The sequence below is a fragment of the Oryctolagus cuniculus genome, chromosome 3 (genome assembly GCF_964237555.1).
Source record: "Oryctolagus cuniculus chromosome 3, mOryCun1.1, whole genome shotgun sequence".
Taxonomy (NCBI): Eukaryota; Metazoa; Chordata; class Mammalia; order Lagomorpha; family Leporidae; genus Oryctolagus; species Oryctolagus cuniculus.
In genome coordinates this window covers 127,330,768-127,474,946 of record NC_091434.1, presented here as the reverse complement: position 1 = coordinate 127,474,946, position 144,179 = coordinate 127,330,768, and the positions used below count along the sequence as shown (strand labels likewise).

Here is a 144,179-nt window from a genome sequence, read left to right as displayed (position 1 = left end):
TGGTTCACCCTCCAATGCGGCCGGCGCAACATGCTGATCTGAAGGCAGGAGCCAGGTGCTTATCCTGGTCTCCCATGGGGTGCAGGGCCCAAGCACTTGGGCCATCCTCCACTGCACTCCCGGGCCACAGCAGAGAGCTGGCCAGGAAGAGGGGCAACCAGGACAGAATCCGGTACCCTGACCGGGACTAGAACCCTGGGTGCCAGCGCTGCAGGCAGAGGATTAGCCTAGTGAGCTGTGGCGCCCGCCTCTACTTTTTTTTTAAAAAGATTTATTCATTTGAGAGTCAGAGTTTCAGACAGAGAGAAGGTGGGGAGAGAGAGAGAGAGAGAGAGAGAGAGAGAGGTCTTCATCAACTGGTTTGCTCCCCAAATGGCCACAATGGCTGGAGCTGGGCCAATCTGAAGCCAGGAACCAGGAGCTTCTTCCAGGTCTCCAAAGTGGCTTCAGGGACCCAAGCACTTGGGCCATCTTCCATTGATTTCCCAATCCATTAGCAGGGAGTTGGATTGGAAGTGGAGCAGTTGGAACTTGAACCAGCACCCATATGGGATGCCAGTGCTGCAGATGGAAGTCTAAACTTCTGCACCAGAGCATTGACCCCAAGTTGTTCCACTTTTGATCCAACGCCCTGTTAATGCACCTGGGAAGGCAACAGAAAATGGCCCAAGTGCTTGGGTTCCTGCTACCTATGTGGGAGACCTAGATGGAGTTCCTGAGTCCTGGCTACTGCCAGACCCAGACCTGGCTTTTGTGCCATCTGGGAAGTAAACCACTGAATGGAAGATCTGTCTCTGTCTCTGCTGCTCTGCCTTTCAAATAAGTAAATAAATAAATGAATGTTTAAAAGAAGACCTATGCTGGGCCAACACTATGGCACAGTAGGCTAAGCCTCTGCTAAAGAGCTAGCATCCCATATGGCACCAGTTCTAGTCCTGGCTGCTCCTCTTCTGATTCAGATCTCTGCTATGACCTGGGAAAACAGTAGAGGATGGCCCAAGTGCTGGGCACAGGTACCCACATGGGAGACATGGAAAAGCTCCTGTTTCTGGCTTTGGGTTGGCCCAGTTCTGGCCATCATGGCCATCTGGGGAGTGAATCAGTGGATGGAAGACTTTTCTCTCTGTGTCTCCCTTTCTCTGTCTGTAATTTTACCTCTCCAATAAATAAATAAAATATTTTTAAAAGGCCTGTGCTATATTTTAGCTTTTAAGAAGGTACCTGCGGCCGGCACCGTGGCTCACTAGGCTAATCCTCCGCCTTGCAGCGCCAGCACACGGGGTTCTAGTCCCGGTTGGGGCACCGGATTCTGTCCTGGTTGCCCCTGTTCCAGGTCAGCTCTCTGCTGTGGCCCGGGAGTGCAGTGGAGGATGGCCCAAGTGCTTGGGCCCTGCACCTGCATGGGAGACCAGGATAAGCACCTGGCTCCTGCCTTCGGATCAGCGCGGTACGCCGGCTGCAGCGGCCATTGGAGGGTGAACCAATGGTAAAGGAAAACCTTTCTCTCTGTCTCTCTCCCTGTCCACTCTGCCTGTCAAAAATTAAAAAAAAATTATATATATATATAAAAAAGAAGGTACCTGCAACATAAAGGAATCCCTGGAAGTCAGACTCATGCTACACACATTGCCTTATATATACAAATAAATATGTATACATATATGTTTATTTTTAAATTTTTTAAGATTTATTTATTTATTTGAAAGTCAGAGTTACACAGAGAGAGAAGGAGGGGCAGAGAAAGAGAGTGGTCATCCAAGCACTGGTTCACTCCCCAATTGGCTACAATGGCCAGAACTGTGCCAATCCAAAGCAAGGAGCCAGGAGCTTCTTCTGGATCTCCCACACAGGTGCAGGGCCCCAAGGACTTGGGCCATGCTCCACTGCTTTCCCAGGCCATAACAGAGAGCTGGATCAGAAGTGGAGCAGCCAGGACTTGAACTGGTGCCCACAGGGGATGCTGGAACTGTAGGCAGCGGCTTTACCTGCTAAGCCACAGCACCAGCCCCACATATGTATGTTTAATTGTTACATTAGCACATAGTAATTATACATATTTTTGGAGTACATTATGACTTTTTAACATTTATTTATTTTATTAAAAGCAGAGTTACACACACAGAAAGAAAGAGATCTTCTATCAAAATGGCTGCAATGGCCAGGGCTGGGCCAGGCTAAAGCCAGGGACCAGGTGCTTCATCTGTGTCTCCCACATGGGAGCAAGTGGTCCAAGTACTTGGACATTTTTCCTCTGCTTTCCCAGTTGTATTAACAGGGAGCTGGGTTGGAAGTAGAGCAGCCGGGACTTGAATTGGAGCTCACCGGGAAGCTGGCATTGCAGGTGGTGGCTCAACCAGCTGATGCTACAGCTTTGGCCCTGACATATTGCTTTTCAAAGACTTATTTTTTAATTTATTTGAAAGGCAGAGTGACACAGAGAGGGAGAGGAAGAGAAGGAAAAAGAGGGAGAGAGACCCAATGGTTCACTTCCCAAATGGACCAGGCCAAAGACAAAGCCAGGAACTGTATCCAGGTCTCCCATGTGAGTGGCAGGGGCCCAAACAAGCACTCAGGTAATTTTTCACTGCTTTCCCAGGCACATTATCAGGGAACTGTATCAGAAGCAGAGCTACTGGAATCCAAACAGATACTCCAATATGAGATGCAGGTGTCACAGGCAATGGTTAAGCCCGCTGCTCTACAATGCCGGCCCCACATGGTGGAATTTTAACACAAATATAGAGTTTGCAGTGGCCAGATCAGGGAGTTTGACAGATCCTCCACCGGAATGCTCATCCTTCCTTGTTTTGGGAACATGCACCATCCTCTCCACTAAGCTACTTGGAAAGAAACAATGGACATGTGCCTCAGTCATCCCTCTGTGCCCCAGCATGTTAGAACTTGTCTCTCCTTTCCAGCTGCACCCCACACCTCTTAATCGTCCTCTCCCTGTACCTTCTTCTTGACACCCTTCCCAGGTTCTGATAACCACTATTCTATTCTCGACTTTTATGACATAAGTGTTTGTGTTTCTACAGATTCATGATTTTTCCTGTGCCTGATTCATAGCACAAGGTCCTTCAACCCCATCCATGTTGTTGCAAATAACAGAAGTTCATTCTTTCTATGGTTGAATAATATTCAACTGTATGTCTATATCATATTTTCTTTATCCATTCATCCATCCATGGACAAATTAGGTTGACTCCCTGTCTTAACTGTTGCCAATAGAGTTGCAATAAACACGGGAGTGCAAAAGTATCTTTGGCATAAAACTCCTCTGGATGTACACCCAGTAGACTGATGGATCACATGGCAGTTCTATTTCTAGTTTTATGAGGAATTTCCACACTGTTTTCCACAATGGTTGTACAAATTTACATTCCTACAAAAGGTATGAGGATTCTTTCTCCACATCCTCTTCAGCATTTCTTAAGTTTTGTCTCTTTCATAATCACCAATCTAATTTTGATTATATTGATTTATATTTTGATGTATATTTCCCACATGATTAGCAATGTTGAACAATTGTTTCATATACTTGGTGGCCTTTTGTGTATCTTCTTTTGAGAAATGACTATTCAGGTTACTGGTCGTTTTTTATATTTCTTTATTTTTTGATGCTGAGTTTCTTGTATATTTTGGATATTAGTCCATCACTGAGTGAACCATTGGTAAGTATCTTCTCCCATCTTGCAGGCTGCCTCCTCATTCTGTTGATTGGTTTCTTCTACAGGGTAGTAGCTTTTTAGTTTGATGTTATCCTATGTGTCGATTTTTGCTGTTGCTGTCTGTGCTTTGGGGCTCCTCTTTGCAGAGAACAATGTTCTGAAGTGTTTCTCCTATGCTTTATTCTACTAGTTTTAAAGTTTTGTGCCTTACATTGAAGTCTTTGATCTTTTTAAATTGATTTTTGTATATGTTTGTGAGAGATAGGTGTCAAGTTTCACTGTTCTGTACCCTGACAACCAGCTTTGCCAGCATCACTCCTTGAGATTTTCCATTCTCCCAAGTATATTTTTGCAGCTTTATAAAAAAATCAGTTTCCTGTGGATATGCAGGTTTATTCCTGGGTTCAGTTATGTTGGGCTATATGGCTCTTTTTATGCCACTACCGTGCTACTGTCTTGGTTACTATAGTTTTGTAGGCTGCTTCGAAGTCAAGTATTGTACTGCCTCCAGCTTCATGCTTTTTGTTTAGTGTTGCTTTAGCTATTTGGGATCTTTTGTGGTTCTGTACAAATTTTAGGAATGTTCTTGTATTTTTGTGGCATTTTGATGGCATTTACACTGAACCTATGGATTGCTGTAGGCAGTGTGGATGGAAGGGAAAGAAAGGAAGAGAGAGAGAGAAAGAGAGAGAGAATCTTCCACCTGCTGGTACACTCCTCAAATGCCCATGACAGAAAAGGCTGGGCCAGACTGAAGCCAGAAGACAGAAACTTCATCCGGGCCTTCCATGTGAGTAGCAGCAACCCAACTACTTAGGCCATCATCGGATGCCTCCAAGGCACACCAGCAGAAAGATGGATCAAAAGTGGAGGCAGGACTTGATCACAGGCACTCTGATATGGGATGTAGATGTTCCAAGTGGTGCCTTAACCCATTGTGTTCCAATGTCTACCCCTTTCAGTCTCTATTCTGACTTGGTCTAAACTTATAACTGCATCCTGGCATTAAGGAGGCCAGTGTCCTGCTGATTGATACTGCAAAGTTCTGTTGTATATTGCAGGAGAACAAAATATCATTCATGTAGCCAAAGGAAGACTTCTGTTTCATTGTGAACAAATGATTCAAGTTGGTTGCCAGGGAAAGAGAAAGTTGACTTTGTGAGAGTTAGGGTCGAGCTATCCATCTGGTTTAATCCCCCCAATTAGCAACATTGAGAACTATCTAATAACATACCAGGCTCAGTGTTTGGCATTAGAAGTATTCAAAAGTTGGGCCCAGTTCTGTGGCGCAGTGGGCTAAGCCTCCACCAGAGGGCTCCAGCACCCCAGATGGGCTCCAGTTCAAGTCCTGGCTGCTCCACTTCCAATCCAGCTCTTTGCTATGGCCTGGGAAAGCAGTAGGAGATGGCCCAAGTGCTTGGGCTGCTGCATCCATGTGGGAGACCTGGAAGAAGCTCCTGGCTCCTGGCTTTGGATTGGCTCAGCTCTGGCCATTGTGGCCCTTAGGAGAGTGAGCCAGCTGATGGAAGTCTTTCTGCCTCTGTCTGTCTGTATGTCTGTCTTTCAAATAAATAAATAAATCTTTAAAAAATTAAAAAATAAAGAATTACTCAAAGGTAAATCAAAGTCATGGAGTTGACTAGGAATGGCAGTAGGGAGATGTGAAGAATCAGTTGCGGAGTAGTATGCACACTAATACAAGTCAGTATACTAAGTATAACACCATGCATATGTGAATATGTCATTAATTTTAGGTCAATATAAAGAACCAAGCTTTAAGATAGAGTGAGAATTTACTGAAAGATATGGAGATAGTGATGGGGAGATTTTTGGGTCAATGAAAGAGTCTTTGTAGAGCTTCAGATATATGTCTGAGTAGGTGTCCATGGTAGATTGATCCGACTGAAATTTAGTGAGAGCCTGTTCATGTTAGGAACTGGAAAGGGAAATGTTTTAGGTAATCAAAGTCAGCTTCTTCATCTGACCACATATTGGATCAGGTGGAGAAGAAAATAAGCCTACTAACAAAAAAAAGTGTAGCATTCACTTCACCCTCAAGGAGGTGGTGTGTATCTCCCCATGCCTTCATTCAGGGTGGCACTTAACGACAGGGGTGTGGGCGGCAACTTCACAGGGAGACACCTGACATATGCTGCTTCAGCTGGGCGGTCAAGGTCAGCATCGATAGTCGTAAATCACGCGGACAGTGTGTGCTTTTGAGATGACATGATGAAAATGGCACTGCACCTCTGTGGCCTTTCTCCCCACAATACATAAGCCCAACTACTCATGAGAAAATCACCAGACGGCTTCCAAATTCCTAAGGAGAGACATTTTATAAAATGCAGGACCAGCACTCCTGGAAACTTTAAAAGTCATCAAGAACAAGAAATGTGTGAGAAATGATCTTGGTGAAGAGGAGCTGAAGGACTGTGACTAATACATGTGATGCAGTGTCCTGGATGGGATCCTGGGAGAGCAAAAGCTCATTGGGGAAAACAGGAAATCTGAATAAATTGTGATCTTTCGTTAATGATGCACTACTGTTATTTCATGGATTGTGACAAATGTATCACATTAATGGAAGTTGTGAAGAACATGAAAAACTGAGTGTGGAAAATGTGGTGACTCTATCATCTCCATAATTTTCTATAAATCTAAAACTTTTGAAATATACATATATATATATTTACAGATATATGTATACATATACATATACCCACATACAAATACATATGCACTTATGATATATAAATGGATATAAAATATATAAAATTCAGGTGGCTCTTTGCTTCCAGATTCCACATGTGCAGATTCAAAGACCAAAGAAGGAAAATATTCAGAAAAAAATGCATCCGTATTGAACATGAACAGACTTTTTTATTGTCAATATTGCTTAAACAATACAGTGCAGCAACTACATTTATATTGAATTGGGTATTCTAAACAATTTATAGAGACATATAGAGGAGGATGTACAGAGATAAGAAAATCCGGTATCACTTTATATAAGGAAATTGAGCATATGTTAATTTTGGAGATCATGGAGGAAGTCCAGAACCAATTCCCTGTGGGTATTGCGGGATTAGTGGACAAGGTCATTCGGTGGTAAGTGCTATGAAACAGTAAATCAAGGAAAAGGCTAGAATGGGACTGAGGAGGGAGGAGATTTTTAAAAATATTTATTTCATTTATTTGAAAGAGAGTTATAGAGAGAGGTAAAGACATAGAGAGAGATAGATAGAGAGAGAGAGAGAGAGAGAGAGAGAGAGTCTTCCATCTGCTGGTTCACTCCCCAAGTAGCCACAATGGCCAGAGCTGAGCAGATCTGAAGCCAGGAGCCAGGAGCTTCATCTGGGTCTCCCACAAAGGTGCAGAGGCCCAAGGACTTGGGCTATCTTCTACTCCTTTCTCATTTGCATTACCAGAGATCTGGATTGGAAGTGGAGCAGCAGGGACTTGAACCAGCATCCTTATGAGATGCAAGTGCTGCAGGATGGGGATTTAACCCACTGTGCCACAGCACCAGCCCTTGGAGGAGTTTTTGGAAGTGGTTTAAGAGGAGTTTCTAGGAGCCGGTGATATTAGAAGAGTCTGGAGTGAAGAAGGCACATTCATGCCAGCACATGGGACAGCAGATCCAAAGGCCAAGAGGCTGAAACATGCGTTAAGAACAGCAAGCAGGCATAGTGAATGAATGAGACTGTCATTAGATGAGGTTAGAGAGGAAGCTGGGGCCAGGTTATATAAAACTTCAGGGGTCATATTGGGGAGATTTGAATTTTACTTGGAGAGAAATTGAATAACATTACACGATTTGCCATACACATTCTTAAGATTTACCTAGATGTGCCATGGGCTATAGATAGTAGAGGGCAGAATGGAAACAGAGGAGACTTCAGCAATTTATTTCAGTGGAAAAATGAATGGTGATTGGTACCTGAGCCAGGATGCCAAAGGTGGCATTAGGGAGAAGCTGTCAGGATTTGGATGTATACTGAGTGTCGCTCCCCCTCTTCATGGAGGAACGACACAGGACCCTGCGCTGTTCTTTCGTCTGTTCGGCCCTCCCCAGGTTTGCTGCTGGTTCTTCCTGGGTTGGCTGCTGTCCCTTCTACCTCCGTGGAAGGGCGGTTCCCCCTGGCCACTTTCCCCACTTCCGCAGGGGAGCGGCACACCGCCGGCCGGCTCTCTCGGGGGCTGCACAGGTGTTCCTTCAGATAGATGTTCCTCTTAGATGTTCCTGGTGCATGTTGTCTCTCTCCTTTATAGTCCTCTTCCACCAATCCCAACTCTGCTACCCACAGGCCGAGTACGCTGCTCTCCTCCAATCAGGAGCAGGTCCTGCTGTTTATTGGTTGAACTGGAGGCAGCTGTGTGGAAGCTGTTTCTCCTCTCCCAGCGCCATATTGTGGGAGAGCAGATGCATAGAATAAGTCTTAATTCCAGTAACTTAGTGTAGTCCGAGTTGCTCCCAGTTGCTCCCCACAACTGAGGACACATGGTGGACTGGTGAAACAGATAAGGAAAAAAATAAAAGTAAAGATGCTATAAAATTCTTTAGGCAACTGGGTTTGCAGATTCCATTTACTAAGTTGCATGGAAAACTTTGGAGAGGAGAAATAAAAGCCAAAGTATACCCTTGCTTAGTCAAGCTATATGGATGTACTATCAAGTGTGAATGGTGAATTCACATGGGAAGTGACTGTAAATTCCATTTAAGGTGGTTTAGTAATGGTCACTACCTCTACAAATCGAAGGGTCAGAAAAGAGAGAATTTAACAAATAAACACTGCTTTAAAATAGAAAGAAGAGCAAGAGTCATTGTATTCCAGCAGCCCAACACAGAAGCTGTTTCTGAATGGAAGGATCAGCTGTGTCAAATGCTGTGAAAAGTTAATCAAGTCAAATGAGGTGCAGCAATTGACCACTGAATTAACTTCCTTGACAAAAGTGGTTTGGGGTAATGATGGGAAGAAACACATGATTGGATTGGGCTCAAGAGAGACTGAATGGTGAGAGAGTAGTCAGTTTAGGCAATATTTGCTGTGAATTTTTTGCAATAATAGTTGGCAAAGGAAATACAGAATCAAGGGGATTTTTTTCTGCTGGGTATTTATTACACAGAATTTCAAGTTGATAAGAATGACACAATACAGATCGAAGAGTTGATGGCATGGAAGGAAATGTAGAAAATTGTCAAGCAGAGCACCTTAGAAAGAAGAATAAATGGGAACCAGGTCACAAGCACAGGAATACACTTCAGTAGAAGTCTGAACCCACTCACTGTACAAGAAGAGTTCAGATGGGCTAATAGATTTGGTGGCAGGAGGTTGAAGATTCTGATTGCATCTATTTTCTCAGAAAAATGAGAAGCAGAACACCAGCTGAAAATAAGGAGGAGAAAGTAGTGATTTGGTATTTTAAGGAGTGGGGAAAAGGTGAGACATATTGTTTTGGAAAGTGGGAGAGTGAATTGGCTGAGCAAATATAATAGGATTCCTGGACAGAGATTAGATAAGAAACTGAAATTAAGTCCAGTCAGCATATACTGTGATTTTCCCCAGCCTCAATCAGCTGCACAGGTGCAAGAAATAACAGCAAAGTTGAATGTAAAGCAGGGTGGGATTTTGCAGATGATTATGATTGAGAGAATAAAATGCAAGGAAGAGAATGACATAGGCAAGGAGTGATGCTAGTCCCGTGGACTCTGAACTGTGTAAGAGAAGTAATGTCAAACTGAGGGAAGCCAGGTGGAAGTGAAAATAGAATCAAGTTCTTAGCTGAAGAGCTGTTGCAGTAGGGGATGCAGAGGAAGTAGGATGGAAGAGAAACCATGGCTGTACAGTCGACTGGATGCTTGAGCAGAGCTTTTAGCGCTATTTATCCTGGTAAAGACAAAGTCTTTGAGATGACATAGGAGCTGGAAACAGTTATAGGAAGGGAGCTGGGGTGCTGGATAAGACAATTAAGAGAGGACAGCAGGTGGTTGAGTAATGGACTCTGAGCAGCCAAGAGTGGTGGGTCATTACTAGTAGGGAAGCCAAGGTCCCAACATTACAAAAATGAGAGGGACAGCTCAGAAAGATAGGAGACTGCAACAAAAAATAATCCGTGACATAGTCTGAGGCTTATGCATCAAAGGAGGGGGGAGGTTTAGAGAATAGGAAGAAGCAATTTTCTGGAACTGGTGGCCAGAGATCAAGGAGAATACTTATCCTGGGTTCCATGAAATAAGAAAGCTGTCACTTCTTAAAAAGGCTGCAGGGAAGCATGATCTAGAGGTGGAGTGTGGAGGGAGACAAGCCATGCAGGATCTTAAATAGAAGGCAAAAGGAAAGTTCCATGACGTAGTTGGATATACAATGTGGGAATTTTACTCTTCCTTGGATATAGGTTCTACAGGAGGTATTTTAAGGAGTGTGGCAAGCTTTAGACCTTGAATCTGATAAAGGGATTTGTAGAACAGGAAAAAAGAGCAAATGTTGACTTATCTATCTAGAGAGACAAAAAGGCATTGTGACAATTTTCTCTCAGGCAGAGGGAAACCTTCAGTCTAAATGTTAACCCCTTGATTGGGCAGGGTCAATCGGGCAATTTGTGTTTATAACACAGTGGGATTCTAAAGGCTTTCAAGTAAATTTAGCTGTGGACACTGCTGACATCTGGAAATAAGCCTGGAATATCAAGCTGAAGTCCTGGGGAGGGGCTGGACTTTGTCTTCTGGCCTTAAGGTGCTGTAGTTGAGTGAATAATGACACCCTACCCTAATACCTAGATCTATAGATGTGACCTTTTTTGAGGAAAAAAAGTATTTTATACTGCAATTAATTACAGGATCTTGACTTGAGATCATTCTGGTTAGTAAGAACCCCCAAATCCAATGACAAACACTTAGAGAAGGGGAACACACAGACATATAGAGAAGAAGCCCATGTTAAGATGGAGTCAAATATTGTAGACATGTAACTGCAAACCAAGGGGCTTTAAGGATTGCTAGTGGTCACAAGAAGCTTGGAGATTGGTGTGGAAAGAGTCCACTTTTAGAGTCTCCCAAAGGAACCATCTAAACACCTTGATTTTACCCACCAGCCAATACCTCTAAACTTCTGTGGTTTTTAGCTGCATTTGGTGTATGGCAACCCATGAAACTCAGACAAAGTGCCTTGTATGAGTTGGTCACATATGGGTGTACTTCAGAACATTTGTGGAAAAATAGAATTAAAAGATAAATTTATCTTGGCACCAAAAGTATAGAAGCAAGTAATAGTTGCAATACTGAGTGCTGGTCTCATATTGTGTTGGAAATTACTGTGTGTGAATAAGAGTGAGAAAAGAGATTGGCATGAGTGACTTGCATGAGAAAAAGAAAATGTGTGAAAGACAACAGAACAAAGAGTAGATGGGCTGGCCTCAAGGCATTCTCTGGAACTGGATGATTGCTTCATGAGTTCAACAAGGATTGATGAAGCCTTGAGGTATCTAAAGAAAAGGCATTCTGCTCTGACCCAACCTGACCCCAACAATACAACATGGATGGCAAAATAATCCTCTGCAGAAACTCTCTCAGCCATTTTCTTTCTGTTCTCTTGTCTTCGTGTAGACTTTGGTAATTTTAGTATCTTCCCCCAGAACATTGAGAAAGTATCTAAGCTTTTGCTCTTGGTACCAAATTGACATTGAGTTCTGGCTCTTCTGTTTATGTTACCTGGTTAAGCTATCATTTCCCAATGACTGTCTTGTCTTGGCCCATTCGGCAAGTATTTCCTCTTATTCTCCTGTAACAAGTTAGGGACTATAGGATTATTCATTTGTTCATTGTTTGATCTGATATTTGGCATTTTATTGTCTGTCAAGCACTGATTTTTCACCTGAAATTGCACTTTGACTTAAAATTATTTTATTTGAATTGCAGAGAGACAGACAGACAGAAAGTTCTCATTCATTGGTACACACTCCAGATGGCTGCAGCAAACAGGGCTGGGAAATGCCAAAGCCAGGAGATGGAAACTCAGTCTAAGTCTCCTATATGGGCAGCAGTGATCCAATTATTTGAACAATCACCTGCTGTCTCACAGGGTGTACATTAACAGGAAGCTGGAATCAAGAGAGGAGGTAGAATCCAAACCCAGGCACTCAATATGGGATTTTGGCATCTCAAGCAGTATTTTAGCTGCTATGCCAGAAGTTTGTCCTCAATCATTGTTTTAAATATGAAGGATGGGGCATTTATTTGCTAGCAGTTAAAATGCTGCTTGAGATGCCCACATCCTATATCAGAATAGCTGGATTTGGGTCCTGGCTCCACTTCCAATTTAGTTTCCTGCTAATTTGCACCCTGGAAAGTAGCAGTGATGGCTCTAGCAGTTGGTTCCCTTCTACCTATGTGGGAGACTTGGATCGAGTTCCTAGATTCTGGTTGTTTTTTTTTTTTTTTTTGGCCCACCCAGGTCTTTGCAGGCATCTGAGGAGTGAACCAGCAGCAGATACTCTCTCTTTCTGTTGGTCTATCTCTCTTTCTAACTCTCAAATAAATAAAAAAAAAAAATCAGAAATGAGTGATAAGGAAAATACTCATGAAGCATAGAGTCCAGTGGATAAGAAAGAAAATTATCATATAAGTGCATATATGTTATTTCATAAAGTAGGGGAGGAGACAAAGGGGAGGTTTTATTTTTTTTATTTTTGGATAGGGTGATTACAGACAATGCTATGGGAGTGACATCAGAGTACAGGCATACATTATCTCTCATGTAGGTAAGAGTATTTCAAGTAGAGAGAAGAGCTTGTGAAAGCCCTTGGATGGGATGAACTGATATCTCTGGGTACCAGTAGGAAGATGAGAGCAATGCTGTTGACTGAGTAAGGTGCAGAGATGGGTTTTACTCTAAGTGTATTGTTTTAAGAGGGGATGGAACAATAAGAAGGGTCACATACACTGATTTGCATTACAAAAGCATCACATTGGCTTCAGGGTGGAGGAGTAACAACAGAAGCTGAAAGTGGACCCTGAGGAACACTTCAGGAAGCTTCCTCCATAGTTGAGATGACATGATCATGATTAAGACCAGGTGACAATAGAGAAAGTTCTGGAGAGTGGATTGAGTCAAGGTCCTCTTGAGGTCAGAGTCAGTGGAATACATTGATAGGCTTACCAATGGGTCATGAAAGACAGGGAAAAGTCAAGGATGACTCTTAAATATTTCCCTGAGTATTTGGGAGATTATTGAAGACATCTTTGTGATAAGAAATGTTGGGAAAGAATCACGTTGAGACAAAGTTCTGTTTTCAGAGGATTAAGTGTACAATGTATTGCAGATGCTTAGATGAGACATTGGTGAACAGATAATTGTGAATCTGATGTCCAGGGGAGGAATTGAAGCGGAATTTACAACGTTGAAATCCAAGACTAAGGACGAGCTCACCAAAGAGTGAGTGGAGGATGAAATCTTCAGCCTTGCATAGAGAGAAAACAATGAGATCTGAAAGTTTTTCGAATCTGCAAAACAACCCAAAGTATCTTCTTGTGTAACAGGATTGCACACAGTATCTATGGAAGGGTGTCAATGTCTTCACATATAATTCATTAGTAGCAAGTTAAAATTATTTTTTGTTTTCCTTTCAATCACACTGGGACACTGGGTAAACTTACTATTCACAGACTTAGGATGTGTGCATGTGTGTAGTGTAGTGTATATGTGAGTGTGTAAACTCTTTGGATATGAGTGACAGGTTGTGATTACGAAATATATTAAAAATAGGTAGCCCATGTTCATTTGGTTTTCATGGTACAGCCTTTATCCTGACATTTTACTTAAGGAAACATTGACAATCACAGTTTTTTAAAAAGATTTATTTATTTGAAAGGCAGAATTTATACATATACATGTATATATAAATATACATGTGCATATATATATGTGTGTATATATATATTATATATATGGTGGTAGGGAGAGAAAGAGAAAGATCTTCCATCTACTGGCTCACTCTCTAGATGACCACAACAGCTGGGGCTAGGTCAGGCTGAAGCTAGAAACCTAAAACTCCATCCAGATCTCCCATGTGGGTGGCAGGTGTACAGCACTTGGGCCAGTTCTGCTGCTTTCCCAGGCTCTTTAGTGGAGAGCTGGATCAGAAGTGGAGGAGCCAGAACTTGAACCAGTGTACATACATGATGCTGACATTGCAGGTGGCAGTTAAACCTGCTGTACCAAAATGTTGTTCCCAATCACAGATTTTTTTTTAATAAAAAAGTTGAAATAATCACATCCTGGCATTAGCAGCTTGATTTTGGTATGACAAAGACTGGGAGAAATGAAAAGAGAATTTGACAGGTAGAGTCAAAAATGTGATCAAAGCTATAGATATGAATGTGGGTGTCCTTCCTATGCAAGTAGTTTTTGAATATTGCCAGTGCACATGTTTTCCAAGACAGAAGCAAGCACAGAGAAGAGAGGGCAGGGTTCAAATGTTGTTATTTAGGTGTTAAAGTGATAGAATACAGAGAAATGCTGGTCCAAGAGAGCTTAATGCTTGGCATGGTGTTAGGCTTAATATATAATTTTTTCAGGACTGGTGTTTGTTTTTTTTAAAGTTTTATTTTATTTATTTGGAAGACAGAAGACAGAGTTAGAGAGAGAGAGCGAGGGAGAGAGAGATCTGAGTAGAAAGTGGTGCTTTCATATTACCCAGAAAAGTGTGACTTTCTAACCTTTTAACAATTCCATATTTCTTGGCAAACCTTTAAATAACCTCTTTATTAACAAATTCTACAAACCCACCATCTAGTGTGTTGGCGTTCTGCCCTGGCACATCTGGATCCCACATGGTTGTCATTAGTCATTTCAAAGCCTTCGCTTATTTTATTTATGGTCTGCTCCAATAAACACCATATCCCTATGTGGAATTTAATGTGGAAATTTTGTCAGTGATTACTATTCAACATGTGGCCTTTAATCTCCTCTGAACCTCTTAGTACTTAATGAGTACTCATTCAACCAGAATTTATCGAGTACTCACTAGGTGTCCAAATTGTGCCAGGTGACTTGCAGCAGTATTTCACAAACTTTTATATCCATATTTCTTTTACTTGCATTAGATATCATCATCTCTTTTGACATCAATTGAAATTTCAAAATTATCTTAAATCAAAGACAATGGATATTCATAGAAGCTATTAATTTTGATCGAGTGAGTCTCAAGGGCTCATATTGTAACAATAGAAAGACAAGGGTGAAACTGCTTTCTTGTTAAAAAGTTCTCTATCCTCAATTATGTATTCATTTAACCAATATTTATTGAACATTAACTGTACTCTGAGCATGGATGGCATTTGAGATCTATCAGTAAATGCAACAGATAAAAATCCTGAACTAGAACTTATGTTCTAGGCAATCAAGACAGTAATATAAGCAAGTGGTTTTCAAAAAGTTCATGAAAAAGAATATTGTGAAAAAACATGCAGAAAACCCAAAGTTTTTTGGACCAAAAATAACGATATCTTTTGATTCTATTTTCTGTGAACTCTCTGAGGTATGCTCATTAAAGTTAATACATAACTATATAAACCATTCCAAATACAATGAGAATGTTGGAAGAGATCAAAGGGGAAGGAAGAGCCTGGATGGGGATAGAGTTCAATTTTTAAAGGGACTTCAATGCTGATTTTATTGAGAAGGCATTTGAGCAAAGTCTTGAAAGGGATCAAGGAGGTGTGGGTGGGGCTTTTGGGAAAGAGCTCTGGAGGAGCAGCACAAAGCCAAACCCTAAGGTAGGAGCTGTCCTGCTGAGTTGAGGAATAGAATTTTCCCAAAAAGGTTGTAGTTGGTGGAGCAGAGGAACCAGGGTCTAAGAAAGTGTTGGCAGTGGCAGGGGCAGGAGCAGGGGGGAGATCAAGAGTGAAAGAGAAAGAGAGAGAGACCTTTAAAGATTTACCTAAACAAAATTATGTTCCTGTGGCCGACGCCCTGGGTTAAGATGCTGCCTGAGATGCTGGCATCCTATATGGGCAATGGTTCAAGTCCCAGGTACTCTACTTTGAATCCAGCTCCCTACTAATGCACCTGGGAAAGCATCAGCACAAGGCCCAAGTGCTTGGGCTCCTGAACCAATGCAGGAAACCCAGAAGGAGTTCCAGGCTCCTGGTATTAACTTGGCCAGCCCTGGCTATTTCATCCACTTAGTGAATGAATCAACAGATTGATTCTCTCTCTCTCTCTGTCTGTCTCTCTCTCTCTCCCCCTCTCTCTCTCCTACCCTGTATCTCTGTAACTTGGCCCTTCAAATAAATAAATAAAAACCTTAAAAGATGTTATTCTCATTGAAATCTAGCCACTGCTCAAAATCATCATCAGTGCGAATAACAGCCTTAAAAATGCATGTGGGAGAGTGAGTGTTTGGTACAGTGGATACTTCCTGTGGAGCAGCAGATGGCAGTTCGAGTGTGTGAGCCTCTGCCACCCACGTGAGGGACCCAGATTCAGTTCTGGGCGTCTGGCTTCAGACAGATCCAGCTCTGGTTCTTGGGAGCAGTTAAGGTGTGAACTAGTGGGTGGAAGACCTCTGTCTGCTTCTCTGCTTTCCAAATGAATAAACAAATACATAAACGATAATTTTTGGAAGTGCATGTGTAATGCTGGGAACAAAGGACTCAAAATCTCACCTCGGAGCCCTTTGGCAAAGACCAAACACTGATTATTTAATCTCAGAGATAGATACAGAGGTGGCTATAAAGGGCCTTGGCATCAGACTACCTTGTTTCAAGTTCTGACTGTACCATATCCAGGCTAGGTGCATCTAGGAAAGCTCTGCAACTGATATGTATCTCATTCCTGCACACAAGGAAAAATAACATTAATCATTTCATCACAGTGATCCTGTGAGGAGTAAGTGAGATAATATAAGGGCAGGCATATATGTCTATATCCCATATCAGAGTGCCTAGGTTCAAGTGTCAGCTATGGTCCCATTTCCAGTTTCCTGCTAATGTGCACCCTTGGAGGCAGCGGGTGGTGGCTCGAGTACATGGAATCCTGTCATCTACGTGGGGAACCTCAACTGAGTTCCTGACTTTCACCTTGTGAACATTTGGTATTGAAACAGCAGATGGCAGGTCTCTCTCTGTTTCTATGCCTTTAAAAAAATTAAAAATTTGCAGAAAATGGTAGATGATATATGCAAGACACTTAGAGGTATTGAGGATCTAGATGATTAATGGCCAGAGCCCACATCTAGGTTCTCAATAGACATGATTTTTGCGGAAAAGGGAGTTTCACTCTTTCGTTTAACAGAAATTTTTGGCCTCAAACACAGGCAAATATCTGCAGACAGCGTAGATGAAATCTGACTCTTTCCTTCAAATCACTTTCCAGAGCTTTGTCCTTGAGACTCTTAATCAACCTGAGAAGATAAAGAAGTTTCAGTATCAATTCACAGTGTCCACAGATACGTTTTGGCTATTAATGGTTGAAATGCATCATACTGAGCAAAAGTACCGATATTTATCCCTTAGGTTTTCATGTTCAGTGTATTCAGAGCTTCTAAAAATGTGTTTTTATATGCTGTGCAATGTTATGTAGATGTGCAATGTTAATTCTGGAAAATTTGGAGCAGATGATTGCTAGTGTTCGGTCTAAAGTAACTTACTTCCTTTTGACCACTAACCATCATGCAATAGAAGGATTTTGTGACTTGTCTTTAAACACGCACAGAGAATAGTGATGTTTTATCTTTAACTTTTTTGTCTCTAATGTCTTTAATTGGCAGCTCTCATGCAAGGCTGAAGAGTTCTTGTGGATTAACGAGTTAGAGAATGATAGAGTGACGTTGTAAGATGGAAGGGCATTCCATGAGAGTATTTCAGGCATGGAAAGCCAAGACACTCTGGCAAAAAGATCTCTGTGAGTGAGATTCCAGTGGAAAGAACAGGTCTTCAAAGAAGGAGGTACCTTTCTCTGAAGGGAGGAGAGAACCTCCACTTTGACTATGACCTTGTCTAAACAAGATAAGAGTCGGAGAACTCAGAGGGCTTCCATAGCCTTGGAAACTCATGACTGGAGCATAGGGAGATTACTGATGCCATAGACAGGAGTGTCAATTGGTAAAGTCAACAACAGGAGTCACTGTGCACTTACTCCTCATGTAGGATCTCTGTCCTTAATGTGCTGTACATTGAGATTTAATGCTATAACGAGTACTCAAACAGTATATTTCACTTTGTGTTTCTATGGGGGTACAAACTGTTGAAATCTTTACTTAATGCATACTAAACTGATCTTCTGTAAAAAAAAAAAAAGAAATTATCAACTCCCAACTTGACTCTCACTGGGATTAAACATGACAATAGGTCTGATCTGATTTCATCATTATTTAAAAAAATCATCTATTATTTTTCACTTTATGTTTCTGTGTGGGAGCAAACTGTTGAAATCCTTACTTAATGTATACTAAGCTGATCTTCTGTATATTAAGATAATCGAAAATGAATCTTGATGTGAATGGAAGGGGAGAGGGAGTGGGAAAGGGGAGGGTTGTGGGTGGGAGGGACGGTATGGGGGGGAAGCCATTGTAATCCATAAGTCGTACTTTGGAAATTTATATTCATTAAATAAAAGTTAAAAAAAAGAGATGGAAGGGCATTGATGAGTCTGTGCTTAAAGGAGAGGTGTTTGCTTTGTTTCTCATTTAACATCTGTTCTCCTCTCCTCTCCTCTCTGCTCCTCTTTCTTTTTCTTCCCTTTTCCTTCCCCTCCCCCTCCCTTTCCCTCTGTCATCTCTAGCTGTCTCCCCATCTTTTAGAAATCCTGACAACCCTGTAAAAAGCAGGGCTGATTCACAGTCACAACAAGCTCTCATTAATTTCCAACTCAACTCATTCACACCAGGATGTTTGACAAAGCTTTATTAAAAATAAAAAGTCCTTTTTTCCTGTCTTGTTTGTTTGCTTTGTTTTTGTTTTTTTAGTACTATTCTGGGATATAGGATGCTCCATTATTTTGTGTTTTGCACATGCTGTAGTACAATTCTTATTGTCACTGGAGTCTTTAAGATTGAAAGCCAGAGAAAATAACAATCACAGATCTGGAAGAAATTATTGATTTCTTCGGCTATATTATCAGATTGGCACTTAACTGAAATTTCGTTAACATTTATAATTCCTTCTCTCTTATCTTGCCTCTCCAGTGGATTAAAAATAAATTTTAAAAAATCTTTTTTTTTGGCAGGTGCTGTGGCTCATTTGGCTAATCTTCCACCTGTGGCACTGGCACACCGGGTTCTAGTCCCAGTTGGGGCGCCAGATTCTGTCCTGGTTTGCTCTTCTTCCAGTCTAGCTCTCTGCTGTGGCCTGGGAAGGCAGTGAAGGATGGCCCAAGTGCTTGGGCCCTGCACCCGCATGGGAGACCAGGAGGAAGCACCTGACTGCTGGCTTCAGATCAGTGCAGCATGCCAGCCTTAGCAGCCATTTGGAGGGGGGTGAACCAACAGCAAAGGAAGACCTTTCTCTCTGTCTCTCTGTCTCTCACTGTTTAACTCTGCCTGTCAAAAAAAAATCTTCCTTTTTTTTCTTTTTTACAAAAAAAGAATGATTTATTTATTTGACAGGCACAGTTACAGAGAGGCAGAGAGAGAGAGAGAGAGAGAGAGAGAGAGAGAGAGAAAGAGAGGTCTTCCATCCACTGGTTCATTCCTCAGATGGCTGCAATGACCAGAGCTGGACTGATCCCACATGGATGCAGGGGTCCAAGCACATGAGCCATCCTCTACTGCTTTCCCAGGCCATAACAGAGAGCTGGATCCTAAGTGGAGCAGCCAAGACTCGAACCAGCGTCTATATGGGATGCCGGCACTTCAGATGGCAGCTTTACTTGCTGAGCCACAGTGTCGGCCCCAAAATCTGCCTTTTTTAATGCACATTTTTCTTAGTCTCAGTGAATTTCTGATACATTTTGTCCGATACTGCCTAGCTTCATATGTAAGGAAAATGCTTTGTAGAAAATCAAACCAATCAACAAATCAAAGGAACAATAAAATCTATCAGTAAATGTAGCATGTAAGTATGTTTTGCTCAAATAATTTTTAGGTCAAGAGAGTGTGGCTCAAGTTTAAGATCTACAACACGCAGAATCTACTTCTTTACATTGTGTATAAATAAAAACAATTTGGGCTTCAATGAAGCTTGCAATGAAGGGTATTTATCCATTTTTTCTAAGTGAAATAATTTGGAGGAGCATAACTGTTCATTTTAGCTTATGCTCTTTATATTTCTATGACATCATTTATAAAAATCTTTCACTTTTTATTGTATTTATTTAAGTCCTGTCTTTTTTCTTAGTAGAGTTAAGGATTCTCAACTTCATTTATTTTTTAAAATACGAATTTTTAGTTTTGATGATTCTATTCTGTTGTTTTTCTAATCTCTATTTAGTTCATTTCTGACCTAGTCTTTGCTTTTCCATTCCTTTTGCCAACTTTGAGTACTTTATCCTTTCTTTTCTAGTTCATTGAAGTGTAAGTTTTTAGTTTATTTGAAATTTTCTTCTTTGTAATGCAGATATTTATTACAGTTAACTTCCATATTTCTACAATTTTTGCTGAACCCAATAAGATTGGATACTATTATTTTCATTTGTCTTCAGATATTTTCTAATGTAATTTGATTTCTTCTTTGCCTCTCTTGACTTCTTTGACTGTTTCAGCTTTCCTTCTCTTTTTGATTTCTGTTTCATTCCACCAACATTGGAAAATATCCCTGTTATGGTTTTAATCATATGATTTATTTTGTGATATAATTTGTGATCTGTCTTGGAAAATGTTCCATGTGCATTTGAGAAGAATGTCTATCCTGCTACTGTTTGGTAGAATGGTCTGTTTCTATAGTGGGTTCCTTTGGCCTCTAGTGTTAAGAAGAATTAATATCAATTCCAAATTCTTACTAAAAATTGAACAAAATAGACCATTTTCAAACTTACTTTATAATGCCAGCAATACCCTGATTATAAAGCTATACAAAGATATTACAAGAAAACTACAGGGCAATATTCGTGATGAGCATAGATTTAAAAAAATCCCTAACAAAATGTTAGAAAACCAAATTCAACAGGACATTAAAAGGATAATACACCTTAAACAAGTTAGATTCGTCCCTGGGAAGCAAGGGTAGTTCAATATAGGCAAATCAGTGTGATATGCCACTTAACCTAAATGAAATAGATACAGAAAAAAAATCTGAAAATTCAACACTGTTTCATGGAAAAATTCCCCAAAAGTAGACGTCCAAAGAACATAATTCAACAAAATGAATGTCACATTATCACAAGTCCATAGCTAACATCATACTCAACAGTGAAAGACTGAAAGTTTTCCTCTAAGATGAGGGAACAAAGCAAGGAGATCCACTGTCACTACTTCTACTCAACATAGTTCTGAAATTCGAAACAGAACAACTGGCAAGAAAATGAAATAGAAGACATCCAAATCATAAAGAAGGAGCTGAAGCATGTCTGCTGGCCAATGGCATGATCTTATATAGGCAACCTTAATGGTGCCACAAGATCGTGTTGGAAATAATCAGTGTATTTAGTAAAATTTTACATTACAAAATCAACATTAAAAATCAGTTGCATGTTTATAATCTAAAAATGATCTATCTGGAAAGGAAGTTAAGGAAAAAAAATCTAGTTTTTATAGCACCAAAGAGAATGAACTTTGGGGGAATGAATTTAATGAAGGAGGTGAAAGGTGTGCTCTCTGGAAACTGAAGCATTCAGGAGGGCTAGTTGTCAGAGCAGCTAAAGCGCCACGTGGGATGCCTGCATCCCGATGTCTGGGCCTGCGTCCGGCTCCACTTCTAGCCCTGTCTTCTGTGAATGGGCGCCCTGGGAGACAGTACTGATGGATTCAATACCTGGGTCTCTGCCACCTCTCTCGGATACTCTGACTATGCCAGCTCCCAGCTTTAACCCAGCCCAGTCTTGGTTATTGTGTGCATTTGGGGAGTGGACGAATGGTTGGGAGATTTATCTGTGTCTGTCTGTTTCTCTGCCTCTAAAGTAAGTAAAAATAAATAATTTAAAGAAAAGCTTGTGAATATTCATGAAAAAAATTAAGACACAGTATGAAGAAAGACATCATACGCTTATGAATTGAAAGAGATAATGTCCATATAACCCAAAATTATACATAGATTTGATGTAATTCATATTAAAACCACAATGGAAGTTTCTATAGAAATAAAAACAAAACCCTAAAATTCATATGGAACCACAAAACACTCTGAAGAGACAAAGCAATCTGATGTTCAACCAAGGAAGAGAGATCATAGTTCATGTATCCAAAATATCTTTTAAAAACAGCATTATAATACTGATGTAAAAATAAATATATTTCAATAGGACAGAACTGAAAAGCCAGAAATAAACTTATGCATAGAGTCAGACAATCTTTGATAAATATGTCAAGAATCACAATGGAGAAAGAACAGTATCTTCTTGGAAATATATCCACAGACAAAAAGAGGAATTGGATCATTATCATAGAACATACACAAACATCAACTTAAAATAGATCAAAGATTTAATTGAAACCCTCCTAAAACAAAACATAGGGGAAAAGTTTCAAGACAAGGCAAGGAAGGATTGAATATGATACCAAAAGCACAAGCAATGAAAGCTAAAATAGACACCGGTCATTGCTTTAAACTAGAGTGATAGTGCATAACAAAGGAAATAATCAACGAAGTCAAGAGGCAACACATAGCGTAGGAGAAAATACCTGATATGTGGTTCATACATAAAATATCAATAGGGAAAAATAAAATACTGTGATTAAGAAGTGGACACAGGAGCTAAATGGATTTTTTTCAAAGAAAATATACAAATAGCCCGGCTGTATATGAAAAGATGTTTAACATCACTAATCACCATGAAAATGCAAATCAAAACTACAAATTGCTTCACACCTGCTAGGATGACCATTCTCAACAAGAAAACAAAATAAAAGCACAAAATAGAAGTGTTGGAATTTTGAGAAACTGAAGCTTCTGTTCATGCTTAGTGGAAAAGTAAACGGCTGCAGCTGCTGTGGAAAACAGCATAGAGCTTCTTCGAAACACTAAATAAAACTACCTGTGACCCAGCAATCCCACCTTTGGGTACACATCTGAAAGAATCGAAATAAGGATGTTGAAGAAATATCTGCACTGCCATTCGCAGAGCAGCATTGTTCACAATAGCCAAGATATAGAAACAACACAATATTGAAGAAGGGATGAATGGATAGTGAGCTCACTCTCTCTCTCTCTCTCCTTTCTTGCACACACACACCCCCCCCACATGGATATTATTCAGCCTTATAAAATGAGTCAATTCTATTATAAGATGATACAATAGAGGAACTTAGATAACATGAAAGAAATAAGCTAGTCAGCCAATCGTGGCAGGACAAATATTCTATGATTTTTCCTAATTGAAGGAAAATATCTAAAATAAACTCTTGGCAATGGATGAGGTAAGTTTGGTGAAGTGCTGTTAAATTGGGATTAATCTTGACTCATATCACATGAATAAGTTCTAGGGACATCTGTGCAATATTGTGCCTGTAGTTAACAACACTGAATTGTGCACTTAAAAGTGTATTGAAAACACATCTCATGTTAAGTGTTCTTATCACAATTAAAAAGACAATAATATTTAAAATCCAGTAAAATTTATCCAATAGTTAAATGAATAGCGAAATAAATTTTCTTTTGGTATCAGTGGTAAGAAACAGCACATCAGTTAGATAATTCATAGGAAATATTAAACTTTTTTCAATCAACACATGTATAGAAAAGTAATAACACAATAATATAGATCATACTCTATCACCATCATCATAGTAAAGTATTCATCATATGTTCAATAGTTCCTTTAAAACTACATTAATATTTCCTTTTTAACTCTACCTATGCCCTGTGTTGTTATAAAAAGTCATTTTTGAGAATTCATAACATTTTTTAAAGATTTTTATATATTTATATCAGAGGTAGAGCTACAGACAGAAAAATCTTCCATCCACTGGTTTGCTCCCCAAATGGCCTTAATGGCCAGAGCTGGGCCGATCTGAAACCAGGAGCCAGGAGCTTCTTCTGGGTCTACAACCCAGCTGCATGGGACCAAAAACCTGGACCATCATCCACTGCCCATAATCAGAGAGCTGGATTGGAAGAGGAGCAGCCAGGACACGATCCAGTGCCCATATGGAGGCCAGTGCTCCAGGCGTAGGCTTAGCCTACTATGCTACAGCGCTGTCTCAGAGAATTCTTAATATTTTATAAAAATGAATTAAAATCAAAATGATGCTGTTTCATGAATTCAAGAATGTGAAAAATTATCAAAATCCACAATAAATCCTCAGTGGTTTCAAGGCAACTGACTTCTATTTAATTCAAATATTGAGACAGGTATTTGGCATAGCGAGCAAGGCACTGCCTGGGACCTGTGCTTCCTGCATTGGAGTATCTGGGTTTGAGTTCTTGCTCCACTCTCAGTTTCAGCTTCCTGCTCATACACACCCTGGGAAGCCACAGGCAGTGATTCTAGCACTTGAGTTTCTCTTACCTATGTGGGGGACAGCTTGAGTGCCTGACTCCTGGCTTCAGTGTGACTCAGCCCTGGCTATTGTGGGCTGTTGGGGAATGAACCAGAATCAGAGTTAAGTGTCTGTTGTGTCTTTTAAATAGATTAAAACAAACAAACAAACAAATAATAAAAAGCTGATTTTTAAATGATAAAACATTGAGAAATATTCTAGAGAAAAAAATAAAATTATCAAAAGTATCTTCAAGCATTAGTCATTGCAGCATCCTCACGGGGCAGAAAACATTGATGGGGATCTGTCCTGGGTGATACTCACATAGCTACTACTGATGAGCAGACTGACAGTCAGAAGATGACTGGATTGAAGAACTAAAGCCGGATCTCTAATGGTACTGGCATTGTTCCAAGAGAAAAGGGAGCAAGAAGGATCCTTCCAGAAGGGAAAATGCTGCGACTGACAAAGACTTTATTGAAATACAATAAACGTCAAAAGAAGGCTATCAAAATTAATGTTTGAAAAATAAATTTCCAGATTGTTATTTTAACAATAATTTATTGAAGTAAAATTCATATAACATAAAATTGATAACTTTTTATACATAGATTTTATTTATTTATTTATTTTTAATAAAGAATTGTTTAAAGATTTATTTAGTTATTTGAAAGACTTGCACAGAGAGAGGAGAGGCAGATAGAGAGAGAGAGAGAGAGGTCTTCCATCTGCTGGTTCACTCCCCAGTTGGTCACAACAGCTGGAGCTGTGCCAATCCAAAGCCAGGCGCCAGGAGCTTCTTCTGGATCTCCCACGTGGGTGCAGGGACCCAAGGACCTGGGCTATCCTCCACTGCTTTCCCAGGACATAGCAGAGAGGCAAATAGGAAGTGGAGCAGCCGGAACTTGAACCGGCACCCATATGAGATGCCGGCGCTGCATTCAGCAGCTTAACCCACTATGCCACAGTGCAGGCCCCCAAAATTGAGAATTTTAAAGGTTCCAGTTTAATGGTATTGAATATATTCACAAAACATTATACGTTTTGTAGTTCCAAAACATTTCTATAATTCCAAAATAGAACCCATTACCCATTACAGGATTTCACCATTCTCTCCACCCCTCCTGGCCTCTGGTAATTACCAACCTGTTTTCTATCTCTATGAATCTTTTTTGATATTTCAGATAAATGGAATCATGTAATATATGACCTTTTGTGCCTGGCTTGTTTCACCTACCAATGTTTTTGAGGTTCATCTATATGGTAGCAAGCATCAGAACTTCATTCATTTTTCTGGCTGAATAATAGCTTGTGTATATACACCACAATTTGTTTCTATATTCATGAGTTGATGAGCAATTGAGCTGTTTCCTTCTCTAGGCTAACTGTGAATAGTGCTGCTATGAAGATGCATGAACAGTATTTGAGTAGATGATTTCAGGTCTTCTGGATACAACAATGATACTGCAACAAGTGCATGAAAAATGGAATTTAAAGCTAAGTTTATTTGTGTGTAAAATTTTTGAAATCCAGGCCGGCGCCGCGGCTTACTAGGCTAATCCTCCGCCTAGCGGCGCAGGCACACCGGGTTCTAGTCCCAGTTGGGGCGCCGGATTCTGTCCCGGTTGCCCCTCTTCCAGGCCAGCTCTCTGCTGTGGCCAGGGAGTGCAGTGGAGGATGGCCCAGGTGCTTGGGCCCTGCACCCCATGGGAGACCAGGAAAAGCACCTGGCTCCTGGCTCCTGCCATCGGATCAGCGCGGTGCAGCACGCCAGCCGCGGCAGCCATTGGAGGGTGAACCAACGGCAAAGGAAGACCTTTCTCTCTGTCTCTCTCTCTCACTGTCCACTCTGCCTGTCAAAAAATAATAAAAAAATTTTTTTTTGAAATCCATGCATAGCTTTTTGTGTAATATATATTTTTTAGAATTTTTAAAGACTCCTCATATGCATGAATTCCAAGATTTTTTGCACCAAATAAATTTACCTTTGAATTCCGTTTTCCACAAACTCATTGATGTTCCCTCATGTGAATATAATTGTGGTGTTGTGTGGTAATTAAATATTTAACTTTTTGTGAAATTACCTGTTTTCCATAGCAGCTGAACCAATCTATACTACACCTGGAATACATAGGATAATGGCTCTGTTTCACCAGATCCTTATTAACATTTGCAATTTTTCATTGCTTTGGTTTTGTTTTCTTTTTACTTTTAATTTATATATAGCAACACAATTCATGTGATTCATAAATGCAGATTTAAGAAAATAATGATACTTCCCACCCTATCCTCTCCCTCCATCCTCACTCCTATCCTCCCTTCTCCTTTCTGTCTTATTTTTCTTTTAATTTTTGTAATGATATACTTTCAATTTATAGTCACAAGTTTAACCTTCTGCTTACTAAAGAATTCAACAAGTAGTAAGTAGAAAAGCCACTATTTCACTTGAGAATATACAAGCACTTTGAATAAAAGTCAACTCTTAAAATGTCAATTTCATTCATATAATCACATTTTTGTACTCTATTTATTAGTTACCACAAGTCAGAAAAAAGAAAAAAACAAATAATATTTGAGTTTTGGAAGCATAATGGTCTCCAGTTGCCTTCCTTTTGTTGCAAAAGACGGGAGAAAGAGAAGGAGAGGGAGGAGAAGAAAAAGAAGGAGGAGGAGGAGGAAGAGAGATCTTCCATCTGTTGGTTCACTCTCCATATGGCTGCAACAGCCAGGTGTAGACCAGGCTGAGGCCAGGACCTTCATGTGGAACTTCATGCAGATCTCCTTCCCATGCAGGGAGCCAAGCACTTGCACCACCTTCTATTGATTTCCCAGGCACATTCGCAGGGAGCTGGATTGGACAGTGAAAGAGAGACAGAGAGAAAGGTCTTCCTTTACTGTTGGTTCACCCTCCAATGGCTGCTGCGGCCAGCATACTGCACTGATCTGAAGGCAGGAGCCAGGTGCTTCTCCTGGTCTCCCATGGGGTGCAGGGCCCAAGCACTTGGGCCATCCTCCACTGCACTCCCTGGCCACAGCAGAGAGCTGGCCTGGAAGAGGGGCAACCGGGACAGAATCTGGTGCCCCAACCGGGACTAGAACCCGGTGTGCCAGTGCTGCAGGTAGAGGATTAGCCTAGTGAGCCGCAGTGCCGGCCCCACAATGTTTTTGATGTACCATTTGATAACCTCACCTCTCCATAATTATTCTACTTATTTTTTATTAAAAAATATTCATTTATTTATTTATTTGAAACACAGAGTTAGAGGGGCAGAGGCAGAGAGAGAGAGAGAGAGAGAGAGAGTCTTCCATCCACTGGTTCACTCCCAAAATGGCTACCAAATGGCCGGAGATGTGCCAGTCTGAAACCAGAAGCCAGGAGCTTCTTCTGGGTCTCCCACATGGGTGCAGGGGCCCAAGGATTTGGGCCATCTTTCACCGCTTTCCCAGGCCATAGCAGAGAGCTGGATTGGAAGTGGAGCAGCCAGGATTCAAACTGGTTCCCATGTAGCATGCCAGCAGTGAAGGTGCTTTATCCCCCTACACCACAGTGGGCAGCCCCCATATTTATTCTTGATCTCAGAAGTTAATTCTGTGATGTTGACTGTCAGTTTTCGCTTCAAAGCTCAGCTAGTTTCTGAGACCAGACTTTTTGCCTTTTGGTCTTTGAACAAAATATGTATTCATTCCACATTATTGTAACTTTGTAAACTATTCACCTTTGTCATGAACTGTATTTATCTAGGGTAGTAATGAGATTGTCATTTATCTGTTGGAGAATGAATGGCACTGTACTTATCTGTCGGGGAACAGTCCGCGGCGGTATCGATAGCGGAGGTTTTTACTTTCGGTTTTGACCCGGGGGCTTTCCTACGGGCGGGGCTCTCCGGAGGCGGAGGGATTGAGGTCGCGGTAAACAACAAGATGGCGGCAGGACCCCCGCAGTGAGTCTGCCTGCCTGCCTGCTGCGTGACAACTCACCTGATTGGCCGAACGACACGTGCCCTTCACGTGAACAGAGACCGGATTGGTGTGCCCGATGCATGGACTCTAGCTTGCTCCTAATTGGTCACATTTTGTATATAAGCCTCGGGTGTAAGGAGGAAGCTCTTTTTCTCTCCTCTCCTTTCCTCCACCCTCTATCATGTTTACTTTCTCTAATAAAAAGTCTACTGAAGACGGACAAACGTCGTTCGTTCTTTCCTTGCCCGAGAAACCATCGTCGTGGGCCCTGGGTTGAGTCTGCTGGCCAGACTCCCCGAGACGCTCGCGGCACTTATCTTGGCTGATTGCTGTACTTACTCATATCAGTCCCGAGTAGCCAACTTTCTTTCACATTTTACTACCTGGATCAGTAGTCCAACACCTGACCAATTTAATAGTGCTCCAAGGAATAGTAAAATGAGAGAAGTATACTTACATTCTTAGAATTGTATATTTAAAATACATTAAATTTATTCTCTTTGTGTTAATAAAAATAGTATAAAAGACATAGTAAGGTGATCTTAATTTGATGAAATCCTGTTTTCTAAAATAGAAATTTCAAGAAGAAAATTTAAAAGATGAAAGAATTGTGTGGGTGCAAACTGTTGAAATATTTACTTAATATATACGAAATCGATCTTCTGTATATAAAGATAATGGAAAATGAATCTTGATGTGAATGGAATGGGAGAGGGAGCGGGATATGGGATGGGTGCTGGTGGGAGGGAAGTTATGGAGGGGGAAGCCATGGTAATCCATAAACTATACTTTGGAAATTTATATTTACTAAGTAAAAGTTTTAAAAAAAGAAATGACAAAAAATAATGTCTCTAAGGTCCCACCCATGAGGGAGATCTGAAAGAGGCTCCTGGCTCTTAGCTTTGGCGTGGCCCAGCATCTGCCAGTGTGGACATTGGGGGAGTGAACCAGTAGATGGAAGATCTCTCTCTCTCTCTCTCTGTCTCTCTACTTCTAACTCTGTAAGTAAATCTAAAAAAATTTTTTGTTTTCATTATGGATCATTTCAATCATATAAAAAAGGATGGACAGTAATATGAAAATAATCCAATGCTCATCACTACGATTTATGAAATATTAAAAGTTTTCTGTGTTTGTTTCATGTCATTTTTGGCTATGGGCATGAAGGTTTCAGGTGCAATTGAAGTTCCTTCTCTTTTCATCTCTCAACCTTCCTTCCCACAAGTAACCATGTACTGAAGTTGAGGAATTGCCTCTTGTAATCATTTTATTCTTTACAACACATATTTATGCATAAAAATATGTAGTGTTATATTCTGTATTTTCTAAAGGTACATAACTGACACTATAAACCAATCATTTTGCAACTTTTTACTCAGACTTCTTTGTGATATATGAATGTTAATTCATGTCAATCTAGTTTACTTATACATGTTAATTTATTAAAGAGGTAGATCGAAAGAATAGCAATAATTTATTTTCCCTCTACTTACAGATATTTATTTTCTATGATTGTTTCTCATTGCAGAATTCTGTAAAGAACAGTGTTACTTATCTCTTTGTCCAAGTATTTGAGAATTTCTCTAAGGTAGCAACCTAATAGTGGTTCCACTGGCTTGTAAGGTATAGGCATGTCGAAATTTATAAGATATTGTCTCAAGGCTCTCCAAAACATCTGTGCATTTTGTGTGACATATTGGACAGATAGTCATACATAGTTGTGAAATGGTCAGCTAGCTAGGTCCCAGAACATCATTCCAAGCCTGGTGGATGACAAATCATGTCTTTTGGATAAGAATGCTGTTTTCTCTGACATCTTTTTTTCTGTTGAGTAGACTTATAGTATCCTCTACCATGTACCCAATGTTCTTGTTAGCTGAAATGCTCTTCTGGTCACAAAATAGGGTGTAAGACCTTACTGTATGGCCTTGTCATACGTGTAATCATTATGCGTGATCACATGCATGCCTGATATTCTGCATGAATGCAATCATACCATAGGGAGACTTTGCTATCAAATCTCAATAGTTAATAAAGATTCTTGGAACTTAATCATAATGACTGAATGGGCCAGTAGACTGGATATAATTGTCATTTTGGTGGTCTAATTGCTATCATGTGACATTCTGAAAATTCTCAAAATTATGAATGGCCCAAATATGCTGGGTGCCATGTGGGCATTAGAGGTTTACTACCCAGAGGATCAACATCATTCAAACCTCCATCATCTCTTCCGCTGTTCCCAGCTTGACCCTGGATATAAGGAACAAAGAAATCATGCTTCCCATTTCCAATGGTGTGTGTCCTGAGAGGCAGCAGGAACCCAGATGGCTCTCTGAGCTCCTAGCTTCAGCTTGGCCCCACCCTGAACGTTGCAGGCATTTTGGGAGTGAACCAGTGGATGGAATACCTCTTTCCATCTCTATCTACCTGTGTCTCTGCCTTTTAAATAAAATGAAAATAAACAATTCTACTTAAGATTTATTTAATTTATTCGAAAGTCAGAGTTACATACAGAGAGAAGGAGAGGCAGAGAGAGAGAAAGAGAGAGAGAGAGAGAGAAAGAGAAAGTCTTCCATCTGCTGGTTCACCCCCCAATTGGCTTTAACAGCCAGAGCTATGCTGATCCAAAGCCAGGAGCCAGGAGCTTCTTCTGGGTCTCCCACGTGGGTGCAGGGGCCCAAGGGCTTGGGCCATCTTCTATTACTTTCCCAGGCCATAGCAGAGAGCTGGACAGAAAGTGGAGCAGCCAGGTCTTGAACCAGCACCTATATGGGATGCCAGCACTAAAGGCGGCAGCTTAACCCACTACACCACAGCACCAGCCCCAACAATTCTTTTTTTTTTTTTTTTTTTTTTTTTTTAGTTAGATCATGCTTGTGGGGAGCAACTCGGACTAGACTAAATTACTGGAATTAAGACTTATTCTATGCATCTGCTCTCCCACAATATGGCGCTGGGAGAGGAGTAAACAACTTTTACACAGCTGCCTCCAGTTCAACCAGTAACCTGCAGGAGCTGATCCCGCTCCTGATTGGAGGAGAGCAGCGTACTCGGCGTGTGGGTAGCAGAGTTGGGATTGGTGGAAGAGGACTATAAAGGAGGAGAGAGACAACATGCACCAGGAACATCTATCTGAAGGAACACCTGAGCAGCCCTCGAGAGAGCCGGCCGGCGGTGAGCCGCTCCCCCGCGGAAGTGGGGAAGGTGGCAGGGGGAACCGCCCTTCCACGGAGGTGGAAGGGTCGGTAGCCAACCCGGGAAGGGCCGAGCAGACAAAAGAACAGCGCAGGGTCCTGTGTCGTTCCTCCATGAAGAGGGGGAGCGACATAATGGTGCCGTGACTCGGATATGAAGCCTAGGAGTGACATAATGGTGCCGTGACTCGGATATGAAGCCTAGGAGCGACACATGCTGACAGGTGAGGCAAACTTTATTACAGCTACTTGATTATATTCCTTCTTAATACACATATTTTTATTCTTTCAATTATGCCTTTTAGAAAAAGTTTATTTTCATCCACTTGAAAGGTAGGGAGGCAGCTAGCGCCGCAGCCCAATACGCTAGTTCTCCGCCTGCGGCACCGGCACCCAGGGTTCTAGTCCCAGTCAGGGCGCCGGAGTCTGTCCCAGTTGCCCCTCTTCTAGTCCAGCTCTCTGCTGTGGCCCAGGAGTGCAGTGGAGGATGGCCCAAGTGCTTGGGCCCTGCACCCCATGGGAGACCAGGAGAAGTACCTGGCTCCTGGCTTTGGATCAGCGCGGTGCGCCCGCCGCAGTGCACCAGCCGCAGCGGCCACTGGAACGTGAACCTACAGTAAAGGAAGACCTTTCTCTCTCTCTCTCTCACACACTATGTACTCTGCCTGTCAAAAGAAAAAGAAAAAGAAAAAAACGTAGGGAGGCAAAAAGAGGAGTGAGAGAGCAAGAGTGAGAGAGAGAGCGCGCTTCCTTTACACATGTTGGTTCAATTCCTAAATTTCCATAACAGCCAAAGCTAAGAGCCCAGATCTGCCACATGGGTGGCAGGGGATCAAGTACTTGGGTTATCTTCCACTGCTTTCCCAGGTATTAGCAGGAAGTGGAATTAGAAGGGGAGCAGCCAGGACTCAAGCCAGCACTGGGATATGGGATGTATTTTTTGGATTGAACCCTGTAGCTCTGTTGCTGATCTCTCTACTCTTACAAGCTGGTATGGACAATCAAGACCTAGAAATGTCTTCTTTCTAATCACTTTCAGGACATTTCATGTCAGGCTGTGCTACACAGCCACTTTGGGCCAACAAGAGTAAGATGTCTCCCTGCATGAACACAGCACTGTGTGACAATGTGGGAAGGGTCCAGCCTTGTGATTCAGCCCATAAATCCTCTTATTAGGGCAGCCCATTGTGGTGAGCATTGTATCTGGCCATGTACTGCAGCCATCTGCTAAAAGTTGGCTTCTTCTAATTATTGTGCTATTCCAGAGAGCGATTTGAGAAGAGGGAGTGAGATAACTCAGATTTCTATCCTCTGACTTTCCTCTTTAATGTATTTACATTTTGCATAGATAATTTTAATTTACAGAGTATTAAATTGTAGATGAAGTGATTTTATATCCATTTTATGGTTGTATAATAGCAGCTCAATTTTTCAGTGTCAGTACATTTCAATAATGCAAAACTTTGCATATTTTTGTGTATAGGTAGCTTTTAGTCACAAAACCCATATAACTAAAACTGTTTTCTGAAACTTTTATTTTCAACATTTAAAATTTTATTTATTTATTTGTTCATTCATTCATTCATTCTAAAGGCACAAAGAGGAACAGAGAGGGAATAGCCCATCTGCTGATTTACTTCCCAAATGCCTGCTAATTCTGGGCCAGGTGGAATCCAGGAGCTGAGAATTCAGTGCTGGTCTCCCAGGTGGATGGCATAGACCAAGTATTTGAGTGATTACCTGCTGTTTTCCAGAGCACACATTAGCAGGAAGCTGGACTTGGGAGCTCAAACATTCTGATAGAGGATGTGGGAACCACATGCAGCGAATCTGTTAGTCATTAGGGGAAATACCTGCCCCGCAAGGATTTTGTTCTCAGCACATAGTGGAAAAAATTCTCAATGCAAAAACCTTGGTCTGCTTTTCAGATTTCTTCCTTGTTCATTTGGTACAGAGGGATACCTTGTTTCTGTTATATACCGGGGGCTGTTCTTGGTGCTTTTCCAATTACAAGGCATTGCAGGGAACTCTGGATTCCAAAAATCCAAACATTTTAATATGCTTTCCAAATATTGACAGATGACCACTGATGGTTTTAGAGTGATAGTTTGAGTTCTTCCTTCCCAATTTGTATCCCTTTAATTTCTTTTTCTTGCCTAATAGCTCTGGCTAGAACTTCCAGAACTATATTGAATAGCAGTGGTGAGAGTGGGCATCCCTGTCTGGTACCAGATCTCAGTGGAAATGCTTCCAACTTTTCCCCATTCACTAGGATGTTGGCCATGGGTTTTTCATAGATTGCTTTGATTGTATTGAGGAATGTTCCTTCCATACCCAGTTTGCTTAGAGTTTTCATCATGAAAGGGTGTTGTATTTTATCAAATGCTTTCTCGGCGTCTACTGAGATAATCATATGGTTTTTCTTCTGCAATCTGTTAATGTGGTGTATCACATTGATTGTTTTGCTCACATTGAACCATCCCTGCATACCAGGGATAAATCCCACTTGGTCTGGGTGGATGATCTTTCTGATGTGTTGTTGCATTCTATTGGCGAGAGATGGTCTTCCAGAATCAAACATTTTGGGGGCTTTGGGATGAATTTCTTGTCTTTGGAGGTTTGGGATCCCAAGACCATATTTCCTTTGCTCAGATTATTTGGAGATATGTCAAGGAAATTGACCGAGAGGGTAGTAATATCACTTTATTGAAATAAAATGATGGCAGAGCGTGTGTTCAACCTGAGACCCACACTACGTGTTCGCAGTCTTCTCACTGAAAGGAGAAGTGTGGGAAGAGGCCACTCAAGAAGAGGGACTGGCAATCACAGATCTCTGGCCTATGGACAGGCCAGATACTTAGAAGCAGTGTGGAATCTACGCTCACCTAGGAAACCACAGCAGAAAAGGCACAGCGTCCACATCTTGTCAGGCTGTCTTAGTCACATTTCCTATTCCCCTTCTAGCAATCTCCAATCATTGAAAGAGAGGCAGGGCTCACTTATGCGTGACTGTGAGGGTGAGGATTTGAGGACATCCAGTGAGAGCAATGGAGAACAAATACAGTTATTCAGAAAGAGCAAGGCAACAGGTCTTTAATTCCTGGACACTCACTCAGTAACCTTGGTAAAATCACTTACATAACCTGGACTTCAGACAGGATTCTAATACCCACTTCATAGCACTGCTGAATGAATTGAAGGAGATAATGTCACTCCGTATTTTTTCTTCCCTGAAAAAGGAGAAAAGTGAAAACAAAACAAAACAAGTTTTTTTGGGGGCAGATGTTTGGCCTAGCAGTTAAGTTGCTGCTTGGGGTGTCAGCACCCCAAAACTGATTGCCTTTGCTTACGGTTCAGCTCCAATTCTGGTTCCACATTCCTGTTGCTGCACACCCTCCAATGTAGCAGGTGGTGGTTCAGGTGAATAGGTCCCTGCCACGCACAAGGGAGGCTTTGTGTTTGATTCCTGGCTTCCATCTTCAGCCTGGCTCAGCCCCTGCTTTTGTGAATATATGAGTGAACAGTGGATGGACGTCCTCTCTATTCTCTCTCTCTCCTTCAATTCTGTTCCTCAAAACCAAAGAAACAATGAAAAATGGTGGTTTTATATATTACCTCACTGAATAATACAAAGTTTGTGGAAAATACAATTCAAAAGTCAGTTTATTTTGGGGCAGAAATATTTTGAAATCCATGCACAATTTTTTCATGAAGGATTGTCCTGAGTTGATTTTGGATTTCTAATTTCCAGAACCGTGACAAAACAAATGTCTGCTGTTTAAGCTCAGTCTGCAGTATTCTGTTGTAACAGGCAGAGCTGACTAATGCAGTAGTCTTTAAAGTCAACAGCCTTGTAAGTCAGAGCTCTAAACTGCCATCGCAGTACTGAAGGCACACAGAACAACAGGGACACAGAGGCTACTGTCCAAGGCAAGACGGTTTATTAATTCCAGGCCCTCAGGAAAGCTTGTTTTGTTCAGTAGATGATCACTAAGTTACCCGCCGAGATTTAAGTGGTCACATAGCAAATATAGAGTTAGTGTAACTCTTATGTATGGTCACATAGTAAAACCAGACTTTATGTAGCTCTGTGTAACAAACAAACAACTAAATAGAAACAACAATCAACTTTGTGTGGGAAATGGAATCTGACATCCAGATTTACCATATTATATTATTTACAATGCCGATTTTCAATAAAAATTAGGAAACTTGCAATCTTTTTTTTTTTTTTTTTTGACAGGCAGAGTGGACAATGAGAGAGAGAGACAGAGAGAAAGGTCTTCCTTTTGCCGTTGGCTCACCCTCCAATGATCCAATGGCCACTGTGGCCAGCGCGCTGCAGCTGGCGCATCGTGCTGATCCGAAGCCAGGAGCCAGGTGTTTTTCCTGGTCTCCCATGCGGGTGCAGGGCCCAAGCACTTGGGCCATCCTCCACTGCATTCCCGGGCCATATCAGAGAGCTGGCCTGGAAGAGGGGCAACCGGGAAAGAATCTAGCGCCCTGACAGGGACTAGAACCCGGTGTGCCGGCGCTGCAAGGCGGAGGATTAGCCTAGTGAGCCATGGTGCTGGCTGAAACTTGCAAATTTAAAGAAAGTGTGGCACATACAAGGGAAACAACTGATCAGCAAAAAGTGTCCCTGAGGGGGCAGCACTGTGGTGCAGTAGGCTAAGCCTCTGGAAGCAGCCCTGGCATGCCATATGGACACCAGTTCTAGTCCTGGCTGCTCCTCTTGTGATCCAACTCTCTGCAATGGCCTGGGAAGGCGCAGAGGTGCTTGGGCCCTTACAACGCTGTGGGAGACCCGGAAGAAGCTCCTGACTCCAGACTGGCCTAGCTCCAGTCATTGCAGCCATTCGGGTAGTGAACCAATGGATGGAAGACCTTTCTTTCTGTCTCTCTTTCTCAGCCTATTACTCTACCTCTAAAATAAGTAAATATTTTTTTAAAAAGTGTCTCCAAGGAAGCTCAGACACAGGACTCATAAATAGTGACTTAAATTAGCTTTTTCAAATGTGTTCAAAGATCTGAAAGAAGTGATTTCTCATTGACTCAATAAAATATGTGAACTATGTCACACCAGATGAAGAACATCAATAAATTAGTAGAGGTAATTAAAAGAGCAACAAATAGAAATACTGCAGTGTATATGTGCAATGACTGAAATGAAAACTTTGTAATAGGAGCTCAACACAGGTCAGAGGTGGCAAAAGAACAAATAACTGCACATGAAGATAGGTCAATTCACATTGCCCAATGCAAGGAACAGAAAGAAAACAAGTAAACAGGACTGCACTGTGACATGGTGATGGAGCAAGAAAGGAAATGAATGTCAGTCAAGAGTTTCATAATCCAGCAAAATTATCATCCAAAAATGAGAGAGAAAACAATACCAACTTAGATAAACAAAAATTGAGACAAATTGTTTCTAGAAAATGTGATCTAAAGGAACACTAAAGGACGTGTTTCAGGGTGAAATCAAAGAACACTGAGCAGTACTCTGAACTCACATGTGAAATAAATGGCACCAATAGGGATGAGCACACAGGTAAATGCAAAAGACAATACCAATGCATGTTTATGTTTGCAACGCAATTACTTAAAAATTCTGTGACAGAATAACTGTACTTTGTGTATATAGGCATATCACAGATAAAGACACAAACTGCATGGCAATTATAGTATAAAGAGAGGGGAAAGGGAATGGAGTTACATATGCATAAAGTTTGGAATGTTGTTAAAGCTAAATCAGTGTTAATCTGAATTAAATTGTTGTAAATTAGCATGTTAATTGTAATCTACAGGGGGCCTATTGCTTTGAGAAAATAACTGAAAAATGAGTCATAAAAGGAAGGATATTAAAAAATACAGCGAAAATATCCATCTAACAATATAGAGAAAAATATCTATCACAGGCAATAATGAAACAATAGAAGAACAAAGGGATATAAAACTTATGGCACATAAATTGCAAAGCAGCAAATACAAATGAGAACTTATCAGTAATCACATTAAACAAAAATGGATTAAATACTCCAAATAAAAGGAAAATATTTGCAGAGCACTCAAAGAAAACCAGAATTTTATTTTTTACCAAAAGCTAGGAATATTATGTATTATAGGAAAATACATCCCATCAAGATGTAACATTTATAACCATGGGAACACACATGCCCATCGCAGCAGGGTCCAAAGATATATTAATCAAAATATGACAGAATTGAAATGCAGGAATAGAGATTTCATCATAATAGTCTGAGACTTAATCCTCACTATTTTCCCCCAAGGAAAACTTTTGTTTAAGGGATGCAAACTTCATGCATTTCACAAGAACAACTTTAGGAATATAGTGATTCTTCCCAACATACCCGCCCTTCCACCCACACTCCCACCCCTCTTCCTCCTCCCTCTCCCATTCTTGTTGATCATTACTTTTAATAATGGCTAGAAAATCACCTAGAAGATCAATACACAGGAAACCTGAAAAGCACTATAAACCCACTGGGCTGATCAGACACCGATAGAACCTTCCAACCAACAACAGAAGAATATACCTTTTTGCTTAAGTTCACTGAACATTTTCCATAACAAACTATATATTAGGACTTAAACCAAGTCTTAAAAATTTTAGGGATTTATGTAACATAAAGTATGTTCTAAATGACAGGGAAATAACATTTGAAATTCTTAACAAACAAAAAATTGGGAAATTCATAAAAATGTGTAAATTAAGCAATCTTCTTTTTAAAAGATGTATTTTATTTATTTGAAAGGCAGAGTGACAGAAAGAGGGGAGGGACAGAGAGAGGAGATTGTCCATCCATTGATTCATTCCCCAAAAGGCCACAATGTTCAGGGCTGGCCCAGGCCAAAGCCAGGATCCAGGGATGCCATCCAGATCTCCTACAAGAGTGAGCAGGGGCTCGAGTACTTGCCGTCATCCACTACTTTCCAAGGCAACTTAGCATGGAGAGGAGCAACCAGGACTGGAATTAGCAATCCAACATGGGATCCTGTGTCTCAGGCAGTAGCTTAACTCACTGCATCGTAACACTGGCCCATGAAGAATCTTTTTGAATAACCATTGGTCAAAGGAGAAATCACAAAGGAAATTATAAAATTATTTGAAATGAGTTAGAGTGAAAAGAACATAAAATTTACTCAAGGTAGCTAAAATAGAAAATAAAGAACAATTTAGGTATTTATGCTTTGAAAGAATTCAAATCAATGACACCATTGCCCACAAAAATACCAAAAAAATTAAGCCAGCATTGTGGCACAGCAGGTTAAACCACTGCTTGGAACACCCACATTCCATATTTGAGTGCAGATCTTTGTCCTCATTATTCTGCTTCTTATCTAGGTTCCTGGTAATGTGCCTGGGAAAGCAGCAAACTATGGCTCAAGTGCTTGGGACCCTGCCACCCATATGGGAGACCAGGAAGAAGCTCCTGGCTCCTGGCTTTGGTGTGCCCCAGTTCTGGCTGTTGTGGCCATTTGGGAGTGAATAAAAAGATGGAAAATTTCACTATCTCCTTTGTCGCTCCCCTTTTCTCTGTCACTCTGCCTTTCAAGAAATAAATAATCACTTAAAAAAATTTCATAAAGTAAGAGAAAGTTAACCTGATGTAAAAAAAAAGGATAAAAATATTAGAGAGGAAATAAATGCAATAGAGAATAGAAAAGGAATAGAAGAAAATCAATGAAAACAGCTAAACATATTAACAAAATTGATAAAGCTTCAGCTAAATGAACCAACACACACACCAAAAAGAAGATTGTAATTACTAAATTAAGAAGTAAAAGAAGGGACGAGAAGTTAAAAATGGTTACGTGGCATAATACAAATAATTTTATGCCTTGCCATTAGATAATCAGATCATGTAGATGAATTAAACAAATACCTAAGAAGAAAAAGAAGCCCAAAAACTGACTCAAGGAGGAAAAAAAAAAAAAACTACTTGAATAGATCATCAGTCATAAACAAATTCTAGGCCACATGGTTTTACTGATGGACTCTATAATTAAAAAGCTGATATTATTCTCAAATTCCTGACTATATCGCTGATGAATACAGATGTAAACATCATCAACAGAATACCAGCAAACTGAATCCAAAAACAAAACGAAAAAAAAAAAATGTACTCATTTGACAAAATGGGATGTATCCTAGAAATACAAGGTTGGTTCAACATATGAAAATCAATTGGGGCTGGTGCTGTGGTGTAGCAGGTAAAGCCACTACCTTTAGTGCTGGCATCTCATATGGGCACTGGTTCAAGTCCCAGCTGCTCCATTTCTAATCCAGTTCTCTGTTATGGCCTGGGAAGGCAATAGAAGATGGCCCAAGTCCTTGAGATCCTGCACCTGTGAGGGAGACCCAGAAGAAGCTCCTGGCTCCTGGCTTCCGATTGGCACAGGTAAAGCCATTGTGGCCAATTGGGAAGTGAACTGGCAGATGGAAGACCTCTCTCTCTCTCCCTCTGCCTCACCTTCTCTCTCTGTGTAACTCTGATTTTCAAGTAAATAGATAATCCTTTATAAAAAAAAAAAAAAGGAAAATCAATCAATGCAATATAACTTATGTCTAGATTAAGGGACTGAAATCATACAATTATCTCAAGTCATGCAGAAAAAATGCTTAAACAAAATTGAATACTCTATTATAAAAGAAAAACACTTATTAAACTAGGAAAAAAAAGAACATGTTAAAGTCATTTATTTAAAAACTCACAGCTAACATCAGGGTTAATTTTAAAGTGCTTTTCTTCCTAAGATCAAGAGCAGGTCAAGCCCAGGTATTCCTGCCACTTCTATTTAACTTTTGTAGTGTATGCTCAGACTATGACAATTAAATTATTCAAAGAAATAGAAGGCATAGAGACTGGAAGGGGGACTCAAAATGGCATCTCTTTGCAGCAGGCACGATTTGTGCAAATAAAATCTGAAATAATTCACAAGCCCACACACAAAAATTATGAAAGCTAATAAATTAATTCACTCAGGTCTCAAGATACAATATTTGCATAAAATTCAAGTTTATTTGTTTATATTATCATAGGTAATTCGAGAAACTAGGGAAATAGTTGAATTTACAAAGCAGCGAAGAATAGAATGCTTAAGATAATAAAAAGAAAGTGATAGTCTTATGCACTAAGAAGTAGAAACTATTGTAAAATAAGTATTTTCTAAAAAGGGAAAGGAATCTAGGATTGATGGAATGGAGGACAAGTATTAAGATGGACATACTATTTATTAAACAACTATTTTCTTTTTGTTTTTGTAAAACATTGTAGGGACAGGGGCTGTGGCATTGTAGGTAAAGCCACCGACTGTGATGTGATGCAGGCATCACATATGGGAGACAGTTTGAGACCTGGCTGCTCTACTTCCCATTCAAGTCCCTCCTACTGTGCCTGAGAAAGCAGCAGAAGATAATCTAAGTAGCTGGCCGCTGCACCAACGTTGGGGACCCAGATAAAGTTACTGAGCTTTGGCCTGCTCTGGCCTTGGCTGTTGCAGCTATTTAAGGAGTGAACCAGCAGATGGAAGATCAATCTCTCTCTCTCTTTTTTTCTCTCTCTCTCTTTCGCTCTGCCTCTCCCTCTCTGCAACTCTGCCTTTCAAATAAATCTTTAAAAAAAGAACAATGTAACTGATCTTAGAATACAAATGAAAATGGAAAACATTCATAATAACCTTGAAAAGGAAAGACAAGATTGAAGGATTCATACTTCCAGAATTCAAAATTTACTATAAATTAGGGTGCACCACATGGTTAAAAAAAGGTCTCAATTATAGATTTGAAGTTTCAGAAATACACCCTTACATTCATGATCATTATTCAACTGAACTGCCAAGAAATTTCAATTAGGAAAGAACAGTAACCTCAATCATTGGTTCAAGAATAACTGGATATTCACAAGCAAAGGTCTGGAGTTGGAATCTCAGCCTCATCAGACACCCAAAAATCAACTCAAAAATAAAAAAGGATTGAATCAGTAATCTAAAACCTCACAACATAAAAAATCCCAGGATCATTCTATTAAACATTTAAAGAAGAATTAATCTTGCCTTAAAAACATAGACTAGACTAAACTGGACTAGAACAAAATAGAATAGAATAGAATAGAGGAATTAATTCTCAACTCATTATGTGAAGTCAACATAATCCTGATGCCCAAATCAGAGAAATTCACCCCTCCACACAAAAACTACACTCTGACTTGCAAATAAATAATCTTAAAAACAAAATGTTCCAAAGAAGTCTTTGATAAAGGGATAAAATCATGACAGTAGTACACGTATGAACATGTTAAATTTTTATTTTTTTTCAACTCTCAAGGGATTTGGAAAATATAATAAACAATTCAAAATAGAATTCAAAGAGCAGAACATGAATATTTATCATAAATATAAAACTAAATATATCAAATAGGAGAAAATTACTTTTGTTACAGCATGAAGAAGGTGGATAATTGAACTTCCATAGGACAAAATATTGTGCATATACATCAGTGGCCTATGGCTTACACAAAGTATAAAAAAGCTCATAAACATGAAAGGCTATCTGGTGACCTTGAGTGGTGTCTTCTAGATCAAAGTTTTTCATTAAAAATTACTTTCTATCATTATGAAGTAGAGAGAAATCCCCATATTAGGGTCACCAGGTCATCAGTTCCAAAGTCTTGATGTCACAAAGGCTGTTACCTGACCAACAGGAGGATGAGACATGGAGATGCAACTGACAGTGCTGAGGACTAGTATCTAGCTTGAGGATCAGGGTGAGACCACTGGGGGAAACCTAACAAAGACTGTATTTTGGAGAAGCAGCCATCTGAGTTCCTACAGGAGTAGAACTTGAAGCTGATCCACTTCTCAAGAGCTGAGCTGCAGATCCTAGTCTTCTTTTTACGAATGGGTCACTGTACCTGGTGTGTGAGCTCCTTTGTGGGTTTTCCTCTTTGTCATTCTCAAATAATTGAAAGCCAACATCCTGAAACTTGCAGGACAGGAAGGCCAAAACATGTGCGTCAAGTACAAGTCCTCAGGACATGCAGCAATGGCAGCACCATCAACCAATCCCACGCTTGGCTGCCTCTTGGGAAATGTGATCTTCGGTCAGCTTAGTGAGCTGATCCTATTCAGGAAGAACTTCTGATGCCTGAATCCCAGACCCTAAAGCTGGTTCTCACACTCATCGGCTGTCAAAATAGCAAATGCAACTGAAAAGCTTAAATCTATAGGCCTGCTTCTGACTCCTCTAAGCAAAGACACCCCACAGAGAGTCAGAGAGTAGATGTGATCATGTGGAGTGTTAGCATCAGTGATGTCATAAAGGAGCAGTTTCTTATGGTGACAATGGAGGGGGTGGCCCTGTGTAGGAGTGGCTGGACTTACTGACAGGCTCAGTAAGACTCTCTCACCGGCTGTGAAGTAATCAAAGCATTGAGAAGCAAAAAAATATTTGCCAAGGGCCTCTTGGGTGTGTTGAAATATTCAGAATGACAGCAATATTTGGCACAGAACTGAACACCATGACAGAGATAAGAAATGCCTAAAGCTAACAAGGTGATGACCAGAAGATGGACTGAAGTGGGTGGATAGTGATTGAGGGGGTTTTAAGAGGATAGGTGTTTCTTCATGAAGACTGAGGTATAATTGAATAAACAAAAACTATACACAGGAAAGAAAAAAATAATGAATTAGGTTTTATAAATTGACACAAACTTTGTTATGGTAGTCTGGCAAACTCATACAGATTTTGGCACCATGGGCAAAGGTTGTGCTATAACTAATTAAGAGAGATTGGGGTCAGTTTAGTAGTGATGCCGCCAACTTGACAGAAAGAGACAGAGATGGAACGAAAGGAAGGACCAACATTGTTGCTCTGGGATTTTACAAGATGGCAAATGTAGATATCTGCCTGTAAGAACATATGTCATCCTTTAAATAAGAGGAAAGAATGACCCCAGAGGTAGTTCACAGGTCAGCAGGACTGCCCCTACCACAAAGACCCTGGTCTGAGGGCCTGGGGTTGAAGCAGCTGCACTAACAGGAATGAAAAGTCAGGGCTGCACTAGGGTGGGCCCTGAGAGCGAGGCATAGAGTTAAGGGGATTGTTTTCTTGACTTAAAATCTCATGCACTTCATCTTGTTTGGTAACTGCCACCCCTTTCCTTTTGTTATATATATATATATTCTGTTTTGTGAAGTGAATGTCTATCCCAACATTTGGTCCCTCTGGGATGAATTGAGTTTCCTCATCATCCGCATTGAAGGCCTAGTGACACTGTCTCAGGATGACTGTTGTTAGAGATAAGAGTCTTCAGAGAAGAGATGATGTTAAAAGAAGATAGTTAAGGTGAGTCCTCATCCAATCTAATGGGTGTCCTTACAAGAGCACACTATTCAGATACACAGACACCAGAGCAAGGGCGGCACCAACGAAAGGCCGTGTGAGACGCAATACTAAGACAACCCCTGCAAGCCAGGTGAGGACATTCAGAGGAAACCTAATGTTGACCCCTTGACATTGGACTTTCAGCCTCTGGAGCAGTGAGAAAATACATCTCTGTTGTTCAAAACACCAATTCTGTGGTATTTTATATAGCAACCACAGCGAATTGACAATGGTATTTTATTTTGTTGAGTTCGGCAACTCATCTGATTGCAAAGTTTCCCAGATAGAAAGTAATTTAACCTCAGGGTGAATCGGATGTCAAGTCTCATGCTTACCTGCTCTAGATAATATTTACATGAGATTTTTGACTTGATTTCTAGAATAAGTTGACTTTCAGGCTTGTTAGGATGAAGTATACGTACTTTGCATATAAGAAAGCCATGAAACCATGGGATAAATTGTCTACCCAAAATTCATATATTAAAACCTTAACCTCCATACTTTAAAATGTCTTTGAGGATAGGGCCTTTTAAAGATGTAATTACAATAAAATAGGACTGTGTGAATGGTCTCTTATGCAACATGACTAGAACGTTATACGAAGAGATTAGACACACACAGAGGTACAACAAATATGAGAAAACCAGGAAAAGATGGCCATCTATAAGCTAAAGAGAGGATCTCAGAAGACCCAGGATCACAGACATCTTAATCTCAGACTTCCAGTGCCTACATGTAAGAAAATAAATCTCTGTTGTTTAAGTCCTCAGTCTGTAGTACTATGTTATGATAGCCCAAGCAAGCTTAATACAATAAACTTGAGTCCGGAGCCAAGGCTCACTTGGCTAATCCTCCACCTGTGGCGCTGGCACCCTGGGTTCTAGTCCCGGTTGGGGCACCAGGTACTAGTCCTGGTTGCTCCTCTTCCAGTCCAGCTCTCTGCTGTGGCCTGGGAAGGCAGTGGAGGATGGCCCGAGGGCTTGGGCCCTGCACCCGCATGGGAGACCAGGAGGAAGCACCTGGCTCCTGGCTTCGGATTGGTGCAGCGCTGACCGCTGCAACCATTAGGGGAATGAACCAACGGAAGGAAGACCTTTCTCTCTGTCTCTCTCTCTCACTGTCTAACTCTGCCTGTCAAAAGATAAAAAATAAAAAATACAATAACCTTGAAACCATTAGCCTTAGTAAAAGAAAGCACACCCAAATTACTATGTATAATATGCTTTTGTTTATGTGAAATGTTTGTAATAGGAAAATATCTAGACACACAAGGCTGGTTACTGGTTTCCAGGGCTGGAGGAGTAGAAAATGAGAAAGGAGTGCTATGGATATAGGAGTTCTTTCTATATGATGAAAATACTCTAGAATTATAAAGCAGCAAGAGTTGAGCAACTTTGCGAATATACTAAAAACTACTGAATTGTATACATTAAAAAGGTAAATTTTATGGCATGTGGATACACTGTAAGTAAAAATAAAACAAAATCATGGAAGTCATTGTTCCAAAATCCAGGGAGATTAAATCTCTCCTTCATGGACTTCTGCATGGCCTCAGCAAGAGGCCTTGTACCCAGAGACTGGATAGGGTCTGAGTCTTTCCCGTGTGGAATGAGAACAGCTTCTTAGAAGTCTCATACAAGGATCAAAGGCCTTACCACACAAGTGTCCCATTTCTCCCCAAATCTCAGTGAATCCAATTAACATGTAAGAATATGATAGAGATCCTCAACCAGGAAACACTATTCTCCTTTGTATTGCAGTTCTAGAATCCAGGGTACATTGCTTATATCCACACTCCAGTTGCAAATGAAAATAAGTCATAGATCCTTATATGTTTGCATTAATAAATGAGAATTGAGAGAAAAGAATGGAGTAAGAAGTTTGCATACCTTCTGTTAAGCATTTTAAGCCTCAAATATATGTGATATCTTAGATGAGTTATTTGAACGAAGTGAGATAAAAATCCTGTTACAGGATATCTGCTGGGGCTGACACTGGTGTAGCAGGTTAATTAGCCGCCTGCAGTGCTGGAATATCATATGGGTGCTGGTTCGAAAACCAGCTGCTGCTCTTCTGATCCAGCTCTCTGCTATGGTCTGAGAAAGCAGTAGAAGATGGCCCAAGTCCTTGGGCCCCTGCACCCATATGGGAGACCCAGAAGAAGTCCCAGGCTCCTGGCTCCAGATTGGCTCAGCTCTGGCCATTGCAGCCAATTGTGGAATGAACCAATGGGTGGAAGAACTCTCTCTCTCTCTCTCTCTCTCTCTCTCTGTCTGTCCCTCTCTCCACTCCTCTGCTTCTCATGAATTTATTATAAATTAACTCAGAGTCCTTCTTGGCATCAGCTGGCTCTGCTGATGCCTGGACAAAATTAGAAAGTCTTTCCAAGGCACTGAACACGCACAGCAATTAAACACTTTGTTAGAGTTCTGCATAGAGTTGTGAAGATATTACTATTATAGAGAATTTTTTGCTATCATTTCTCTTGATAAAAGGTAATCCTCAAAAATGTGAAAGAATACCAAGATATCCAAGGTGGTTGAGAGAGCCTGCACTCACCTCTGCCACAGAGAAGAATCAGAACAACAGAGGAAGGACCATGTTATCAGGAGGTTGACTGCAAGAAAACTTCAGTTAATAAGCAACAGGAACTCTACACAGCACAGACTCAATAAGGAAGCAGAGAGACTGAAGAACAAAGCATGGCACAAATATTTCATTGATTCCCTGGACAAGGGTATTCCAACTTCTTAGGAAAAGGTAAGTGAGAAGGCTTGATGACCCCCATCATAACTGCGGTTATAACTGCAAGAGAATCCCACAGTCCTCATGGCTTTAAATCCAGCCTTGAAATCTGTCTGGAGCCTCCAGACTCATTGAATGAGATCTCACTCAATAAGCTCAATGACAAATATGAATGAGAAATGCAACACAGAGAAAATTCATTAAAAAGAATCAATCAGACTACTATTGATGGGCATTTAGGTTGGTTCCAGGTCTTAGCTATTGTGAATTGAACTGCAATAAACATTAAGATGCAGACCGTTTTTTTGTTTCCCAATTTAATTTCCTTTGGGTAAATTCCAAGGAGTGGGATGGCTGGGTTGAATGGTAGGGTTATATTCAGGTTTCTGAGAAATCTCCAGACTGACTTCCATAGTGGCTTAACAAGTTTGCATTCCCACCAACAGTGGGTTAGTGTCCCTTTTTCCCCACATCCTTGCCAGCATCTGTGTTTTTGGTAGATTTCTGAAAGTAAGCCATCTAACCGGGGTGAGGTGGAACCTCATTGTGGTTTTGATTTGCATTTCCCTGATTGCTAGTAATCTTGAACATTTTTTCATGTGTCTGTTGGCCATTTCGATTTCCTCTTTTGAAAAATGTCTATTGAGGTCCTTGGCCCATCTCTTAAGTGGGTTGTTTATTTTGTTGTTGTGGAATTTCTTGATCTCTTTGTAGATTCTGGTTATTAATCTTTTATCTGTAGCATAGTTTGTGAATATTTTTTCCCATTCTGTCGGTTGCCTCTTCACTCTCCTGACTGTTTCTTTTGCAGTACAGAAACTTCTCAATTTGATGCAATCCCAAATGTTAATTTTGGCTTTGACTGCCTGTGCCTGCAGGATTTTTTCCAGGAAGTCTTTGCCTGTGCCAATATCTTGCAGGATTACTCCAATGTTCTCTAATAATTTTATGGTGTCGGGTCGTAGATTTAGGTCTTTAATCCACGTTGAGTGGATTTTTGTGTAAGGTGTTAGGTAGGGGTCTTGATTCACGATTCTGCACTTGGAAATCCAGTTTTCCCAGGACCATTTATTGAATAGACTGTCCTTGCTCCAGGAATTGGTTTTAGATCCTTGATCAAATATAAGTTGGCTGTAGATGTTTGGGTTGATTTCTGGTGTTTCTATTCTTTTCCATTGGTCTATCCATCTGTTTCTATCCATCTGTACCAGTACCATGCTGTTTTGATTACAACTGCCCTGCAGTATGTCCAGAAATCTGGTATGCCCATCAACAATAGACTGGATAAAGAAATTATGGGATATTTACTCTATAGAATACTACACAGCAGTAAAAAACAATGAAATCCGGTCATTTACAACAAAATGGAGGAATCTGGAACACATCATGCTGAGTGAAATAAGCAACTCCCAAAAGGACAAATATCATATGTTCTCCCTGATCGGTGGCAACTAACCGAGCACCAAAAAGGAAACCTGTTGAAGTGAAATGGACACTATGAGAAATGGTGACTTGATCAGCCCTTGCCCTGACTGTATTAGTATTTTTTGTTTGTTCTAATTAATACTATTGGTTGAATTATGTAATTAATACACAGTTATTCTTAAGTGCTGAAACTTAACTGAAAAGTGATCCATGTTAAATATAAGAGTAGGAATAAGAGAGGGAAGACATGTACAATTTGGGACATGCTCAAACTGACTTGCCCCAAATGGCATAGTTAGAAACGTTCCAGGGGATTCCAATTCAATCCCATCAAGGTGGCATGTACCAATGCCATCTCACTGTTCCAAGTGATCAATTTCAGTTCACAATTGATCATAATGATAGGACTAAAAACCAAAGGGATCACATAAACAAGAATAGTGTCTGCAAAACTAACCAATAGAATAAAAAAGGGAGAGAACAATCCAACATGGGAAGCGAGATACACAGCAGACAGACCCATAGAATGGCAGATGTCCTAAACAGCACTCTGGCCTCAGAATCAGCCCTTAAGGCATGCGGATCTGGCTGAAAAGCCTATGAGAGTATTTTAGGCATGGAAAGCCAAGACACTCTGGCAAAAAAAAAAAAATGACCTAAATAAAAGATCTCCGCGAGTGAGATCCCAGTGGAAAGAACGGGTCATCAAAGAAGGAGGTACCTTTCTCTGAATGCAGGAGAGAACTTTCACTTTGACTACGACCCTGTATAAATATGATCAGAGTCAGTGAACTCAAAAGGCTTCCATAGCATTGGAAACTCCTGACAAGAGCCTGGGGTGGTTACTGATGCCATAAACAAGAGTGTCAATTTGTTAAGTCAACAACAGGAGTCACTGTGCACTTACTCCTCATGTAGGATTTCTGTCCTTAATGTGCTGTACATTGTGATTTAATGCTATAACTATTACTCAAACAGTAATTTTCACTGTGTGTTTCTATGTGGGTGCAAACTGTTGAAATCTTTGCTTAATATATGCTAAACTGATCTTCTGTATATGAAGAGAATTGAAAATGAATCTTGATGTGAATGGAAGGGGAGAGGGAATGGGGAAGGGGAGGGTTGTGGGTGGGAGGGAAGTTATGGGGGGGAGACATTGTAATCCATAAGCTGTACTTTGGAAATTTATATTCATTAAATAAAAGTTAAAAAAAGTATAAATAAAACTTAAAAAAAGGATCAATCAGAAATTTCAGAACTGAAAACATTCAACAAAATTTAAAAACACAGTTGAAAGTTGCAATAAGAGAATAGACTAGTAAGACTTTCTCATCTTGATGACAAGAGTTTTGAAAAATTTCATCAGACAAAAATAATGAATTATGAAAAATCCTATGAGCCATGGGATATCATTAAATGAAAATATATTCATATTATGGGCATATCTGAAGGAGAAGAAAAAGAACAAGGCATTATAAATCTGTTTCATGAAATAATAGTTGAAGATATCCCAAGTCTTGAAACAGATAAACACACGCAATTATAGGCTGCAGCAAGTCACTGGCAAGACTCAATCAAATAAGACCTTCTTGGGATGCTGCTGGTGTTCAGCTCACTGAGTGATTCTGATATCTCATAACAGAGTGCTAACTTGAGTCTCCGCCCCTCTGCTTCCAAACCAGATCCCTGGTAATGCACCTGAGAAACATGAAGGACCTTGGAGGGTGAGACTCCTGTGGAAAGAAGTGGTCATCAAAGAAGAGGGTACCTTTCTCTGAAGAGAGGAGGGAACTTCCACTTTGCCTATGGCCTTATCTAAATACTGTCAGAGTCTGGGGATTCAAAAAGCTTCCATAGCCTAGGCAGCTCTGTCAGGAGCCTCAGGTGATCACTGACATCATATATAGGACTGTTAATCGTTAAATTAACAACAGGAGTCACTATGCACTAACTTCCCATGCAAGACCTCTGTCTTCAAAGAATTGTATTATTAGAGTTAACAGTAAAACTTGTTCTCAAAGATTTATCTAGTGGCTGGTATCTAGTGGCTGGCACCGCGGGTCACTTGGCTAATCCTCTGCCTGTGATGCCTGCACCCTGGGTTCTAGTCCTGGTTGGGGTGCCAGATTCTGTCCCGGTTGCTCCTCTTCCAGTCCAGCTCTCTGCTGTGGCCCGGGAGTGCAGTGGAGGATGGTCCAAGTCCTTGGGCCCTGCACCCACATGGGAACCAGGAAGAGTTAGAAACATACCAGGGGACTCCAATTCAATCCCATCAAGGTGGCATGTACCAATGCCATCTCACTGTTCCAAGTGATCAATTTCAGTTCACAATTGATCATAATGAAAGGACTAAGAGTCAAAGGGAGCACATAAACAAGTCTAGTACCTGCTAACACTAACCGATAGAATAAATAAAGGGGAGAGTGATCCAACATGGGAAGTGAGATACTCAGCAGACTCATAGAATGGCAGATGTCCTAAATAGCACTCTGGCCTCAGAATCAGCCCTAAAGGCATTCGGATCTGGCTGAAAAGCCCATGAGAGTATTTCAGGCATGGAAAGCCAAGACACTCTGGCAAAAGATCTCTGTGAGTGAGATCTCAGTGGAAAGAACAGGTCTTCAAAGAAGGAGGTACCTTTCTCTGAAGGGAGGAGAGAACCTCCACTTTGACTATGACCTTGTCTAAACAAGATAAGAGTCGGAGAACTCAGAGGGCTTCCATAGCCTTGGAAACTCATGACCGGAGCATAGGGAGACTACTGATGCCATAGACAGGAGTGTCAATTGGTAAAGTCAACAACAGGAGTCACTGTGCACTTACTCCTCATGTAGGATCTCTGTCCTTAATGTGCTGTGCATTGAGATTTAATGCTATAACGAGTACTCAAACGATATATTTCACTTTGTGTTTCTATGGGGGTGCAAACTGTTGAAATCTTTACTTAATGCATACTAAACTGATCCTCTGTAAAAAAAAAAAAAAAAAAAAAAAGAAATTATCAACTCCCAACTTGACTCTCACTGGGATTAAACATGACAATAGGTCTGCTCTGATTTCATCATCATTTAAAAAAAATCATCTCTTATTTTTCACTTTGTGTTTCTGTGTGGGAGCAAACTGTTGAAATCCTTACTTAATGTATACTAAGCTGATCTTCTGTATATTAAGATAATTGAAAATGAATCTTGATGTGAATGGAAGGGGAGAGGGAGTGGGAAAGGGGAGGGTTGCGGGTGGGAGGGACGTTATGGGGGGGAAGCCATTGTAATCCATAAATCGTACTTTGGAAATTTATATTCATTAAATAAAAGTTAAAAAAAAAAGAAGTGAAAAATCTCTGTGATGAAAAAATACTATTGATGAGATAAACCATATAGGACAGAAAAAAATGGAAAAAAATCCATGTTCATGAATTGGAAGAATTAATTCTGTTAAAATGTCTTTACTATCTGATCTACAGATTAAATGCAATCTCCATCAAACTGTCAATGACATTCTTCACAGAATCAGGGGTTATCAATCCTAAAATTGAAATGGAACCACAAAAACCTGGAATAGCTGGTGTGATCCGTAAGAACAACAAAAAATAGAGATATGACAAAACTTGATTTCAAAGCATGCTGTAGAGCTTGTGATTAAAACAACAGGATAATGGCTTAAGAACAGTCACATAGATAAATGTAACAGTTTAGAAAACCCAGAAATTAACACGTGCACTTATAGTCAATGAATATTTGACAAAGGTACCGGGAACATACATAGAAGAAATGATAGTCTCTTTAATAAATGCTGCTGGCAAAATTGGATACACATTTATAGAAAAAAGATCTATACTTCTTACCACAAAAAAAATCATATAAAGATAAACCAAAGACTGAAATGTAAAACCTGAAACCATAAAATCACTAGAAAAAAAATCATAGGATAAAAACTTCAGGACTTTACTGTGGGCAATAAGAACAGGCAATAAAAACAAAATTTGATAAGATTTTATCAAGAAGCTTCTGCACACCAAAGTTAAAAATAAAGTTAAGAGGCATCTGACAAGAGGGGAGAAAATATTTGCAAACTACTTGACAAAGAATTAGTAACAAGAATATATCAATAACTCAAAAACTGAACAATGTGAGAACAAATTCAGTAACAAAATGGACAAGGGCTTTAACTAGATATTTTTCCAAAGAGGCAATACAAATGCGCAACAAATGAATGAAAAAAAAACCTCAATATCAGTAGTCTTCAGGGAAATGCATATCAAAAACCACAATCAGATATCACCTCATCCATTTAGAACAGTGTTTATCAACAAGACAGAAGGTAATGCCTGGTGGCACTGTGGAGAAATGGAAACTCACACTGTTGGTGGGAATGTGACTGGGGGGGCAGATGGGAGTGAGGGAAGCATGGTTGTCTTCTTGAAATTGTACCTATAAAATGCAAAATATGTTCTATTTATATTAATAAAATTTATAAAAAAGAAAATCAAATATACTTAATGCCTATTGCATTGCGGGTAAATCAGGGAAATTGAGACTCTCTTCTTCAAAATTTGGAGTGATCTGTAAGCCTAGGACTGAAATTTTGCTTGTGAGATTTTGTTGTTTATTGCTTTTTTTTTCAAACATTGATTCAACTTATTTAGTTATTATAGGAGTTTCCTATATTATGCCATATTTGGGTTTTGGTAAATTTATTTCCAAGATTTAGTGGCTTTTTTTCTCTGTTTTAGAAATTTTACCCTTAAGGTTAGGTCTTTAAGGTTAAGGTTAAGGTTTATATGTTTCGTTAGAAAAACGATTGATTCCTGAGATTGGAAATTTGTGTTATATTTCTCTTTCTTTCCCTTAAGGAGTTTTCCTGACTTTTAAATTAAATTAATTGTTACTGTTTTTTAAGATCTCTTTTTTCTTCGTTTATTTGTTTCTGCTGTACAGTTTAATACAGGTATTTCATTGTTGCATGCCTCTAGTTTCACTTGCCTCTGCTGAATGTTCTACTGTGTAGTTCAGTTTAGTTCTTAATAAGGAAACTGACATGATTGTTTTCAGCCTTCTATCATATTCACTAAGGCTATAAATTTCCTCTAAACACTGATTCATGTGATGTCTCCTGCATGTCTTCCTGTGTTTCCAAATCCTGTACCTGCAGGCCCTGTCTTCCTCCCTGTGTCTCCAGTCCATGAGCCTGCACCTGTGCCTGGCTCTGTGTATCTCTAATCTTGTTCCTGGAGTCCATATGTTATCTCTGGTTTCACCATTCCTTGTGAATGAGGCCCATGTTTGTCCTTGTATTATTGCCATTTAAAAATTAAAAAGGAGAAGGAAGGAAGGTTGGAGGGAGGTTGGAAGAATATATCAGTATGTTATTAGAATTATATCTATGAATCACATTGAATCTGTTAAATAATTTAAGAAAAAAAAACTTAACTGAGATTTCTTAGAAAGCAAGAAATAGTGCTGCCATATGATCCAGTATTTTACAATAGCTAAAATATGGATTCAACCAATCAGATGAATGGACAATGAAAATGCAGTATACATACACAATGGAATACTATTGCTATTCAGTCATAAAGAAGAATGAAATCTTATCACATGCAAAAAAATGATGGAGCCAACAAACCTTATGTTAAATGAAATAAGCCAGAAACAGAAAGACAAATGCCACATGTTCTGCTTCATATGCATAAGCTACTAAAGCTCAATCTGAACACATAACAATGATTACTAGACTCTGAGAGGATGGAGGGAATAGAGGGAGTTTGGATAGTGGGTACCCAATCAGAGATAGATTGCAGGAATTAGCAATTGGTGTTATATGCCATAGTATGGCATCTACAGTTCACAATACCTAGTATGTATTTTATAAGCAAGTAGATGAAGGTTGCTCCAGCATTTTAAACACGAAGTAATTTCAAAGGAGAAATGCTGATGGCCTGATTTGATCAGTACACATTATTTCCATGCATTGAAATGTCACACTGTGGCCCTAAAATATGTATATTTTATTGTTAATAAAATGCTTTTAAAAATTAGGAACAATGTATAAATAGTTGAATGATTTTACTTGGAAGAAATTATTGGCTTTCTGATTTTAATAGCATTTCAAAGTTCCACAAGTTGAGAGGTTGTTTGTCGGCATTTAAAATATTCCACAAGCTGCTGATTTCAGTTTTGACCCAGATAATTCTGGAAACAAAGAAACAAAAGCAAAAGACAGACTTTAGCAACAATGAAGATAAGAAGAGCTATTTGAATGTGTATAGGAGGGAATGTGTCTGAATTTTAACTTAAATGTGATACTCAGAAAAACCAACACCCAAGAATAAGCTCAATATTTCTGAGATATTCAATGGAACTTAGCAAAAAGTAGCAACCAATGAGGACAATTTTATCAGATGCCCAGAATGTGGCCTTGAAGCTTATCTGAAGTTGCTCAAAAAATCTGATGAATAAGGAGTATAAAGAGCTTTCAACTGGGGAGATAAGGGAGGGAGATCATCATCTGTGACTTGAAAGAGCAATGTCAGCTGCTTTGGAAGGACCAAGGAAAGTGACACCCATCTAACAAGAATCCAGTTGATGTGGGAAGATAATAGGGCGGTCATCACCTCACGTGAAAGCTAACCACCTAGCAATTATCTCAAAGATGCAAAGTCTGCCAATAACTGCGAAAAGGTAACTGACTTTGCCTATTTTTTCTCCTCAATGCTTCAGGGTGTTTTAGTTTCAAATTATGACAGTTTACGACAACATGGTAGGAATTAGGGGTTGGGGAGAAGATCCCAGGACCAGACGTCCACATTTGAGGCTTCTGACTTTCTTGAAGGGTCATCCTCAAAGGTGCAAGATCAGGCACGTTGTCAATAGTGCTATTCAAATGTAGTTGGTAAGTTTAAGTGTGGTAATAACCACTTGATAAATTAGGGAGTTCTATTCTGTAGAAGTCAGGACATTCCTAAGCACTAGGGGAGGAATATTCCATGTAAGTCCGAGGAGACCATCTCTGAGATAAGCACATGGCAAGGGTAGATAAAAGCAAGTTCAAGTCACTGCAAAGAGCACTTTGTACAACTAGATGCAATGATGGGATTGTAGCCCAGCAGATTTGGGTAGGATTGCTTAAATACTCATTCTGAATCTGAAATCAGTAAGACTGGATAGCTGGCGAGCAATAGCTCAAACCAAGGTATAGAGGTTTTCAACATGGCAGGGTACAATGAAAAGAACTACCTGTAATTAAGGGGCAAATGTATGCTCAGAGTCCACTCCTGCCACAGTAGACCTGCTCCACAGCTACTCAAAACATTCAAGAACTGACCAAAGAGAGGAGAAAGATTTCAGAGCCGTAGTTGACCTTTCCCTTTTTTAAAAATATTTATTTATTTATTTGAAAGGCAGAGTTACAGAGTGGCAGAGGCAGAGAGAGAAAGAGAGGTTTCCATCTGTTGGTTCACTCCCCAAGTGGCTTTAATGGCCAGAGCTGCGCTGATCTGAAGCCAGGAGCTTCTTCTGAGTCTCCCACGAGGGTGCAGGGTCCCAAAGACTTGCGCTGTCTTCTACCGCTTTCCCAGGCCATAGCAGAAAGCTGGATTGGAAGATGAGCAGCCAGGACTAGAACAGGCACCTATATAGGATGCTGGCACTTGGGGCCAGGACTTTAACCCACTGTGCCACAGCACCGGCCCCGCTGACCTTTTTCTTTTTGCTTGTTTTTTCCAAAGTTTTACTTATTTATTTGCAGGGGAAGGTGTAAGGAAGAGAGAGAAAGAGAAAGAGAAAGAGAAAGAGAAAGAGAAAGAGAAAGAGAAAGAGAGAGAAAGAGAGAGAGAGAGAGAGAAAGAGAGAGAAAGAGAGAGAAAGAGAGAGAAAGAGAGAGAGAGAGAGAGAGAGAGAGAGAAAGAGAGAAAGAGAGAAAGAGAGAAAGAGAGAAAGAGAGAAAGAGAGAGAGAGAGAGAGAGAGAGATGAATCTGGTTCACTCTGCAAATAGCTGGAAGAGCTAGGTCTGGTCCAGGCCAAAACCAAGAGCCTAGAGCTCCATTTGGGTCTCCCACATGGGAGGTAGGGGTGTGAGTACTTGGCCTATCTTCTGCTGCTTTCTTAGGACCATTAGCAGGAGCTGGATTGGATACAAAAAAGCTGGGACTTGAACTAGAACTCCAATTTGATATGCTGACATTTGCAGAAGCTTAGATGTCTGCACCGCAATGTTTATCCCCTGTAGCTGAAAAAACTTATAAAAAACTTAGCTTATCCTAGAACAATTATGATCAGTTTTTACCTACATAAATGTTTACATCTGACACCAAATGTGTAGGGTTTTTCCACAGCAGCAAGTTTCAGCCATCTACTGCTGTGCAACGATTTAATGCGATTCTGATACTGACTACTCAGAGATAGTTTGAGACCCTGAAGGATCAGTACGAACACTAACCCTATTTTAGATCCCAATCGTGAGTCCTATGTGATCCATCCTTTTGACTGAGGAGATAGAAATTGGGGGCTCCCCACTGCACTTTTTGAGCTCTATTTTGCTAGAACAGCTCTCAGAACTCCAGAGAAGTTTATTTATTACAAGTTTAGCATAAACTCAGAAACAGCTGGAAGGGATGCACAGGGCATGGTAGAAGTGAGGGTGGGGTGTGGAGTTCCTCATCCTCCCAAGGTATGCCATCTTCTTTTTGCAGAAAAACCCCCAAAACTAGTTGGAGGTGTTACATTAGAACCCCCAAACTTGGGTCCACTTGCAGAAAGCCAATGACAGATATTGATACAGTGGGAGAAAGCAGGTATATTTTTGCAAAGTGCAAAGCAAGGAGCCTGACAGCTATTAGTTAATTCCTGGTCTTCTTGAGGACTGTAGGGTGAAAGTTCTTAAAGACTGAAGTTGAGACTGAGAGGTGCATGATCAACTCATGTCCACATTCCTAGTTGGTCAGTGGTGCATCTGATCTTCCTTTGACTGGGTGGTGATGCCATGCTCTTTAAGGAATTTTTATGATGGACAGGTGGACTTCAGATGTATAGGGAGATTCCATGCAAGTAATAGTTACCTTCTGCCCCATACCTGGAACCAACAACCATCCCTCAACCCCACCCCAAGCAATACTGGCCAACACGTTTTTATATATTTGAGAAGCAAATGATTTCTTGAGTCCAGTGATTAGAATTTGGTAGGTGTGCAGGCCAGCCACATCAGTCAAACGGAACCAGAAGGAGGGAGTAGGAAGGAAAAGAGGGACAAGGGCACAGAGAATGGAGCCAAGACAACAAAGCTGATCAAGGCTTGTTTATTCTAAAGTCCCAGCAGTATTTATACATAACCAGCTGTAGAACAAAGAAGCACAAAAGATAACAACATATGTAGGCAACTTATCAGAGTCTCCGGTAGTACAGATAATTTTAACAGAGCGTTCTTGATTATCATCCTCCTTCAGGATGGGAGTATGTGACTTTCTTATCCCAGAAATTCCACAAGCCAAGGTTGGCCTTGAGTTGTCCAAAGGCTGCCTACAGGTAGGGTCAGCTGTAGCACTCCCTTAATTCAGTGAATGAATTCTTTTTGATAAAGGAAAGGCGAGGACACCTTGGGCTCAGGGACATAGAGAAGAAGCTGACTCATTATAGGGATTTGGTCTCACTCTCAGTACTTTAAGGTGTTCACCAACCAGAAGCTCTCTGAATTCCACTGTTTAGGGATTTCATGGTGGCTTCATTACCCAGGCACTACTGATTAGATCATTGGTCACTGGTCATTCACTAAATCTCTTGGCTTCTGAAGTGATGATGGGAGATGGGAGTGTGGTACCAATCTTGAAATCACATGATGGTTTCTTCTGCCCATTAGCCACCAGAACAACCTCATTAGCATAAACTCAGGTGTGGTTCATAGGGGCTTATGAATAAAAAAAGAGGCTTTCATCCCTATCACCCAGGAAACTCCAAGGGTTTTCAAAGCTCTGTGCTAAGAGCTAAGGACAAAGACTGAATATATATTTCTTATTATATCACAATAGTGCACCCAGTATTTCCTAAATTTACTTCAGGAAGGGATCTTTGGTGTGTACTTTCAAAATCCCAGTTTAATTCAGCAGATGTGTCTCAGGGCCAGAGATCCAACAAGCTGCCCCAAGTGTTCCAATCTTGCACACCCTTTGCAAAAAAAAAAAAAAAAAAAAAAAAAAAGTCCTGCCTTTTCTGCCTTCCTATATAGTCTCTGAATGAGGCCCCTACAACCCTGCATCAATGTAAATCTTTTCTTTCACAAAAAAGATGTCCAGAACCTCTTGTATCTTGCTAGACTTTGCACATACTATTCTTGCAGCCACCCCAGCTATCTGTTACCACCACACTAACACCTGCTCCTCATCCTGGTTTGTCTTTAGACAACACTTCCTTCTGGAAATCTTTTTTTTTTTTTTTTTTTTTTTTTTTTTGACAGGCAGAGTGGACAGTGAGAGAGACAAGAGAGAAAGGTCTTCCTTTGCCATTGGTTCACCCTCCAATGCCACCGTGGCCAGCGCGCAGAGGCCGGCGCACCGCACTGATCTGAAGCCAGGAGTCAGGTGCTTCCTCCTGGTCTCCCATGGGGTGCAGGGCCCAAGCACTTGGGCCATCCTCCACTGCCCTCCCGGGCCACAGCAGAGAGCTGGCCTGGAAGAGGGGCAACCGGGACAGAATCTGGCACCCTGACCGGGACTAGAACCCGGTGTGCCGGCGCCTCAAGGCGGAGGATTAGCCTAGTGAGCCGCGGCGCTGGCCTCCCTTCTGGAAATCTTCACAACCCAGCTCTCACCAAATCTGTGGAATGTGGCCCTCCCAGAAGTTCTCTAGCTTTTGTTGGCTCAATAAGTATTTACTGTGCACCTCTTTCATGTCAGGTTCTAGGTGTTCAGGTTCCATAAGTAAACACAGTTTCTGACCTCTGACCTTAGCACCTATCTCACTAGATCTGAGTGCTGCATTTATCTCACTGGATTGTGCTACAGTTTATATATGATTTGGCTCCTGCATGAATGTAGAAGTTTAAACCCCAGAGTCATATATGAAGCAGCTAACTTAGGAGGTAAGGTTAACAGTAGGTCCTCAGATCACTGGAGGTGTTTCCTCAGAGGACAGTTTTCCAAAGAGCATTGGTTATCTAAGCCTTAGTGGGGACCAGCCATTCTCTGCTTCCTGCCTGGCCATGTGATCCTCCTGACCGTGTTCTGCCATTGTCATCTAATGCAGATGCCAAGTCAACAGGTCTGCCCAGTCTTTGACTTCAGCTCCCAGGACTGTGAGACAAAACAGTTTTCCTTTATAAAGTTGAATTGATGGGGTTGCCTTGTGGCGTAGCAGGTTAAGCCACCACTGGAATGCTGGCATATCATATCAGAGCACTGGCTTGAGTCTTGGCTGCTCCTCTTCCAATCCAACTTTCTTTTCTTTTTTTTTTTTAAAGATTTAATTTATTATTTATTTGAAATACAGAGTTATAGAGAGGCAGAGGGAGAAAGAAATCTTCCATCTACTGGTTCATTCCCCAAGTGGCCGCAATGGCTGGGGCTGGACTGATCCAAAGCCAGGAGCCAGGAGCTTCCTATAGGTCTTCCATGCAGGTGCGGGGGATCAAGGAATTAGGCTATCCTCTACTGCTTTCCCAGGCCATAGCAGAGAGCTGTATTGGAAATGGATCAACTGGGACTTGAACTGGTGCCCATACGTGATGCTGGCAATACAGGCAGTGGCTTTACCTGGAATGCCACATTGCCAGCCCTACATATATATCCCCAATCTGATATAGGGAATGACCCCCTAAAATTTATACAAAAATGTGGCCCTTTAAAGTTCCCCAAAAGCACCATCTGGGGTGCCACATATGCTACCAGAATTTGGGGTGCCATATGATATCACCATATGCTTATTAATAAATCCCCAATATTAATAAGCCCAAGAGGATTCTTGCCTATTTAGAGAAGAATTCTAAATACCAGCATCCATAAACGAGGCAGCATGGTACAATTTAAGCTTTATTTAGTGCAAAAGATGTGTAGGAAAGTGAGAGCTTTATTTAAGAGTGAGAGGTAAATCTGGGTTCATACCAAGCACCAGGAACCAGCCACGTGGAGGAGCATCTAGGCCAGGAAGCCTGGAGCACATGGCCGGAAGGCCATGCACCCTGGAGGTGCAGGGCTACAGCCAGCCCCCTCCTGGCAAGAAGTCAGGGAAGAAGAGAAGGGCCGGACACACCATGTCCCAGGCTTTTAACCCACTTCCAAAGGGGAGTGGTTAATTAACCTGATTGACTGGTGGGCACCCAGGTGTGGCCTCGTAGGGGCATGAGGTCACACAGGAGCATGGTGAAGGCGTGGTCTTCCAGCACACAAACCTAATCGATTTTAACCTATATGCCTGCCTACTTCAAATCCAACTTTTTGCTAATGGACCTGGGAAGGCAGGGAAAGTCAGCCCGAGTATTTGGGCACCTGCCACCCACATGGGACACCAGGATGAAGTTAGATGATCCTGGCTTTAGCTTAGTCTGGCCCTGGCTGCTGCAGTCATTTGGCGAATGAACCAGCAGATGGAAGATTCTCCCCCTACCTCCTCTCCAACTATGTAACTCTGCCTTTCAAATAAATCTTTAAAAAAGTTAAGATGCCTTAGATATTGTGTTGAAGTGGTGAAAAGTTCACTAATACAGACTGCGAAACACTTTTTCTATCCCTCATGCTTACTTTTTTAATTAAAAAAAATTTTTTTTTGGATAGGCAGAGTGGACAGTGAGAGAGAGAGAGAGAGCCTCATGCTTACTTTTTAAGAACAGTGTGGGAGAGTAAAATATCCCGCCTGAAGTCTATTTTTTTTGGCATATTGTGAACTTGGTATTCAGAAAAAACTGAACCTTGCAGATACAAGGACAGCTCTGAAAGTTATCTTTTGTGAAAAAGAAATGCACACCTATCTACATTAGTGAAGTAAATAGCAATTGTTGGCAAAGGCTTTTGCATCTGAAAAATCTTGCCACAGGAAGCAAAGGAGGGTTTGACACCTGAGGTAGGCAGAGATTCACAGGTGGTTGTCACCTGGTATGAGGAGGCAGATGGGCTAACAGGCAGTTAGGAAAAGGGGAATCTCTTTAAGAGGGTGCAAAATGCTTGCTTCACCCTCGAAGTTATCTTTAGCAAGATTAAAGTGTTACCAGTCATGGAGGGGAGGGTGATACCAGAGTGAGCTTTGTGGGTTCTTTTCCTCAGCTTCGTATAGAAATAAAAAGCTAGGAAGCAATGTGCAAAGAAGCAAAAGCTTTGTTTTATTTTGTTTGCAAGATGACTGTAAAGAATCTAGTCTGAGAAAACAGACAGAAGGTTTGAACAGGACACTGGCTTTCAGAAAGTGCCCAAGTTTTTGAAGGCATTGCTGTGTTTTCATTGGGTCATTCACTCTATAAGGGGTGCCCATTGGATGGGGGTTCCACATACTGTATGTTGATTGACTTAGGGCTCAGGGAGTCTCCAAGCAGGGGTCTCTTGGAGATGGCCTGATTCCCCTTAGGAGCTCAGCCCCCTTACTTGCTAGCTGTGAGTGGAAGATTGCAACTTACTTGAAGCTGTGGTCAAAACTACAGGCTCACACATACTGAACAGGAGGCTGTTGTGGGAGAGATGCCAGCAGGTAGACCCAAATTTTCCAGCCACAGCTTGCAGCCTGCTTGCACAAAACTTGCAACCTGCTTCCGTGGACATTCTACCTATGTCTGAGGGGCCCAGAGGCCCTTAGCCCCACCAGATAGCCTCAGAAAGTGCAGAATCCCACGCCTGAGTCTCCAGTTTTATCACAAGAATAGCCAGGAAGCAGCGATTCTACCCTTCTGAGTTTTGATTTATCCTGAGAATAGAAAGGAGAGGTTTCTTGCTGGCTTTGGCAGCCTGCACACTAAAATAGAAAGGAAAGGATTCCAATCACATCTTTCTGATGGCTTTTTATCATGAGCAAGCTAGACAGGGTACACAGGATTACAAATCTGGGATTTTGATGGGTTTTGTCCCCACCTTCTGACCGATTCTTAGCTGCTGTTCTGTTTCTTTCTTTTTTTTTTTTTTTTCCATTCAAAATTGTGATAAGGAGACTTGACTGTCACAATTTCTCAGGTCTGCATCTTCTGGAGCCTCCCTCCATGCTGCTGCTGCAGCAATAGGAGGTTCCTGACTTAAATAAATCTTGCTCTGCTCACTCCTTAATTCATATGGAAAATCTTTCATGTGAGACAAATAACCCAGGTTGCCTGTCTGTACCGCAGTGTCACCCATAACACTGAGAGACTCAGTTATGTAAGACAGCTCTTGCTTGCTCCCTGTGCCCCTCCTCGCTCCAACTTACATGGCCTGTGCCACCTCCCCTGCTCCAGAAGTCCAAAGCCTTGCTCCTTTGTTAAGTTCTACAGAAGGGTTAGCCACCTGTCCCTCTAACTCCCACACTGCATCTTGTTTGGCTTTCCTACTTAGCCACACAATAAAGTGTGGTGTTCATTTTCCTATTATCTGTCTGCTGCCAATTTATTTCACAGACTAAATAATTGAACCTTCATAGTGAACAGATTACCTTTAAAACTTTCCTGCTACAAGAGCCACCTGAATATTTCCAAGTTTTATTCCTAATGCCGAAGAATTTTGGCATGGCATAGTCATTCAATGAGTGCTTGCTGGTGGAACTGAAAAATAATCACTTAATTTCTTACTTACATTGTTTCTTTTGTTTGCTGAAGTTTCATCAATCAATATCCTATCTGGAAAGCTATGTCGAACAGGTCGAAATAATTTGTGGTGCAAATTTCTTTGTTGGATCTCAGTAACAATGGATTCTTCTTGGCCACTCCTTTACCTCAGATTAATTTTTTCTACAGTTAGGCTATTGCAGATTTGTTAGCTTTTCTAATTCTGTTCTGCACAATGCACAATTTCACTAAAAGTACAGGGATATTGGCACTGGTACGGGGAGCCATGGGTTAAGCCACTGCTTACAGCAACAGCATCCCATATGAGTACTGGTTCAGGTTCCAACATATCTGCTTCTGATATAGATCTATGCTAATGTGCATGGAAAAGCAATGGAAGATGGACCAAGATCTGGAGTCCGCTGCTACCCAAGTGAGAGGTAAAAGACCTAAATGGAGTTCCAGGCTCCTGGCTTCGGCCTGGCCCAGCCCCGGCTGTTGTGGTCATCCGGGGAGTGATACCATGAATGGAAGATATCTTTCTCTCTCCCTGTAATTCTGCCTTTCAAATATATCTATATGTATATCTATATGTATATGTATATCTATATCTATATCTATATCTGGGTTAAAATTCCGTGAATTTTATATTAAGCTGTTTTTGTGCATGCCCCCAAATATCTGTAACATTTCCAGTCAAGGTGAGCTGGGCAGTCTGGACCAACTGAATGTCATCGTCACTTGGTGCTGGTTGATTGGTGTGGCTTTGGAGAGCTTCCTGAGAACTCCTGTAGCTTCACCTCCTCGTTGGCGAAGCAGGAAGTAGGGCACTGACCTCACAGCGTTCTGTGTTCATTCAAAGACAAAAGACTGCAATATGCCTCAGGAAGCAGCCTGACAGAACAGAGGTTCTGTGAGTGTGAGTTCCTCCGTCTCCCAGGAGGGTGGCTTTCCTTTTATGGGAGAGTTTTGGGAAAGAGCTATGAGAATGTCAAATTTGTGTGAGCATGTTAAATGAAGACATTTTAGGGAGATTTGAGATCTCCCTTAGCTCAGCCTTAATTATTCAGAGGACTGAGCAGGAGTAACTTGAGGTAAATGCATCATCTTAAAAAATTACCTGCTTAATCTACAGAGGCTCTTTGACTTGCTCCAGGCCTGTAATTAAGCCTTGTCTGAATAGGCAGCAGGATTTTAATCGAGGTCTAAGAGGAAGAAGATGAAATGCAGGGAAGACCGAGCCCCAGCTTTCTTCAGAGTGAAAGATTGCTCGCTTTGAAGAGCAGAGTGAGCTTCTAAAAGTGCTTACAATGGGGAAATTTTAACATTTTCTTTTAACTACACAAGTAACATCAATGTGCTAATTATTCTAAAATGAGCTGAGAATTTGCTGTATGGTTACACTTTATGAAATACTTGAGCTCCATTACACCAAGAAATAAAATGCTGCAAATTCATTTCTGTTAATTCATGCATAATTGAAGCAGGGGCTGCTGTGGAGGCTCCAGAACACGCACGTTTTGGTTCTTTGTTTTCAGTGCCATTGCCATTAAAGGTTTACAGCAATGAAGAGGGGTAAACACATTGGGCTCATAACTTTTATGAACTGTTTAAATGCCTTACAAAGATGATTCAGAAAGGTCTGTAATTGTACAAGCTCATCACTAAACAAGGACTGTAAAATCTCTTGTTTACTTTTTATATAAACCCACCATCAATACAAGAATATTGCAAACAAAGCATGTATTTTGGGGAGGATAGAGATGGGATCTAATTTCCACTTAAGAAAAGTGGCCCCACATAAGCAGGGCCAAATTTTCTTCAATTGCCTCTTAACTAAAATCAGAAAGATCATTTGGATAACGTCTTGGTGAATATGAATGGGAGCCTGGGTTAGCTGAATTTCTCAGTTAAAGATTTAAGCTAAATCATATGAAAAAATAATTCTGGTTTGAAAATCTTGTTAAAATGTTTCCATCAAGCCACACTGCATCCTGCTCTGCCTCACAGGTAATGTCATATGATTAGGTCATCATTTGTCTCTTTGTATTATGTGAAGAAATTCATAATAGTAGCTGTCACCTAAGGGTCGGTTAGTGTAGGCCACAGGTGTTTGCAGTTACCTATTCTCCTCATGCTCACTGTTGCTCTATTCCCGAGCTTTGCAGACAGTAACCCAAGTATGTACTTCTTCAAACACTGCCGGAAACCTAGGAAGCACTCAAGAGACTATTGGTGCATGAATAGAATGCATAAGGAATTTACAGTAAATATCTCCAATCCTTTGCAAATTCTTTGTGGCATCAATAGCGATTCTATAAGTGAGCTTCCCTATGAGACTGAGGGTTCTGCCACTTGGGCATTGTAACACTGAGGAAAAAACTGACAGGATGGAGGTTCCAGCCAGTTCTTTAAGAGCTGAGTGGTTTCTGTGCCAAACTGGGCTGCAGCTCCATCTGTCCACCCAGGCACACCAGCCTGGGCTGCAGGATACTCAAAACTGTGCAGGGTGCTTCTTGGATCTGCTCATTAATAACCTTTGTCTTCTTCTAAATTTATTTGTTGAAAAATATTTTTGCAGAGTTGAGGTTTTGATTAGTTGTATTTTTATTAATTGCGGTGACTGTTCCTTGCCACTGCCGGAGAATTAGGCAGGCTGCCCGCAGCTTGCCTTGACCGAAGAGGGGAAGTGCGCCACCCGCCACTCAGCCTTCCCCAAACCCTGGGGACTGAGCCCAGTGGAAGCAGGGTCTCACTTTATTGTAAAAGGGAGGTGTATATATAGCTGAGGTACAGAAAGGATGGTACAGAGCTGATGAGCTGATTCGGGCAAGGGGTGGGGTGTTATGATGCAAAAGGGTCTTAGCCACTCCTGTTATACCACCTTAAGGATCCTTAGGCAGAAGCGCCCTGCGGTTGGGGTGTTTGCTACCAGGGATTTGAAACTTAAAAGACAGGTTTTCAAATTCCAGGCAGGCTCAGGAAGTTCCTCTAGGCCTCGCTGGATTCAGTGTCCCCCACAATTAATTACTCTTTTCCCTACAGCAATAATTCCTGATGTTTGAGGTTCTATTGATGACAGTATTACTACTGAATCAAAGTCTGGGAACTTGCTCTATGGATGCTGAAGAATATAGCCAAAGAGGGCCCTTGCCATGGCTCATTAGGTTAATCCTCTGCCTGCTGCGCCGGCATCCCACATGGTCGCCAGGTTCTAGTCCCAGTTCCTCCTCTTCCATTCCAGCTCTCTGCTGTGGCCCAGGAGGGCAGTGGAGGATGGCCCAAGTGCTTGGGCCCTGCACCCTCATGGGAGACCAGGAGGAAGCACCTGACTCCTGGCTTCAGATCAGCACAGCTCCAGCTGTAGGGCCATATGGAGAGTGAACCAACGGAAGGAAGTCCTTTCTCTCTGTCTCTCTCTCTCTCACTGTCTACCTCTATCTGTCAAATAAAATAAATAAATAAATAAAAAAGAATGTAGCCGACGACACAGCAGATGAGGAGGTGATGATTTAAGCATAGTTTCTTTGAAAAGATGAAGAGAAAGAAATTCATACACCTGATAGACCAAGCAGACATCTCAGTTACGACTGAGAGCCCAGTCTGTATTCATAGCGGATTTTTATGGATATGAGTATGGGTCCCCCATTACTTCTTCCCCTCCTCCCTCTTCTGGGAACTATGAGTAGGGAATATTTGGAAGTAGAATTCATCGAAACAAACCCCTCCAAAGAGGGTTTCTTATCTACTGGAGAAGCAAACGACTCCTTCATTCCAGTGATTATAACCTTGTCAGACAAGCTGTACCACTGTCTCAAGTCAGTGAACTCCTTTTGATAAAGAATAGGCAAGGGCACCTGGGCTAGGGGAGATGAACAAGACTCTGGGTCCTGCTTTCAGGACTTGTTTCCTCGTTCCATTGCACATAAATATATTTTCTTTAAAATTGCTCATCTTCTTTGGCCGCTCTGACACACATAGGCTAATATCTACCTGGCTGCCCTAAAAACAGTCTTAAAGCTCTGGGGATTATAGAGTAACATTGATTTTGAGACTCAGTCCTGCTTAATTCAATTGAGACAGGTGGAAATCCTCCCAATTAGTAACTGCACAGAGGATGGAAATTAAAGTTGGTGCATCTAAAATAAATGCTTGGAGAGTGAAAAGGCAATTTAATTAACCATATTCACTAACACCTATTCCTTTGAGGGGAACATGTCCCAAGGAGAACTCTGTATGTTTTGGAGTCATACAAAGCTAGGTGCTGATCCTGGCACACCTACTTATAAATGGTACGACTTTGGAACAATTGTTTCATCCTTCTCAGCCTCAACCTTCTCTGTAAAATGGGGAAATAAATATGATTTCTCAATTCAGGTAAGGAAGAAAAATTATATATCTATATATAAAATTTATATATGTATATATATATACACACTTATATATGGGGAGGTAGTACCTAGACCACAAATTCTTATCTCTAAACTCTGTTTTTATACACATTCTGAGTTCTTTTTTAAGTATAGAGAACTATCATAACCAAGATTATAGCTATCAAAACATCACCATAAACTATGTAGAATTTGTGTGGAGGAATCATGCACAGCCTACATATGTGTCACTTGCATCATTAGTAGTAGCCAGCCTTGCACTTGGCCCTTCCAGACTCTATCTCTCTACTCCTCAACCCTGCCCCATTCTTGGCCCTGATGAGACTCATGCTTTGGTCCAGGATGGTGGACTAAAGCAGCAAGAGTACAGGTGCAGCACCCGGTCATAGAGGAGCAAAGTGTTCAATCATGAATGGCCAACAAGAACTTGTTTCCAAGGACTAGTTCTTACCTGACCATCTGCTGTGTGACTTGAGGCAGAACTCCAACAGAACTGCAGCATCTTTAGATTCCTCATCTCTGACATTCCAGTAGTAATTGCCAAGACTGTGAGATAAGGGGAGGTGTATATGTCTCAATCTGGGGACACCTGGTGCCAGCTAATAACCCCTGGGGAGAAATGGATATCATTTCTTGGTGCCCCTGGAGTTATAGCTGTGCCTAAGGCACAGCTGTAGAAATGGAAAACTGGGAATAGAAGCCAGCATTTCAGCAAAATCAGAAAGCTGGCAACCTTACACTGTTTTCTTAAGACTCTACTCTGGAGACTGGGGGCCCTGGGGTGTTGCTTTAAGCCACACTTGGATTAACAAGATTAGATTCAATTTCCCAATGCTCTAGGTACATTATTATTTGACTGCTTTTATTAAAAGTAAAATATCTCTAATTGTAGACTAATTAATGGACTTGTTTATCACTCACAAAGCAGTATAGTCATACATATATAGGAATTATGAAGAAATACTCCTTCATGTTTTCACTAATTTTAAGCATACAAATAAAAATGTCTCCATTGCCTCCCTCCACTTAAAACTTAGACTTAGATATTAATATTTACAGTGGATAATGATAAAAAGTTAAGTGTGTACCCTTCTAGAAATATACACACAGAAGCATAGATTATTCTAGATCATGTGCTGGCACTGAGTGTTGCTTAGTAATGCATAAAGGCTGTTTCATTCTCTCTATTGTTGGAGTGAGATTGCTTGTGTGGATGCTATTGTAGGTTGAATGTGCTGTCCCACATTCATGTGCTGTGAACTTAGACCCCAGTATAGCAGCACTGGAGGAGGTGCCTCATGGGAGGGGTTTAGGACACACAGGATCCACTCCCATGAATGCACTGCTGTCCCTATAAAAGGGGATTGTGCAGTTGGCCCTGGCTTCCACGTCTTCAATTCACTTGTGCTCTGCCTTCTTGCATATGAAGATGTAGCATGAAAGCCTTGCCCAGATGCGAAATGCCAGTGCCTTGATCTTGGGCTTTCTTGTTGCCACCACTGTGACAAATACATTTCTGCTCTTCATAAATTATCCAGTCTGTGTTTTGTTAAAACAGTATGAAATGGACAAAGACAGATGTATTATGAATTATTTAAGCATTTTTTATTGATGCGCATCCAGGCTCATTATTGTTTGTTATTTTGGCCAAGTCCGACTATCCTGCAATGGATTTGCTTATTAATACGTTTGTATGCATCTGTGTGCATTCTGTGGGAGTGACTGTTTGAAGTTGTTACCATTTAAGGGGTGTCTACCGATTGCCTTCCAAATCTGAGTTCCCACAACAGGACATGAAAGTGCCTGTGTACCCTCACTCTCACCAGTTCTGGATGCTTTATAAAAAAACACTGTCAGCCTGGCAACCTAAAGCGGCATTTCCTGTTAATTGGGGTTTGCCTTTTCCTAACTGCTGCTAAGGTTGAGTATATTTTGAATGTCATTATGGCCAAGAAAATGAATCTACTGCTGAGTGAGGTTTCCCGATTCACGCCCACAGTCAGCTCAGCAAGGCATTTATAAAGGCGGTATCCCGCTCCCAGGGAAACAGAAAGGCATTGCACAGCCTGGTGTGTGTGTGTGTGCATGTGTGTGTGTACATGCGTGTGATACCTGCTGTGGACCAAGTCTGGCTGGACTTATTCCTGGTGTTTGCTCTGGGGATTCATTTCTGGGAAAGTACACCTTTGCTGAAATGAAATTAGATGAGACCTTGGTCTTCTTTTAAAACTAGTTTGAGAAACTTTCATTTCAGAATTTCTCAAAATGCCTTCAGCTAATTTAGAGATACCCTAAAGAATGTGGCAAGAGAAGTATTATAAAACAAAAGCATGGAGAGTTTCTGCTCTAGAGGAAGTTTTAGGAAAGAAATAATTTATAAATTTCAATTTCAGAAAACAGCCTGTGACTCAGTCATCATTGGGTCCAAAGTTATTAAGCTTGTGGGTCGTGACATAACTAGGTTATGTAGGAACACAGAAACGAAATTCCTATTTCCTACCTTTTAGGCACTCACAGTCAAAAATAGGAGGTGGAAAGGAGAGGGAAGCATAACATGAGGGCTCTTCAAAAAGTTCATGTGAATGTCTATTATTAAAAAACTATGTGAATTTTTTAAAAAGCACACCAAAATAAGCTTCTTTTTTGAATTCCATCTTTCCATAAACTTTGCACATATCTTCCTACAGTGCTTGAAGACTATATGTGCTGAGTGCAATGTGGACCCATGGTGGGAATATTTGTGTCCTGCTACCTGCTTTCTAAAAAATAATTTTGGGGGCCAACTCTGGGGTATAGTGGTAAAACTACTGCTTATGATGCCAGCATCCCATATGAGTGCAAGTTTGAGTCCTAGCTGCTCCACTTCCAATCCAGCTCCCTGCTAATATGCCTGGGAAAGAATGGAAGATGGCCCAAGTGTTTGGGCCCCTACACCCACGTGGGAGATCCAGAATAAGCTCCTGGATCCTGACTTCAACCTGGCCCGGCTCCAACCATTGTAGTCATTTGGGGAGTAAACCAGCAGATGGAAGCTCTTGCTCTCTGTCTTTTTCTCTTTCTCTGTAACTCTTTCAAGTAAATAAATAAATTATCTTAAAAATAAGTTTCTCTCTACTTTTCCTAGCTTGTGGTTTCTCTGTAACAAAACAGATTCATAAGAGAAAAATCAACAGGCTTTTAATAACATCCATACTTCATGCACAAGCGTATTTCAAAAAGTGTGTGGAAAATTAAGTCAAAAGATAAGTTTATTGTGATGTAAACATTTTTGAAATCCATGCATAAAAGGGATGTTCAAAAAATTAATTAAAAACATGTGTTCTGTGAAAAAACTGTCTGAATTTCAATCTTTTTACACCAAAATAAATTTATCTTTTGTTTCCCTTTTCCATGATTTTTTTCTCCTCATATACATGGGAGATAACCAAGGGAAAAAAAGCAAATCTCCAAGAGGTGATTTGATTTCAGATTTAAACACCATCAAATGGGAAGAAGGACGCTGGGGGCAGGAGCAGTATAAGAGAGGTGATCAGTAGAAGCACAGCAAAGCAGGGTGGGGTTGTTCATGCACACTTGCCAGTGCCTTCCACTGAGGAGTTTCTAATGAGTCAGAGTCAACGTTCCATTCCTGGGACAGAGAGAGATGCCTTACAAATGCAGACTGCCCTTATGGACAATGAATTTCTTTTATGGAACAGCAGCAACTTCTACTAAGTTTTCATGCCTTCTTCTGTGTCTGCTATTTTCCAAAATAATGAGTCCAAAAAGCCAATTATTCCAAAGATGCTTATTTTGGGGTGGCAGATTCTGATCTCCTACAGTTATGTTTGGGTGAAACATATCTCAAACCTCACCTCTCTGTAACAACTGCAAGATTCATTCTAGAAAGAAATGTGTAGTGTGTGTGTGTGTGTGCATAAAGCAAGCCTTCATTAAATTCACTGATTTACAAAATATCTGACCAACTTGCACCTAACAATTTTAACATGATAGCATCATACCAAGTGCAGAGAATGAAGAGATAGATTACACAGCATGTCCTAATTCAATTATAGAACAACAGAAATGGAGAGAATTAATAAAAGCTGGGGTTTCACATTTACAAATGAGGTTTTGCAAATGAGATGCTGCAACCTACAGAAAAATTAAGACTTTTTTTCAGATGCCAGCAGTCACAGAGGTGAAGGCACAGGTAGACAGATAGATTGTTACGGGCAAAATAAGAAAACAGTGCTATGAGGGAATGAGTCATCAAAGCTGATAATATTTGAAGCCCCTGCTTTCAGTTCTAACAATTCCCCAGCAAGGTTGAAAATAGTTGACATATTGTTCTGCTATTATATATTTTTTTCATGCTGGCTTTGCTCTTGCAGATGTAGGAAGTAGACTTACAAACATAAAAGGGAAAATGCTTTTTTGCAGCATTTTGGAAAAAAAAAACAAACTAAGCAATGAAAAGTGCTGAGAATTTCACAAAACTTTGTCCTTGATCAGTTTTGCAAGCCCAAGGTTTCCACATAGTTGAGGTAAACCAAGAGCACACACTTGGAGTTCCTCTCTTCCCACTCTTCCCAGTCACATCCTGGCCCTGGTGTTCCTGAACATCTTCCCTGGGACCCAATCTTCCTCTCATTCCTAATCTGTTGCTCTGCCTTATAAATTTCTTAAAGGAGCTTTGCACTCTCTGAAGGACTGAACAATGTATCCTTGGGAAAAGGTGTAGAGTAAATATGACTCCCACAGATGGCTTGTGCAAAAAAGGAGTGTTGGTAGAAGTGAATCTGGATGTCAGTGTAGAGGTCTGAAGTGGTTGGCTGTAGAGTTTAGGCCTTACTGAATAGGTTTTAGGGTTCCTCATGAAAAGAGTAATGCTACAGTGGGAGTAATCAGAGGTAAACCTAGAAGGTGCATGCATATTGGCTGTGAATTGGAGGAGAGGGTAGAGACTATTACGGAATTATTGCTAATGCTATCAAATGACATTACAGAAATATTATAGAAGTGTAAGATATAGACTCATATTTGATCTGATTTTATAGAAATATAAATTCAGAGCACATGCAGATGTGTGCTTCATTCAGTTATTGAATTTATAGATGATGCTTGTGTTGGGTGTTTTGAGAAGATACAATGATGTATCAGAAAGCCTTTATCCTCTCCCACCATCTGCAACTAATCACAACTTCTGCGTGAGATTCCCTTGGGCATCAGCTACTGGAGAAAGCCTTCTCTGACCCCATGCCACTCAGAGAGTGGTGCCCAGGGCCTCAATATGGCAGTCTGGGTAGTTTCACCATCAGGTTCTCTTCACATGGCCTTAATGACCTCCTTACATGTGAAATCCACTTCCGATTGTGAAGCCCTTAGAGAGGCTCTGTACAATCGTGTTTGCACCCCTAAGGAAGCAGCACTATGCGTACAACAGAAGAGGAAGCAGCTTGTAATGAAAGAACTGTGGCTTACAGGATGGGGGGCGGTGTTGTTTGGTTACAAAGTGTTATAAATGATTCTGATTAAAAAAAATCACTTGTTGTAAGTTCTAGAAAAAATTGGAATATTGGAAGAATATCAATTTTTCTGCAAAGAATTTGAATTGGTTTAACCACATTATAATATGAGAGGATATTTGGTGCTTGACAGAGACATAAAGTCTAAGGCATCACACAAAGGCTTTGCACATTAGCTCTAAGGAGGGAGAAAATGCCAAAACAGACAGCATTAAAGATCAAAAAGATTGAAAATATGTAGAGATTTGAATTTACATTGGGCTATATAGTTCAGTTGGAAGCTAATTTTTTTTTAAAGATTTATTATTTGAAAGGCAGCGTGACAGAGAGAGAGACAGAGAAGGAAAGAGATCTTCATCTACTGGGTCATGCCCCAAATGGCCACAATATCTGGGACTGGGCCAGACCAAGACCAGGAGTTCAGAGCTCCATCCAGATCTCCCTTGAGGGTGAAAGACGTCCAAATTCTTGGGCCACCGTAGTTTGCTATCCCAGGCATCTTAGAAGTGATCAGGATCACAAGCCATGCAGCTGGAACACAAAGCAGTGTTCTGAAATGAGATACCAGCATCACAAGTTGTGACCTACCCTACCGTTGCCACAGCAGCAGCCCCTGGAGCCAGTTTTTATGTAGTGTTAAGTTTATGACATAGAGTACATCTGCTGCTTACGATGATATAGGAACTAGGGCATTGGACGAAAGGGAGTCAGAGAGGCAGCTTTGTTCTCTAGTGAATGGTCCTATGTGGCTTCCTGGATTCCACTTACTCGTTCTTGTGTGACTGTTGCATCACTGAATGTTCACCAAGTGCTTTTGACAATGTGTGAAACTGAGTCAGTACTTAGTGGGTGTAACACCCACTAAGTGCTAAATGCTTTGGGAGTCACAAAAGGAAGACATGTTCAGCTATGGGAAATGCCCAGAACCATGGGCTGCATAGGTCTGCAAAAATCATTTGCTTTGGCTCTGTCAAGGCAATCCCAGGCAGGACTTGAAGTTCAGTAAATCTATCACAGGCTGATTTCTAACTTGATAATTTTGTATGGGCCTGCAAATGATGGTAGAAATACCCAAATGATCCTTGGCAGAAGAAAGTTTCTTACCTTGTGCAGAATACAAACATTGAAAAAGACGGAGGGGATATGCAGAACACCATTGGAAAGGCATCCATTGGTTCTAGCTGGAAAGATGAATAGTCTTAGCAGCTGGAGTCTGGGAAGAGGAATGAAGACATTATAAAATGCAGGGAAGGAAATTTCTATCAGGAACAACCGACCTATCTAAGGAAACAGAAGAGTGGCGTGTGTGGTGATGTGTTAGTGAGATGCTCCCGCCTCCCACCCAGGGAAAGGCAGATGCAGTAGCCAGCTGCACCAATGTTTGTGATCTGTGGTCCCCATGCCTGTTGATGGGTCTGCCCTTGTTCTGAAAATACCCTTAAAGAATTCGTTCCTCTCCTTTTCACACTCAGCGTTCTGTTTGATCACAGAGAGCAGGGCAGAAAGCCAATATGGGACTGAAAGTCTTCAATGGGACTGAATGTCCGCAGGTCTGGAGAGAGCCCTGGAGCGGGCAGAGAACCCGGGAGCAAACCCTTGGGTATTCCTGATGCTGCACGCTGCGATGTTCTGCAGTTTCCTTCCCTTTTGAGTCTCAGTCTCTCCATATGTTACAAGTAGTGTAGAGCTCAACTCTATCTTGTCTGAAATCCTTTCTGGCCACCTTTTCATCTGTCTTGTGTTCACACGTGGTGGAAATACACAGAAGCCACAGGACTCTGCCGAGGCACCGCCTTTGAGCCATCTTTTTGCCTGGATGATTTACATCACCACATAATGGGTGATTTAAAAGTTGAAAAACCAAGGGTAAAAGCAGATGATCCCAGCATCCTGTAATTCTGTGGACTGAGTATTAAACGCGTAACAAACTCCCTATTGCAGAACTGGGTGGGAGTGCCTTCTGAGCAAATTAGATCAGCCCAAGTCATCAGACCTTTAATTTCCTTTTTGAAGTGAGAAAATACACAAGCAATCACCTAAAAATATAATTACAGGGTGAAGTAAATAAGGCAGAGTGCATGTGCGTGTGTGCGTGTGTGTGTGTGTGTGTGTGTGTGTGTTTTAAATCACTCCTTTCAGAATAAACAACTGTTGGAAACTACTTCTGCAGAATGAGCTTCTCCGCTACTGAGGGACCTTCCCACAAATGCATTCAAAGCTACGTGAAAAAAATGTGCATTTCCCAGTGCTAAGGTAATAGGCAATCCAAAGGAAAGATGCATCTAACCATCACAACCAGACAATGGGTTTGACAAAAATGACATCTCCAGGTACGCTACTAGTAATTTTTATTTTACTGAAAGAATGGACCTTCTTTGAAAGTTCACACTTGCCAGTGCTTCTGCTGTTGTTATTCAAAAGTGGCATGGAGTCCTCCTGAGCTGATGCCAATCTGGAAAGCAAGGTGATGGAGCAATTTCATTGAGTGTAGGCAAGGCTCACACGGCACCTGCCCTGTGGATGTGCAGTCCTACACATGACAGGTGACAGACAGCCTGCAAAGGCTTAGCTTCTGTTTAGTGCTCTTTCACAACATAATATGTGCAAAACCAAAGCAGTGGGATCCATGCACAACTCTCTGTGTTACTGCATCTCCACGTTATGCGAGTAAGGACGTGGGGCCACAATGTGCAGGGAAAGACCATTTAGTAAAAACCTGTTGCTGGCCGGCGCCATGGCTCACTAGGCTAATCCTCCACCTGCGGCGCCAGCACACTGGATTCTAGTCCTGGTTGGGGCGCTGAATTCTGTCCCAGTTGCCCCTCTTCCAGTCCAGCTCTCTGCTGTGGCTTGGGAAGGCAGTGGAGGATGGCCCAAGTCCTTGGGCCCTACACCTGCATGGGAGACCAGGAGGAAGCACCTGGCTCCTGGTTTCGGATTGGTGTAGCACGCCGGCCACAAGGCACTGGCCATAGCGGCCACTTTGGGGGTGAACCAATGGAAAAAGGAAGACCTTTCTCTGTCTCTCTCTCTCACTCTGCCTGTCAAAAAAAAAAAAAAAAAAGGTAAAAACCTGTTGCTGTTCCCAGAAGATTTGACCTTGGGTATCCTATCTGCCTCCACAGAAAGAAGAAGAATATTCTTCAGAAGATGAGGGTGAGTGGGTGCAAGGCATCAGCATTTCCTTTAGACATTATGAGCTGTGGTCATGATTCTGCAACTCAGACCCAATGCCAAGTATTTGCATATTTTGGAGAAATTTGAAGGTGGGCAGCTACAAAATTGTTTAAAATATGAGTGGATGCATTATATGGAATTTGAGCAGGGTGAAAATCCATCAGTTGGTGAAAAGACTAAGCCTAGCTGGCGCCGCAGCTCACTAGGCTAATCCTCTGCCTTGCGGCGCCAGCACACCTGGTTCTAGTCCCGGTCAGGACGCCGGATTCTGTCCCGGTTGCCCCTCTTCCAGGCCAGCTCTCTGCTGTGGCCAGGGAGTGCAGTGGAGGATGGCCCAAGTGCTTGGGCCCTGCACCCCATGGGAGACCAGGAGAAGCACCTGGCTCCTGCCTTCGGATCAGTGCGGTGCGCCAGCCGCAGCACGCCGGCTGTGGCGGCCATTGGAAGGTGAACCAACGGCAAAGGAAAACCTTTCTCTCTGTCTCTCACTCTCACTGTCCACTCTGCCTGTCAAAAAATAAAAAAAAAAAAAAGACTAAGCCTACCTGTACATATCCAGATATTTGAATACTGAAGAACAATCCATTGTGCATTGCACACATATATATTGAAGGACTGGTATAGCAAGCAAATAAACCCCCAAATTCCTGCTTTTGTGAAATGTATATTCTAATAGATCCTTGCCGTTTTAGCATTTTAGTAATTTAAGCATATTTTATGCAGTCATGTACACACACGTAGGCCTAGTGTTTTCATCAGATAAGGTACTTTTTTCTTTTTTTGACAGGCAGAGTCAAAATCAGGCACTGCGCTGATCCGATGGCAGGAGCCAGGTACTTATCCTGGTCTCCCATGGGGTGCAGGGCCCAAGCACTTGGGTCATCCTCCACTGCACTCCCGGGCCACAGCAGAGAGCTGGCCTGGAAGAGGGGCAATTGGGACAGAATCCGGCGCCCCGACCAGGACTAGAACCAGGTGTGCTGGTGCTGCAAGGTGGAGGATTAGCTTAGTGAGCCACGGCGCAGGCTTAAGGTTCTTTTTTGCTGCTTCATGAAAGTCAGAGAGAGAGAGAGAAAGAGAGAGAGGGAGAGTGGGAGAAAGAGAGAGAGAGAGAGAGAGAGAGTGCCCAAATGGTCACCATGGCTAGGTATGGGCCAAGCTGAAGCCAGTAGACAGGAAGTCTATCAGGGTCTCCCATACGGGTGGCAGAGATCTGGGAACTTGAGCCATCTTCTGCTGATTTTCTAGGTGCGTTATCAGGAAGCTGGCCTGAGAGTGGAGCAACCATAATTCAAACTGGCACTCAATGTTACAAGCAGGCATCTCAACCTGCTGTACCATAATGCTGGCCTGAGACAGGGTTCTCAGTAGCAAGAATTAGCTGAAACAAGAAGCAATAACACGGGGCCGGCACTGTGGCGCAGCAGGTTAATGCCCTGGCCTGGCCTGAAGCGCCGGCATCCCATATGGGTGCTGGTTCAAGACCCGGCTGCTCCACTTCTGATCCAGCTCTCTGCTATGGCCTGGGACAGCAGTGGAAGATGGCCCAAGTCTTTGGGCACCTGCATCCGCATGGGGGACCTGGAAGAAGCTCCTGGCTCCTGGCTTTGGACCGGCTCAGCTCCGGCCGTTGCGGCCATCTGGGGAGTAAACCAGCGGATGGAGACATCTCTCTCTCTCTCTCTCTCTCTGCCTCTCCTCTCTGTGTAACTCTTTCAAATAAGCAAATAAATCTTTAAAAAAAAAAAAAAAGAAGCAATAACAGAAACTCACTGCAGTTTGTTTAAATTGTAAGCAAATTACTTTTTGGGTATATTTTGGGTATCTCATAAAATTATAGACAATGTTAAGTAAACAAGCTTAAATAGAAGCATTTTGAAATCTATGCATATTTTTTTTCTTTTTTTTAAACTTTTATTTAATGAATATAAATTTCCAAAGTACGATTTATGGATTACAATGGCTTCCCCCACATACCGTCCCTCCCACCCACAACCCTCCCCTTTCCCACTCCCTCTCCCCTTCCATTCACATCAAGATTCATTTTCGATTATCTTAATATACAGAATATCAGCTTAGTATACATTAAGTAAGGATTTCAACAGTTTGTTCCCACACAGAAACATAAAGTGAAAAATAATAGATGATTTTTTTTTTAAATGATGATGAAATCAGAGCAGACCTATTGTCATGTTTAATCCCAGTGAGAGTCAAGTTGGGAATTGATAATTTTTTTTTTTTTTTTTTTTTACAGAGGATCAGTTTAGTATACATTAAGTAAAGATTTCAACAGTTTGCACCCCCATAGAAACACAAAGTGAAATATATTGTTTGAGTACTCGTTATAGCATTAAATCTCAATGCACAGCACATTAAGGACAGAGATCCTACATGAGGAGTAAGTGCACAGTGACTCCTGTTGTTGACTTTACCAATTGACACTCCTGTCTATGGCATCAGTAATCTCCCTATGCTCCAGTCATGAGTTTCCAAGGCTATGGAAGCCCTCTGAGTTCTCCGACTCTTATCTTGTTTAGACAAGGTCATAGTCAAAGTGGAGGTTCTCTCCTCCCTTCAGAGAAAGGTACCTCCTTCTTTGATGACCTGTTCTTTCCACTGGGATCTCACTCACAGAGATCTTTTGCCAGAGTGTCTTGGCTTTCCATGCCTGAAATACTCTCATGAGCTTTTCAGCCAGCTCCGAATGCCTTTAGGGCTGATTCTGAGGCCAGAGTGCTATTTAGGACATCTGCCATTCTATGAGTCTGCTGAGTATCTCACTTCCCATGTTGGATCACTCTCCCCTTTATTCATTCTATCGGTTAGTGTTAGCAGGTACTAGACTTGTTTATGTGCTCCCTTTGACTCTTAGTCCTTTCATTATGATCAATTGTGAACTGAAATTGATCACTTGGACTAGTGAGATGGCATTGGTACATGCCACCTTGATGGGATTGAATTGGAATCCCCTGGTATGTTTCTAACTCTACCATTTGGGGTAAGTCAGCTTGAGCATGTCCCAAATTACACATCTCTTCCCTCTCTTATTCCCACTCTTATGTTTAACAGGGATCACATTTCAGTTAATTTTCAACACTTAAGAATAACTGTGTATTAATTACAGAATTAAACCAGTCATATTTGTCGCTCCCCCTCTTCGTGGAGGAGCAACACAGGACCCTGCGCTGTTCTTTCGTCTGCTCGGCCCTCCCCGGGTTTGCTGCTGGTTCTTCCCGGGTTGGCTACTATCCCTTCCACCTCCGTGGAAGGGCAGTTCCCCCTGGCCACATTCCCCACTTCCGCAGGGGAGCGGCACACCGCCGGCCGGCTCTCTGGGGGGCTGCACGGGTTCCCTTAGATGTTCCCCATAGATGTTCCCTGTGCATGCCGTCTCTCTCCTCCTTTATAGTCCTCCTCTGCCAATCCTAACTCGGCTGCCCACACGCTGAGTACGCTGCTCTCCTCCAATCAGGAGCAGGTCCTGCTGTTTATTGGTTGAACTGGAGGCAGCTGGGTAGAAGCTGTTTTCTCCTCTCCCAGCGCCATATTGTGGGAGAGCAGATGCATAGAATAAGTCTTAATTCCAGTAACTCAGTCCAGTCCGGGTTGCTCCCCACAATATTAAGTAGAACAGACAAAAAAAAAAAAAACTACTAAGAGGGATAATGTATTAAGTTGTTCATTAACAGTCAGGGCTATGCTGATTGAGAAGTTTCTGTACTGCAAAAGAAACAGTCAGGAGAGTGAAGAGACAACCGACAGAATGGGAAAAAATATTTGCAAACTATGCAACAGATAAAGGGTTAATAACCAGAATCTACAAAGAGATCAAGAAACTCCACAAAAACAAAACCAACAACCCAATTAAGAGATGGGCCAAGGACCTCAATAGACATTTTTCAAAAGAGGAAATCCAAATGGCCAACAGGCACATGAAAAAATGTTCAAGGTCATTAGCAATCAGGGAAATGCAAATCAAAACCACAATGAGGTTTCACCTCACCCCGGTTAGAATGGCTCACATTCAGAAATCTACCAACAACAGATGCTGGAGAGGATGTGGGGAAAAAGGGACACTAACCCACTGTTGGTGGGAATGCAAACTGGTCAAGCCACTATGGAAGTCAGTCTGGAGATTCCTCAGAAACCTGAAGATAACCCTACCGTTCGACCCAGCCATCCCACTCCTTGGAATTTACCCAAAAGAATTTAAATTGGCAAACAAAAAAGCGGTCTGCACCCTAATGTTTATTGCAGCTCAATTCACAATAGCTAAGACCTGGAACCAACCTAAATGCCCATCAACGGTAGACTGGATAAAGAAATTATGGGATATGTACTCTTTAGAATACTATACCGCAGTAAGAAACAATGAAATCCAGTCATTTGCAACAAAATGGAGGAATCTGGAACACATCATGCTGAGTGAAATAAGCCAATCCCAAAGGGACAAATACCATATGTTCTCCCTGATCGGTGACAACTGACTGAACACCAAAAAGGAAACCTCCTGAAGTGAAATGGACACTATGGGAAACGGTGACTAGATCAGCATAGCCCTGCATAATTTTTTATAAAAAATTTCTTGAATTTTTGGAAGACTCCCTACATATAGGGATTTGAAAATATTTTGCAGCAAAATAAATTTATCTTAAATTCCATTTTTCTGTGAACTTATCAAAGTCCCCTAGTACAAAGCTGGATGAAAGGAGCTGTGACCACTAACCAACACAGAGCAGCATGGAAGGCCACAGCACTGAGCAAACAATGAGGCACCCAGCCCTGCAGACCAGATGCTGTCCTTTAGAACCACAACCCCTTACACCTGGGATCCCAATTTTCTTCTCTCCCCTGACCCTGCTTCTTAGGGTCACAACCAATCTTGCAAGTCTCAGGGAGGCATGTTTGATTAACCGGTCCAAGCTGGGTGGGTCGGAGTGAAGTGGAAAACAAGTCCTAGTGAAATGCAAGTGGCACTCATGAGCACAGGGCATGCATGCTTTCATCTCTGTCATCTGAAGTTTTTAACATCATGCAAGCCACATGCCAATGGTTCTTTAAATGCAGGAATGCAATCATCTATTGGGTGTGGGTGTTAAGACAGCTTTTTCCCACCTCTACACATTGACATCTTCTTTTATTCTCCATCAGGTTTAAGTGAATGCCTGATTTTATTTATTTGAAAGATAGAGTAACAGGCAGGCAATGACAGAGAAAGTGATCTTACATCTACTGGTTCACTCTCCAGATGACCATACTTAAATACATATATAAATATATATAAGTAAGTATAGTTGAGTACTACTATTCGTGATGTCCAATTAACATAAATGGACTTTGGAGATGAAAGTCTATATGCACAGAAATTTCCTTTTAATCAAGATAATTAACTCCCAGTTCCATTGATTTGCCTACCTGGATACTTTAAATTAGAGCTCACTTGAGAAGTGAACAACAGGATCCTTGACAAAACATTTTTTTTTCAAATTAAATGAATATATGCTTAATGAATGATTTGAAGATGGTACTTTTAAAGAATGCTGTACTTGACACAAATAATTTATATTATAGACAAAACATGAAGTCCAGAAACGAGAACATTACATTTCTCCAAATAATAATGATGGCATACATTTTAAAAAGAAAGTAAGTGGATCTCAGGAGGAGGTATTGCCAATTACTAATCATTTTAAAAAGTTCTTGAACTGAAGCTTAAGTGAGGAGCTCTGAACAGGAAGCGAGGGGAAAGAGTGAAGCCATCCAGGGACCAAGAAATGGGAGCTGGTCCAGTGTGGAGCAGCAGAACTCCACTGAACATCCAGCCAGGGCCTTTACTGCCTTCCTCCTTCCTGCCCATCTGAATTCATGGCACAAAGAAATGAATATCCTTTCTGGGTGGCAGCATCCACAGGTAAGGTCCTCAGGATTCGGCAGATGAAGGTGGGCCATACATAGACTCACAGTAAAGTTCTAGCAAATACATAAATTAATAAGTAGAAGTGAGAGCCTCTGTTGAATGGGTTGCTCTCAGAGACAGGACGGAAGAGTCTTAGAAAGGTCAGCTTTGACTTCCTCAACAATAGAGGGAGTCTCAGGAAGTGAGTATAAATATATCAACTTGTAGGTGTGGGTACTTGGCTTAGCATGTAAAACACGACTTGGAATAAACACACCCTGTGTGGGAGTCCCTGGATTGGATTCCAGGCTCCAACCCTAAGTCCATATTCCTGCTAATAAACACCCTTGAAGGCAGCAGGCGATACTTTAATACTTGGGTCTCCCCCACTCATAGAGGAGACCTAGAATGAGCTTCCAGCTCTGGCTTCAGTCTGCTCCAGACCCAGCCGTTGAGTACATTTAGGGAGTGACCCAGAAGTTGGAAGATTTCTGTCTGCCTCTCGAATATGTCAAATAAATAAATAAATGCAAATTTACACAAGGAAAAAGTGAGATAATCTCCTTCACTTAGAAAAACTAATGTCATCCAAACATATCCTGATGTATTTGTGCACAATAAACCATATAGCAATTATATGAAATTTATAGAAATTTAACCATATAGCAGGGATTCAAGAATAGATCAATAGTAGAAAATCTCTGGGGGCCGGCGCTGTGGCTTACTTGGTTAATCCTCTGCCTGCAGTGCTGGCATCCCATATGGGCACAGGGTTCTAGTCCCAGTTGCTCCTCTTCCAGTCCAGCTCTCTGTTGTGGCCTGGGAAGGCAGTGCAGGATGGCCCGAGTCCTTGGGCCCTGCACCTGCATGGAAGACCAGGAGGAAGCACCTGGCTCTTGGCTTCAGATTGGCGCAGTGCGCCAGCAGTAGCAGCCATTTGGGGGTGAACCAATGGAAGGAAGACCTTTCTCTCTGTCTCTCTCTCTCACTGTCTGTAACTCTACCTATCAAATAAATTAAAAAAAAAAAAGAAAATCTCTGAAAATTATTTACTACAATTGTAGATTCAACTAGGAAATATTTAAGGTTCAGAAAAATCATCTGGGAGGTGGTATGTTCGTGCAGCATGTTAAATCGATGCTTACAATTTTGGCATCCATACCAGCTGCTTCACTTCCAATTCCACTTCTTGCTAATGCACCTGGTAAGGCAGTAGAGGATGGCCCACGTACTTGGGCCCCTGTCACACACACGCAAGACCCAGATGGATTTCTTTGCTCCTGGCTTTGGTCTGATTGAGTCCCGGACATTGCTGTCATTTGGGATGTGAAATAGTGGATAGAAGACCTCTTTCTGTCTCTCTGTCTCTCTTTATCACTCTCCCCCCACAAATAAACAAATAAATCTTTACAGAAAGGAAAAATCATTGATAAAGTTCAAGATTATTCATGACTTCGTGGTCTACTGGAAATGTACAGGGATTTCCTTAACCTTATAAAGTGCCATCAATACAAAACCTACAGCAAATAGTATCTTTGTTAGTGAAACACCTAAGGGGCATTTATGTTCAGTGCCTTAGCCTGTGCAGTAGAAGATGAAAAATGAATTGGAATGTGTAATAAAAAACTTGCTATTATGCACCAATGATATGACTATGTAAAAAATTGAGATTCTGTAGACAATTTATCAGAATTAAATAAGGTTAGCAAAGAGGCTAATAAAGAAAAGATAGATAGAGGTAATTTAATAAGGAAAACATTAAAAAAGGCAAAAAAAACCCTAAGGAAATATTTTGTAAACAAAGGGAAGACGAAGCCTAGTAGACGTGCTGAAGAGAGGACCGTTGAGGAAATGCCCACAATGATCAAATGGTCTCAGGTGCACAATTCCCTTTGAGCCCACCAGAATCTGTAATAATGTGCTTCAGGCTTCAGATACCAATAGAGAATTCCTAATTTGTAGGGTTTCAGGAATAGGAAGTGAACCTCATGGATCTCATGATCAGGAGTATATGGTTCTTTTCCTAGCTTCATCAGTGTCCAGCATATGACTGAAGGATAGGTAGGTTCCAGCTCTGTCCTCCCAGATCAGCAGTAGGTTAGTGCATTAGCTCACATCTGGGGTCAGTGATCCAAGACTTTGTGGGTGATCCAGATTGATGAGCTTAACCGATGGTCTTCAAACTCCAGCATCCATCAGAATCACTCATAGACTCTGTTACCTCACAGATTTCTGGGAGCACTATAAAGTTTCCAATTAATTAAGTCTGTGGTCATGCCCATGGAATTTTACTCCTGAAATACTCCCAGGTGATGTTGAAGCTGATGGTCTTTGGAATGCTTTTAAAAAACGACTGCCCCAGGTATTTGGTGATAGTTTTGATGGAGCTTTGCAGGAGGTTCAGGCACTTATTTTAAAAAGGAAAAGACTAAGGTAAGAAAAGCACATAACACAAAAAACTGTTAAAAAGTTGTAATAAAGGCTTGAGGAAGGGATAGAGAAATTAGCAAGGATACTGACTCTAGACATGGATTTGTGTAACTGAAATTTAGCACATTAAAGAAGAGTTATTGCTGATCATTGCAAAATATGTAGGAGTAGGAATATTGGATAATTTAAAAAAGAACTAAACCATTTATGCATTAGAAAAAAATGAGTGTTTTCATTTAGTGCAGTAATAATTTTCCAACTATGATTTGAAATCCATTCATAGTACAAGACTGATAAATAGTACCCTTGCTCACAATTAGGAAATGCAAAAGAAGCGCACTCAATGCACCATTTGTAATCTGTGAGTCTGGCAAAAACCCAAGACTCTGGATCATCAGGTGTCTGCAGTGCACTTGTGAGAAGCAATGTTTCTCCAACAACAGCACACCTGGAAATCATATCAGGATCTCAAAATTCCACTCATCACCACATAGAACCAAGTTTCTTCATAAAAATGCTTGACACCTGTTGGGCCCTTCCTTTCTCCCTAAGTAGTCCTTTGCCTTATATCCAGTAATTCTTAGGTTGTTGTCCATCTCTCTATAGCTGGTGCCCATGTGATATGGAATGTCACACTTCCTAGCTCCTGAGTCCTTGAGAGTTACTAAAATATGGGGCAGGGCAAATATAGAATGAGTCTAAACCATGTTTTTCTGCCAGATACTTAGATAATGTTAAAATGATAATGGGATTTTAAAAATTTATTTTATATTCTTATTTGAAAGTCAGAGTTACACAGAGAGAGAAGAGACAGAGAGAGAGAGAAAGAGAGAGAGAGAGAGAGAGAGAGAGAGAGAGAAAGTCCTCCATCTCCTGGTTCATTCCCCAATTGGCTGCAAGTTCAGAGCTGCACTGATATGAAACCAGGAGCCAGGAGCCTCCTCCAGGTCTCCCACATGGGTGCAGGGGCCCAAAGACTTGGGCCATCTTCCACTGCTTTCCCAGGCCGTAGCAGAGAGCTGGATCAGAAGTGGAGCAGCCAGGACTCGAACCAGTGCCCATATGGGCTGCTGGCACTGCAGGCGGCAGCGTTACCGGCTATGCCACAGTGCCTGTACCGATAATGGGGTGTTTTCAAAGGAGATAGGAGCAAATTTGAAGAGCCTCTTACAAGTCAAATCCGGTCTAATTCAAACTCAAAATAAATAATAGTCTAAATGGGTTATAAATCATAGAATAGGATGAGAGTACATTAGTTTATATTGACATAAAAATCAGATATGTTAAGAGACTCTTTCTCCCTTAGAGTATAAAGCAAATGAATAAATGTAGAGGTGATGATCGAATTAGAAAATGATCATCTGACCACCAGCACAGTAACAACCAGCTAAGTCTGGATTCGTTGGCAGATACTAGTAAGGAAGTAGATAAAATTAGTGAGCACCAGGATATGTACACAGTCAATGCATCTGCAATACAAGGGGTAAATAGTAAATTTGCAGCGATGCAGTCAGGCAGATGCAAATATAGCCAAAGTCATCAAGATAGCATTGCACGTGATGGTGCAGAAGACAGTATGTGCCTCCTGATACGATTCACCAAGGAAGACAAAGCGTCACGTTGTTCTTATTGTTTTATTTTATTTTATTTATCTGAGGGGCAGTGTTATAGACCGAGAGGGAGAGACGGAGAGAAAGGTCTCCCATCTGCTGGTTCACTCCCAAATGGCTGCAAACAGCTAGAGCTGAGCCAATATGAATGCCAGGAGCCAGGAGCCAGGAGCCAGGATCCAGGAGCCAGGAGCTTCTTCCGGGTCTCCCATGTGGATGCAGGGGCACTGGGGCCCTTTTCTGCTGTCTTCTCAAGCCATCAGCAGAGAACAGCTGGGACACGAACCAGCACCTATATGGGACGCCAGTGCCACAGGCAGAGGCTTAGACTACGATGCCACAGCACCAGTCCTTTTACTTATTCTTACAAATAAAATCACAAGGAGACATTAAGCAGAAACTGAGCAACTTTCTATGAAATAAATTCCCTGACAACAGACTGAGAAACTGATGCAGATTAGAGGAGACTAAAGACATGCACAACCAAAAGCAATGTGGGATCCTGAACTACACTGTAACCCTTCTGATGGTCTCAAGTATTTACTTATTATTTTTTCTCTTAGGGGCAAGCATTTGGCCTAGCGGTTCAGATGCCAGCTGGCAGGTCGACATTTCATATCAACGTCCTGGGTTTGAGTCTTTGCTTTGCTCCCGATTTAAGTTTCCTTCAAATGCAGATACTGAAAAGCAGGAATGATGCCTCAGGAAATCATGTCCCTTTTGCCTATGTAGGAGACCTGGACTGAGTGCTCAGCTGTCAGCTCCCAGCTTTAGCCTGGCCTAGCCCGAACTGTTGCAGGCATTTAGGTAGTGAACCGGTGGATGGGACCAACCTTCCTTCCTTCCTACTATAACATCTATAATCCAACATAGTCCCCAGCGTGGGGTCTCCTTCCTTGTGTCATCTTAAATCCCAAGATGCTGGCTCGCCACAGTGGTCTCAGGCACTGCCCGCTCCTTAGCCTGCTTTACAGCCTAGAAATTGCTGTCATTTCCAAAAAGTCGGATTCTTCATTTAAAAAAAGTACATATGTTAATTCCCATTCTGTTTGATGTCTGTTCACTCTACTGATCGTTTCATTTGCAAGCTATCTATCTGACAAAGGGTTAGTATTCAGAGTATATCAGCAACTTAAAAGCTCATCCACAAAAATACAATCAATTCAGTTGAGAAATGGGCAAAGACCCTCATTAGACAGTTCTCAAAAGAAGAAATTCAAATGACCAAAAAATAAATATGGGAAAATGCTCAACATCACTGGCCATCAGGGAAATGCGAATCAAAATCACAATGAGATATCACTTTACCCCTCTCAGAATGGCTACAACCCAAAAGATAGAGAGTAACAAATGCTGGCAAAGATGTGGACAAACAGGAACACTTCTACTCTGCTGGTGGGAATGTAAATTAGTGCAGCCACTGTGGAAAACAGTGCGGAGATTTCAGACCTGCCATATGATCCAGCAATCCCACTATTAGGTATATATGCAAAAGACTTGGACACAGTATATCAAAGACACCAGCACCATCATGTTTATAGCAGCACTGTTCACAACAGCCAAAATTTGGAATCAACCAGAGTGTCTATCATCAGATGAATGGGTAAAAATATGTGATGTATAGACAAACTGGAATATCATTCAGCTGTTAAAAATGAAATTCTACCATTTACAGCAAAATGGAGGCAACTGGAAGACATCATGTGGAGTAAAATAAGTTGCATCCAGAATGACAGATGCCACATGTTCTCCCTTATATGTGGGAGCTAAAATTTAAATAAATAAATATTAAAAAAAGAAACACCTGTGGGTATCAATGTTCCTACAAATATAGTTTTGTAAAACATTTTTTACACCTTCATTGAACCAATGGTTAGGAAAGTTATACTACCATAGTTTTGATTATCTGTGTGTACTTTAAAATTTACTGTATATGGTTGAAAAAGCCATTTTCCATCCAATTATTGTGCATGGCTTTTATCTATATTACTGCAAATAGGGAGGGGGTGTGTCTTTTTCCTTGTTAAAATTCTTGTTTGGTGAAGCATTCAGACTTTTTACTGTAATGTAAATTTAAAAGATTTTATCTTAAAAACTAAGAAAAAGAAAGGGAGAAGGAAAGAGGATGGAAGGGAGAGTGGGGACAGAGGGAAGGAGGAGGAGAATATCAGATTCTTAGAATTATGTCTACAAACTATATTGAAACTGTTACAATCTAATTAAAAATTAAAATACACATTTTATACTGTATCCTGCAGTTTTAGCTATTTTCTTTTATTCAGGTGATCCGTTCCTCCATGAGAAAAGAAATGGGAAACAATCAATCAGTTTAAAAACAATCTCCTTATGTGAATATGTGGGAGTAGCAAGCGTGTACAGCAGGTGCATTTTTTAGAGTGCGAGTGGGATATTAAAGATGTGCATCAGTCATATTAAGTAGAACAGACAAAAAAACTACTAAGAGGGATAATGTATTAAGTTGTTCATTAACAGTCAGGGCTATGCTGATCAAGTCACCATTTCCCATAGTGTCCCTTTCACTTCAACAAGTTTCCTTTTTGGTGTTCAGACAGTTGTCACCGATCAGGGAGAACATATGGTATTTGTCCCTTTGGGACTGGCTTATTTCAGTCAGCATGATGTGTTCCAGATTCCTCCATTTTGTTGCAAATGACTGGATTTCGTTGTTTCTTACTGCAGTATAGTATTCTAAAGAGTACATATCCCATAATTTCTTTATCCAGTCTACCGTTGATGGGCATTTAGGTTGGTTCCAGGTCTTAGCTATTGTGAATTGTGCTGCAATAAACATTAGGCTGCAGACCGCTTTTTTGTTTGCCAATTTAAATTCCTTTGGGTAAATTCCAAGGAGTGGGATGGCTGGGTTGAACGGTAGGGTTATCTTCAGGTTTCTGAGGAATCTCCAGACTGATTTCCATAGTGGCTTGACCAGTTTGCATTCCCACCAACAGTGGGTTAGTGTCCCTTTTTCCCCACATCCTCTCCAGCATCTGTTGTTGGTAGATTTCTGAATGTGAGCCATTCTAACCGGGGTGAGGTGGAACCTCATTGTGGTTTTGATTTGCATTTCTCTGATTGCTAATGACCTTGAACATTTTTTCATGTGCCTGTTGGCCATTTGGATTTCCTCTTTTGAAAAATGTCTATTGAGGTCCTTGGCCCATCTCTTAATTGGGTTGTTGGTTTTGTTTTTGTGGAGTTTCTTGATCTCTTTGTAGATTCTGGTTATTAACCCTTTATCTGTTGCATAGTTTGCAAATATTTTTTCCCATTCTGACGGTTGTCTCTTCACTCTCCTGACTGTTTCTTTTGCAGTACAGAAACTTCTCAATTTGATGCAATCCCAATAGTTAATTTTGGCTTTGACTGCCTGTGCCTCCCGGGTCTTTTCCAGAAACTCTTTGCCTGTGCCAATATCTTGAAGGGTTTCTCCAATGTTCTCTAGTAACTTGATGGTGTCAGGTCGTAGATTTAGGTCTTTAATCCATGTTGAGTGGATTTTTGTGTAAGGTGTAAGGTAGGGGTCTTGCTTCATGATTCTGCACGTGGAAATCCAATTTTCCCAGCACCATTTATTGAATAGACTGTCCTTGCTCAAGGAATTAGTTTTAGATCCTTGATCAAATATAAGTTGGCTGTAGATGTTTGGGTTGATTTCTGGTGTTTCAATTCTGTTCCATTGGTCTATCCTTCTGTTTCTGTACCAGTACCATGCTGTTTTGATTACAACTGCCCTGTAGTATGTCCTGAAATCTGGTATTGTGATGCCTCCGGCTTTGTTTTTGTTGTACAAGATTGCTTTAGCTATTCGAGGTCTCTTGTGCCTCCATATAAATTTCAGCACCAATTTTTCCAGATCTGAGAAGAAGGTCTTTGGTATCTTGATTGGTATTGCATTGAATCTATAAATTGCTTTTGGGAGAATGGACTGATTTAATTCTGTAATTAATACACAGTTATTCTTAAGTGTTGAAATTTAACTGAAATGTGATCCCTGTTAAACATAAGAGTAGGAATAAGAGAGGGAAGAGATATATAATTTGGGACATGCTCAAGCTGACTTGCCCCAAATGGTAGAGTTAGAAACATACCAGGGGACTCCAATTTAATCCCATCAAGGTGGCATGTACCAATGCCATCTCACTAGTCCAAGTGATCAATTTCAGTTCGCAATTGATCATAATGAAAGGACTAAGAGTCAAAGGGAGCACATAAGCAAGTCTAGTACCTGCTAACACTAACCGATAGAATAAATAAAGGGGAGAGTGATCCAACATGGGAAGTGAGATACTCAGCAGACTCATAGAATGGCAGATGCCCTAAATAGCACTCTGGCCTCAGAATCAGCCCTAAAGGCATTCAGATCTGGCTGAAAAGCCCATGAGAGTATTTCAGGCATGGAAAGCCAAGACACTCTGGCAAAAGATCTCTGTGAGTGAGATCTCAGTGGAAAGAACAGGTCTTCAAAGAAGGAGGTACCTTTCTCTGAAGGGAGGAGAGAACCTCCACTTTGACTATGACCTTGTCTAAACAAGATAAGAGTCGGAGAACTCAAGGGGCTTCCATAGCCTTGGAAACTCATGACTGGAGCATAGGGAGATTACTGATGCCATAGACAGGAGTGTCAATTGGTAAAGTCAACAACAGGAGTCACTGTACACTTACTCCTCATGTAGGATCTCTATCCTTAATGTCTGTGAATTGAGATTTAATGCTATAACGAGTACTCAAATAATATATTTCACTTTGTGTTTCTATGGGGGTGCAAACTGTTGAAATCTTTACTTAATGCATACTAAACTGATCCTCTGTAAAAAAAAAAAAAAAAAAAGAAAGAAAAAAAAGAAAAGAAAAGAAAAGAAAAGAAACTATCAACTCCCAACTTGACTCTCACTGGGATTAAACATGACAATAGGTCTGATCTGATTTCATCATCATTAAAAAAAAATCATCTATTATTTTTCACTTTATGTTTCTGTGTGGGAGCAAACTGTTGAAATCCTTACTTAATGTATACTAAGCTGATCTTCTGTATATTAAGATAATCGAAAATGAATCTTGATGTGAATGGAAGGGGAGAGGGAGTGGGAAAGGGGAGGGTTGTGGGTGGGAGGGACGGTATGGGGGGGAAGCCATAGTAATCCATTATTCGTACTTTGGAAACGTATATTCATTAAATAAAAGTTAAAAAAAAAAAAAAAAAAAAGATGTGCATCCAGGTTTGCAGTGGACTTGCAGCCCTCTGCACGTAAGAGAGCACTGGTGCACTGGAGTGGATGAATCCAGATCCTTTCCTTCTTTCCTGTTTGCCCCGTGTCATCTTCCCCTTCCTTCTCTGCTGTCCATTAGCTGGACTCATGTTTTTCTCCTGTATCATTAGTTCCTTCTATGGGTTTAGAAGATTCAGTAGTTGTAATGACTCTTTATTTCAGACATGAGTATTGCCCCTATATGTTTCATTATATGTAATAGTATAGTGTCCTTCTCTTTCCTGTTGGTTCATATCAGCTCCCATGGAAACTGCTTCCTCAGGGGTGGGTACTGTTGGTTCAGCTGTCACGTGGGATACCAGCATTCCATATTGGAGTGCTACTTTAGTCCCAGAACCTCTGCTTCTGATCCAGCTTCCTACTAATTCATCCTGGAAGGAAGCAGATGATGGCTCAAGTGTTTGGGCTCCTGCCTCTCACGGGGGGGGGGGGGGCAAAATGGAGTTCTATACAGCCCTGGCTGTTGTAAGCATTTGGGGAACAAACAAGTAGATGGAAAATTTCTCTCTCTCTCTCTGTCACTCTCTCTGTCTCTCTCACTTTGTTTTTCAAGTAGATGAAAATAAATGAACTTTAAAAAGCAGCAAAATATTTTTAAAAAGGAAGTGCTTTCTCAATAATATGCAGAGTATTTATGTGCAGAATTTGAAGGTACTATTTTAGTTCAGAAAAGTTGCATTTTACAGAAATTCTCTTTCTCTTACCAATCCATCCTCTGTTTCTTATTACTTTACATTGGATTCTCATTCTTTCAATTAAAAGATCTGTGCCTTTGTTTTGGCCTCCAATTGAATGCCTGCTTGACTGATGGAGAATTCTAGGTTGGCAGTTATTTTCCCTGAGCACTTTAATTGGGTTATCCAGTTTTCTTCTGGCATCTGCTGTTGAAGATATGACATCTGCCTGCCTGCATGATAAGGCATTATAAGAGTCATACACTGGCAACTTACCTGTCTTTTCTCTATGGAATAATGAAGGTTACCTTGTTTTTGTTTCTATTCTTTTGAAAAAGAATTAATTTATTTGAAAGGCAGAGTAGGAGAGGAAGAGAGAGAGAGAGGAGGGAGAGAGAGGATAGAGAGAGAGAAGAGAGAATCCTTCATGTCTCCTCTTAAATCCTTTACTTCCTAAATACCCTCAACAGCCAGGGCGGGGCCAGGTTAAAGCCAGGAGCCAGGAACAAACTGTTGAAATCCATACTTAATGTATACTAAGCTGATATTCTGTATATTAAGATAATCGAAAATGAATCTTGATGTGAATGGAAGGGGAGAGGGAGTGGGAAAGGGGAGGGTTGTGGGTGGGAGGGACGGTATGGGGGGGAAGCCATTGTAATCCATAAGTCGTACTTTGGAAATTTATATTCATTAAATTTTTTATTTTTTTCATTATTTTTTTGACAGGCAGAGTGGATACTGAAAGAGAGAGACAGAGAGAAAGGTCTTCCTTTTCCGCTGGTTCACCCCTCAAATGACTGCTACGGCCGGCGCGCTGCACTGATCTGAAGCCAGGAGCCAGGTGCTTCCTCCTGGTCTCCCATGCAGGTGCAGGGTCCAAGCACTTGGGCCATTCTCCACTGCCTTCCCGGGCCACAGCAGAGAGCTGGCCTGGAAGAGGGGCAACTGGGACAGAATCCGGCGCCCCAACTGGGACTAGGATCCGGGGTGCTTGCGCCGTGCATGGAGGATTAGCCAGGTGAGCCTCGGCGCCTGCCTAAGAGTAGCTAAATCTTATAATTAAAAAAAGACTGCCTATAAAAATTGTGTCCTCAGAGCAGAGAGGGTGGGAAGGAATTCAAAGCCAGAACTTAAGCATATTTTTAAAAAGGTTAAGCATAACACAAATACAGACAGGGACATAAAATTAGTATGTAAGTAGCAAGTCTTTGTGATATAAATACCACATTAAAGATCAATGAAATCAAGAAATAAAACATTGCCAGCATTCAAAAGCTCATCCTGTTTTTATGTGTAGCTGCAGTGTCCTTTCATTGCTGCAAAATATCCCATTATATCAGGGATCAGCAAACTGCGGTTTATATGTCAAATCCAGCCCACCAGCTGGTTTGGGGAACAACATTCTTTTTTTTTTTTAAATATTTATTTGTGGAAGGGAGAGAGAACACTCCCACTTGCTAGTTCACTTCCCAAATGTCCACAACAGCCAGGGCTGGGCCAGGAAGAAGCCAGGAGCCTGCATCTCAATCCAGGTCTTCTACACGGGTGGTGAACACCAGCTGTTTCAGGAGTTACCTACTGCCTCCCAGGTGCACATCAGCAGGAAGCTGGAATTAGGAAGCAGAGCTGAGACTTGAACCCAGGCAGTCTCACATGGGATGTGGGCATCCCAAACGTTGGCTTAACGGCTGCACCAAGCGCCCTCCCTGCTTAAGTCTTGATACCCAAAAGAACAAGACCCCCTACTTTGTCCTCCTTTAGGAGTATCTTGGGTGTTCTGAAGACTTAACATTTGCATTAAAATTTCAGAATTATTTTTCTGTTTACTTCCACACACTGATTTTACTTAAATCAATGTGAGGTACTTTTAAATTAACCCTTTTAGTTTAGCTTCCAGGAAGCTCAGATGAAAGCTTTCGACCGAACATAAATGTGAATATTTGTTAGAACCTGTTGCCTGTCTTTGACCCCTTATCCCATCCTGCTGTGCCCTTCTCTAGCCTTGTCTCACACTATGGCATGAAGTACAGCATATATGCAGTTTGAAAATGGAGCAGGAGGCCGGCGCCGCGGCTCACTAGGCTAATCCTCCGCCTCGAGGCACTGGCACACCGGGTGCTAGTCCCGGTCGGGGTCTGGATTCTGTCCCGGTTGCCCCTCTTCCAGGCCAGCTCTCTGCTGTGGCCCAGGAGGGCAGTGGAGGATGGCCCAAGTGCTTGGGCCCTGTACCCCATGGGAGACCAGGAGAAGCACCTGGCTCCTGCCATCGGATCAGTGCGGTGCGCTGGCCGCAGCGAGCCGGCTGCGGCGGCCATTGGAGGGTGAACCAACGGAAAAGGAAGACCTTTCTCTCTGTCTCTCTCTCTCACTGTCCACTCTGCCTGTCAAAAAAATAAAAAAAAAAAAAAAAGAAAATGGAGCGGGAGTGCGTGGTGCCACTTGCTGCCATCCATGTTTGTCTGATTAGGATGGCATTGAACCCAATGTTATTTAAAAACACAGCTGCAGTCCCAGGCTGCAAAGCATGGAGATCCTGATGTGGGTAGGCCTGAGTTCTGACAATTCATCAATACTTGTAAAGCTTTGCTGGCATTTCCAGCTGGTGCATCCAGGCTGACTACTGCTGGGAGAACAGGAGCTCCCTGATCGCTGGAGAAATCGTCCAAAGGGGAAGCCCAGGCACTTTTCATTTTCTTTAAAGATTTTTGTAATTTATGTATTTGAAAGGCAGAGCTAGAGAGAGAGAGAGAGAGAGAGAGAGGTCTTCCATCTGGTTCACTGGTTCACTGGTGGATCTTCACATCTGGTTCACAATGGCCCAGGGCAGGACAGGTAGAGGTTAGGAGCCCTGAGCTTCTTCTAGGTCTCCCTTTTTGCACAAAAATCTGCAGGAGTCAACTTTGTATACACCTTCTCTTACATGGGTGCAGGGCCTACGCACTTGGGCCATTTTCTGCTTTTTCTTAGGCACATTAGCAGGGAGCTAGATTGGAAATGGAGCATCTGGGACTCAAACTGGTGCCCACATGGGACGCTGGCACCACAGATGGCAGCTTCACCTGCTACATCACAGTGCTAGCCCAGTCGAGGAACTTTTTAAAAGATTTATTTACCTATTTGAAAGGCAGTACACAGATAGAGGAAAAAGAAGAGATGGAGAGAGAGAAACATACTCTATCTGCTGGTTCACTCCCCCAGATGGCTACAGTCTGGCCGAAACCTGGAACGAGGAACTCCATCCAAGTCTCCCACATGGGTGGCAGGGACCCAAGCACTTGGCCCATCTTCTGTTGCTTTTCCTGGCACATTAATAGGAAGCTGGGTCAGAAGTGGAGCAGCCGGGACTCAAACCAGAGCTCTTATATGCGCTGCTAGCAAATGTACCACAACACTGGCCTCTTGAGCCACCGTTTAAGTAACATAATATTTTCTAGGTTCATGTAGTGTCTATCACATGATGATTATGACTCCTTTTATACCACAGTCTCAGTAAGCAGTCTATAAATGAAACAGCTATTTCAATTTTTTGAAATATTGAAATTGGCAAACTTAAATGAAAGCTGATATTTACTGAGTGAGTAGGAACAGAGTCTAGATTTGAATCTTGGTTCTGGCCCTCACTTCACACTGCTTTGCATCAGCTCAGCTGCCAAAGGGAACTTGATGTTGAAGCTGTAAGAGATAGGAGTGCGTGCCTGACCTTAGAGAATCACTTCCCTGATGCGTGAAACAGATACTAGTGATTTGTATGCCTTTGCTGGAACGGTGCAGCTTAATGAACATTTGTAAATATATTAAAGGCAAAATCACCGTAATCACTAACAGGCATTCATTTATGCCCTGCAGCCTCCTTAGGCTTCCTGCCTCTTGTTGGTGCTGTTTGGGTTTATGCACATCTGTTTCTTGTCCCTTTGCTTGTTTGGAACACCAGCTAGGAAACTGCCTCTATGCTGGACAAGGTGTGGCTCTGGGTGGTAGGAAGGGTGTGAATAAAATGAACACTGGTGGTGCAGGTAAGGAAAGGCCTAGCCCAGCCCAGGTAAATCACCAGAATAGCTGTCCAGGGGAGCCTGCACCTGTGCCAGGGAGCAACCTGACACATCTGACACCTGTAGAGGATCACACTGTAATAATATTTTCAATAATAATCATGTAACTAGCAGTAATGGTCATTTAAGATACATTATTTAGTTTAATTTAATTTAAGAGTGTATTTATTTATTTGAAAGGTAGAGTCAGAGAGAGAAAGAGATTGAGAGCCAGAGAGAAGTCGTCCATCTGCTGGTTCATTTCCCAAATGGCCCCAACAACTGGAGCTGAGCCAATCTGAAGCCAGGGATTCAGGAGCTTCTTCTGGGTCTCCCAAGTGGGTGCAAGGGCCCATGTACTTGGGCCATCTTTCACTGCTTTCCCAGGCCATTAGCAGAGAGCTGGATGTAAAAAGGAGCAGCTAGGACTTGAACCGGTACCCATAAGGGATGCTAGAGCCACAGGTGAATGCTTAGCCTACTAACCCACAGTGCTGGCCCCATTATTTAATTTTTTTTGGCAGGTAGAGTTAGACAGTGAGAGAGAGAGAGACAGAGAAAGTTATAGACAGTGAGAGAGATACAGAGAGAAAGGTCTTCCTTCCGTTGGTTCACTCCCCTAATGGCCGCCATGGTCGGCACTGCGCCAATCTGAAGCCAGGAGCCACGTGCTTCCTCCTGGTCTCCCTTGTGGGTGCAGGGTGGGCACTTGGGCCATCCTCCACTGCCTTCCTGGGCAACAGCCGAGAGCTGGACTGGAAGAGGAGCAAGCGGGACAGAATCTGGTGCCCCAACTGGGATTAGAACCCGGTGTGCCAGCGCCGCAGGCAGAGGATTAGCCAAGTGAGCCATGGCGCTGGCCCCCATTATTTAATTTTAAAGCAAATAACATTAAAACAGACATTCAAAGATAGTATTGAAGTAAAACATTGTGTTAGAATTGCTTCTACTTACAAACAAAAGTATTATGCCTTGCAGCTTGCATTCTGCTTTACACTTTTACTTTTTATTTATTTTTAATTTTTAAAAAGCTTTTGAGATGACATCATTTTAATTTACATTATAGGCAAAGGCTCAAGATGCTACTAAATAAAGAACTCAACAAACAAAAAGCAAAAATAGCATGGTTGAACAGGAAGATAGGCAAAGACTATAAATAATTATCAAATGAAAACTTGTCAGTTTCACTCACACACAGTAAATGTACAACATTTGAAACAGCCACACAGAATGGCAAAATGAAAGTCGACCATGTTCCTTGGGTCTCTTTTTATAGCTCCTGGACCATCTACATAACTGTAAGCCTGAGACGGTGCATCCTACAGTCTCAGGAGACAAGGACCACACCCCAGCGAGCCGTGCTCTCAGAGCTCAGATCATTCCAGCCCCCCCGCCCAGTGGCTGAGTCCCTGAGTAGCAGGGCCTGACTGTGTGGTGTGAGTTCTCATAGGGTTTAATTCAATATGCTCATGGAAAATGGAATTAAAAATATCAGGCTATTTTATGCAAATATCTTTAAAAATCCATGCATAGTTTTAAAAATAATATACATATTTTCTATGAACTTTTTGAAGAGTCTCTCATATGTATGAATTCCAAAGTTTTTGCACCAAAGTAAACATTTTTAAAACGATGTATCCTCATGAACAAATTGCCATGTGAAACACAGTGTTTATTAATGGGAAAATGATAAAAGTGTGCTGATTTTATATGGGCATATGTTATATGGAAACTCAGCAGGAGTTGCAACAAATGCTTACAATTTAAAACCAAAACAATTTTTGGAAAAGGAATATTTTATCTTCTATCAGGGGTGAGGATCCTTTTCTCTGCTAAGGGACATTTGGGTATTTAAAATATAATTTGTGGGCCATGCAACATTATAAATTTAAAAATTCACCTGCTATAGATTTATTGTATTTCCAGTTCCATCTGCGGTTGCCTTGGCAGGGCCAGATCAAATCATTTTGCAGCCCTATACAGCCTGCAGGCTGGACATTCCTACCTCTGTACTCAACGTTTATAATTGATGAAACATGGCAACGATACCAATCAAGCTGCCTTTGGAAGGTGTTATAAATTCATTTATTTATTTATTTGAGAGGCAGAGTTATAGACAGAGAGAGGGAGAGACAGAGAAAGGTCTTCCCTCTGCTAGTTCACTCCTCAAATAACTGCAATGGGCAGAGCTGGGTCCATTAGAAGCCAAGAGTTCGGGGCTTCTTTTCTTTTCTCTCTCTCTCTCTCTCTCTCTCTCTCTCTCTCTCTCTCTTTGAAGGCAGAGTGGAAAGTGAGAGAGAGAGAGACAGAGAGAAAGGTCTTCCTTTGCCGTTGGTTCACCCTCCAATGGCTGCTGCAGCTGGCGCGCTGCGGCCGGCGCACCGCGCTGATCCGAAGCCAGGAGCCAGGTGCTTCTCCTGGTCTCCCATGGGGTACAGGGCCCAAGGACTTGGGCCATCCTCCACTGCCCTCCTGGGCCACAGCAAAGAGTGGCCTGGAAGAGGGGCAACCAGGACAGAATCTGGTACCCCGACTGGGACCAGAACCTGGGGTGCCGGCGCCACAGGCGGAGGATTAGCCTATTGAGCCATGGTGCTGGCCTCGGGGCTTCTTTTCAGTCTTCCTAATGGGCATGGGGCCCAAGAACTTATTCAGTGTTCCACTGCTTTCCCAGGCCATACACAGAGAGCTGGATCAGAAGAGGAGCATCTAGGACTTGAACTGGTGCCCATATGGATGTTCGCACTGCAGGTAGAAGTTTGGCTTACTATGCCACAGCAATGACACCTATAAATGTGGTTTTTACTTATCTACCACTAACTTCTAACTATCTACCAACACCCCTGTTGCCTACAAATGGGGCCATCACTTCAGTGAGTAGCCTCCTCTGCTAACAGTACTTCTTCTGTCTTGTCCTGTACCCTGATCAGAGTTGGAGAGAAGACACTTCTTCCCTGCATACAACATCTTCGAAGAAACAAAGTCAAAATGTTAACTCTGTGTAGTACCTTACAGTTGAGCAAAGAGGAACCCAGGCCTTCGCGGCTAAACAGGAAAAACAGAATGGTGCGGCCTCAGAATGTGGGAATAAACAATAGGTCCAGGGACACCTGGTGGGGTGCTATGCTGTGTGATGACAAACTGAGCTGTTGTGCCAGTTCACGTTGAATGTCAGATCGACTGGATTGATGGATGCCCAGAGGATTCTAAAGCATGCTGTGGGTGTGGCTGTGAGAGTGTGCCCAGCAAAGATTGTCAGGTGGATCAGCCAATCAGTTAGAAGACCTGTCCCTTATATGGGCGCTGCATCTAACAGGTAGGGTACCAGACAGTCCCTTACTGTCTCTCTCTGGCTCTGCCTTCTGCAGCAGGTATATTTCTTGCTTCCATCCTTGGACATCAAATTCTAGGTTTTTCAGCCTTTGAACCCTAGGACTTGCACCAACAACCCTGGGCCTTCAGCCTTGGACTGGCGGCTGCCACATTGGTCTTTGTCATTCTGAGGCTGCTGGTTTGCTTGACTGAGTTGCCGCTGGCTTCTGTGGCTCTTCAGCTTCCAGGAGGCCATGTGGGATATGCCAGCCCCTGTGATCAAGTGAGGCAATCTAAACAATCCCCTCATATCAAAAAATGGGCTGTGTTTTTCTGGAGGACCCACGCTAATGTAGATGCCCATTCGGAAGGAAAAAAGCAAAGCAACACAGCTACTTACAGATGATTCAGGGACAGTGAGGAAGTGGAAAATCCTCCCTTCTCCACAGAGGAGGGGAGTGGGGTGGGGATCATGCTAGGTCTGGGCCGAGCAATCAGAGCTGAGGCCTGGAGAGGCTGGGGCAAGGGAACCCAGGGCAGAGTCACAAACATCTTCAATGGGGAAAGACAGGTAGACAGGGTGTTCTGAGGGTGCCAGCAGAGTACAGCGTGGTCTCAGGTGGTGCTGGGCTTGAATTCAGCCCCTGCCAATTTGTTACCTGTATCCCTTTCTTCTGATCACTGAAGTCTTCATTTGCAATTGGAGGAATGATTTTCTATTGTTCTTGCGTTATTACCACTACTCATGGAAGAGAATTATTGTTTTTCAAATGCTTCCTATACTTGGTTGATGGAATCTGTCCATGTGGTACTCCCAGGTGGCCTCCTGTGTGTGCTAACTCCTTCCATGTTGCGTGTATCCAGAAAACGCTACCTATGGTGCCATGGTAGCCATAAACACACACGTGAAGGCCAGGGCCAAAGCTGATGGGAGGAGTCCAAAGCTGTGATTGCAGAGCTGACAGAAGCTGGAAACCAACAGACAGGAGGTGCTTACCGTGAGAAGCCCGGGGGTGACGTCAGTACAGCAGGTTCCAGCTCTGTCTTTGCTGCTGTCAGCCTGTGTGATGCTGTTTGATCAGCTCTCTTTTTCTGGGCCTTCCTCAATTTCCTCTAGGGCAGAGGTGTGGAACATCGAGCCAGTAAACCACATAAAGCCCATGAAATAATTTGATCTGGCCCTGCCAAGGCAACCACAGGGGGGACTCAATATTCAATGCATCTATAATAGGCTAATTTTTAAGTTGATAATTTTGTGTGGTCCATGAACAATGTTATATATGTCCAAATGGCACTTGGCAACATAAAAGCTTTTCCACGCCTGTGAAACAAGGCCAGTGTTCCTGGGCATGCATTTTATTGCCAGAAATATTTTGATACAGATAATTTAAGTGATAATTGTCCTTGTGTTTCAGCTGTGTTTCCCTGCCTCCACCATGTCTCTGACTCTTTTTGTTATTTATTTGAAAGGGAGCATGACGGAGAGAGGAGAGGAAGGCAGAGGGATATTCTGTCTGTTGACTTGCCCCTAAATGGCTGCAACATCCAGGACTGGCTCAAGCAGAAGCCAGGAGCCAGGAGCTCCACCTGCACCTCCCACACAGAGGGCACAAGCCCACGTTCTTGGGCTATCTTCCAAGGCTTTCCTGGATGCATTACCAGGGAGCTGGTTTGCCAGGATGCCAACCTGTGCTCCAATATGAAATGCCAGCCCTGCAAGTGGTGGCTTAAGTGACTGTGCTACAGCACCAGCTCCAGATCTCCAACTTTAATCACATTATCCCTCGCTGTCCTAGAACCCACTGCACATGACAGTATCACTACACGCTTATGCCTCCAGCTCCAGGAGTCTCAAGGATTGTAAGGCCTGTGTTGGGGTACAGTATTAGTCATACGATAAGAAGGTAGTGCCAAGGATTCATTCCCTACCCTGAAGTGCCCTTGAGTAAGGAGAACTGGATCCCTCTGGATAAGGGAAGGGGGAATCAGGGATAAGGAAAAGCAGAGGGTGATTCCTAGGATGATCACTGCATTTACTACTTGACAGTAAAATAATCTGATGTGGGAGTTGTGTGTGTGAATATTTGGTGCAGTGGTCAGGACCCTCATCTTTCATACTGAAGTGCCGGGTTTCAAGTCCCAGCTCCACTTTTAATTCCAGCTTCCTGCTAATGTGTACTCCAAGACACAGCAGGTGACGCATCACATAACTTAGTCCCTGCTGCTCATATGGGAGATCCAGGTTGAGATCTGGGTTCCTAGTTTTACCCTTGCACAGCCCTGGTTGTTGTGGAGCTGGGTCTGAGCTGCAGAAATGGAGAAGATAAATCTCCAGATTTGTTGGGGGAGGAGTGGCCAGAGTAGGGGACTAGGGTAGATAATTCAAGACTTGATGAAGATTTGTCTTTAATCTGAGAGAAGTGGGGAATGACTTTAGGGCTTTCAGCAGAAGAGGGATGTGGTTTGATTTTAGAGGTAAGAGTATAATTGATGGTTGTAATTGGGTAAATTCAGGGAAGCAAGGGTACGAGGCAGGAGGTCAATGTAACAGTTATTCCAACAGTCTCTTATGTGGATTGATCATACTTTGGTCCCTGGTGATAGGTAATAAATAAGACATTGGCTGGCCGGCTCCGCGGCTCACTAGGCTAATATTCTGCCTTGCAGCGGCAGCACACCAGGTTCTAGTCCCGGTCGGGGTGCCGGATTCTGTCCCGGTTGCCCCTCTTCCAGGCCAGCTCTTTGTTGTGGCCCGGGAAGGCAGTGGAGGATGGCCCAAGTCCTTGGGCCCTGCACCCCATGGGAGACCAGGAGAAGCACCTGGCTCCTGGCTTCGGATCAGCGCTGTGCACTGGCCGCAGCGCGCCAGCTATCTGCCTGTCCAAAAAAAAAAAAAAAAAAAAAAAAAATTGGCTATATTCTGAAGATTGAGCTGATAAGATTTACAGAGGGATTAGATATAGGGAACAAGAGGTTAAAAAAAAAGTCAAATGTGATGTCCAAAATTTCGCCTTGAGATTGGAAAACTTTGTTGCTACTAATTGAGGTTGGGGAATATTATGTATATACCACTTGCAGGACTGGCCATGCCATGATATTCTGGAAATCTGGTTCTCATTGGTGTGGGTGGAGGTCCATCCTCCCTTGCCCAGCCATTCTAAGAAGCCCTTATCAAAACCATGCAACTCTCAGAACTAAGTACTATTTAAGTTTTTATATATTCTAATTAAACAAAACACGGTATCCTATCATCTGGAGTCATGTCCACATTGACTTTTGTTGTACTTTGATTGGAGAAGTCACAGGAAAGGACCCTAGAAATAAATAATTCATGGCAACTACATTATAAAGTTAATTCTAACCAATAGCACGTCGTTAAGATACAGATGTGAAAATAGTTCAATTTTATTTTTTAATTAACTCTTCAGAAGTAATAGCTGGCAATTGTCCTTGATCAGGTCAAATGCTATGCTTAAATGCCTGACAGTTTTTAAGTCTCTAATGGAAATCAATGGGAACAACTTCTTAAAATGTATTAGTTACTTTTATCTTTCTAGTCAGGTTGTAATAATAAAGAGCAAGACTTTGAAAATTAACTTGCAAAATACTTGTTAGCTCGAGTTGTCCATTTTGACTTGAATAAATGCTCAGGGGGCATTTACTGCCCTGCTGCTTTTCCCACAATATCAAATCCTAATTCACAAATTTCCCTTTCCTTTATTCTAGCTGTCCATTTGCAGTCCTGTCTTTCAAGGGTTAACATAAATCCCATTTCCTGCACTTAGGGACCGGCCTTAAACATGACTGATTTTCACTGTCATATTTTATATGTAAATCACCATTTGTCAAATAAGATTTTAGAAAGAAATTATTAGTAAGCAACCATCCCAAGGAAAAAGAGTGTTATTTTATTTTCCCCTTCAATTCTCCTTTTACGTCCCTTCTTTTCAAACACTCTTGGAATTAGTATCCAGGAGTAGAAAGATGCAAGTTTGTGATTGTTATGGGCCCTCATTAGGCTCTTATTGGAGTACTCTGAACAGCTGCATCATTGCAGCCATTGATGCTGGGGTATGGAGAAATTATGGGACTTAGAGGCAGTGTGTGGGGTCACGGGAGACAGCCTGGCTTCCCCAACCTCAATTAGTAGCAACAAAGTTTTCCAATCTCAAGGCAAAATTTTGGACATAACATTTGACCTTTTTTTTAGCCTCTCATTCCCCATATCTGATCCCTCTGCAAATCTTATCAGCTCAATCTTCAGAATATGTCCAAGGTCTTATTTATTACCCATCACCAGGGACCCAGGTATGATTTGGTTTGATGTGGTCCTTGCATGCCATGGGAAGGGGTTAGCCTTGAGGGTGGAGTCAATTTTCTGGTGTCCATAGCAATATTTACTGCAGGGAAGTAGCAGTAAGAGGCTGAGTGAGATGAGGACAGAGAGAGGTTGAGGCCAAGCTGAATGCCCCTTGCTAATGTACTGTGCATGGTTAGACTGATGAATGCAAATACACAAACCACAAGCAGCGGTCAGTGCCATTGCAGGATGAAGGAGGATTTCATCAGAGCTACAGACCATGAAGCAAGGACCTCTGTGCCTTCATTGCAAGCTCTGCCACACAATTGGGGGGGTCAGGAGGAGAAGGTGAGGTACAGAGAAGTAGACCTCCTCCTTCCCTGTCAAGCTGCTGGAACTCCTGGATTATTCACATCTGAGAATTCTGAACAGGGAAAGAGATTGGAGTTTGTAAGTGAGCAACAGTGAGCCTTAAGCAGCAATACCTCATTGCTAGCACTGTGACTCAGTGGGTTAAGCTTCTGTCTGTGACACTGGCATCCCATGTGAGTGCTGGTTTGAGTACTGGCTGCTACACTTCTTATCCAGCTTCCTGTTGATGCACCTGGGAAGACAATAGAGGATGGCTGGAGTGTTTGGGGCCCTGCCACCCACGTAGGAGATCTAGATGGAGTCCCAAGCTCCCGACTTCAGCCTCCCCTGGCCTGGCCCAGGTTTTGCAGCCATTTGGGTAGTAAACCAGATGAAGCATCATCTCTCTCTCTCTTTCTCTCCAACTCTGCCTTTCAAACAAATACATGATTTTTTCCTAAAAAAGCAGTGTATCTTACAATAATATAATAAGTATCAAGTTTGTGAACTCAGGCAGAGATTTTGACAGATGAGTACCCTACCTATGGATGAAATTTTACACAAGACAGTTCATGATCAGGACAAATAAAAGCCATTCAGGCTCACAGCCTAATAATTTGACTTTCCTCTTTACGTTGAATCTTTCCTGAATCTACTTTCCTTCTTCTGGAAAGGAAATACTCGTCCCAACCTGGTATGGCTTCTGAGAAATACTAGGAACCAGTGGGTGGTAATCATGCTTAGGAAACTCTGATTCTCTCGCAGTCTCAGTGACTCATATGAGCAAGGAAGTGGGGTTTAACCTAACTTCCGTCATTCACAATGTGCATAGGTTAAGTAAATGATCTTTACTTCCCATACGTCATCCTTTCCCATAGGATTCCAAAAGTTGCCCCTACCCCAAGATGCTACACACTTGGTGTGACTCTAAAGGAAAACGGTGTCCTTATCTTTCCAAGTATACTCTCTGCTCCAAACTGTTTGTCTCAGCACCTCATTCCCCATCCATATATTGCCAGTGCTCCCGAATTCCTCAATCATTCTGCACCCCAAATTTCACACTTGGTCTTTCTTCACTCTTTGCTCTCATTTCCAGCTTTTCTTCGATCATCATACAGGTTTTCTGGTAGTCTCAGAATACTTGGGTTGAACATCATTCAGTTCTATCCCACAGGACAGTTGTGTTCAGGCTTGTTGATAGTTCATTTCAAGTGATTTTTCTATAGATTCTGATGCACTGAATATTCTCATACACATTGTGGAGAAAGATTATGGCTTCAATACTCTCATTGAAGATTGTTCCCTATTTCTTATATACCTGTGGATTACATTGGGAAGCTTTCTATATAGGTCCAAAACAATTTTCTAACATTAGTGAGACAGGTGACAGGGACATTCAATTCTACTGTAAATAAATACAAGAAAAAATAAGGGGTAGGTGTTGGCCCAGCAGTTGAGAGGCCTCTCAAGACACTCATTTCAGCTCCACTCCCCATTCTAACTTTCCAAAAGGTAGCGGTGATGGATCAAATACTTGGATCCCTGACACCCATTTGGGAGACCTGAATTGAGTTTCTAGTTCCTGGCTTCCGGTTGGCCCAGTCCTGGCTGTGACGGGCATTTGGAGAGTGAGCCACCAGATGGAGATCTCTTTATCTCTCAGTCTCTCTGTTTCACTGCCTTTAAAACAATTTATTTAAAATGAAAAAAGGTAAAAGAAAACATAAAAAAATCCAATGTTGTTTTCCAAGCTTCAAGGTTGTTTCCTTGTTGCTTGGCAATACTATTTATTTCTCAGATTTAGAAAGGGCTACACTCTTATTCTTTTTAAACTATGCTTCTATATTTCTTTCTATCTTTCTAAGATAGAAATGACATCAGGCTACATAGAGTTATTCATCACCTAATCAGTCATTTATAGCTGCAACTCCATCAAAATGGTTGGATGTAATGACTATGAGCATGTACTTTTATTATTGCTTTCTCAGTTTGACCTACTAAAGAGAACATTTTTTATGCATGGATTTACTTGTTCTATTTTTAGTTAAAATTGTAGACATTGGCCGGTGCTGCGGCTCACTAGGCTAATCCTCCGCCTTGCAGCGCCAGCACACTGGGTTCTAGTCCTGGTTGGGGCACCGGATTCTGTCCCAGTTGCTCCTCTTCCAGGCCAGCTCTCTGCTGTGCCCAGGGAGTGCAGTGGAGGATGACCCAAGTGCTTGGGCCCTGCACCCCATGGGAGACCAGGAGGAGCACCTGGCTCCTGGCTTTGGATCAGCGTGGTGCGCAGGCCGCAGCGTGCCAGCCGCGGCGGCCATTGGAGGGTGAACCAATGGCAAAGGAAGACCTTTCTCTCTGTCTCTCTCTCTCACTGTCCACTCTGCCTGTCAAAAAAAAATTGCAGACATTGAAAAAAAAAGTCATTAAGTAGAGATGAATATAGTTCCTTTGGCTAAAGGGAGAGTTCTTGAGTGAACTGATGGAAAGAAATATCAACAACACTTTCAAACAACATTTGCTGTGGTCATCTCCCTGCTGGTCCTCTCACCAGCAGAGCTCCCACGTGGACAGAGCTCTGTGTAGTGCTTGATGTAATTCTAATTCTTGCCTTACTGTGATAAGAAGATAAAACATACTTAATGATATTTTGAGGCAATAAGCTTTTAGAAAAATTGAAGTCTTTGGAGTTGGCCAAAACTGTGTTGAAGTTCACATTTTCTTGCTACTGTTGAGTGAAACGTGGAACCTCTGTGGGTATGACTTTCCTGGTATGCAGGTGGACCTAGCAATGAGTGCTAATCAGTAGATAGTGTCTATCGAGTGACTACCTGAAGGCATGTTTATGATAGGAAATTGTTTGGGACACACTTTCAAACACATGGCTAACTGTACCCCCACCATGACTACATCACATTTTGTCATTGCTATTTGAAGGTGCTGCTTTAACGGGAGGCATTTGAATGTGGTCCAATAAGTAAATCATTAAATATTAACCTTATAGATGAGGCATGTAAAATCTTTCTCAAGAAGTAGCTGACTTGCTCAAGGTCACACTATAGTTAGGATGGTGGACATGCCAGACTTTTCATCTCCTGAGTTAATAATTCCTTTCTCCTAACATAAGGCATGTTTAATCCAGGTTACATTCAAAATTAATACAGAGTTTTAGAGATAGTAACTGTCACAGTTGGATGTTTAATTGAGTAGACTAGTTCTTTCCATTAGATATAATTAAAATTTTCCACTGCAAAATAAAATGTTGAAAAAAAGTCAGAAAACTAAGTTACATGGGACTAGCATTGTAGCACATGTGACTGGGTCACGCTGCTGCCTAGAAAGTTAGCATCTCACATTGGCATGCCAGTTCAAATCCAGGCTGCTTCATGACTGATGCAGCTTCCTGCTAATACACCAGGGAAAGCACTGGTCGATGGCCCAAGTACTTGGGCCCCTGCCACTCAAGTGGGTGACCCATCTGGAGTTCTGGTCTCTTGGCTTTGACCTGGTCCAGCCCTGGCCATTGCAGCCATTTTTGGAGTGAACCAGAGGATGGAAGACCTTTTTCTCTCTCTCTGTTACTCCCTCTCTTTCTGTCACTATGCCTTATCAAAACAAAGAAATAAATCTTTTGAAAAACCTAAGTTTTATGAATACAGTGATGTCTATGATTACATTCACATTTTTATATATTACCTTTAATATGTATTATAGTTGATATTCTTGACATCTTATTTGTCCTTTAAATAATAAATATCAAGTAAATGCAGTAATAAAGCTGATTTCCTTATGTGGCTAAACACACAGTAGACTACAGCCTCCCTAAGTCACAGAAATAAAATAAACTCTCCCTAAATGTGTAGCATGTGGTTTTAGTTTGCAGTGCATGGCTATCTTTGTGTCCTTGTGTTAGCTATTTATGTTATAGAATATTTTTATATGAAAGAACAGGGATTGAGCAATTTGATCTCTAGGATGGCTTTCAAGTTTGCCACCCTTGACCAACAAATTTTGGCATCCTTGGGAGGAGGGGACAAATTTCTGTCACTGATTATGCAACTGTAGCTCTTGCTTAGAAGTTTCTTCTGGCTCACAGATTTCTTGGAGGCTGCTTTGGCCCACGTATGGCCAGTGTTCTCATCAATACTGTTTGCCCTAGAATGGAAACCTGACAGAGAAAACTAACCACACCGTACTCTGAGCCTTTAGGTAAAAATTCTTGAGAAATTGAATTGGATTCTTTTATTAGTTAATAATATCATATGGAAATAAATGGAGCACAGGGGACAGAAACATAAGTGACATCTGCTCATATATGTAGGTTGTATAGGATCAGGAAGAGTCTTTCTGAAGAACTGGGATTGGAGCAGATTTTCCAAGAGGTGTGCAAGTCAAGTGGGATCCTGCACTTGGTGAGGAATAGGGAGTGGGACTGGGAGTTGGGAAAGAGATTCTAATTCTTATTATAAACAGCTGAAATTCCTCCTCCATGATTTCATGACATTCTAGTGGATCTTTCCAATAAAGCCCTTTAATTGAGTCAGTCTATTTCAGTTTTGGTCCTTCCAACCAAAGGTTTTCAATACTAAAACAATCTTTTGTTCAGCAAACGAATGGCTGTTTAAACTTAAGAATGAAAAGGTGCTATGGTAATTCTAGGAACTCCTCTGTATTTATCATAGAACTTTGAACTGAGGAGATTCTCAATAAATATTTGATTTGAATCTTGACCATTGAAGGGAAGTGTGCTCTGAGATGTTATAGGTTGCAGCCATTTTCCCAGGGCAATTTATTTGTCACAGGCTACAGAGAGGATTTTCCTGCTATAACACTTGGAAGGAGTTATTATCATGATTGGCAATGAAAAGATGGGAAACAAAAGATGAGTATTTTTTTCTTTTTAATCCAACTTCTAGGAAATTGGATTTTCTGTTGAGTACAGAATAAAGCAATTGGAATCTAAAAGGCTGGGAAGATGCTGCTTTATTAAGAAAAGTAAAAAAGAAATCTTTTTTTTATTTGAAAAATGTCTAGTAGATACTAAAACATCTGGTGAAAAAGCAAAATCTTCAGTGACACATCTGGATGTTTGCTCCGTAACATGTCAAACATGAGGATAATTGAGAATATAGAGCTAAATTACTTAAATGTTAAGCTTTCATCCAGATGTTTGAAATGATGTTAGGCCAAAAAATCATTACATGTCAGACATTAAAGCAATCAGGAGTATCTAAATGCCATCATAAATAAAACAACATTTCTAATACTGTTCATCGGGGAGGGTGTATTAGCTGGTGATTAGAGACTATACAAGAAATTTGCTTCCTAGTTGAAAGCTTTTTTTCATCTGCTCAGTTGTAAGTAATAAAACATAGAAACACAGAACGTGCTTCCTGCTTGCGTGTCCTGGAAGGGAGCAGGTGATGGCTCCAATGGCTGTGTCTGCTCACCATGTGTCAGGGTTGGGTTGCACTCCTGGATCCTGACTTTGGTCTGACCCAGTCCTGGCCTTTATGCACAGTTGGAGTGTAAACCAGCAGGTGAGAACTCTCTCTCTCTCTCTCTCTCTGATAACAAATACTTTTTTTTTTTTTTTTAAAAAAAGGAATATCCTTAGAAGATAAGTGGTCAAGTTGATTGACAAAAACCAGATAGGGTTTATTTCCAAACTGATCAATGCTTTTTTGTCACGTGTGGAAATATCAGCGAAGTATACTTTTTGGCTACCAATTAAAAAGCACACGAGTTGATTTTTTGGAAACACACTGGAGAAATGGGACAAAATTTTGAATTTCAATGCTTTAGCAATGTTTATTCACAAGAAATAATATCTCAGCAGAAGTAACTTGCATTATAATTGAGCCTTTAAAAGTACCACATGACACAGCTGGGATTGGTTCATAAGCTGTATCTTACAGGACAGTGAGAAGCATGAGAATGAGAGAGACTGCAGAAGACATTTGGCTGACACTGCAGTGTTCTACACACATGGTGTCACATCAGGCAGGGCAGAGGAAGGACAGTGTGTTGTGGATAGTGCAAAGAAACGGGAGCAAGGGTCATAATCTAATGAATCAGAGAATTTCAGTGCCACTACTGTGTCATGAGCAGTGTAGACTGCTGCCTCCAGAGCAAAACATGTATGTGTTCTGTTCCATTTTTGGACTTTATTTATTTTGCTGTATTGAAATATCTCCCATCAAAACAGCTCCTTCAGAACACCGTAACAAACAGGAGTGTACTCATTATGAGTATCCTCTCAGAATGGAGAACAAGCATTTTAAGGCCCATTCATATAAAAGGATATTGGCGCTCAGAAAAGTCCAGGAACATGTTCATGCCAACATGCAGTCTTTCAGGGGCAGCATGTGAATACAAATCCAAGTCTGGCTAGTTTGGAAGATCACATGTAGGGCCGGCATTGTGGTGTAGCAAGTAAAGCTGCCATCTGTAACACTGGTATCACATAGGGGCACCCATTTGAGTCCCTGCCATTCCACTTCCAATTCAGCTTCCTGTTAATGCACCTAGAAAAGCAGCAGAAGATGGCCCAAGTACTTTGACCTTGGCACCCACGTGGGAGATCCAGGTTAAGCTCCTTGCTCTTGGCTTTGGCTTGACCCAGCTCTAGGCTTTGCAACCATTTGGGAAGTAAACCAGCAGATGAAAGATCTCTCTTCTCTTTGTGACTCCCACACGCCTCTGTAACTCTGTCTTTCAAATAAATAGTCTTTTTAAAATAATCACGTGTTTTTCATTTGTCATGCTGTCTCTTAAAAAAGGCCAAAATATCAGTTGCTTTATACTGTACAGAGATGAGAATTACTACACAGAATCACTTTCTGGATGAATGTAGATAGGAAGATTATGGATGCTCATCACAAGTTGACTGGAGAAACAAATCTGATGACTGAAGAGATTGAATTGTCCAGGCTACTGTGTGTGTGAAACATGAAAAATATTGAATCATGGAAATTGTAGTGTTTTTGGTCAGAGAGATAGAGTTTGAGTGTTAGTCTTATAACTCCACTTTTGGGCAGATAAACATTTTTTTCTAAAGGACTATTTTTGTCTAGATTGCCACCTATTTAAAATAATCATTTTCTTAAAAACTTACAATTTCATGAATCTGATTCAGTGTTTGCCACACAAAACTCAATAAAAATTAAAGGAATTCATATCTGAGGAAATTAATTTTATGTCTATATCTATAGATAGCTGTGTATATATTTTAATAGATCTTTTCCAATATTCCTCCAGAGGTCAAGATTAAGATTCTGTGTGCTGTGTTACAGTCCATAAATGTCATCTCATTCAGGAAATCATTTCAGCCCTGAGTCAAGTCAAACATCTTGTTAGACAAAGTATGGTTTTTCTTATTCTAGAATTTCCTTAGTTTATAAGGCTCTAGGAATTGTCTAGAGCAATCAGAGCCTTTAGTGAGAACAATAATACAGAGTTGAAATTTTGTCTTCCTGGGTTAAAATCCAAAACACCTTAACTTAGAAGGCAAAGGGAACTTCCCATCCCCTAAATGTAATATGATGATTTTTAAAAATATATTTATTTATTTGAAATTCAGAGAGAGAGATGGGGAATGAAGTTCTAAAATGTTGGTACATTTCTCAAATGCCTACAAAGACTAGGGCTGGACTGAGGTCATGGTTGGAATCCAGGAACAAAATGCAAGTCTCTCATATGGATTTCAGTAACTCAGATATCACCGCTGCCTCCCAGGGTCTGCATAAGCAGGAATCGGGAGTCAGGAGCCAGAGTCAGAAATCAAATTTAAGCACTCCAACATGGGATGGGAACATCTTTAGTGCTAGTTCAGAAGACCATCCCTAGAATATTTGAATAGCCAAGATTCAATGGGATCCTGCCATGTTTTATTTGCTTATTTAATAGCAACAGAATGTGTGGAGGGCCTTGGAGTGAGCAGGAAATTATTTCTCTGGGAACTTTGGATCAGAATCTGACTTCTTTCTATTTGTTAAATTTATTAGTTGATTCCTCCCCCTTCAGTGATGCCTAAATTTTATAATGGAAAAAAAAGATGTAAAATCCAGGCTTTTCTTTCATATTTGCAAAAGCTCTCAGTCTCACACACTTGTACAAATGGCTGCACAGATAAGACTTTTTGACTTTACAGTGGCACTAACATGATACAGATTTGGTAGAAAACCTATTTATTGAATTTGAATGTTTTCCCAGGCTAATGATATGTTGTTGGGTCCTCTCTTGTGTCAACCCTGCATTCATGGAAGGACACAGTCGGCACTCCAGTGTACTCTGCTGTGAAGCTATGCTGGTCTGTAGCTAGGGGCAGTAAACACATCTTCAACTTAGGATGGATTTTTTTTAAGACTTATTTATTTATTTGAAACCCAGTCATTTGCAACAAGATGGAGGAATCTGGAAAACATCATGCTGAGTGAATTAAGCCAGTCCCAAAGGGACAAATATCATATGTTCTCCCTGATCAGCGACAACTAACTGAGCACCAAAGGGGAAACCTGTTGAAGTGAAATGGACACTATGAGAAACAGTGACTTGATCAGCTCTTGTCCTGACGGTTGATGTACAATGTAATACTTTATCCATTTTAGGATTTTTTGTTCTAGTACTATTGGTTGAACTCTGTAATTAACACACAATTATTCTTAGGTGTTTAAATTTTAACTGAAAAGTGATCCCTGTTAGGAATTTGGGAAACATTATGCTGAGTGAAATAAGCCAGTCCCAAAGGGACAAACATCGTATGCTCTCCCTGATCGGTGACAACTAACCGAGCACCAAAAAGGAAACCTGTTAAAGTGAAATGAACACTATGAGAAACAGTGACTTGATCAGCCCTTGCCCTGACTGTTGATGAACAACTTAATACGCTATCCCTCTTAGTATTTTTTTTGTTGGTTCTACTTAATACTTTTGGTTGAATACTGTAATAAATACATAGTTATTCTTAAGTGTTGAAACTTAACTGAAAAGTGATCCCTGTCAAATATAAGAGTGGGAATAAGAGAGGGAAGAGATGTACAATCTGGGACATGCTCAAGCTGACTTGCCCCAAACGGTAGAGTTAGAAACATACCAGGGGATTCCAATACAATCCTATCAAAGTGGCATGCACCAATGCCATCTCACTAGTCCCAGTGATCAATTTCTGTTCACAATTGATCGTAATGATAGGACTAAGAACCAAAGGGATCACATAAACAAGACTAGTGTCTGCAAATACTAACTGACAGAATAAAAAAGGGAGAGAATGATCCAGCATGGGAAGCGAGATACACAGCAGACTCATAGAATGGCAGATGTCCTAAACAGTACTCTGGCCTCAGAATCAGCTCTTAAGGCATGCAGGTCTGGCTGAAAAGCCCATGAGAGTATTTCAGGTATGGAAAGCCAAGACACTCTGGCAAATAAAAAAAATGACCTAAATGAAAGATCTCTGCGAGTGAGATCCCAGTGGAAGCAACAGGTCATCAAAGAAGGAGGTACCTTTCTCTGAAGGGAGGAGAGAACTTTCACTCTGACTATGACCTTGTCTAAATATGAACAGAGTCAGTGAACTCAAAAGGCTTCCATAGCCTTGGGGACTCATGACAAGAGCCTAGGGTGATTACTGATGCCATAAACAAGAGTGTCAATTTGTTAAGTCAACAACAGGAGTCACTGTGCACTTACTCCTCATGTAGGATTTCTGTCCTTAATGTGCTTTACATTGTGATTTAATGCTATAACTAATACTCACACAGTATTTTTCACTTTGTGTTTCTAAGTGGGTGCAAACTGTTGAAATCTTTACTTAATATATGCTAAACTGATCTTCTGTATATAAAGAGAATGGAAAATGAATCTTGATGTGAATGGAAGGGGAGAGGGAGTGGGAAAGGGGAGGGTTGCGGGTGGGAGGGACGTTATGGGGGGGGGAGCCATTGTAATCCATAAGCTGTACTTTGGAAATTTATATTCATTAAATAAAAGTTAAAAAAAAAAAGAAAAGCAGAGTTACAGATATCTATCTATCTATCTATCTATCTATATAAAGCAGATACATATCTATATATATAAATATATATTTATTACTTATATTTATTTATGATATATAATATATTATTATATATAAATAATATAGAATATTATATAATATTCTATATTATTTATATATATAAAGCAGGTATATATTTATATATTTATATATATATATAAAGCAGAGTTACAGATCTATCTATCTATATATATATATACACAGAGAGAGAGAGAGACAGAGACAGAGACATGCACACATGCACACACACACACACACACACAGAGTCTTCCATTCTCTGGTTCACTTTCCAAAAAGCCAAAAAGCCAGGAGATTTTTCTGGGTCTCCCATGCAGGCACAGGATCCCAAGGACTTGCGTCATCTTCTACTGCTTTGCCAGTCACACTAGCAGAGAGCTGGATCAGAAGTGGAGCAGCCTGGACTCGAACAGGTGCCCATATGGGATGCCGGCACTGCGGATGGTAGCTTTAACCACTAAGCCACAGCACCGCCCCCTTAGGGTGGGTTTATCAGATGCAATCTCACTATAAGACAAAGAGCATCTGCAGTTTCCACTTTCACTGCAAATATGGTTAAATGAGAGGGTGGGGGAGATGGTACTCCCATCAAGTGTAGCCAAAATCCTCCTCGGTGACTCAGAGAACCTGGTCTTGGAAGTCCTTGGCCCTGCATGGTGAGAACTTTCATCTGTTGCCTCAGAGCCTGCCCTGGGTGGCTTCTCTTACTTCCCCTCCACCATTAATCCTCCCTTTTGCTTTTTCCCACTCTTACTGTGGCACTCATACAGTGCCACTTATCCATTTTTGTGTTCCCATGGCTGTTGTTTTGAGGTTTTCAACTTCTACAAGGAGATTATCAAGTGTTTCCTTAAAAATAAAAGTTCTCCTGAAGAAGATTTTTGGTGCAGCTGTTATTTCATTCTTTTATCTGTGTCAGTGTAAACGATCCCTTTCTGATATTCACCCAGATGTTTTAGAAATCATTTTAATGCATCAAATCACTGACTTTTAGATTTTATTTTTTAAGTAAATGGTTTAGCATATATTTGCACAGTCTGAATACTAAAGAATATATGTTTGGATCTAATGGTTTGAGTAAAGGCAGATGGTTTGTGTAATTCCAGTCTTTCTGTTTGAATGAGACTTTCATCAAAAAGGTTATCTGTGGAAAGTAACATCACTACCTTTTCATTCTTACTAGGAACTGAAAGTATGGAAGATTCAGTGAGAGACAGTATTCAGCTGTCATACACTGTTTAAATACTGCTATGAGGAAGACTTACTTTCTCCCCTACCATTCTGTCTATATCGCAACTTACACAAAATGCATAGATTGCAGCTGAATGTTCACTTGTATTGCTTCCTTGGAGTTGGGGTCAAAGACCCCAGGATCTGAAACACAAAAGAGAAGTTGAACAATGATGAATTGGGTCTGTTCACTGACCAGGGCTGAAGCAGGACTTACATTAGAGGAAGTAGAGCTGTAATATTGGAAATTCTTGTAAAACTTGCAATGTTGTCTTTATTTTGCTGAAAGCAGGAATTTATGAAATTGTCAGGTCTAGGGAGAATACAATGGGAGAAAGATATTCTCGTGAATTTACTTACTGAGTGCGCAGTGAAGTTATTGATTACATGCCTGCAAGTCCAAAGTGGAATTCCATCTCCTGGAGACTGCTCTTGCACAGACTCTGAACACAGCACTTCCAAGTTGGGGCTGTGTCTGTACGGGGACTGGCTAGACTGTGCAGGTGCAGAGAAGAATGAGATGGTGCCACAACTCACTTTAAAGGGCAGAAACAGTGCTTTGCCTCGGTTCCCTTAACAAGAATGCTTGGTGAAAAGTTTCTACTCCCCTCCCCCCCCCGCCCCGTCTCACTTTAAAACAATTCAGTTATTGCCGGAAACTTAACTAATCTTCCTTATAAATAACTCCACATAAATCTAGACTTATTTTTTCTTATATATTGTATAATTCAGTTAACTACAAAACTTGAATCCAAGAAAAATAGTTTTTGATAGTCTAGCATCAATGATGACACAATAAAGAATTAATTCTTGGGGACTGGCAGTGTGGTGCAGGCATCCTAAATGGGTGTTGGTTCGTGTCCTGGCTCCTCTTCCTATCCAGCTCCCTGCTGTGGCCTATGAAAGCAGTGGAGGATGGCCTAAATGCTTGGGCCCCTGTACCCACAAGGGAGACCCAGGAGAAGCTCCTGTCTCCTGGCTTCAGATCAGCCCAGTTCTGGCCATTGCTATCATCTGGGGAATGTACCAGCAGATGGAAGACCTCTTTCTCTGTCTCTCTCTCTCTATCTTTAACTCTCTCTCTCAAATAATTAATAATAATAATAATAATAAAGATTTTTGTCCTTTATCTTTCTACTCTTCTGCCCCAGGAATCACTGAAGTGGCTAAACCAGGAGCTAAGAACTCAATATGGGTAGTTCACAGGAATGGCCAGGATCCAGCTACTTGCGTCAGTCACCCACTGCCTCCCAATGTCTGCATGAGCAGGAACCTGGAGTCAGGAGCAGAGCCCTGTATCAAACCCAGGTGCTCTGACATGGGCCATGGGTTTCTTAACTGACTTAGCAGCTAAGGCCAAAGGCTCACTTCTCCTCTACCCATGGATTCCTCTTCATGATAAAGCATTGGTTCATAGCTTCCAGAAGACATTCATGCATTTTTAACATGTAGTTGGCCACAAAAAACTCAGAGGTGACGTGAAATTCCAAAAGGATGTATTTTTTAACTTCACCAAATTACTATTTTTCTTTTTACTCCCTGTTTTCTTTGGGAAACAAATAGAACTTCTGACTGCTCTCAGCCATCTTCCATCCAGGTGTTCTGATCTGTGTCATTGGCCAACAGGCAGCTGGGCACAGCTGGCCCACACCCAAGATGATGACTGCTTTTCATATGCACTGTCTGCTGTTGCTTTTCTGACTAATGGCTTCTGTGTTTAATGGATGGGATTTAGTAGAATTAACTCCGGTGATTAATAGATGATATTTCTGAAAATTAAATAATGAAGAAGCAATTAAACAAAGTCGATCTGTTGTTTTTACTACAAATCAAATCATAGCTTTGCTTCCTGTTCCTTGGGTCAGATGATTTGTGTAATTCTTGTCTTGTTCAGTAGTGGGAGTACTTGGCAATGGCTCTGGGGGAAATAAAGGTGGGTCCCACAGTAGAACCCTCTTTTCACCTGGCTTGGAAATCTCTGGGGTTGTCAGATGAAAAACATGCAAAGGGGCTGGCACTGAGGCTCAATAGGCTAATCCTCCGCCTGTGGTGCCGACACATTGGGTTCTATTCCCTGTCGGGGCTCCGGATTCTGTCCCGGTTGCCCCTCTTCCAGGCCAGCTCTCTGCTGTGGCCCAGGAGTGCAGTGGAGGATGGCCCAAGTCCTTGGGCCCTGCACCCGCATGGGAGATCGGGGGAAACACCTGGCTCCTGGCTTTGGATCAGTGCAGTGGGCAGGCTGCAGCGGCCATTGGAGGGTGAACCAACGGAAAAGGAAGACCTTTCTCTCTCTCTCTCTCTCTCTCTCTCTCACTGTCCACTCTGCCTGTCAAAAAAAAATGCAAGGTATTTAATTTGTGCGCCTCAGTGTTTCCATCTCTAAAACAGGAATAATAATACTTGATTTGTATGGTCAAACAAAGATAAGTGAAATTAAATGGCACAAAGCACCTTGCAAAATGTCAAGTACATAAGCACTTTGTGAAGTACCAGGTACATAATGTTCACTTTCCTAGGAGGGGAAATTATTAAAAGAAGGGGTAGGAATTTTAGGAAGGCTCTTTTTCTTCTCTGTTCTTCAATATTCCAAAAAGGAAAGAGGTTTAATCAGTTATTATCCATATTCATTTTTTCAAAAGCTTTTTGTTCATGTTATTTTAGGGACAGAGAGATAGACAAAGAATTCCCATTTGCTGGTTCACTCTCCAAATTTCAGGAAGCCAGGAACTCAATCCATATTTCCCATGTGGGCAACAGGAACCCAGTTATTTAAACTGTCACTGCTGCCTCCCAGGCTGCATCCTAACAGGAAGTTGGAATCAGAAGCAGAGCCAAGACTTGAACCCAGGCACTCCAATATGGGATGTGTACATCACAAGTGCTGTCGTAACTGCTGTTCCAAACATTCACCTTGGATTGTTGTATGTACAGACTCTGATTTGAATTTCCACCTCTCCCACTATTTGGACTCTGCTGTGTAGAATTTTATGGTCTGACTAAAAGAATAGAACAGCACACACCAAATCCGATACACACTTTTAGAATGGTGAAGTTTTAGTAGGCATTTGGTCTGGCTGTTAAGATAGTGCTACAGACACCTGCATCCCATGCTGGAGCACCTGAGTTCCCTTCCTGGCTGTGGAGGCCTGTGCTGTGGCAAAGCTGGTAAAGCATGCAACTCTGGCATCCCATATGAAAGTTAGTTCAAGTCCTGTTGCTTCACTCCAGATTCAGCTCCCTGCTAATGTGCCTGGGAGAGCAGCGGAGGATGGCCCAGGTGCTTGGGCCCCTGACACCCACATGGGAGACCTGGAAGAAGCTCCTGACTCTTGACTTTGGATTGGCTCAGCTTTGCCCACTGATCATTTGGGGAGTGAACCAGCAGATGGAAGCTTGCTCTCTCTCTCTCTCTCTTTCTCTCTCTGCTTTCTCCCTCTCTGACTTGCCTTTCAAATAAATAAATAAATCTTAAAAAACAAAAAATACTTGGGGCTGGCACTGTGGCATAGTAGGTTAAGCCTTCGCCTTTAGTGCCAGCATCCCATATGGTCACCGGTTTGTGTCCTGGCTGCTTCTCTTCTGATCCAGCTCTCTGCTGATGGCCTGGGAAAGAAGTGGAAGATTGCCCAACTGTTTGGGCCCTTGCACCTATGTACAATACCCAGAAGAAGCTCCTAGGTCCTTGTTATGGGCATTCACTGCAGTGGTTAAAACACAGCAAGGGACTCTTGCATCCTATATCAGGATGCCTAGATTTCTACACTTTCAATTCAATCTTTGTGATAATGCACAATCTGGAGAGACCTGGAGTGAGTTCCATGCTGTTGGATTCATCCTGCAAAACCCCCATTGTTGCAGGCATTTGAAGATTAAATAGAAAATTTCTGGATGGCTTTCTTTTTTTTTTTTTTTACTTTTATTTAATGCATATAAATTTCCAAAGTACGACTTATGGATTACAATGGCTTCCCCCCCATACCGTCCCTCCCACCCACAACCCTCCCCTTTCCCACTCCCTCTCCCCTTCCATTCACATCAAGATTCATTTTCGATTATCTTTAATATACAGAAGATCAGCTTAGTATACATTAAGTATGGATTTCAACAGTTTGCTCCCACACAGAAACATAAAGTGAAAAATAATAGATGATTTTTTTTTAAATGATGATGAAATCAGAGCAGACCTATTGTCATGTTTAATCCCAGTGAGAGTCAAGTTGGGAATTGATAATTTTTTTTTTTTTTTACAGAGGATCAGTTTAGTATGCATTAAGTAAGGATTTCAACAGTTTGCACCCCCGTAGAAACACAAAGTGAAATATATTGTTTGAGTACTAGTTATAGCATTAAATCTCAATGTACAGCACATTAAGGATAGAGATCCTACATGAGGAGTAAGTGCACAGTGACTCCTGTTGTTGACTTTACCAATTGACACTCCTGTCTATGGCATCAGTAATCTCCCTATGCTCCAGTCATGAGTTTCCAAGGCTATGGAAGCCCTCTGAGTTCTCCGACTCTTATCTTGTTTAGACAAGGTCATAGTCAAAGTGGAGGTTCTCTCCTCCCTTCAGAGAAAGGTACCTCCTTCTTTGATGACCTGTTCTTTCCACTGGGATCTCACTCGCAGAGATCTTTTGCCAGAGTGTCTTGGTTTTCCATGCCTGAAATACTCTCATGAGCTTTTCAGCCAGCTCCGAATGCCTTTAGGGCTGATTCTGAGGCCAGAGTGCTGTTTAGGACATCTGCCATTCTATGAGTCTGCTGAGTATCTCACTTCCCATGTTGGATCACTCTCCCCTTTATTTACTCCATCAGTTAGCGTTAGCAGGTACTAGACTTGTCTATGTGCTCCCTTTGACTCCCAGTCCCTTCACCATGACCAACTGTGAACTGAAACTGATCACCTGGAACAGTGAGATGGCATTAGTACATGCCACCTCGATGGGATTGAATTGGAATCCCCTGGTATGCTTCCAACTCCACCACTTAGGGCAAGTCAGCCTGAGCATGTCCCAAATTATACATCTCTTCCCTCTCCCATTCCCACCACCATGTTCAACAGGGATCACATTTCAGTTAATTTTCAACACTTAAGAATAACTGTGCATCAATTACAGATCTAAACCAGTCATATTAAGTAGAACAGAAAAAAAAAACTACTAAGAGGGATAATGTATTAAGTTGTTCATTAACAGTCAGGGCTATGCTGATCAAGCCACCATTTCCCATAGTGTCCACCTCACTCCAACAGGTTTCCCTGTTCAGTCAGTCGTCACCGATCAGGGAGAACATATGGTATTTGTCCCTTTGGGACTGGCTTATTTCACTCAGCATGATGTGTTCCAGATTCCTCCATTTTGTTGCAAATGACTGGATTTCATTGTTTCTTACTGCGGTATAGTATTCTAAAGAGTACATATCCCATAATTTCTTTATCCAGTCTATCGTTGATGGGCATTTAGGTTGGTTCTAGGTCTTAGCTATTGTGAATTGAGCTGCAATAAACATTAGGGTGCAGACCTCTTTTTTGTTTGCCAATTTAAATTCCTTTGGGTAAATTCCAAGGAGTGGGATGGCTGGGTCGAACGGTAGGGTTATCTTCAGGTTTCTGAGGAATCTCCAGACTGACTTCCATAGTGGCTTGACCAGTTTGCATTCCCACCAACAGTGGGTTAGTGTCCCTTTTTCCCCACATCCTCTCCAGCATCTGTTGTTGGTAGATTTCTGCATGTGAGCCATTCTAACTGGGGTGAGGTGAAACCTCATTGTGGTTTTGATTTGCATTTCCCTGATTGCTAATGACCTTGAACATTTTTTCATGTGCCTGTTGGCCATTTGTATTTCCTCTTTTGAAAAATGTCTATTGAGGTCCTTGGCCCATCTCTTAAGTGGGTTGTTGGTTTTGTTTTTGTGGAGTTTCTTGATCTCTTTGTAGATTCTGGTTATTAACCCTTTATCTGTTGCATAGTTTGCAAATATTTTTTCCCATTCTGTCGGTTGTCTTTTCACTCTCCTGACTGTGTCTTTTGCAGTACAGAAACTTCTCAATTTGATGCAATCCCAATAGTTGATTTTGGCTTTGACTGCCTGTGCCTCCCGGTCTTTTCCAGAAATTCTTTGCCTGTGCCAATATCTTGAAGGGTTTCTCCAATGTTCTCTAGTAACTTGATGGTGTCAGGTCGTAGATTTAGGTCTTTAATCCATGTTGAGTGGATTTTTGTGTAAGGTGTAAGGTAGGGGTCTTGCTTCATGATTCTGCACGTGGAAATCCAATTTTCCCAGCACCATTTATTGAATAGACTGTCCTTGCTCCAGGAATTAGTTTTAGATCCTTGATCAAATATAAGTTGGCTGTAGATGTTTGGGTTGATTTCTGGTGTTTCAATTCTGTTCCATTGGTCTATCCATCTGTTTCTGTACCAGTACCATGCGGTTTTAATTACAACTGCCCTGTAGTATGTCCTGAAATCTGGTATTGTGATGCCTCCGGCTTTGTTTTTGTTGTACAAGATTGCTTTAGCTATTCGAGGTCTCTTGTGCCTCCATATAAATTTCAGCACCATTTTTTTCCAGATCTGAGAGGAAGGTCTTTGGTATCTTGATTGGTATTGCATTGAATCTGTAAATTGCTTTTGGGAGAATGGACATTTTGATGATATTGATTCTTCCAATCCATGAGCATGGAAGATTTTTCCATTTCTTGGTATCCTCTTCTATTTCTTTCTTTAAGGTTTTGTAATTTTCATCGTAGAGATCTTTAACGTCTTTAGTTAAGTTTATTCCAAGGTATTTGATTGTTTTTGTAGCTATTGTGAATGGGATTGATCTTAGAAGTTCTTCCTCAGCCATGGCATTGTCTGTGTATACAAAGGCTGTTGATTTTTGTGCATTGATTTTATACCCTGCTACTTTGCCAAACTCTTCTATGAGTTCCAATAGTCTCTTAGTAGAGTTCTTTGGGTCCCCTAAATACAGAATCATGTCATCTGCAAAGAGGGATAGTTTGAGTTCTTCCTTCCCAATTTGTATCCCTTTAATTTCTTTTTCTTGCCTAATAGCTCTGGCTAGAACCTCCAGAACTATATTGAATAGCAGTGGTGAGAGTGGGCATCCCTGTCTGGTTCCAGATCTCAGTGGAAATGCTTCCAACTTTTCCCCATTCAATAGGATGTTGGCTGTGGGTTTTTCATAGATTGCTTTGATTGTATTGAGGAATGTTCCTTCCAAACCCAGTTTGCTTAGAGTTTTCATCATGAACGGGTGTTGTATTTTATCAAATGCTTTCTTGGCATCTATTGAGATAATCATATGGTTTTTCTTCTGCAGTCTGTTAATGTGGTGTATCACATTGATTGTCTTGCGCACATTAAACCATCCCTGCATACCAGGGATAAATCCCACTTGGTCTGGGTGGATGATCTTTCTGATGTGTTGTTGCATTCTATTGGCGAGAATTTTATTGAGGATTTTTGCATCTATGTTCATCAGGGATATTGGTCTGTAATTCTCTTTCAGTGCTGCATCTTTTTCCGGCTTAGGAATTAAGGTGATGCTGGCTTCATAGAAACAATTTGGGAGGACTCCCTCTTCTTCGATCTCTGTCTTACTGCCTTTCAAATAAAAAAAGAATTTAAAATAAGATTTGGTAGACTATATTCAGTGAAGTCATCTAGGCCTTGAGTGTTCTTGGCACAGGTAGAACTGATTTGTGGTAAGTAATAGAGTATAAAAAATGTAACATATAGGAGTGAAATTGATATTTTGAGATTTGATGATTGTTTACAACCCTTGTCTCTACTGTTGAGGAACAATAAATTTTCTATTTACTATTTGTTGAACTCTTTACTTATTGCAGGGTTAACCTTATGAGTATAAATAATACTTTAACATAGATCATTGTAAAAATTAAGAAAGGGAGTAAGAGAAGAAGGAGGAAGAAGGGTGGGAGTATGGGTGGGAGGGAGGGTAGGGTGGGAAGGATCACTATGTTCCTAAAGCTGTATATATGATACATGAAATATGTTTATCTTAAATAAAACAAAAAAGTAACATTATTCAAATGAATTGTTTATTTTTGAGTGTGCTTGATAGTTCGTGACACCAACACAACATTTATCCAGGGGCCAGCACTATGGCAAAACAGGTTAAGCCTCCATGCTGGTATCCCATATGGGTGCTGGTGGGACTTCCTGCTGCTCTATTTCCAATTCACCTCCCTGCTGATGGCCTGGGAAAAGCAGCAGACAATGACCCAAGTGCCTGAACCTCTGCACTCACGTGGAAGACCCAGAGGAAATTCTTGGCTCCTGGCTTCAGATATGGCCATTTGGGAAGTGAACTAGTGATTGGAAGACCTCTCTCTCTCGGTAATTCTGCCTTTCAATAAATAAGTCTTTAAAAGAAAAAGACATTTTTCCTAATGAAAAAAATTTTCCCATGTCATCTAAATAATCTAAAGCATTAGCATAAAAGTGATCGCTTTATTTCCTCATTTTTTGAATATGCTTTGAATTGTGAAGATGTAACTACATTATTCACTTCCTCCTTTTACAGGTAATTTATATCTTCTCTCTTTTATAATCAGTCAGGTTCACTGATTTTCTTAAATAACCAACTAGATTTTGGTTCCGTTGATTTTCTCTAATGTTTTTGTGTTTCACCTTTCATTACCTTTGGTTATGGTATTTACCATTTTATTCTTATTTGGGGTTTAATTTAATCTTCATTCTCTGATTTCTTCTGGAATATACTTAAGGCACTACTCTGAGTTTACTCTACCTTTCCTTTTTTTTTTTTTAAGGTTTATTTATTTATGAAAGGCAGAGATGCAGAGAGAGAGAGAGACACCCTCTACCTGCTGGTTCACCTCCCCAACCCCCAAATAACCTCAAATGCAGGGGCAGGGCCAGGCCAAAGCCAGAGCCAGGAGCATTCTCCAAGTCTCCCACATGGGTGCAGGGGCCTGAGCACCTAAGCACCTGGTCCTTCCTCTGCTGCCCTCCCAGATGCATTAGTAGGGAACTGGATCAGAAATGGAATAGCCAGGACCCGAACTGGTGCTCATATGGGATGCTGGGACTGCCGGAGGATGCTTAATCTACACCACAGTGCCAGCTCCCACTCTTCCTTTCAAATACAGAGATTCAATTTTGCAAGTTTATTCCTGAGTACCATTTTGATAGCGTCCCATGACTTCTACTGTTTTATTCTTGTCAGGACTTGAATTGGTGCTTATATGGGAAGCCAGCATTGCAGGCAGAGGCTTTACCTGCTAGGCTACATCACTGGCCCCAACATGTTGTGTTTTATTTCCATGTATTTCACAACACTTTGTTTTCCATGTCAATATCTTATTTGAAATTCTATTATTTAATCCCCAATTATTTGGAGATTTTCCAGGGATATTGATTTTGATTCAGATTATTTCTAAGATTTACTTATTTATTTGAAAGGCAGAGTTACACCAAGGCAGAAGCAGAAGCTGAGGCTGAGGTTGAGGCAGGGAGAGGGAGAGAGAGAGAGAGAACCTTCCATCTACTGGTCAATTCCAAAATGGCCACAATGGCCAGAGCTGGGCCAATCTGAAGCTAGTAGCTCAAAGCCTCCTCCTGGTCTCCCACATGGGTGCAGGGGCCTAGAACCTGGGGCATCTTCTACTGCAATTGAAAGTGGAACAGCTGAGACTCTGACTAGAACTTGCGCCCATATGGGATGCTGGTATTGCAGGTGGCAGCTTTACCCTTTATTCCACACTGTCGACCCATTTGATTCAGATTCAATCATTCTTTTATGGGGAGAAAAAATTTACAACTTGAGTTCTTTTTAAATTTATTGAGAACTGTTTTATGGACCAGAATATGGTCTCACTTGGAAAATGTAACTTGCACTTGAAAAGGCTGTGTGTTGTGCTGTTGTTGGGTGGAGTATGCTATATATATGTTAATTTTGTCAAGTCTGTTGGCAGTGTTTTTTTTTTTAAATATCTTTAATGTTCTTCCTAACTTTCTATCTACTTATTCTATCAGTTATGAAAAGAGGTACATTGAAATTTCCTATAGTAATCACCTGGCTTTCTATTTCTCTGTTCAATTCTATTAGATTTTGCCTCTTATATTTTATTGGGTGCATAAACATCATGTTCTCCTGATGTATTCACTATTTCTTTATAAAATGACCTTTATTTCTTTTCTCTGAAATCTACTTTCCCTAATATTAATATTCTCACTATGGTTTATTTGGAGAATACTATCAGTTTTTCATTACATGTTATAATATATAACATATTTGTAAAGTATCTATTTCAATATATATGCTTGTAAAATAGGGGATTTTTGTTATTGTTGCTACTGTTTTTAAGCAAGTTTCAATTTCTTAGGCTTTCTAGGACAAATTAGGACAGTCTGGTGTTTTCAAGTAACAGAAGTTTATTCTATTTGTTTGTCTGAAGATGTATATTTTGAAAGGCAGAGTGACAGAGAGAGATGGAGAAACAGAAATCTTCCATGCACTGGTTCACTCTCCAAATAACGGAAATAGCCTGATCTGAGTTCAAGGCCAGGAGCCTGCCTGTAATTCCATGTGGGTCTCCCACATGGGTGGTAGGGACCCAGGTACTTAGGCCATCTTCCTCTACTTGCCAGGCTCATTTGCAGGGAGCATGATCAGTAGTGGAGTAGCCGGGAATTGAACCAGCACTCCACTGGCATTCCCATATGGAATGCGTGCACTGCAGGCAGCAGCTTAACCTGCTGCACCACAACACTGACCCTGAGGTTTATTCTTACATGAGTCTGGAGGACATAAGGCAGAGATGATAGTTTAGCAGGGCCAGGCTCTTTCTGAAGGCTTGGAGAAATGGCTCCTCTGTCTCAGAAACTTCCGGTGTTATTGGCCTTCTGTGCCACTCTTTGGCTGGCAGTGGCATTACCTCAATTTCTGTCTCTGTTTTCACCTTGCCATCCTTCCCTGTGTGACTTCACTTCTGAGTCTTCAAATGGCCTTTAGTAAGGATACAGGTCATTGGATTTAGGGCAACCCTCATCAAAGCATGACTTCTTTTTAAGTACATCTCGAAGGTCCTATATACAAATAATGCCACATTCATGGGTACTGGGAGGTAAGATATCATTCAGTTCTGAAGGCAACCAGTTCAGCCCACCACAGTCAGCCTCGCAGCCAACCATGAGCAAACTACATCCTGGGATTTGCAAGAGGCTTAGACCCTTCCAGTATCAACTTGAAGTCCAAAAGCCCATCTAGTGGCATCCACTTTAAAGGTGTAAATACCACTTCCAAGAAGTCTGAATAAAGTATTCAGTGAGCTTCTGAGTGTGTTCTATTGTGCTACAAAAGCCTTCTGCATATGCCGACCTGTGAAATAAGTGTTGTATTTCAGGACAGAATAGTAGGAAGTGCTTGGTTTGGATGTGGCTTGGGGATCCCCTAAGGTTCACATGTGGGCTCGGTCCCCAGGGTTGTAGTACTGGAAAGTGATGGACTCTTTGAGGCAGGACCTAGGGGCCAACACTGTGGCACAAGAGGTTAAGCCTGCAGCACCAGCATCCCTTATGGGTGCTAGTTTGACTCTCGGTTGCTCCACTTCCAATTCAGCTCCCTGCTAATGAGCCTGTGAAAACAACAGAAAATGGTCCAAGTCCTTGGAACCCTGCACCCATGTGAGAGACTCAGAGGAAACTCCTGGCTCCTGGATTTGGAGTGTCCCAACCACAGTGGTTTTGCCCGGTTGGGGAGTAAACCAGCAGATGGAAGATCTCTCAGTCATTCCTTCTTTCTCTATATAACTGCCTTTCTGATAAATAAATATTTTTTTTAAAAAAGAGGTAGGATCTAGCAGGAGGTTCTAGGTCATTTGGGGACATATCCACAAAAAGGATCAAGGTATTTCTTCTGGGACTCAGGTTACTTCTCATGAAAGGATTGTTATAGAAGCCTGAGCCTGGCCCTCCCAGTCTCTCTGTGGCTTTCTGTTTCCAGATATAATCCTTTCCTCCCACACGGGCTCCGCCATGCTGAAACTCTCAGCATCTTCTGTTAGGCCCTCCCTGGAGGTCAACCCAATGGGACCATCACAGTTTGGAATTTGAGCCTTCAAAACCATGAGTTAAATAAACTTTTTTTTTCTTTGTAGCCTGCCTTAGGTATTTTGTTATAGTAATGCAAAACTGAATTATAGACAGAAGATAGATATATCTATTCCCAAAGGGGAGCACTGGCAGGAGTAAAAGGATCTTAAGCATCAAAACCTGTTGACATCTAGCAATACACATTCCATTAGGTTTCCAAGCCTGGGAACTAGTCTGTGTGACTAGAGACTCTGTCCTCTGGGGTTGCAGATGTCCCTTTTGGCTCTAGTGCCTGGACCCACAGAGGGCCTGTCAGCCTCTTGGGCTCCTGAGCTGCCTCTGGAGTTACTCTTCCCTCTTCTTGAAGCCTAACCCGTATTCGCAGTCCATTGGCTGCACTGGTCATTGTCTTTCTTTCAGAATCCCACAAGTCAGACAGAACCTCCTTCCTGGTTTCTCATTTCTGTTCCTGTCAGAGTAAGAGAGAAGTGTTTGGTGTGCTTAACCTTCAAAGGTGAAACCAAACTCATCCACTCTATTTGCTTGTTCTGTCTGTTGAGAGTTTCTATTCTGTCTTGATTTGGTTTAGCAATTTGCTTATTTCAAGGAAGTTTTCCATTTAATCTGTTTTTTTTTTCATTTAAAAAATCTTTTTATTTTCTGTAAGATTGGAAGCAATGTTTTGACTTTTATTACTGATTTTAGTTATTGTGTCTCTCTTCTTTTTATAGTTTATTTTTACTGACTTGAAAGGAAGACACAGAGGTGGAGAGATTTCTTCCATTTGGTAGTTCACTCCCCAAATGCCTGCAATAGTGAGGGCTGGGTCAGGTTGAAGCCAGGAGCCAAGAACTATGCCCAGGTCTCTCATGTAGGAGGCAGGGGCCAAAGCACTTGAATCATCATCTGCTGCCTCCCAGGATGCATTAATAGTGAGCTATGTCAGATGGAATAGCCAGGACTTGAACCAGCACTCTTATATAGCAACACAGATCTTGGGTGGGTGGCTTAACCCACTGCACCACAATGCCCATCCTGCCTCTCTTTCATAGCATTTTAAATGATTTATTTAATTGAGAGGCAGAGAGAGAGAGAGAGAGAGAGTGAGCAAGTGAGCAAAAGAGAGAGAAAGTGCTCCTCCATTTCCTGGTTTGCTCCTCAAATGCCCATAATGGCTATATCTGGATCAGCAATTCAGTATAAGTTTCCACATGGTGTCAGAGATCAAGCTATGTATACCACTACTGCTACCTGACAGCTGCACATTAGCAGGAAGCTAAAATCAGAAGTTGAGCTGGGACACAAAGTCCGGTACTCTGGTTTGAGATACAGCTATTCCAAGTCGCAACTTAACAATAGGCCAAACTACTGCTCTTTTCTCTCTCATTTTTTTTGTGAGTCTAGCTAAAGATATGTCATATTTCTTGACTTTTTTAAAGAGCCAACTTTTGACTTCATTGATTCTCAAATCAAAACTAAACCAAATAAACAAATAAAAGAGAGAGAAAGAGGGAGAGCCACTCTCTCCCAGTCTCTATCTGGTGGTTCTGTGTTGGGACCTTCCTTCACCACAGTGCCAGATCTGCACCGATCCTGATTTTCATGAAGCCAGGTAGCAGAGAGCCTAAACAACAGTCTAAGGTGAAAATCTAAGAGTCTCTCATGTGTCTTCTGGACATAGATGTGTCTTTCTCAATTCCTCGGCGTATGTGGCTGCATTTGAATGCCCTTATTTTCTACAGCAACACTCCCTTGGCTTTCACTCTTGACCTTGTGCAGTCTTGTTGTGACTGTCATCTTTAATTTATCTGGCTATGTTTTTCAGCCCAGTTAGTTGCTCTTCAAGTTTGATTTCCACGTTAGACAAACAGATGAGAACTATCACCATATGTTTGTCTTTTAGGTAACCTAAGATAGGGAAGAATTGATCAACACAAATTTTGCAAAGAAAACCTTGCTCTTCTCCCTCTAGAGCCAATAAAAAGGGTTACACCCTGGGACCATGGGCTGCAGACACTCCAACACTGAGACTGATGAAAGGTGGGGAAGGGGCACAAATCTTTCCTACCATGTTGAAGCATTTCTTTTTTGTTACAGCAGTTGTTGAGTTGTTGTATATTTTGGCCTGTTTTCCTGGGTCCTGGAAAAGTGAGGGTGACAGATTCTGCTTGTTTCTCAGTGTTTCTGTTGGCAGAGGAGCTATTGAAGCTTCCTGGTCTGCAAACGTCCATGCTGGAAAGTTACTAGCTACCTCTCTCCCCACTCTTCCCTACTCTCCCTCTGGAGTTCTAATCACATTGATGTTAGCCATTCCATGTCATCTCAGATCTCTGATGGCCTGTTTGTGCTTTGCCACTCTTTATCATCTTTGTGTTTCATTTTTGATGGTTATTACACTTGTGTTCTCAAGTTCATTGGAGTTGGCTCTCAACAGTCTATAATTAAGCTCATCAAATGAATACCTCATCTGTTATATTTTTCACGTCTACTGTTTTCATCTATTATTTCTATTGTTTCTAACTCTTTGCTGAAATCTCCCATTTCTTTATCTATGCTGGCTACACATTCTACTAAATCCTTATTTTTTTCATTGTAGTAATTTTGTCTTTGTAATATCTGACAAGATATTTGTCTTCTAGATGCATGACTTGTACCTGTTGTTGTCTTTGATGACTGAAATCGGTTTTCCTGTTTGTAACCCCTTGTGTGCTATGAACTTTTTTTTTAAATGATTATTTATTTTATTTGAAAGGCAGAGTTAGAGAGAGGCAGAAGCAGAGAGAGAGAGAGAAAGGACTTCCATCCATTGGCTCACTCCCTAGATGGCTGCAAAGGCCAGAACTGGGCTGATCCAAAGGCAAGAGGCAGGAGCTTCTTCTAGGTCTGCATGTGGGTGCAGGGGCCCAAGGACTTGGGCCATCTTCCACTGCTTTTCCCAGCCATAGTGAAGAGCTGAATTGGAAGTGGGGCTGACAGGACTAAAACCATATGGGATGCTAGTGCCACAAGCTGTGGCTTTCCCCACTATGCCACAGCACTGGCCCCACAACTTTGGTTTTAACTCGTTGCCAGGCTTTGTTTTGAACATGCTCTACAGGGCTGCCAGGTAATACCAAGCTCTAGACCTAGGATCTGTGTTTGTCAGACAAAACTCTTTGTCAGACATTTTGTAATTTTTTTTTCATTTTTAAAATTAAGTAATTAGGGGGTGGCACTGTGGCTTAATGGGTAAAGTCACAGGCCTCAGTGCCAGCATCCATATGGGTGCCAGTTTGATTCCTTGCTGCTCTACTTCATATCCAGCTCTCTGCTATGGCTTAGGAAATTAGTAGAAAATGGCCCAAGTCCTTAGACACCTGCACCTATGTGGGAGACCTGGAAGAAGCTCCTGGCTTCTGGTTTTGGATCGCCCCAGCTCCAGCCATCGTCGTCATTCAGGGAGTGAACCAGTAGATGGAAGACCTCTCTCTTTCTTTGCCTCTGCTTCTCTGTAACTCTGTCTTTCAAATAAATAAATAAATATTTTTAAAAATTAAGTAATTATATTCAAGAAGCGAAGTCAGACAGACACAGAGACAGAGATCATGCTCCCATTCATTAGTGTATTCCTTGAATTCTGGTAATAGCTGCTACCTGAGGGCAGAGTCAGGAACTCCATCCATATCTCCTATGTGAGTGGCAGCAACCCAATTACTTGATCCATCATGTGTAGCCTTCTTAGGATGTGTGTTGGCAAGAGGCTGGAATCAGGAACAGGGCTTGGACTCAACCCCAAGCACCCTAACAAGGAATGCATCCCAATGTGTGATTTAAAATTATCAAATAGCTGCCCTTGTCCAAAATTTTAGAGGGGCACAATGAGCTCTCTATCACCTGAATCTACTTCCCATTATCCCAATACCCCTTTACAATGGGATAGTCCCCTGCAGGCAGTAAGAAACTTAATTGTGATGTGTCTGCATTGAAATAGAGTGGTTAGTAACACGAGCCTTTGCATAGATGTACCTTAAAATCCCATCTTCATCCTTTATGAGTTGTTAGATTTGGGGAAAATTCCTTCACTCCTTCAGGCCTGTTTTTTTTCAGTGTAAAATAGAGATAAGAGAATCCACTTTGTAGAACCATTGTGAAGATTAAATAAAGGACAAATGAATATAGTGCCCAGCATTCATTAAGCAGTCATTAAGCTGTAATTATTATTATTTTCTTTATGATTTTAACCTCATTGAGTTTCAATTTCCTTATCTGAAAAATGAGAATGAGGTTGTACAACAGTAACCTAGCGCCATGTACCTTTTACATAGAACAGCATGATTATTTTAATGGCTGAAATTCAGAACAATTGACAAATTACAATGCCCTGCCATAGATCACATGCCCTCAGAGACACAGCAGGTGAGTGCTGTATCTCCTTTCTGTAGAAGAAGAAACTGATGCTGGAGACAGCTGGCAGAGACATGCAGAAGCCAGAGTCCTAGTCCTGCAGTTTTGAAAGCTCAGGATTCTAAGCTCTACAGCAGCAGGCCCACAGGGACTAAGCCATCACTATTCCTTAGGCCAATACATACAAATGATCTCGTGATTTCCTTTCATTTCCCTTAATGCATTAGAAACACCACTGATTTGCTGCTTTACGGCTGTCTTGACTGCGTTCCTGAACACTTTTCCATGCTGCATTTCATTCCATCATCTCTTGTCTATCTTTCCAAATGCAGCCATTTGTTCAGTCTGGTTTTGCTCTGTGAGGCATTATTTACAATACTTACTAATTTAATCCTTGTTTAAGAAAAACTGAACGGCAATTGTATCCACATTTGTGGATCATTGAGAATTCAAGCCTGGAAGAACTCACCTAGCACTGGGATTTTATTCTTTCTTTGATCCATGCCATATGTATACAAATGAGTATATTCTATCTCTGCATTACTCCATCTATCTATCTTAGCTAGCTAGCTTTACCCACACATTTCACTTCTATTCTACACAATAATTCATGTTATTTTGATTGTTTTACTGTCCTTCAAAGCATATCCCACTGATCAAAAAACAAAAATGAGCACATACCATCCAAGAAATTGTGATTGATGGTAAGCATTCTACACCATACATCTAATATAAAACAGTAATATTCTCCCTAATAACAAAGTCTGAGTATAAAGTCAGAAGCCAACAATGTGTGACTCTTCAAATTTGAGAATACCAAAGCTAAAAGGAAATCATCCAGTCATCCTTTTACTCACAGAAGACAAAAACAGTGGCAAGTTGGGGTGAATCACTTGTAACACGGTCACGTCGGGCAGAATCTGAGCCTAGGACCACTCATTCACCCACAGGCCTTCTGGGAAAGCTTCCTTGTCACTCTTGATGTCATCCTTGCATTATTCTCTACCTGTGCTTTCACAGGTGGAGTTGGGGGTCTTCATCAAACAGAAATCCAATGACACTGCTAATTTGAACTTTTTTTCAGTATGTTTTGCAATTGTAGGGTCAATTTCATTTAACAGAGACTCTAAATTGATCAAGTTCCTCAATGAGGTCATTAATTTTAACACTGGATTCATATATATATATATTCATATATATTTATGGGAAAATTTATGGAAAATAATTTTGATTTTCCTCTCCCTAGACTGGCTACTAACAATAATATTTACAGTTGTCCCTTTTTTTGAGCACTGAGTAAACATCTGGCAGGTTCCTAAGTCCTTGTGAATTAGATTGGTGACTCGTTAGGATAAACGCAGACTTAATCTACATAGGTCTCCTCAGAAAACCTGGCTTGTGCTTTTCTTTAGTGGATATTGGTGAGGATACAATGAAATTGCTTCTGCACAAGGCAACTGAAGGGCATTTGAATATTCATATAGGACACTGAATGTGCTTTCTGGACATATCTTTTTTAACTGCAATTTTTACCAGTTACTGATGAGCTAATTTAGTATAAATTGTCATGTGATATGTTTCCAGTCTCCATAACTTTGATTGTACTGTTATAGAACAACCCTGAAACCTGGTTTGAGAAATTTCCACAAAATTCCGAAAACTGGATCTGTTTGCCCAATGAGCAGCAAGCCAGTTACTGATGCTGAGGTGGTGGAAGAAAGTCGGAGTTTAGTTTGCAATGTGCAGAGCATGGAGCTGGGCAGCTCTGGCCCCATCCTCAGATTCCCCAGGATGACACATCTTGCAGATGGTAAGTGGGGGTGAGAAGAACTGGTGTGTGGGCCTCTGGTTGGTCCACAGTGCTCATGGCCTTCCTTTGATTGGTCAGCATCAGGGTACATTTCTGTTCTTCTGAAGATACTGGATTGACAAAGTGGACTCCAGCCTGCCTAGAGTCTATGAGGAGCTTGGTTATACCTTCGATCAGTGCTTGGAGTTCTTGTAAAACATCTCAGATAAAGTTGAGTGTTAGGATGTTGGCTATAGAGGTGATAACTGAATTCCAAGTCTTGTGTACTTGTAACCACCACAGTGAAGGCAGAGGGACTGAACCCTAAGAGCGGAAGACTAGGGCTTGATGAAGGCCATCAGGGACGAGGTCTCACCGTGAATGCTACATTTCCCCTGGAATATTTTCTCCCGTTGCCACCAGCGGGTCTGTAAATCTCTTCAGCACTCCAAAGTCCAGCTCAGATGCCCTTGTTCTAAACACTTTTTTCTGACAAGGTAATTTTTTCTTCTTTGAATATTGGAAAGATAGAGAGGGTGGGGGAGAGTAGACAGAGATGTTCTATCAGCTGATTCACTCCCCAAATGCTCACAACAGCCAGGGTAAGGCCAGGCAGAAGCCAGGATCCCAGAACTTCATCCATGGTTGCCACATACGTGGCAGGGACCCAAGTACTCGGGCCATCACTTGCTGCCTACTAGGGTGCTCATTAGCAGGAAGCTAGAGTCCGGAGCTGAGTCTGGACTCAAACCCAGGCACTCTGAGATGCAGGCATCCCAAGCAGCAGCTTAGCCACTGTGCCAGTTGCTCTCTCTGGATTCAGTTTTATGTAGTGTCAGTAATGCTTGCGGGAGCATGGTTTTGTTTTGTTTTAGTCTACTGATCTTGAGATGAGGCATTTATGAGAGTACCTTGGAAACTTATTGAAGCTCTGTGGTTTGGTGGTTGCCAAAAGGGTTTTAAGGGACTATTTGTCTTTGGAACACATTCTCCCTTTTTCCTGTAAAGGGTCCCATCAGGGACTCATTTCAGTCATACAAACTTGTGGAAAACCTGCTTAGAACTGAGAAGTTGTGTTTACATCAATCGCGCAAATTGCTTTATTAGCAAGGTGATGCACTGTGCAGTCAGGTAAATTCATTGTGTGTGTGTGTGTGCTTTGTGTTTTGGAAATGTGATTCAGATATCCATCGGCTCTTTAGTAGTTTCCTTCTTGATGTCTCAAGCTAAAAGACCTCTGATTATACTTCCCGGTCTTATGTTTTCATAATGAATCTGATCATGATTTTAAGTTCTTGTTATTGAAATAGAGTTTTTTATGATTTAGCTACACAGGTGCAGAGAGGACAGAGAGCTGAAAACTTCAGGTCATGGCCAACAAAGAATAAATTTAACCTACGACACCAAAGACCAGAGTGCGGGCCCTGGTTTGAGTCCTACCTGCTCTGTTTCTGGTTCAGTTCCATGCTTATGTACCTAGGGAGGCAGTGGATGATGGTCCAAGTACTTTAGCCCACATGAGAGACCTGGATGGAGTTCCAAGCTTCTGTCTCCTAGCTTTAGACTAGCCTAGACCTTATTATTGGGAAGTGAACCAGCAAATGAAAGGTTCTCATTCTCTCTCTCTCTCTCTCTTTTCACATATGTCTCTCCTTCTTTTTTGCCCTGCCTTTTGAATAAACAAATAAGTCTTTTAAAAATGTTTTACATGAGTGTCGCTGTGGTACAATGTGTTAAAGCCCCAGCCTGCATCACCAGCATCCATATAGGTGCTGGATAGAGTCCTGGGTGCTCCACTTCCAATCCAACTCCTTGTCAATGCAACTGGGGAAGCAGTGGAAGATGGCCCAAGTGCTTGGGCCCCTGAACCCTCATGGGAGACCCGGAAGAACCTCCTGGTTCCTGGCTTCAGATCAGTCCAGCTTCAGCAGTTGAGGCCATTTGGGAAGTGTATCAGTGTATGGAAAACCTTTCTCTCTCTCTCTCTCTCTCTCTCTACCTCTCAAAGAAATAAATAAAAAAGTCTTAAAAATGATTTGCAGTATATGCATTATTTAATTTCATCTGACAGAAGTCTCAAGAGATGGGGTTTTTAGAAAAATTTTACGGTTAAGCCATATTCATTGAGTTTGTAAATGAGAATTCTAGGAATTTCCTTCCCCAGAATCCAAGATATTAACCATTAAGTGTATTGCCTTCTATAGAGAGAGTACAAGTACTATGGGTGGGCTATGAGTTTTACCTTGTGATTTAGGCTACCATCTTGGAAATCAATTATAGGTGAAGACTTTTCACTACTGCATGCATGCATATCATACATAAAATACAACTGAAAGAAATTAGACTGTGTCATTGTCATTGATCACATATAGGCAATCATAAATATTTATGGATTGAATTACAAGAAAAAAGGGAAATAACTTTTTCTATCAATTTGAAAATCATTGTAAAAGGAAAGAAGAAGGAAAGAAACAAAAAAAAGGAGAGATCAAATATTTCCCTTACTCCATATACTGTGAGCATTGCAGTCTATAGTTTATCCAGATTCAATTTTAACAAGTGTATGCTTTCATCTGTGAAGTGTATGGTGTGGTCATGCAGAATGCCTTTTGATATTGACTTAAATGAATATACTCATCTTCTATAGTAATGGTTGGTGGAAAACAGCTCTGTGCTGTGCTCTAAGCTGGATGTGACACAGCAGATTATGCAACCATTCATGACATCAGCATCCCATATCAGATTGCCAATTTGCATTCTGGTGGCTCCACTTTCCATCCAGTTCCCTACTAATGTGCCTGGGAAAGCACTGGACAATGGCCCAAGCCCTTGAACCCCCACAAAGTAGAAGACAAGGATGGAGTTCCTGGCTCCTGGCTGCAGCCTGACCCAGATGTGGCTGTTGTGGCCACTTGAGGAGCAAATTGAAGAAATCTCTCTCACTGTCTCTTTCTTGCTCTGCCTTTCGAACAAATAAATCTTTAAAAGAAACCTGTTGTTCCAATTGTCACAAAATTGTCACAAAGCTTTCCTTGGTCTATCATACAAGGTTTAGTAGCTTGTATCATGCAAGGTTTAGTAGCTTGCAGAATTAGAGTGGGACTTAACACAGCTTCAGAGACTCAGTCTGGCCTCCTCGCATTGCACAGTGATCCTTCAAAGAGTAGGGCCAGTATCACCCTTAGGAAGACAGAGAAATCTTCTAAGCATTCTGAGCTATTTCTGAACAATTGTGCCAATAATCCAACAAGTCACACGTGTCCAAAATGTAGGACACTACTTGGACACCAGATAGCTCTTACAGGGTGGGATACACTGGCTGTGGGGACTCTGCGGCTGGCTAGCAGCTCCAGCCTCCGGGCTCCTGTTTGACCAGGGTCTCCTGTGCTCCCTGGTCATCCCTATCCCAGGCAACTGGGCTGCCAGTCAGCCCTGCTGAGAGAGCCTCACTTTGCATGGCACACTGGGTTGGCCTCATATTTTCAATATTTTTAGCAAGGAGGTAATACTTGAGACAGAAAACACAGAATTTGCATTTCTTGGAAATGAAAAATCTCAATTTTGTTTTTTTCTCAGGAAAAAATGGCCCTCTGAGATGCAAGGAAACCTCCTCTCACTGCTCAGACTCTCAGTTAAGCACCCATATATACATGTTAGCAGCAAAGGAGAATTCCAACCAAATTCTGGGAACTCGAGACCCAGACTCAACTCAACACACATTTATTATGTGCCAAGAGTTATTGCAGATGCTGGAAACACTGTGGCAAGCAGAATGGTCAGAATCCTCATCCCGATGGAGTATCTAATGAGAGGCATTCAATAAACACATATGCAATTAAATTCCTAATATGTTGTCAGACCATGATGAGTATTAGGAAGAGAAACATCACAGCAAGAGGATTGAGGCAGGGCTGGGTATGTGACATAAGGTGGTCAGAGAATGTTTTACTATTATTAATACCACTACTTTTTAAAAATATATTTATTTATTTGAGAGGTAGAGTTACAGAGAGAGGGAGAGACAGAAAAAAGTCTTTCATCTGCTGGTTCACTCCCCAAATGTCCACAATCCACCTGAGGTGGGCTGATTCCAAGTCATGAGACAGGACCCTCTTCTAGGTCTCCCATATGGGCGCAGGGTCCCAAACACTTGAACAATCTTCTACTGCTTTCCTAGGCCATAAGCAGAGATGGAGCAGAAGTACAGCAGCCAGCGCATATAGGATGGCGGCGCCAAGGCAGAGGCTTAATCTACACTGCCACTTCGCTGACCCCTGTTATTACTACCATTAGTGAGAGCTTCAATCACAGTGAATAATCACAAGTTATATTTGAAAGGATGGTTTCCCAAATAGTAGGTAAGATATAATACGGAGGAAGAGAGGTCTCCGGTTCTCCAGACAGCTTCATTTCCAAGACGATTCTAAGAGTGTTTCAAGGTCCTTCACTTCTTCCAGCACCCACCCATCTTCTGGTGGCTTCAACAGTTGTCCCTGAACTAGAGCTTTTGCACTATCGGGGAACACCGCCCTAGATCAAGTTCTTTTTATTAACTTTTATTTAGTAGATATAAATTTCCAAAGCACAGTTTTACAGGATTACAATGGCTTTTCCCCCCTATAACTTCCCACCCACCCTCAATCCTCCCATCTCCTGCTCCCTCTCCCATTCCATTCACATCAAGATTCATTTTTGATTATCTTTATATACAGAAGGTCAATTTAGTATATATTAAGTAAAGATTTCATCAGTTTAGGGAGAGAACGAACCAACATGGGAAGCAGGATACACAGCAGACTCATAGAATGGCAGTTGTCCTAAACAGCACTCTGGCCTTGGAATCGGCCCTTGAGGCATGCGGATCTGGCTGAAGAGCCCATGAGAGTAGTTTAGGCATGGAAAGCCAAGACACTCTGGCAAAACAAACAAACAAACAAACAAACACCTAAGTGAAAGATCTCCGCGAGTGAGATCCCAGTGGAAAGAACGGGCCATCAAAGAAGGAGGTACCTTTCTCTGAAGGGAAGAGAGAACTTCCACTTTGACTATGGCTTTGTCCAAATAAGATCAAAGTTGGCGAGCTCAGAGGGCTTCCATGGCCTTGGCATCTCATGACTACAGCCTGGGGAGATTGCTGACGCCTTAAACAAGAGTGTCAATTTGTTAAGTCAACAACAGGAGTCACTGTTCACTTACTCCCCATGTAGGATCTCTGTCCTTAATGTGTAGATCAAGTTCTTTAACACCATTGGAAGCATCGCCCCAAGGGAGAAGTGACCCGGTGAACGGCGGCTGTGCTCCTCCTCGCCCTGGCCGGCCCAGGCTAGCTCCTCTGTCCAGGTTCTGTCCTAGGCCCCCGGGGTCAAAGCGATCCTGGGAGGCGAGCTGAGCTAGTTTTTCCAGTGTGGGCAGCCTGAGCCCCTGCCGCAGCCAGCATTAGCTTGCAGCTCTGAGGCCCCGTAGCCCAAGTCCAGCTCACAGCAAGGCAAAGCTGGAGCGGCCCAGGCACCGGGCTTCTGCGTTCTCCAGGTCTGCAGAGCGCTCGGGGTCGCTGCTGCGCAGGGTGCTCTTGGTCATGCTGGGGCCACACCTGCGTGCGTTAATCACTAGCCGCCCAGCTTCTCCAAGCGACTGTGGCTGAATTGCCGCTGAATTCCTCCCCGACTGCTTTGGCTTCCTCCTGAAGACTGCAGAAGCTCAGCGGTGCGTAGCCTCGCTTGCTGCTTCCTGAAGACACCCGCAGCTCTGCGGCAGGTTCGTGGGTAGAGCGCTCTGGGTCCAGCCGGCCCACGGTGCGCCAGGGCGCCCTCAGTGAGTGCGGGGGAGCGCTTTCCCTGAGGACGCGGGGCCTTGGGCGAGGAAAGCAGAGGGAGTCTTCGAAGGAGCAGGAAGAAGTGGGGTTTTCCAGGCTTTTCCTCTGCCAGCCTCTCCTTGCTAACAGTCATCTCTCTTTTTCCCCGGTGAGGACGCTGACAGAGCCTGGGAACTCCAGGAAGAGAATCAGGGGGCACTGCAGCGCAAGGAAATGCGTTTTCTGGGGGAGACGGAGACTTTTTCCCCATAGGTTTATGCGTGTGTGTGAGTGTTGACGCTCACAATGGAGTGGATAAAAATGAGCACCTGGGGACGGTCTGGATAAACTACCACCTTTGTGCGAGTCCTGCTTCGAGTCTGAAATAGATAGATCTCCTTCTCCATATACACGGAATCCCAGAGTCAGGAGCTGCTGCTGGGAGCTGAAAACAAGCATGCCCACAAGGGACTCGTGTCTTAACCGCTAATATCAGTTCCTTGTCTGGAATACACTCACCTGGAAAACAGGGAGTTTCTTGATTGCTCCTTCAGAATTAATTTTGTACACTGGCAACTCAGCTTCTTTATGCATACATACATATGTATATATTTTTAAAGGTCTCCGTATATATAAAGGACTTACGATCTAAATAGTTCTCATATATATGTGTGTGTGTATATATATGTATGTAGCTACTAGTCTATAATATATAATAACATTTGCATGTATCTAACATATGTGGCATATACAATGTATATAATAAGGAAAGTAATGAAGTGGTTTGAAAAGCACTGAACTCATTCCACATTTCAAAGCATTACATTTATATATACACACACGGTTGTGCGCACACACAGCTACAGGCATGGAAGTGAGTCATTGTCAAGTGCCTGAAGTTCTATCATTACAGTCAATGTAAATTCTAGTTCTGTTAAATTTTGACTATGACCTTCATAACACTGTTTAATATCAGGAAAGCATATTTTTCCTTTTCCTCCTCATAATGAGAATAAATGTCATCAACCTTATACGTTTGTTATGGAATTTTAATGAGAAAACTTGTATGACTCTGGTTCTTACTGGCTGGAAGATAAGAAGAACACAGGAGGGCCATTCTCCAACCTCAGAACAGTTGGATTTTGAGAAGAGGTGGCATAATGGGTAATTGTGTCATTTCCCCAAAGTCATTAGGAGCTTGGAGTTATTTTTTAAACTTGTTTTTCATGCACCTGTGTTGGCTAGATTGCTGGCTCATCTTCATGAGGGAGTGTTATCTGTGCCACCCTTCTCCAATGCCTCCTAGATGACTTTATCATCACCTTGCAAACCTCAACTGCTTGCTAGCAGTGAGAAGCTAAGAGCAACGTTTGCCCCAACCAGCTGTATCTGAGTGTGCTTTCTTTCACACTAATTTTCCCATGTCGTTGATATTTATAGTTACTGGTCTGGATTATTATCATCATTATTAGGAAAGCAGGGAGATAGACAGAGACAGAGAAAGTGAGCTCCCATCAGCTGGTTCACTCTTCAAATACCCACAACAGCCGACTCTGAGCCAGGCCAAAACCAGGAGCTGGATTTGCCATCCAGGTCTCCTGCTTGAGTGGCAGTAGCCCAATTACTTGAGCTATCACCACTACCTACCAGGCTCTGCCTTGACAGGAACCTGGAATCAGGAGCTGGAGCTGGAATCAAGTACAGGTACTCCGATATGGGATACAGGTGTCTTAACCACTAGATTAAATATTAGCTCCTGGTATGGAATATTATTGATTAGTTACACACCTGGAAAACATAGGGTTTCTTGCTTGTTCCTTCGGGATTAATTGTCTAGATTGAACACTTCCAACTAACAGTCTTTTAATTTCTCCAGAATTCAGATGGCAATTGGAGCAGCATTTGAGGGACATAGTGGAGATCATACACAATCATCCAAATGCAGTCTTGTCTGTTTCACCCCATACCTCAACTCCTAACAGATCAGAATTTATTGGGAAATGCCCCAGAAGAGAGGACCAGTTCTTTTTTTTTTTAAGATTTATTTGTTTTATTTGAGAGGCAGGCTGAGAGAGAGAGAGAGAGAGAGAGAGAAATACATAGAGAGAGATCTTCAGTTTTCTGGTTCACTCTCCAAATGGCTACAATGGCTAGAACTTGTCCAATTTGAAGCCGGATCCAGGAGCTTTTTCTGGGTCTCCCACGTGGGTGCAGAGTCCCAAGCCCTTGGGCCACCTTCCTCTGCTTTCCTAGGCACATTAGCAGAGAGCTGGATTGGAAGTGGAGCAGCCTGGACTCGACCTGGCACCCATATGGATACCAATGCCAAAGGTAGTGGCTTTATCTGCTATGCCGCAGCACCAGTCCCAGGAGCAGTTCTTAACAAGGCCAAGTTAAGAATCAAGGCTTGTGGTCCCAAGGTGAATGGAGTGTACAGTGTGATGTTGACCCCCTACATCAAGTGTTGTCCCTCATTGCTTCTCTGTGTATCATTAGGAAGTTACATAATCAATCTCACTCTGTTTTCTCTTATGCAACCTGGAAATAATTTTAACTACTTCACAAGAATATTGTGACTGTTAAATATGGAAATAAGCATTAAGGAATATGCCTACCCTGGCGTGGTTATCGTAGACCTGATTCCCATGTCCTCAGTCCTTTGCACTCCTAATTCCCAACATAGAACCACACATCAAAACTAACGCCCTGCAGGAATGTCAGCGTCTTGCCTGTGGTCTAGGGCCCAGAATGCGGAAAAGGAGCACTGTAGTGGTTTGGCTCTCTTTCTTATTTTCCTTTGAGGAAGAGAGCATTTGTATGTGGCTCTGCATGAATTGCTGGTGCCATGTCTTCACACTGTCATACTAGCTAAACCCCAGGATCTGATCTTAATAAGATCAGTGTCCAAATTGACCAGACCAGCGATAGCTGGAACAGGGAAAGTTGTTTTCCTCCTAGTGCACTGTCGCCAGGACATGGGCAGTGCCCCTGAAGGTCAGGCCTGCTTATTGTCTGAAGCGTTTACACTCTGTGTTAAGGCCTACCATGGTGCTCCGGGGAACCTGGAGATTCATTAATTCACTGTGACGACTTGTCCTAATTATCCTAATTGCTGCCTTGTCTCGTCAGGCCAGCTGGTGCCTGAAGCACAGGCTAAGTCACCAGGCAAGGGTGCTGTGGCCGCTGCAGAATCCTGGGGAACTGGGTTTGGAGCATCCACTGTCAGCTGCTGGGAGGGCCTGAATGCTGCAGCTGCTGCAGGGCCTGACTGTTCATTGTGCTGGTCCAGCCTGGACCCAGGTCCCTGGGTGCTGCCCTCTGTTCCGCTTCTTTCTTTTCTGGGGGAGAAAAGCCGTCCATCAGTGGTGCTTTCCCATCTTCTGAGGCTGCTGCCCTGCCAACTTGACTGCATCGGTGGTGTGTTCTTTGTGCTTCCTCCTGTTCAGCTCTTCTCTGAAAGGCTCTTGAACCCAGTCTGGTTTTTTTAATAACTTTTGGTAATACAAATATCTCTTTCTTACTGCACGTTGTCGTGTGCTGAGCTTGAGGTGGATTCCCTCTGTGCACTGTCTCTAAGCACCAGAGCTTGCAGCTCACACCCACGTAAGGTTCACATCATCCAGCACAGGAGTGACACTGGGGCTGCAGTCCAGACCTCTGAACCTCCAGTCCTGGGCCCTCTGCAGGACACTCTCTGCCTTTGCTGCTCATGGGCAGGACTCTTGGAGGGGACTTCCTTGGATCTTTCATTCCTGAGCACCCTTGCTGTGATTATGCAGATTCTGTTTGGGCTCACAGCCCCGGAGAGCACTGATGCTGAGTCTTTGGTCAGGTTTCTTGAGGCCACACGTCCTGCTGCACATAGAACCTGCCTTGGGGAACCCAGGTGTTGCTTTTCTGATGTGCTGCCATGCCATCCTGCCTGGTCCTTCTCTGCCCTCTGGCCGCATTCTCACAGCTCATACTAAGCATTTGCCTCTGAGGTCACTTACACCTTATTTACCAGGACAAAAGAAGAATGCAGAGGAGCATGAGGGCTGTGGCGCATCCTTCAGGCAATGAGCTGATGCTTAGGAGGATCTGTAACATAGGCCCTGACTTCAGGCTGGGTGACAAGAATCAAGGCATTGAAACTCGGACAACGCTAATGTTGATAGACTTGACTGAGATGGACCCAGTGTATCTTACCGTCAAAATGACTTAGAGTTAGAACCAGCCTGATTAGCCTTACTTAAATCTTGTTCTTATTCATATCTCAGTTTAACTGTCGATTTATCAAAGACACTCACCTCCCCAACTCTTCTGATTGTAGACCATCCTATTCTACATAAAACAGGTGAATCCCTCGTAATTCACCTGATTTCCTTGAAGCTGTCTACCCAAGCCAACTGGCAGGTTTGCGAAGCCAGAGGCCATCTCTTGTCTTTTACTCTGCTGTCCTTAGGGCCAAGAGAGGCTCAAGGCAGCCCCTCTGCTCAGGTGCCCCACAAGAATGGGCTCTGTGTGCCCTTCACTTATGGGTGGCCAGGCCACATCATGTGCATATGACTTCCCAGCCACACATGGAAGACATCTGCCAGAAGCCTGCACCCAGGGGGAATTCTTGAGACCCAGCTGGGTAGGGCTTAGATCTGAGTCCAGCTGGAAGACAAGCTGGAAAATAGATCAACAGAAGATCTTCAGGAAAAGTGGAGATGGACAAAAGAATAGAATAAGAAGAAGAATGGAGGAAAACAACTGAGAGAGCCTCATTTCCACATCTGTAGACTTTTGTCAACACCTGGCCTGTTGTCATATCACAAACTGTTGGGAGCCTCAAATAAATACACACACACACACACATACACATACTCATGTACACACAAGCTCAGCAAGCAAGCAAAAAAGTAACACCCATGAAGAGCTCTCTGCGTGCATGAGGTTTGTATAGTCGCACTTCATTTTGCTACCCAAACTGAAGATGAACTTGTTGGGCTGTGTGTCACATTGTCAGCTGTTTCTGTGTGCATTCTCCAGCTTGGTGCTGATGAGATGCTGATGAGACCCAGACTGATCTCATATGCAGCTCACAACCTTCAGGCTGGACCAATAAGCGTGATATGCTGTGCTCATAAGGAACAGATGGCTTAACTTTAAATTCAAATTTTAAAGGAAACCCAAAGACAAAATGACACTCTCTTGAATGCTTGCT

General features: G+C 41.8%; 2 long non-coding RNA genes across 3 annotated transcripts; one reads left to right on the top strand and one right to left on the bottom strand.

Annotated features, from left to right (window-relative positions):
• The first annotated feature begins 42,103 nt into the window (after window positions 1-42,103).
• Window positions 42,104-46,952, top strand: LOC138849191 (uncharacterized). Its single transcript, XR_011387630.1, has 3 exons — window positions 42,104-42,970; window positions 43,615-43,763; window positions 46,298-46,952. It is a non-coding gene; the product is annotated as an uncharacterized lncRNA (long non-coding RNA).
• Window positions 46,953-67,135: 20,183 nt separating this feature from the next.
• On the bottom strand, window positions 67,136-131,302 carry LOC103348727 (uncharacterized). 2 transcript variants are annotated; one of them, XR_007920469.2, is made up of 4 exons: window positions 131,031-131,302; window positions 115,011-115,083; window positions 73,673-73,781; window positions 67,136-67,607 (listed from the first exon to the last, which is right to left on the bottom strand). It is a non-coding gene; the product is annotated as an uncharacterized lncRNA (long non-coding RNA). The 2 variants fall into 2 exon arrangements; XR_007920471.2 differs by lacking the exons at window positions 67,136-67,607; window positions 73,673-73,781 and adding an exon at window positions 74,902-75,020.
• Window positions 131,303-144,179: the final 12,877 nt, after the last annotated feature.